This window comes from Adiantum capillus-veneris, chromosome 15 (genome assembly GCF_014529385.1).
Source record: "Adiantum capillus-veneris isolate H3 chromosome 15, ASM1452938v2, whole genome shotgun sequence".
Taxonomy (NCBI): domain Eukaryota; kingdom Viridiplantae; phylum Streptophyta; class Polypodiopsida; order Polypodiales; family Pteridaceae; genus Adiantum; species Adiantum capillus-veneris.
Window position 1 is genome coordinate 1,365,387 of NC_140945.1, and position 144,179 is coordinate 1,509,565.

The 144,179-nt window shown below is 43.4% G+C and overlaps 1 protein-coding gene across 1 annotated transcript; it reads left to right on the forward strand.

Annotated features, from left to right (window-relative positions):
• Nucleotides 1-12,932: 12,932 nt before the first annotated feature.
• On the forward strand, nucleotides 12,933-105,703 carry LOC147440159 (putative transcriptional regulator SLK3). Its single transcript, XM_086529930.1, has 9 exons — nucleotides 12,933-14,442; nucleotides 102,484-102,609; nucleotides 102,821-102,869; nucleotides 102,949-103,163; nucleotides 103,240-103,308; nucleotides 103,395-103,492; nucleotides 103,672-103,765; nucleotides 103,843-103,912; nucleotides 104,617-105,703. Exons 1-9 carry the CDS (start codon nucleotides 13,396-13,398, stop codon nucleotides 105,300-105,302), a joined length of 2,454 nt encoding a protein of 817 aa, XP_086386056.1. The 5' UTR covers nucleotides 12,933-13,395; the 3' UTR covers nucleotides 105,303-105,703.
• Nucleotides 105,704-144,179: the final 38,476 nt, after the last annotated feature.

Genomic DNA, 144,179 nt, shown 5'->3' on the forward strand with positions numbered 1-144,179 from the left:
AATAATATGGTTTCTTGTCATCGACTAGCATGAAAACAAGTACAAGACTTTGTCCATGCTTAACTCGTTTACATGGGCTCAATGCATTGGTAGTAAGAGGTGACTCTTCCTTCCTCGTGCTTGTAAATCCCGATGTTTTCATGGATCGTCGCCATTCTTTCCACTCTCTTGTCATTACTGTAGCAGGCTCCAAAAAGAGTGAGTTTAGGAGGTATCTCTCGTGTCTACATAACCATCTTCGCTTTTGCTACATTGTCTCCATATCGATTGTAATTTTTAGGGTCTTTCACAATGAGATAGTGGTTTCCCTCCTCATCGCGAAGCCTATCACCATCATCAGTTACCATGATTATTGTTAATCCTCTTGCTGACCGTTCTTCAATACATATGCATTGACATTGTCGAACATCATCATACATCAAGGCTCCGTGGTCATTGGTTCCCTTAAGAAAAAATTGATGTGTATTTTGGCATGTTTAAGGGTTTTTGGGAGGTACTACCCCCCACAGTCCCTTGCTATTGGAAACCTCCAAGTGGTCGGTTAGCCATCCAATGATACGATCCTTCGGGACAGGTGTTTGTATCACTGCCCTCTTCTATGATAGGTGCTAAGGGATCTATCCTTGCTTGGTTTACACTCTCTTCTATCGACACTAAGCTAACCTAATCTCCAACCACTCCCTGTTCTGTTTGAATACACCTTCTGGATCTCAAATTCATCAAATTATTTATACAAACAGTTATCAACCCAACCTCTTTCATCATAAGTTTGCTTGCGGTTGTTCCTTTGTCGTTGTTTGCTTCAAAGTAGCTTTTCAAATTGGTAGAGCGCTTTTCAATTTCAACTGATTACCAATTTGCAAGTTCCTTGGTTTTGGCTATCTGTATAAAACTTTGACTCTACAATTCTTTGTCAAATCAATATTTCTCACTTATTACTGTATATAGAGACAAGATCCTTATATGAGTTCCAAATCCTTATCTAAGAAGACAAATGGAATGCTAGGATATTAGCATAGGCTTCTGGAGCAATAGTTTCTCAATTTGAACACTAAAATTCGCACGTAGACGTCATATGCGTATGATGTCTATTCTCTTAGAATTGACTCAAACTTGAACCATGCACTCTCATTGATGTTTTTACTCCAAAGCTAGGCTTACTTTGAAGTTCTAACCCCTGTAGGTAGGTTAATCTCTCCTATGTAGGCCTCGTTCCCTCTCAGCTTATTCAAGAAGTTAACTATGTCAAAATTGATCCAAATTGGGTGAAACTACCAAAGTCCTTAGGCTTGCCTTGAGATTTTTCACAGTCTCGTAAGCTCTATTGGCAGTTCTGGTCACAAAATATGCCCCTGAGACATCATATGTGTATGATGTCTACCAAGTCAAAATGGAGTGAGTCTCATTCTAGAGGATACCCACCACATAAGAAACTCACTGTCACTTGTAGAATGTAATTTCAATACCTATTGTGTTAGATATGGTCAAATCAAGCATTCACTTTGCTTAACTTTGTCTCTTGGTCTCTATCAGCCTTATATTGCTTCAAGTTCATTGGAACTTGGCCTATTTACTCCCTATATACTCATAAACACAATGGTTCACACAAAGGTGCCTTTTAGCCCAAAATTTGGTCTCCCGGACATTACACGCGTATGATGTCTCAGTTGTTAGAATGCATTTCTGTTTCTTTCCTAGGTGCCCCTTAATGTGTACAACATGCACAAGTGCTCACATCAAAGTTTGGATATCAAAATTGCACCTTATCACCACTTTTTCTCAAGAAGTTTCTCGAAAAGAGTAAAACTTCCTCAATACTTAGTTCACATGTTCAAATGAGATGAAACTTGGTGTATGTGCTCTATATAATATGCAGACTATGGGTGTCAAGTCAAATGTTCAGTTTGCTGCCATATCTACTTTTGAGCTATCATACACGTATGATGTCTGCTAGGGAGATTTGGTCCAAAACTCAAGCAAAGGTTTCCCGAAGTCTTTAGCAGTGCCTCCAAAGCACTCTTACAAAATTTTAATGCAAAAATATGCACTAAATCACAAGTTTCCTTTTTCTTTTTTCATTTTCACACACGACTTTTCTTTTGGGGACCAAATGTTGGTCAAAATCTTAGTCCCGGGTTGCACTTAGGGTAAAACACCCTATAAAACACTTTGGTGCAGTCTGTGTTGTCAAATTTGGTATCTTGCTAGGCCCTAAGACATCATACGTGTATGATGTTTGCAGATGAAAAAGTGCAGATTTCTCATCCAGATCTCTTGCATATGAGTTCTTTTGTGCCCATCATCACTCAACCCTGCATAATGTTGAATGAAGCTTGTTTATTGCAAGTTATCTCTAAAAATTGACTTTTCAGAGACTACTTATGCAAGCCAGCATACAAGCAAATAATGTCGATGATGGATAGCTCTAGTTCACAATCTCATGTCCTATCTACAACTACTCCTACTCATCATGTGGAGTTTTGCAATGGTGTGTAGAAACACACTTTACTCCCACACACGGACTAGTAAGTACTTTTATACCACCACAACCAATCAAACACCAACAATCACAACTATACCAAACTAACTAAAACTGTCTACCACGAAAGACCCAGGTGAGACACATGCTCCTTAAAACCTCTCTAAAACCTTGAGTCCTACCTAGAGTAAATTAACAAGGCTACGGTGAACCCGAGGAACTTTCACCTCGTAGGACTAGTCTAAGGTCATCTACCTAGCGCTCTTGTCCACGACAGCGGCGCCAATGTTGTCGAGCAGATTCATTGCTCGCAAATGCTAGCAAAGTGAGAACTAGGCCAAGAAACAAGATGTCAACCAAGGACGGAGATTGACTCGTAGGCGCATGGAAGCAAATAGATGGGTGTCAATCATCTACTTGGCCTTCTATGGACAATCACTAACAAGGAAAACCAACTCAAAGCACACTATGCATGCTAAAAAATTATCTCATCTACGATGGCTACGCTCTCCGAAACAAGACCTATTGTTATCAAATCGTTACGAAACTCAAGGGATGACCTCTACACACCTAAAAGGCACTACCCTGAAGTCTCTAACCCAACTCACTACATGTAAACACTCGGTGCAGATATCACGTATGAAGACATGTCAAAAATTACAGGTCACCGATTCTATACGTGTTTAAGCCTAATGTGTAGTTCTACTTGCCATGAACGCATGGACATATAGCAATCTCTAATTGGATGCACGATTACAGAGAAAAATCACCTCAAAGCTCATGGGACAACTCTTCACAAAGAGACCGAAACCGTGTAAGTTTGGATTGGCACGTAGCTCTTGCTGTTGCTAACACGATGGTGAAGATGCATTTGCAATGTAGCATCCGTAGCGCACGTAGAGAATCAAAGAAGATCACTCCATGTCTCACACAAAACTCACGACACACTTGTTTGAACTCAAAGGGTTACAAAAACTGGCTTTTATACCTCAACCTTGGAGATTCTAACTTATTAGAATCATCTCCTACTTTGTCCTATGGGTTTGGCTAATTCGCATACTTAGTATATTACAATATGGAAACTCAATTGAGTCTTGAAAATTAAGTACATTGAGTTTGACGGAATATATAATTTAAAATTGGGCTTTTCCCGTGTTCAATGGGTAACACTCCCCCCCTCCGTGTCCATGTCGTCCCTAACATGACGGGTCTTTGTCTTTTGGATATTCTAGTCCTTATGTCCTGATGTAGCAGTCTTCAACCGTTTGCGTCAATGAAAACCTTGTGGCATTAGCAGCTTTAAGTATGATTCGTATTTGGTGGTTCCCAAGGTGACCGTAGGGCCGAGGACCTTGCTGTAGTACATGAAAAAGCCGGTGTAGACGGCTTCCTCAAAGTCTTGCATGTGATAGCAACTTTAAGTATGATTTGTATTTGATGGTCCCCAAGGTGACCGTAGGGCCGAGGACCTTGCTGTCGTACATGAAAAAGCCGGTGTAGAAGGATTCCTCAAAGGCTTGCATGTGATAACATGGCAAGAACATCAGCCTTTGATAAAACAGATGTAACATCTCTAGAGATGGGTCATAAAACAAATGGCTCATATTGGCATTGCTATTTTAAAACCCATTATGCATCCTGCACAATATTTGTCAAATCTGTATTGGAAGATAGGTGCATTTTCCTCTTTCTTTTAAGCCTCTTCGCCCTTAAGCTTAGGACAATGCTTAATGAGATGATCATATGATACCCTACAATGATAAAAACTCAAATTTTTCTTTTTGTTATCGTTAGACTTCTCAGACTTATTGCTATTTGAAGAAGCAGCATCTGCGGGGACATGCCTAGTACCTACAAAAGCAGTGGAGGTGGCAACAATGGTATTCTTCTTTTGTTGTGCAACGAATGCCTATGCAATAGCATGTTGAATAACCCTACTTTTTTTGGATAGCACCTCTTAGAAGAAACAAAGATAAGAGTACTAAGAGTACTATTGGAATACCCTCGACAATGGCAGTTAATCGCTCATGAGATCTTTAATTCCCATAAGAAATACATCCATATCATCCTCCTTATACAACGTTTTGTTGTTCATGCTGAGAAACTGTGTTGAGGAATGGAATGCTTAATGGAAAGCACAATTAATGCTCAACATGGGCAACACAACTTCTTCATTAGAACTACCAGGAGTTGCACCATCATCCACAAAAACTAGTCTTATATAATAACCCTTCACAAGGATCCAAACGCCCTTTGCAATAAGGACATGTTGCATCATGTATGCCCAAATTGAATAGCTATCGTTCTCCAATTTCTCTTGGGTAGATAGAATGCAAAAAAACATCATTGCTCAGCCATGGCCAATGTCTGCACCTGATGCAAGAACTACCTAGATCAAAGAAAAACTATACAAAACCAACCTATGTTAAAGAGCACAACCCGCAACAATCTACAAAGTTCCTAATTTTTAGAGATATTCACTATCCGAAAGGAAAAATTTCCTACATTGTACTGCAAATTGTGGAAGCGAAGGCCAAAATGAGCCTGAATTAAAATTCTAACAACCCAAGTTCAAATATCTTAGCCAAAGGTTATGCTCACCAAAAATCACCTCGATCAATGAACGTGAGTGTACCAAAAGGTTACCGATGAAGCTGTCCTAGATGTCAAAGCCCTCCTTGATACTGATTGTTGGAAATATGGCTACAAGAATGCACAGAAAGATGGTGAAGATGAAGGAGAAGCTCAAGAGCATACACATAAGAAGTAGTATCACTGAGTGTGCCTTTTCAAGGATAAGGCTTGCCCTATAGTAATGGGTGTATACAAAAGTTGGGGGAAAATACCTCCTAACAAGGAAAAAAAGTGCCCCATCAGTCCTAAGTCTATTCACACACATCACTACCATAATATGGTAACAACAAGAAATCTCATCGTGAATTATCTCACTCATGTGAAGGTGTTGCATATGGCCACATACCTTTAGGGTGCAAACGTGATTTCATTTATAGAAAGATGTTCCCTTTGGATTTGGTTAAATGAGCAACACAGAGCTTCCTTGCCACAACCATCATGCCCATCAAGCACATAATGTGATACTTTGACAACTATACGATGGATTACAGCCATGCATGGATGTTATCCACCTTTACATGCTTTGTATGCTCTATTGTTGTTGTCACCACATGCAAAGTGAAGGGGCCCTAAAGAAGGAACACTGTGTGTGTGTGTGTGTGTGTGTGAGTGAGAGAGAGAGAGAGAGAGGAGGAGGAGGAGGAGGAGAAGACAACGTGACACAGATAAGGAGGGAAGGAGAGGGATAGAGCAGGAGAGGTATGCAGTGGGCAAAGGAGAGGAAAGCGAGGAGAGATACCTCTAGATCTCACTTTCCTCTCCTTTGCCCACTACATACCTCTACTGCTCTGTCCCTCTCCTTCCTCCTTATCTCTGTCACATTGTCTTCTTCTTCTTCTTCCCCTCCTCGCTCTCTCTCTCTCTAGAAAATTCTCTCTCCTAAGTTATATTTCTCTCTCTTTAACGTGTTATCTTTGTATAACTTCAACCTCAACACGTTTTCTTACAAATTATCTTCAAGTTAAGACACAAACACCATAGATGCTCCTACTTCTTGAGTCACAAGATCTCTTCCAATTGAGGTTATGGGCATGGAAAGTGTTATGGAGTACATGATAAAGCTGTGTCAAAACCCTCACATTACCTTCCTACACTTACATGGGAAGCAAGCAAAAAGTTCAAAACATGCATGAAAGCAAGATCTTGAGCACATGATGGATGCAATACACAAAGAAGTGCTTTGGGATATGGGATGCATTACACTTGCTACATGATGCCTTAATAGACTCCCAAGTGAATGAAGCTTTTCTACGCCACCAATGTCTTACGATGGGAGGAATGCGGTGGGTCACTCTTTCATTTTGAGTGGCAAAAAAATCTCCCATACAAAGCTAACATATACAAATGTTAAAGGCCATAAATGACAACTTTTACATGGTGTAACTAGAGGAAAACTAGAAAAAGCACAGAAAATAAATAAAAGAAAAAAAAATTGTTGGCGAAAGGGATCCCTAACTATCTATCTTTATTGTTGCCTCTTCTTCCTCTCATTAACCCCAATCTTACTCTCTCAACCTTTCTCACCCCTACCCTCTACTATATCACTATACCCTCTAACTCTCTTCTTCATATGCACTCTATCTCTCTACGCTCTGCCTCTCTCCTCCCTCCATCATGTACCTCTATCCTCTATCTACCCTCTACCTCTTTTGTCCTTCTCACCCTTCATACCTCCATCCTCTACCCTCTACTCCTTCCTATATGTTAATTGTCTCCACTCTTCTCTATACCCTTTACATATCCCCTTCCTTGAGCTTCTACTTCTCTTATCCCTCTCACCCTTCATTTCTCTACCCTCTACTTCTCTCCTCCCTAAATGTTTTTTTCTCCACTCTTTACATATCCCCTCCCTCCAGCCTCTTTTTCTTATCCCTCCCACCTTTCATTCCTCTACCCTCTACCTCTATAGTCCCTCTCACCCTAACTTCACCTCATCCCTCTACATTTACATACAAGTGTTTGGAACGAACATAAATCACAATATGTTCATCCACCAATTTATTTTAAGCATCACAAGCTCAACATTTTGTTGCAAGAGGCAAAAGGTTGAAGTTATAATTTTCTTCAGTTATTGCATAATCTTTGTCGAGATTATTTTAGTTACCATAAATAATGGGTTTGTCAAAGCTCGTGATTAACTAAAAGATTTTATGCATTTGGCTGAAACTTATACGCGTAACATTTTCTCATATAGAGACACATATCATTGGAACCATTGAGAATAGTTATGTAAATGTGCAATAAACAACACAAAGTCTTTATAGGTGATCAATGTGATGTTTTTGAAGAAGACATAATGCACAAAGATGAGGATGAGAGAGAGAGAGAGAGAGAGAGAGAGAGAGAGAGAGAGATGTAATGTACAAAATGAGAGACATAGGGTACACGATAGATAAATAGATAGATGGATTAATTATCATTCATAGAGGTCCTATATGACTCATGGAACCAAAAAAAACATTACAACGGTTCCATCTAGGTGGAAGATGGTCGATACATATCAATTAAGGATTGAGGGTCCATTGGGAGGGTAAAAAGAAAAGGAAAAGGAGAAAACAAAACAAAACCTGGGGGGGTGGTCAGCTGTGGGGAGAGCCAATTTGGGATTTTAAAACTCATGGATTATGGCTTTATCACCTCTTGTTTGTGGGCTTCATGTACCTTCTTGAGCTTGCTTGCTTTAACCTTGAGTTGATTTGTGATGATCCAAAGCGTCTTTAACCTTGAGGAAGCATGATTGGTAGAGTAGCTTCATCCATTCTTCTTTGTCCCCGAAGGTGAGGATACAATGTTTGGTTGGCACATGTTTATGTGTGTCGTTTATCCAAGAAATGGTTTCAAGCTTGATGTTGATAGGTTGAAGAATGTCATTGAGTTTACTTATTGCTTCATTAAAAGTTTCCTCGCTGGTGCACCATGGTGAGTGAAGTCCTCCAATCCGGACCTTTAGGCCAAGAAATTCTTGTAGTAGGCATTTTTGTAAAGCTACATGTATCTTGGTGTCAATCTTCCTATGTGTCACTTCATGGACTTCCTTCTGAACTGCTTTGACGGTATCAATGAATGAGGATTTAAATTTGTGGGCTTCTGCAAGTAGAGCTTGGCTCTCTACTTCCTTCGTCTCTTCTAGCTTAAGCAAGCGTTGTTTGAGTTTCTCATTCTCTCCAATGAGTTCCTGGGTTTTAGCCTCGAGGGCGGTAATCCTTACTTCTCATGAGCGACGAAATCCTTTCTTGGTGCTGCAACCACTATGAGGAAGCTTTTGCATGAGATCGGAGTGCCAAAGGATGACATTTAGGCTTCCTTTAGTACCTTTCCCAAGGCTTAATATATTTAACATAGTTTGTACAGTCTTGTTAATGAGTTCTCTTACCTTCAAAGGTGTGAAAGACTCCTTGTTGGAGCTCTGAAAACTTCAAAAGTAAGGCGGATATGCATGTTTGCAACATAAAATTCGATGTTGTGCGGACATTTCACTCAGTGAGCAGCAAGTAACCCGCAACACTGGGAGCAACAAGTATTGAAGTCGGCACCGGGGGGGTTAGAAGGTGATAATTTGGGTGCTGAAGTCGGTAGTGAGGGGTCTGAAATTGACCACCATGAGTGCCAAATCTGCACGCAGGCAAAAGTCGGATGTGATCAGATCGGCAAGTAGCTTGAGCACAAGGTGGTTGTAGCTTGAGAGAGAGAGAGAGAGAGAGAGAGAGAGAGAGAGAGAGAGAGAGAGAGAGAGAGAGAGAGAGAGAGAGAGAGAGAGAGAGAGAGAGAGAGAGAGAGAGAGAGAGAGAGAGGCACAGTGAGAAAGGAGGGAAAAAGAAAGGAGAGGGGGGGGGGGAGAAATCAAGAAATATTGTGTGAGATGTGGAGAGGGAGAGGGGGGAGAGAGAGAGAGAGCGTGAGGGGCAGCCAGAGGATGGGAGAGGAGGGGGTTGGAAGTTGGTGGTGTAACATGGAGGAGCAAGAGGGGTTGCGATGGCTTAAAGAAAGGGATGATTGCCGTTGGTGGTAGAGATGACATATGGTGGTAGTGAGCGACAGGGGTGGAAAAAAAACTCACTCCAAAACTCATTTCTTTAAGCTCTCTCCAAATCCATCCCCTGCATCTAGACTTCATCACCATCATGATCTACCTACAACTACAAGAACTGGTAGACTTTCTTCCCAACTCACTCATTAGCAATTTCACAATGAACACTGTACACAAGCAATAGTCTATGCTGTATATCCTACTTTATTTGAACCTATTTCATCAGAAGAAGAAGATTCCATTCTCCATCTTTCTATGCGTGCTCTTAGTGTGTGCATTCGTACTTGTAAAATCTCAAGCTCTTTTCTTTTCTATCTCTTTACTAGTTCGGGAGCTATGATGGAAAGCAAGAGTAGTGGAAGAAGAGTTTGAGGTTAAGAGTGTCTCATCTCTTCTCTCATGTGTTGGTACTACACTCTCTCTAGGGTTTACAAATTGACTTTGAAAATTTATAGAGAGATTGTGTAGTTTGGGACTTTGTGTTGTCAATTAACAATTTTTGTATGCAAAAACCCTTTGTGAGTGTGAGGATGAGGTAGCGTCATCCTAGCCAATGGTGAATTGACAAGAATGGTGTAGAATGCCCATTTAAAGGCTACTCGTATCCAACGTGACTAGTGTTTTATATCACGATATTGGAGCCTAGTCGTAGTCGTAGTAGTAGAAGTAGTAGTAGTAGTAGTAGTAGTAGAGAGAGAGAGAGAGAGAGAGAGAGAGAGAGAGAGAGAGAGAGAGAGAGAGAGAGAGAGAGAGAGAGAGAGAGAGAGAGAGAGAGAGAGATCTGAGTGCTACCCATCATTATTGCTAGCTTGCACTTCCTACCCCATGACAAAAGGCTTGCTTGTCTGTGCTAATGGGCTTGCATGAAGAAGCCTCGCCCTCAACTTTTGTTCAAGAGCCTTGCACTCTACTTCCGTTCACAACAATGCTATTTTTGTCTCTAAGTGGGCACTGTTGACCGCCTCTCCTCACTCTTAGCCACCCACTACTACGTGTTGCCCTACCTACCCAGTTGCTCCATGAGGTTCCGCTCAATACTAAAACCACCACATCCTTAGCCTTTGCAATCACAGCCGTCTTTGTTGTCAGCCTAGATATTGTCTACTTCTATGTTGAGTGTAAGTTGCTGCCAACAAGACTCTTCCCAACACCACCATCACCCCCCCTCATGTGCAAAGGATTGAAGCATGTGATGGGTCACATGAAGGTGCATCTTGCCTGTCACTCTTGCAGCAAATCACGAAGCACTGGGTCTTATTGCACCATTACTTCGTGACCATGTTATCTGGCACATTGTTGGTATTAAAGATGCAAAAGAAGCTTAGGATGCTCTCAATAGAAAGCTTGGTATGGCATCTAAGAGCTCAAAAAGTAATCTAGTAATGCAATCTTACAATTGCAAAAAAGGCGATGAATCTCTTATTCCCGATCTCAACAAGTTTAAAGTATTGAAGCAATAATTCCTAGGTGTGCACACATTTCCTAATGATGAAGCAATAGACTTTCTTCTCAATAGTGTAGAAGCAACCCCTCGATGTGCCAAGGTCCACTTTGCAATATATGAACAAAAATGGGAAGAGGTACAAACCGCTCTTCTGGAGCATGATTCGAAGCATAGTGCAGTCAAAAGCACCAATCACATTCACACCAAGTAGAGACAGAGTCTTTATCAATCGAGGAGGATTTATTTGAGGTAGGCACACCACCATTCATGGAAGGGACGAGATCAAGGTGAAGGACAAAGATGAATTATATGCTCTCTTGGGGGGGGGGGGGGGGGGGGGGGGGGGGGGGGGGGGGGTGGAGTCCACCTCAAAATATGTAAGGTGAATTGCATTAGTTCACCGAGAGGGGTTTTTAAAATTTCCAATAGTTATAAAACTAAGAAAACAAAAAAAGTTACCCGCTTATGAAGGAAAAGGGGTCACTTACATATTTTGAGGTGGAGTCCACCTCAAAATATGTAAGTGAATTGCATTAGTTCACCGAGAGGTTTTTTTTAAATTTTCAATAGTTATAAAAATTACATTTAAGAGAGGGGTTTAAAAATGTAAAACAAAAAAAGTTACACGCTTATGAAGGAAAAGGGGTCATTTAATATATGGAGGAACGCGTGTGTAGAGGGATTTTAAAATTCTCTATGGAACTTGATATATACTTTTAAGAGGCAGAACCCCCGTGGTTTTATGTCAAAGATGCGGAAGATGATCACACTTTGCAAGGGACTGCTTTGAACAAGAAGCCAGTTTCTCAGGAGGAGAAGCGGAAGAAGAAGCACCAACACAAGGACAAAAAACCTTGGGAAGAATGTTTTGAGTTTCCTTGTTGTACTTGTGTATGCATTTGTCAAGGTTTGAGCAAGCCAATGTTGGACCGAAGGAACGTGGGGCACCATAATCAGGCTTCTCTCTATGAAAACTTTGTAACTTCAAGGGGATTGTTATAGTTTTTTGCATGTGGAAACCCTCTTGTGAGAGAGAGGATGGGGCTAACTCATCCTAACCAATGGTGAATTGTTAAGACTGCATATTTAAAGGCTCCTGATAATGAAGTGGTATTCTCTTTCAACAATCAATGATGCCTTTGCCTACCAAACTTCCATTTTGATCGCGTTTTGCCATTTATTTTGGAGTTAGAGGGCACTCACATGCAATAACATATTGTTCAGGTTCCTCTAGATTTTCTAGTACACTCTTGCAAGCAGCTTGATTGTCATTGCATTGTTCATGACTACCATGATAAGAGTGCAAAACAACATATTGGGTGTATGTACTTACATTGTGGTCACATGATGTGTTAAGTATGGGCTATTTTGAGTCCGCTATAGGTGTTGTGCATAATTTTTATCTTTAGCAAAAATTTCCGTAATGATGAAATGAACCAAACTGTGAGTGAGAAGTTGGCTTTAAAAAAATCATGCTTGGAACCTCAAAATGGCCAATTTCATGGATAGGGAAAGTTATTGGGACTATATTGAAGGTGATTAAGAAGTATGACCACAGTTGCCAATGGATAATCCTACGCATCAACATATGAAAGCTTTCACGGATTTGAATCAAGGATCACAAAAGGTCCTATACACGTTCTTCGTCACAACACAAGGCATAATATTGGGCTCTTAACAGATGCCGCTTCCCTAATGGAGGCTTCTAACAATTTGGTTTCACTAGATGTGACCAATACAAGGCAAGGAAGTTGCAAATCAAGATATAGTTTCTAATTCAACTAGCGAGAGTTCTTAGTCCATCTCAAATAAAGTGGTGAAATTTCATGTTTTAGGGATTGTTCATCCTCTACATACATCCCAACAATGACAAAAATTGTGACAAGCAACCTTTGACCAAGATACATAGATGCATTTTGCCTTTGTAAATGATGCACTCACTTCTATATACTAACATATTTGAGCCAAACCTAAGCATGGTTGGTAGGTACTAAGCATGGAAGGGGGGGTGTGAACAAGGTGGATATCTTAGTAAGAGAGTTGATTTCCCTAGTTGCACTTGAATTGATAGGCTAAGTAGGTTGGAGGAGGTGCAAACACCCGATGAATTAGCAGACGTGCGTGTTTGAGGAGGAGCATGTAGAGCGCATTGCTGAATGGATGGTGTGAACCTTGCCTAATGCCATGTGGAGCTGCAGTCCGTAATTTTGTTACTAAAATTTAAACGGAATTGAAAAAACCAGGATTGCCGCCGCCCTCAAAAATCCTAACCCTAATCCTAATGATAATTATGAAACCAGTGGATGTTGATTCAAGTGGGTTACTTACTTTATAAGCTATCATATCAGGTTTCATATTTTGCTGCATTTACATTTGTGTCCCAACCCTCGTGACAGGATCATCAGTCTCCGTTTGTTTATGAGCCGGGCTGCGACAATCAAGAAGCACAGCACACGCTACTACTCTTGTGTAGCTTGCACGCCTATTCTATTAGCATTTAGCATTCACTTCAGGTCAGGCTTTGATTAGCAGGTCATTCTGTCTGCTATGCCTTTTGTGTTCAAGAGTGTTGAGAGTGGAGAGATGAATACGGTCTTTACAGACAGGGCGACTCGACGCTAGCTCTCTGCAATTCAATGTGATTGGTTTGTGGGTAAACTCCTCTTTAGGTTCCTGGCTGATTGAAAGAACAAGGGTACAGTCAAGCTGGCTTCTTCTGAGCAGCAAGCAGGGGCAGGCCACCAGCCAGCCCTGCATTCTGGTGGCGTAGCTTCAGTTGCAGGGACTCAAGCGAAGCCAACGTCAAGCTCCATGGCCGGTTCTCGTAGTGAAAGCCCCATCAAAGCAGCGGATGGAACATCTTCTCATTCTGACCAATCGTCTAATCTGTCAGAGTGCTCTCAAGTTCTTCAATACTTCAACCGCTCTGACGGTTTCTCCGTATCAGCAAGCCTTATCGGCTTTGGAGATGGAAATCAGACACTAGCAAACTCAGCCAATCTCAGTGCAACAAGTGCAAGCTCTCTGACAACAGGAGGTAACTCACTTCTTTCAGGCAACTCAGCATTGCAGCAGAGCATGAATATGAAAGCAGACTCAGTGACATCCACAGGTGCTGCTTCCATGGGCCTCCCAACGTCACCATTGTCTTTCTCATCCAGCAATGTAAGCTTGCCAGGTTCTGCAGGTTTTAGTATGACATCCTTGTCTCGCTCAGGCGTGATACCTGCGAATAGATTAGAGACATTGCAGGACCCCACTATACATCCATCCAAGCTCATGAAAGTGGACAATGGATATCAACCCATTCTGAACAACGAGGATTCTTGCAAACTTGGGTGGCATCATAATTCACACAATTTCGACACAACCCGCCAGGTTCTTTCAACAAATGAAGGGGGACCATTTGAGCACCCATATAAAGGCCAAGGTTTGGTAGCAGCACGACAAGAATTCCATAGCAATGAGCAGCAGCTCGCTCAACTGCACGCTTCTATGTCAGCGGCCAAGGCTCTGCAGAAGGACTTTTTGCAGCAGCAGGCTGTACAAAACAGGTTTCCTCGTGGAAGCCCTTTGCTATCAGCCCCAATCCCTAGACATGATGTTCTGCAACAGCAACCTTCACATGTTCATCCTCTTCAACAGCGCCTCTTGCAACAAGAGCACCTGTTACGAATGTTGCCACCTCAAATGCAGCGGTCTCATGTGTTGCAGCAGCAACAGCAATTACAGCAGCATCATTTGCATCAATTGCAGCACCAAATTGCTGGACTGAGCAAGCAACATGATAAGTATTTTCCAGGGTCATGTTCGCGTCGTTTGATGCAATATATACATCATCAGAGGATGCGTCCAGTGGTATGTGTCAACGTTGACGATGCATTCAATGATGTTGAATTTGATTTGCATGGCACAAACTTTAGTTTCTAAACGTATGCTTATTAAGGAGCTTAATAGCAAGGTTTTAGTTTGCTCCTGGCAAAAGGAGCTATTGTTCCCACTTGCTAATTATTGAAACTTGTTAGGTAATGTTCATGTTCGTACTTTACTATTGCAATGATCATGTATTTGTGTAGCTAAGTGCCCCTGATTTGATGTTTGCATGATTTAGCTATTGAATACTTTAATTAATAAAGCTACTGTTTTGTTTGGGTTTTCGTGGCCCATGGCTAAGTAGGTAAAGGCTTAGGCCTTTGTTGCGGTAACTCTTCAAAATGAAGCACCTCCGGGCTGATTTGATGCACCTTTGTATCTGTCTTGATGAAGGGGTTGTTGACGGCCACCAAGGGGTAGATTTGGGACTGATTTGCGCTCTTGATGTGAGAGGAATGAAGGGTTGAAAAGGTAGATGATGATGGAGCTGATAATGGACAGCAATTGGAGCATTCGATGCGGCGATGGAATGGCCTAGGAGAGGCTCAATGAGCTGCCGAAAGACCGGGCTGTAGTAGGGAGATTAGCAAGAGTGGATCCAACGCATTTCTGGTGAGGGAAGGGCTAAAAACTGGAAACGTTGGGGCTGCTTTGCTGATCTAGCGCTTGCTCGCGGTGAGGACCAAAACACCAAGGCCTATCTATAGACGCAAAATGCTAGGGCTGAATTTTGGCGCTGGTTGAATTTATCCCAAAACGTTGGCTGATCTACTCCCTTTACCCGGCAAAATACTGCTTATGAAATTTTCAGAACTTAGGTAGGGCAAACTTGGAAGACAAAGTTAAAAATAAATAATTTGAAATGATTCAATAATAAACTTGACCTAGCAAAGTTTCTGGGTGAAATTGTCACAGATTTGTTATTCTAGGAATCCGATTGATGCGGGGAATGGCTCGTTGGATTCTTCTAACCTAAAACTACATGCATGTCCATTTGTCATGCCAGATGCTGACCATAATGTAACAACATCTGTCAAAATGCTTGTACAATCCATTTATGCAAGAGGGTTTCAAAACTGGAAAACCTAATTTAATGGAGTGGTCCGGACATGCACGTCCTGCGAACAAGCTCACAATATTGCCGATACTACACCAAACTGTCCAAACCTGTCAAGGGCTGAAATCGTAGGTTTTCCACCCAATTTTGGCAGCATAACGGCTATTATTCTTTGCAGTTTAGGTGCGAAACCCTGAACTTGCAAATAAATGCAGCAAGCTGAAATTCTTTGTGTTGGATTATTTTGAGCGGAGCAATCATGTCTATGAGCGTCTAAAGAGCTTTCGCACGCAATGGGACACTTCCCCTTTGATTTGGACAAGTTTTCATGCGAGAAACCTCTCCTGTTTTGCAGTTTGTTGTGATGGAGTTGTGTGTATGTGTGGGGGATTAGCAATTAGCTAATCTGGTTTTTGTTCAGACCGCTCTTGCCTTGACAAATGCGCATAAAACCTACAAGACTGTACATAGTCATCTGAGGAGCCCAACTAGTGGGGCATTACCATATGTGTAAGGGGGGGAGAGGAGAATGGGAGTGGAATCATTGCGCTACATGAGACAAGGGAGACGACAAGCTGTCCATTAAAGCCGTGAATCCGAAAATCCACTCACAAATGAAAACTTAGCTCTTGCTCTCTTTTGGGCTTCCCCAAGCTTGGAACGAGCTTCTGGAATGAGAGAAGTCAAGTAGGTGGCTGTCCTACTGACATGTGTCCACTATGCCCCTTATGGTTCAGTTTCCTAACCCCTCCCAACTTGTAAAGTTGTCAGTGACTTGCCGCGCGGCCCAAATTTCATTTAGGACACATGCTTCCATACTCATTAGAATTCAGTTGTTACTGGATCCACCAGTTCCTGACCGACTGATCTAGATTTCGGATGAGAAACTTGCTTGGCTGCAGTCGTTTCACATTGGCCATGCAATGTTTACTTGCACCTTTTCAAGGGTTTTGGGAACAAGCAAAAATAAAATAAATAAAAATATGTAATATATATTTAGAGAAGGCAACATAAAAAATACACGTCTGGGTGACACTCAACACTAGTGCTCCACCATGTGGACAAGCGGCCTAGCCTAAGGAAGTTGCAGGTAAATTTTAGTCTTTAATTGTCATAGGTTGGTGATGTGGCGTGCCAATTGAGGAAATGGCAGAGAGGAAAAGGGGCTCTCTGCAGAAGTTGGTGAGTGTAGAAGTTGTGGCCAAGGGGTCTAAAAAAAGGGGTTAGGATAAAAAAAAAACCTAACCCATTGACTTAAAGAACGTATGGAGCACCGATTGAGGGGCCTAAAACCCAAATATCATGGCACTAAAGCTGTGGCAGATTTTCGTAAATTGCGATTGTTGCCACATGGCACTTCTGTACGTATATCTGCGTTTTGCGTTGGTTGCATGGCAAGGCTGTTTACGCATGCTTTTGGGAGTAGATGCTTTTGGACATCAATGCTTTTAGAGCAAGTGCTTTTGGGCATCCCTTGTTTTTATAAGTGCCTAGAGGACCTCTCTTCTGAGAACATTTGGACGCAAAGTCTTGGGAGAGCTGGACCCTCGAGGAGTTGTACCTTTGCGAAGCAATAATAAAGAAATACCGGAAGGGGTGCGAGTCTTTGGGGCCAGTGCATCTGGGGACAAAACTCGGCCGTTCCTTGTTGACTCTTCTCTCTCTCTCTCTCTCTCTCTCTCTCTCTCTCTCTTCAAGTTTAGGTATTTGCAAATTTTGTTAGTGTGCTGTTGATGACTCGAGGAGGGAGAGAGTACTTCTCTTTGAGAACTCGTACGACACATTGTGGTGGTTGAGGACAAAGGAGATGAAATGATTGGTTTCGCCAATGGTAGGTACAATACAATGGAATACATGACAAGGCCCCTATGTCCTCGAGAATGTTGTTGAGGCTGTCACAAGTTGTGACGTGGCAAGCATAGGGTTAGGGTTTAATAAAAACCTAATCCTAATCCAACTTGGTCCAGCCGTACAAAAATCCTGCAAACCGCGGAAGCTGCTTACGCGGCATCCGCACTGATTTTTCGCATTTTACGGCACCCTTTGGGCACTAACGTTTAGAGCAAGGCTTTTCACTTGTACGCTTTTAGGAAAGGGGCCTTTAAATAGATTGCTAGGGCCTCTTCTGTGGTAGATTAGCTTGGCAGCATTGCAGAGAGAGGACCCGTGGACATTGTACCTTGTGAAGCATCAACAATAAAGATATATCAAAAGGGGCCACAGTCTATAGGGCTGGTGCATTTGGCAGCAAAACTTTTTGCCACTTTGTGTTGACTCTCTCTCTCTCTTCAGGTTCAACCTAGTTATTTGCAAATTTCTCACGTGTTATGCGGTAGAATTTCTCGCTTGGAGTGTCCAAGCCTATTACACTGGTATCAGAGATGAGACGATTCTTCTTCTACAGAGGATCCGATCCCTTTTCCCTCAGCACTCGTGGTTTCTGGTGGTGAATCCGATAGAGGAATGGTCTGGAAAATTGTGGTCTAGCTAAGAAAGTGCGAATCCTTTGGCTGTGAGAGTTCGGATGAGAGTCACAAACACTACGTGAAAAAGTGGTTATTGAATTCACCAACCCTCTTCCCAAGGATGGCTTAAAATCTAAGAGCGTTTCGTGATAGGGAAATCACAAACCCTCTTCCTAATTGTACTTGAAATCAACTTGTTTTTGCGAGCGAGTTCGTGATGAAAAGGTCCCAAACTCACAACCAATTTTACTTAAAAAGAGTAATGAAAAACGCTGAAGTTTTGAGCCATGAAAGCTCAACTCACATACAAGCACAACTCCCATTCAAAACCCAAATCTCTTTCATGGGGTGCTTGCTTATCCACGGCGAAAGTGCTATGTGTCAATTTTTGGGGCTTTCATACCATTTTTGACCAAAACTAGGTCATCTTTGACCCAAAAAAGTGTTGGTACATCGACTATTTTCTTATTTCTTCAGAATTATTTCTATTTAAAGAAATTAGGACATTAATGCGTGCACTTGAACTGTTAAAGTTGGGAACTGTAGATCTACAAGAACTCATAAAATCCATCAAGGGACATCTTTGATGTATCTTATGATGGGTGACATTAAGCATCGGGAAGGAGTTTCTTAAGTTCGGTGGGAGAGATTGGGAAATGGATATTGCCGATGCGTCACATGATGGGTGGCGGAAGCATCGGATAGGGAATACTGTGTTGGTCTGGGAGGAAGTCGGAGTTGGGTAAGAATTGTGCTTAAGATGCAAGCACATGAATAAAGATGGGTTTTGAGAAGCTTTGGATCAAAGCAGGATGTTTTTAAGTGCTTTACCGTGCTGCCCTGTGAGGAAATCTATGTCTGCATTGCATTTGTGCTTGAGGTTGCATCCAGGGACACTTGGGGAGTGCTGGGTAGCATCGATTTTCAGCTTGCAAGTTCACACCATTTTTAAAGATGATTAGCCGCACACTTAACAAGTGCGAAGCTACTCATTAAAAATGAAGCAGACCAAAAAGAAGCGCCCTGGTATCTAGTTGAAAACAATAATCTCTCCTCTCTCTAGAAAACTTGTCGCTCTCTCTTTCTCTCTCTTCTTATTTTCGGGCTGTTTAAGATAATTGACCAAGTGAACGATGTGACGTTCCGAATAGACTTACCATCTAACTGGAAGATCCATAATGCTTTCCATGTTAGTTTACTCCGGCCATATGTGGGACTGCCTCAAGTCAGCCTATTGCTGAGGAACCTCTTGAGGCTGAGGAAACATAAGAAATACTCCAACCGGAGCATATCTTTTATCATCAGGAGCGGCCTCTTAAGTCCGGGAAGATTACACAGAAGTATTTGGTAAAGTTTAAGAATTATTCTACTCTAGATGCTCAGTGGATGACCGAGCAAAAAGTAGCATCCTTTCCCAAGATTTTGGAAAGATATGTTTAGAAGCCAGAGGGATGTTGCTAAATGGACTATTTTCTTATTTTCTCGAGTAATTTCTTTTTATTGAAATTAGGATATTTTAATATGTCCACTTGAATCGTAAGGTTAGGAATTGTAGATCTACTGAAATTATTAAAAGCCATTAGGAACGGAAAATTCTGATACGTCAAATGATGGGTGACATTAAGCATCGTGAAGGGGTTTTACCGTTAGCTCGGTAGGAGAGACCAGGAAACGAATATTCTTGATGTGTCACGTGATGGGGTGACGGGAGCATTGAAAAGAAAATATCTCGTTGGTCTGGCAGGAAACCTGAACTGGAAAGAGGAATACGCGTAAAGATGCAAGCACAAGAATAAAGATGGGTTCTGAGAAGCTTTTCTTAAAAAGCGGAATATTTTAAGGAGTTTTCCGGGAAGAGCAGACGCTTTCCCGTGAGGAATCTATCTCTGCATTGCATTTGTGCACGTGATTGCATCGACGGACACCGAAGAGGTGCTGTGAAAAGCATTGTTTTTAACTTACAAGATTTTATTGAGTTTTTGGGCATATTCAGACCAATTTTAAAATATGTCGGCCGCCCACTTAATAAGTGGGCAGCCGCTTGGAAAATAAAGCAGCAAAACCAGCCAGCGATTTCTCTCTCTCTCTCTCTCTCTCTCTCTCTCTCTCTCTCTCTCTCTCTCTCTCTCTATTTTCGGTAGAACAACAAAAAAAGGAAAAGAAAAAAATTCCGCCGCGATCTCTATGCGGGTAGCCTCCGCTCAGCTATTCTTGCCCTGGCTAGGGAGCTATAAAAGCATCACTTGCCCTCACTCAGAAGAAGAGTTGCCAAGGCTAGCAAGAGAAGACTCTGCCGCCTGAAGACGCATGTAAGGTGCAGCGGATATGAATCTTGAACTTTGCTCAAGATGAGTGCTCCGAACTGTGCTCAAGGTTCCTTTTACTTACGGAAGGGAGAGCCTTCCGTTCCTTTAGTGAGAGAGTGCAAGTGATCACAAACAAAGTGGTGTGAATGAAGGTGCTGAGACTGAGAGATAGAGAGAGAAGAGAATACGACACCAAAATGTTGTTAAACCCTCCTCCGAAGGCCCCACTCTCTATGGTGAGAGCGGTCAATTATTGATTGTACAAATCTGGTACAGAGGTGCTGATGCAATGTTCTTGATGCTATGATGCATGAGGTCCTAGGTCGGTGACGATGGCGACGACGAGGTGACGACAACGCTGTCCTTTATGGCTGATAATCGCTGGTTTGACCTTGCTGAAAACGCTGATGCAGATCTATGAAAACGCTGATGTAGCTGTGTCTAAAACGCTGCTACTCTTGGCTGGTTTTATCTGCGGACAGCAAGCTGAAAAACGCAGTAGATCAGGGCTGAAATCGCTGATTCGTCTGCTGCAAAGATACTGATTTGTCTGCTGTAGATGCTTGTGGAAACGCTAGACCAAGGGCTGATCTACGACGTGGGAATGGCGCAACGCTGGGATTATCTGATGAAAAATGCCAGGCTTGCAGGGGTTCTTGCTTGAGAAGTTTGCTAGAGATGCCTGCTGCAAGTAGTTGCCTGTGCACTCCTTTCTTATTCTGCCATAATATAGTAGCGCTAGGTTTCTTGCCCTACCCAGTTTCCCAACAAAAGTCACTTAAAAATAATAAGTGAAAAATGGCTAAAATAGGGAAAGTAGGTTTTCTGCACTGTAAAATGCTCTTGATGGAATTTGTCACGAGGACGTGGCAGCTTTTAACTATGTCACGAGGACGTGGCAATTGCTAACCTTAGTTGTTGGTTTCTTTCCAATGATTTTTGTTTTATTTTTGAGACCCTCTTTTTGAAGTAGCAAACGGTCGGACATTGTATGGCCAATGTGAACGGTAATTTCACCCGCAGACGGGAAGTGGTTGGCATTGGAATTCGTATAGTAAGAGGATGTCTAGGCTCAAAGCAAGATCATGTAGGTCCCCCCGTCGCACTTAGCAAGTTGGTGGATACTAGGAAGCGAACTCAATAAAGGCACAAAGTCAAGGTGGGACTACCAACAGAAAGTATCTGACAGTTGGGCCACATTGCACTTTTGGATGTGGTTCTCTGATGACGAGTGGGAACCCAACGGAAGCATCTCGTAAAATTTAGGGAACTGCTATTTTGGGTCGTCAAATGTGTTCGCGTCATTACCTCCGGTATGACTAGGGGAACATTTTACAACTCTGCCGCGAAGGCAACTAAGCAACCAGTCGGGAGATTTTTAGGCGGCAAACCCGAAACCGGAAAATGCTTGTAAATGCGCCAAGTGGCACATTTTTGTGAACTTGCCTCACAAAGGAAGAGATAGCGCTGAATTATAAACTGGGTGGCCTCATTTTTGAAGAACTGTCACAGGTTAAAGCTATGGAGTGCTTCCTTTCCCTCTATGTACGGTGTGGTGCCAGGAGTGATGCCCTGCACGCTACACACTGCTCTGTCTCTCCCCTACGTGCAGTTATGTGATGCCCCACAAGAGGGCTTTTCATTTGACTGATGTACAGTTGTGTGGGTTCATGCGCGATTGCCGAGGCAAGAGCCTCTTGCACAGGTACTGGATTAGCTAGTGGCTAATCTCCCCTAGATACAGGTGAATTCGGAGAGGTTTCACGTGGGAAATCTCCTCCGATTCAAAGGGCAAGTAGCCCTACAAGTGCGGGAGCTTGAGGACTTGCTACAGATGCGACCGGCACGCGAAACGGAGCCCAAAACAGGGAATTACAGCCTGCTGTGTATTTTTGCAGGTTTAGGTTTTCGGCCCTAAACGGTCCCTAATACCCCCGGGAGGTTCGGGGATGCGAGGGGACCGTTGTAGAGGTGATCATGGCGCATTTTCGGGGCAGAAAATAGAGAATTCAGTGTGCTGCAGATTCTCACCAGGTTTTGCACAGTGTCCGTATGCGTCGGGAAAGTCATCTATTGCGTGGGGATACTGACTGTGAAGCGTCTTAGTACATTTATGTTGCCAAAATCCGGCCAAAACAGGTGTTTCTCAGCTTGGATTATGTGGGGCAACTCGTAGGAGATCACAGGTTTATTCCTCTGTTAAAGAATAAAGAAATACCGAAGGAGGCGCCATTTTGGGGCCTACAGGTTGTCGACGTCTGCTCGGAGCATTCTAGCTTCCGAGTCGTGTGTATGCTCAAGTGTTAATTCCCGTCACAGGTTTCCTTTGCACGTTCTCTCTGTGTGTGTCTAAAGTAAAGAATTTCGGGTGAAAGCCAACGCCTACCGCCCCACGGGCCGGTTTCAAGGTTCCGTTGTCGGGACTTCAATCACTTTTTCCTCAAGAAGTGAGCCTCGGTTCTTTTGGGTAAAGTCAAGGAGTGCAGGAACGCACGCGGGATTACACTATGGCTGACAAAGGGAAGGGCATTATGGAAGAAGGTTCCTCTTCAAAGAACAGACAGGAAATTCCTATGGTCTTCGAGATTGGCGAGAGCTCACGGCCACGCCAGACTGTACCTCCTATTAATGTGAATGTCCCTCCAGTAGTACAGGGCTTTATGACTGGGCAACTTGAGATGATGCGTTCAGGACTTGGTTAGTTGCCGCGGTGAATGTCTTTTCGCAACCAGTGCAGAATCCAAGGTTTATGGAGTTCTTGCAAGTGCCACCAGTGCAACAACAAAATAGGCAATCTACACCGCGTACGGAGCTTGTTGAGGCTCAAGCCTAAGTACTCAACGCGACTCAGCAGGATAGGGAACACTCGCATGTTGTGGAGTCAGGGGCTCCAGAACAGGTTCCTCCCGTGCTTGAACAGGTGGCTAGAACGCCTATTCCACAAGTTATGCAAGTTCAGCCCGCCACCTTTCAGAGCCCGCATGCTGTCTTGAATGGTCAGGGAACTGGATACCAGGCAATGCACCCAGTTTTCCCACCACATACGGTACATCCCGGGTATTTCGGGGGTGGATCAGTGTTCCAAAGTATGGTTGGTTATGCGCCTGGAAGTCAGCCGTACATGCCAGGAACAGTGTTTGGGGGTATGCAACGCATGATGCCAAACCCCATGTATAGTAGTACCGGCATGCAGCAGGGTTTTCAGTGCAACCAAGGCCAATTTGGGGTGCCACAGGGTCATTTTGGCATGGCTGGTTTTTCTGGATAGCAGCCAGATATTACACCTCTGACGCAAAATGTTAATGGGCAAGATGTGCCGATTATGCCTACTACAGTTGCCCATGTTGCAGACCATTCCATATGACAATTTGGGGGCATAGGAAAAGCCGAAAGCTTACAAAGAAGGTGGTGCAACTGTAAAGTTCAGTACTTTCAGTGGCTTTGAGGATAAAGCAAAGGCTCTCACTTTCCTCCAGCAGTTTGATACAGCTTATGCAGGAGGGAATTTTACAGAGGCCTCAAAAGTCAGGAAAGTTGCCACTTTCTTAAAGGACAATGCGCTTACATGGTGGACGACATTGTTAATGCAAGGACAGGCACCCGCCACTTGGGTTTACTTCAAGCAAATGTTTGCATCTGCTTGGCTGTCAAATGAATTTGAAGTCGACGTCATGACAGATTGGCACCAGCTTACTTCGGCTACATGCAAGAGCTTGTTGGAGTACAATCAGAGGTTTTGTAAAGCGTTACTCTCAGTGACCTCCTATAGATTTGTGCCATTGACAGAGCAGATAGAGAAGTACTGTTGTGGGCTGCCTAAAGGGCTTCGTAATTACTGTACCAAGAACAGAGTGGCTACCCTCACTCAGCTTATGGAAGTTGCGAACACTGGTCTTGCCTTGTTGAAAGGAGAGGACAGTGGGTTTCCGAGCAACAAGAAAGGAGGGCAGCAAAAGAAAAATTCAGCGAAGAAGCCCTTTGTGAAAACGGCTCCTGAAGCTTCACAAGGGTCAGAAAAGGCTACCAAAGACGAGGATTCAATCGGGACTTTTGGAGCGCAGGCAAAAACACAGAAAAGGAAACCTTTTGTGCGCAAGTCGCTCAAGGAAAAGAAGATCCTAATGGCTGAAAACAAATGCTTTTTATGCGAGCAGCTTGGTCACTTTGCTACCAATTGTCCACAAAGGAAAAGACCAGCTGACTCAGATGATAAAGAAGACCAGATAGGTAAGAAGCCTAAACCCACGGCAAGTTTGGTGCCAGACATGGTGGGTGACAGGTCCAGTACAGATGCCAGTGAGTTATGCAGGACATGGGGTAAAGTTAGGGATCAGACGACACTCATCTTCTTTGATCCAGGTGCCAAAGCCAACTTAATCTCACCAGAGTTAGCTATGAAGCTGGGCATCAGAGCTGAAGAGATGGGGTACACAGCACAGGCAGGGTTGGCATGTCTTGACCACTTAGAGTGTGCTACTCCCATCATTGGAAAGCTGCGTCTGCATATGCAGTCGTATGTGGACACAGAAGAGTTCTACATCATGCCGCTGGAAGGATGTGATGCCTTGTTGGGGATCCCGTGGATGTTTCGAGTGCATGGAGCCTTGGATGCCTACAACAAAAAGATCACTGTACAGCATAGGGGCAAAACTCACATCTTAGATGTAAAGCTTAAAGGAGAGTCAATCCCTATTCTATCTGCTTCTGCTATCACTTCTGTAATAAAGAATCATCTTTCTGTGTACTTGATTTTTGCGCGTGATGTCTCAGATAGTGATCAATCAAATTTATCTGTGTTAAGGTCAGCATTTTTGCAAAAGTTTAGTGATTGTTTTTCTGATTCATTACCGTCGCAACTGCCGCCAGAGAGACCTAAGGACCATCGGATAGATTTGGTGCCAGGGTGTAGCCCACCAAATAGACCTCCCTACAGGGGTAGTGCGGCGCAGCACAGAGAGATTATGAAACCGGCCTGTTCAATCCAAAAAGGGCGGTAGACTTTACTTTAAACCTTGATTTAGCTTTCACCCATTATTAGTCGTCTATTTTACCTGTACTTTCAAGACACAACAAAGGGGAGAGGGATACAGGCTGCTAGATTGCACCTGTATGAGTGGACAGACACCAGATTGGCCCCTAACTTAGGCGCCCCTTTCGGTATTTCTTTATTGTTCAAAAGAGGGAATAAACGTTGTGGTTCCCTACAAGCTGCCCCGCACAAACTCGGCTGAATTTCCACTGTTCCAGCCTGATTTCGGCAGCATAACTGTACTAGAACCCTTCACGGTCAGTATTCCCACGCATTGACTGACTTTCCCGACGCATACGGGCACTTTGCAAAACCTGGCGAGAATCTGCAGCACGCTGAATTCTCTGTTTTCAGCCCTGAAAATGCTCCAGATCGCCTGTACAGCGGTCCCCTTGCGTCCCCGAACCTCCTGGGGGTATTAGGGTCCGTTTAGGGCCAAAACCCTAAACCTGCAAAAATACACAGCAGGCTGTAATTCACTGTTTCGGGCTCCGTTTCGCGTGCCGGTCGCATCCCTAGCAAGTCCTCGAGCTCCCGCACCTGTAGGGCTACTTGCCCTTTGAATCGGACGAGATTTCTGGCGTGAAACCTCTCCGAATTCACCTGTACCTGCGGGGGGATTAGCCGCTAGCTAATCCAGTACCTGTGCAAGAGGCTCTTGCCTCGGCAATCGCGCATGAACCCACACAACTGTACATTGGTCAAATGAAAAGCCCACTAGAGGGGCATAACATACTGCCAAAGGGGAGAGAGAGGGCAGTGCGTAGCGTGCAGGGCATCACTCCTGGCACCGCACTGTGCATAAGAGGGAAAGCAAGCACTCCATAGCTCTTAACCTGTGACAAATTCTGAAAATGAGGCTCTCCCCTCTTCAAATTCAGCGCCACTTCTTGTTGCATAAGGCAAGTGCACCAGAAGGTGCCACTTGGCACTTTTACAAGCATTTTCCCGTTTCGGGGTTGCCGCCTAAAAATATCCCAACCGGTTGCCCAGTTGACTTCACGGCAGAGTAAGAAAATGTTCCCTTTGTCATTCCGGAGGTAATGACGCCAACACATTTTCAGGTCCCAAAATAGCAGTTCCCTAAATTTTAGGAGATGCTGCCATTGTATCTTTCTAGGTCATCCGACCCTCTTTGTACACTGCGGCCACATCCAAAACTGAAATGTAGCCTCTGTAGCAAAGGATTCCACTTTGGCTAGTCAATGACCCCACTTGGCTAACCATAGTCCTTGTCCAACCTTAGTGCTCTCTTGCCCTCAGGCCTGGACTCCCTCTGGACAGTTCCACACTAGCTATGCAATGCAGGGCAGTTAGATTTCCCGAGGGGTGTTTCCAAAAAGTGAAAGTAAATAGATAATAAGAAAGAAATCAACAAAAAGGATAGATAGTAGTCACACGCTGGTGACATACCCCCCTCTTGAAATCTCAAACGTCCTCGTTTGCATCTATGTCGTACATGCTTACTGTCAACACTGATGTATTCAACACCTGTCGACACATATACGACACATACATGCTCATTGTCAACCCTGGTGTATTCAACACCTCGTCGACTCATGTATTGCCTGCGTGTGAACCCTGTCCCAATGACATAGTGGTAGCTTCGCACTCTGCCATTGTTTTGAGTCACTAACTTTCCAATGACAAAATGGTAGCTGCACATTTTGCCACTGTCTTATAGTACACGTTGGATCCCGTAACACTTTCGAGCATACCCAAACCGACAGTTTAAGAATGCAGTTACACATGTACTCTTCAATAGAAGCAATCACTGTATCCTTGACAAACTGACAAGAAATACTCACTTCTATAGCACTAACCAAACTTTTGGACATTTCATAAGAGCAATTGCCAAACTGACAATCTGTACAGCTCTAACATTCATGTAACAGGTATTTCATTTGAGCTCACTTTAAATACCATGTACATCATTTGTTTCAGAAGCCATTGTCACACTGACAATCCATTTAGCTTTGAAACTCAAGGGGTCAAGGTAGGTTGCAAATCGAAGGCTTCCAGGTAGAGTGATAACACAGTTGGTGACTCTGCAAGTTCACCTTCTTCCATCCACTTAGCATCCATTGGTGGATAGTTTCTGAACTTTACCAAGTAACGCCTAGCAACCTTGCCTTTCACTTTCCTTTCTTTGTGTGCCAAAATCTGTTCAGGGACCAAGATTTCGTCAAGTTCCTCGACTTCCGGCTGATCTTCAGCTGGTATATCTTCTGGCACATCACCCACATAGGGTCTGAGAAGACTCACATGAAACGCATTGTGAATCTTCCAACTGTCAGGCAATTTCAGCCTATATGCAACATCACTGATTATGTCGCACACTTGAAAAGGCCCATAGTAACGCATGCTGAGCTTTGGAAACAGTCTTTCCTTGCCCTTCATCTTCTTTAACCTTGCCTTTTCAAACCGTAGAAGCACCCAATCACCAAGTGAATATACCACTTCACGACGGTGACGATCAGCTGCTTTCTTTTGCTTTGCCTGAGTTCTTTCTAAGGCCACTTTGACCTTCTTGTACATTTCATCCATGTCTTGAACATACTTATCTGCTTCAAATATCTTATCCTTTGTATGCAGTATGGGAGGAATTTTCTTGCCACCTTCAACTATCTCAAAAGGTGCCTTGCCAGTTGATGAATGCACTGTATTATTGTATGCATACTCCACCAATGGCAAATACTGCTCCCATTTTCCTTTATGCTCTGACACATAGCACTTCAGCAGATCTAGGACAGTAGAATTTGCCTCTTCTGACTGCCCATCTGTTTGAGGATGAAATGACGAAGAGAATTTGAGCGTGGTACCCATATTCTCAAACAAGCCTTTCCAGAACAAACTAGTCATGCGTGGATCACGGTCGCTAATAATCGACTGTGGCATGCCATGATACTTGAAAATATTGCTCATAAACAAGCGTGCCATCTGATCTGGCTTTATCTTCTTCCTGACAGGAATAAAATGAGCCTGTTTGCTGAATCTGCAAATAATGGTCCAAATACCATCGTTTCCTGTCTGCGTTCTCGGAAGATCAAAGATAAAATCCATAGCAATACTTTCCCATGGTTTATCTGGAATAGGTAGGGGTTGCAATAACCCTGGTGCCTTTTGCCTGTCAAACTTGACCTTTTGGCATATTAGGCATTCTCGCACAAAGGCATCCACATCCCTTCTCAATGTAGGCCAATAGAAGAATGTCTCAACCGCTTTAACTGTAGCATCAATACCACGATGCCCTGCATACGGTGGGACATGACTCTCTTCCATAACTTTGCGTCGCAATGGCTTTGTGACACACAATCTGCCATGCATCATCATGAACCCGTCTTTAAGAAGATAGTGTTCATGACGTTGTCCATCCATTAGCTGCTCGAAGACCCTTGCAAAATCTTCATCATTTGCATACTGTTCTCTCATATCATCAAGTTCATGATGATAAGGAATCGACACAGCTGAAATTTGTGGCTTCCTTGACAAGGCATCAGCCACAACGTTCTTCTTGCCTTCCACATGCACAATCTGAAAATGGAACATGGACAAGATATTTGCCCATCGCATATGCTTCTCAGATAACTTTGTCTGTGTCAAGAAGTATCGCAAGGTCTGATGGTCCGTTTGGACAACAAAGTCTGCACCTAGCAGGTAGTGTTTCCAACTTAAGAGCGCATGAATCACAGCCAGTAACTCTTTCTCATAGACCTGCATGGTCATCTCTGGCCCTTGCAAAATTCTGCTCTCATAGGCTACTACCCTGCCATCTTGCATTAGCACAGCACCAATGCTACTACCGCAGGCATCACACTGGACCACAAATGACTTCCTAAGATCTGGCAACACAATGACTGGATCTGAAGTCATCTTTTCCTTTAAGAGATTAAAAGCTGAAATCTCTTTCTGTGTCCATCTGAAGGTGACTGCCTTCTTTTGAAGAGCATGTAAAGGTGAAGCAATCTCAGCGAAATTTCGGATAAACCTTCTGTAATAGGAGCATAGTCCCAAAAAGCTTCGGACATCATGCACCGTCTTCAAATTTGGCCATGACTTGATCGCTTCGACTTTTGCAGGATCCATTCTGACACCATCCTTTGAGACAATGTGTCCCAGAAAGTGAATCTCTTCCAGAAAAAACTCACTTTTCTTTGCATTGATGAGCAACCTATGACTGCGTAGCTCTTTGAACACAATGGCCAAGTGATGCCTATGCTCCTCTTCATTCTTTGAATAGACTATCATGTCATCAAAGAACGTACCAACAAACTGCTGGTGTGGACGGAAAATTCTGTCCATCATCCTATTGAACGTAGCAGGAGCATTTGTGAGACCAAAGGGCATCACTAAAAATTCGTAAAGGCCAAACGTTGTTCTAAAAGCAGTCTTGTGCACATCCTCTGATCTAATGCGGATCTGATGATACCCACTCTTTAGATCTATCCTGCTAAACATAGCTGCTCCTTCTAATTTGTCCATAATATCATCAATTCTAGGTATAGGAAACCTATTCTTGATGGTATTCTTGTTCAGTGCACGGTAGTCGATGCACATACGCCATGAGCCATCCTTTTTCTGCACCAACAACACTGGAGAACAGAATGGAGATGAACTGGGCTGAATCAGCCCCTTTTCTAACAACTCCTGTACTTGGCCCATTATTTCTTTCTGCTGAGCCGCACTAACCCTGTACGGAGGCTTATTTGGTGGGCTACAGCCTGGCACCAAATCTATCGCATGGTCCTCGGGTCTCTCTGGCGGTAATTGAGACGGTAATGAATCGGAAAAACAGTCACTATACTGTTGTAAAAACATTGACCTTTCTTTATCTAGCACAGATAAATTTGATTCATCACAATCTGACACTTCACGTGCAAAAACCAAGTACGCAGAAAGATGCTTTTTCATTACAGAAGTAATAGCAGAAGCTGATACAGTAGGAATAGACTCCCCTTTAAGCTTTACATCCAGAATATGAGTCTTTCCCCTGCTCTGTACAGTGATCTTTTTGTTGTAGGCATCCATGATTCCCTGTACACGAAACAACCAAGGAATACCTAACAACACATCACATCCGTCCAGTGGCATGATGTAAAATTCTTCAGCATCTACATAGGACTGGATATGTAGACGCAACTTTCCAATGATGGATGTCACAGCCTCTGTATGGCCAGGACATGCCAAACCTGCCTCTGCTGTATACCCCATCTCTTCAGGTCTGATTCCCAACTTTGAAGCCAATTCTGGGGAAATAAAGTTGGCTTTGGCACCTGGATCAAAGAAGATAAGCACTGTTTGATCCCTAACCTTTCCCCATGCTCTGCAAAGCTCACTTGCATCTGAATTTGGCTTGTCGCCCACCATATCTGGCACTAGACCAGCCATGGGCTTCTTTCCTTTCTTGTCTTCCTTGTCTTCAGAATCAGCTGGCCTTTTCTTTGTAGGACAGTTGTAAGCGATGTGGCCAGGCTGCTCACATATAAAGCATTTGTTCTCTGTCCTCAGGACCTTCTTTTGCTCTTCTGACTTGCGAGGAAAACGTCTTTTCCATTTCTTTGCTGGTCCTTTTTCTGATTCAGCCGTAGCTTTGTCTTTCCCTGCGTTGGCCGACTCCTGAGTCCCTTTAGGAGCCTCATTGGGAACGTGCTTCTTGGCTGAATTTTTCTTGCCTGATCCTGCCTTGACGCCAGTGTTAAATTCACAATCTTCTCCCTTGAGCAAACCATTGCCAGTGTTTGCTACCTCGATGAGCTGCGTCAAAGTAGTGACTTTTGTCTTCGTGCAGTATTTTCTCAATCCTTTGGGTAGGCCACAACAGTATTTTTCTATCTGTTCTGTCAATGGCACAAACCTATAGGAAGTTACGGGAAGTAGAGCTTTCCAAAACTTCCGATTGTAATCATCCAGATTTCTGCAAGTGGCAGCATTTAGCTGGTGCCATTCTGTCATGACATCTGCTTCGAAATCATCAGATAACCATGCTGCTGCAAAAATCTGCTTGAAGTAAATCCATGTGGACGGAGCTTGCCCTTGAAGCAATAAAGTTGTCCACCATTGTCCCGCATTCCCTGTCAAGAAAGTGGCTGCCTTGCGGACCTTTGAAGCCTCTGTAAAGTTTCCCCCTGCATAGGCCTTGTCAAATTGCTGGAGGAATGAAAGAGCCTTCTTCCTGTCATCAAACCCTGTAAAGGTCGTGAATGTCACACCTTTGCCACCTTCTTTGTACGGAGTTGGCCTCTCCAGCGGCGTTAAATTGTCATATGGAAGTGACTGAAACATGGGAACACTATTAGGGTTCATTTGTGTTCCTTGGCCGCTATTAACTTGACCTGGAAATGCCATATTTGGCTGCTGATTTGTAATTCCAGCCATACCAAAACTTGCTTGTGGCATCCCAAATTGTCCCTGAGTGCTTTGAAACCCTGATTGCATACCCATGACACTGTACATGGGGTTAGGCATCATCGTTTGAGCACCCGCAAACACTGTTCCTGGCGTATAAAACTGATTTCCAGGTGCATGACCAGCCATGCTCTGAAATACCGATCCACCTCCAAAATAGCCAGGGTGTACTGAAGGTGGTGGGAAGACCTGTTGCATAGCCTGTAAGTTGCTTCCCTGCCCATTAGAACCAGCTATAGGCTGCTGAAAGGTGGCGGGCTGAACTGGTACAGCTTGAAAGACTGGCATCTCAGCCACCTGTTCTTGCACCTTAGGCATACGTTGTGGAGACTGCATGTTCTCCGTCAAGTGTACAGGTGTTTCCATTGACTGTGCGGTATGAATCACCTGTGTTCGAGCCTTAACAGGCTTTTGAATATGATCCAGTGACCCAACTTGCTGAGACGGAACAGGAGGTTGCAGAAAGGCTAAAAACCTCGGATTCTGCATTACTTGTGTGAACATAGCCACAGCAGTAGCCAACTGGGTCCTGAATATATCATCATCAGTCTGTGGTGGTCTTGAGGACTCACCCACTTCATGTGTCTGTTGACCCTGTGAAGAGGAAACCTCTTCAGTCACATCATCTGGTCTGTCAACCATAATTGCAATTCCCTGTGTCTGGTCTATGATCCCCTGTGTCTTCAAGCCCAAAACTGACCAAGGCTCACTTCTATGGGAAAAAGTGATTTAATCCCGTCGATGGAACCATGAAACCGGCCTGTTCAATCCAAAAAGGGCGGTAGACTTTACTTTAAACCTTGATTTAGCTTTCACCCATTATTAGTCGTCTATTTTACCTGTACTTTCAAGACACAACAAAGGGGAGAGGGATACAGGCTGCTAGATTGCACCTGTATGAGTGGACAGACACCAGATTGGCCCCTAACTTAGGCGCCCCTTTCGGTATTTCTTTATTGTTCAAAAGAGGGAATAAACGTTGTGGTTCCCTACAAGCTGCCCCGCACAAACTCGGCTGAATTTCCACTGTTCCAGCCTGATTTCGGCAGCATAACTGTACTAGAACCCTTCACGGTCAGTATTCCCACGCATTGACTGACTTTCCCGACGCATACGGGCACTTTGCAAAACCTGGCGAGAATCTGCAGCACGCTGAATTCTCTGTTTTCAGCCCTGAAAATGCTCCAGATCGCCTGTACAGCGGTCCCCTTGCGTCCCCGAACCTCCTGGGGGTATTAGGGTCCGTTTAGGGCCAAAACCCTAAACCTGCAAAAATACACAGCAGGCTGTAATTCACTGTTTCGGGCTCCGTTTCGCGTGCCGGTCGCATCCCTAGCAAGTCCTCGAGCTCCCGCACCTGTAGGGCTACTTGCCCTTTGAATCGGACGAGATTTCTGGCGTGAAACCTCTCCGAATTCACCTGTACCTGCGGGGGGATTAGCCGCTAGCTAATCCAGTACCTGTGCAAGAGGCTCTTGCCTCGGCAATCGCGCATGAACCCACACAACTGTACATTGGTCAAATGAAAAGCCCACTAGAGGGGCATAACATACTGCCAAAGGGGAGAGAGAGGGCAGTGCGTAGCGTGCAGGGCATCACTCCTGGCACCGCACTGTGCATAAGAGGGAAAGCAAGCACTCCATAGCTCTTAACCTGTGACAAATTCTGAAAATGAGGCTCTCCCCTCTTCAAATTCAGCGCCACTTCTTGTTGCATAAGGCAAGTGCACCAGAAGGTGCCACTTGGCACTTTTACAAGCATTTTCCCGTTTCGGGGTTGCCGCCTAAAAATATCCCAACCGGTTGCCCAGTTGACTTCACGGCAGAGTAAGAAAATGTTCCCTTTGTCATTCCGGAGGTAATGACGCCAACACATTTTCAGGTCCCAAAATAGCAGTTCCCTAAATTTTAGGAGATGCTGCCATTGTATCTTTCTAGGTCATCCGACCCTCTTTGTACACTGCGGCCACATCCAAAACTGAAATGTAGCCTCTGTAGCAAAGGATTCCACTTTGGCTAGTCAATGACCCCACTTGGCTAACCATAGTCCTTGTCCAACCTTAGTGCTCTCTTGCCCTCAGGCCTGGACTCCCTCTGGACAGTTCCACACTAGCTATGCAATGCAGGGCAGTTAGATTTCCCGAGGGGTGTTTCCAAAAAGTGAAAGTAAATAGATAATAAGAAAGAAATCAACAAAAAGGATAGATAGTAGTCACACGCTGGTGACAGATTATGGGCCAGGTTGAGGAGTTATTAGAGAAGGGGCTGATTCAGCCTAGTTCTTCACCCTTTTGCTCCCCAGTGCTCCTAGTGCAGAAGAAAGATGGCTCATGGCGCATGTGTATTGATTACCGTGCGTTGAATAAGAATACCATCAAGAGTAGGTTTCCTATTCCTCGAATTGATGATATTCTCGACCGTTTAGAGGGTGTTGCAATTTTGAGCAGGATAGACCTTAAGAGTGGGTACCATCAGATCCGTATAAGGCCAAGGATGTGCACAAGACTGTGTTTAGAACGACATTTGGTCTTTATGAGTTTCTAGTGATGCCGTTTGGGCTAACAAATGCTCCTCCACGTTCAACAGAATGATGGACCGGATTTTCCGCTCGCATCAACAGTTTGTTGGGACGTTCTTCGATGACATGATAGTGTATTCGAAGAATGAAGAGGAGCATAGGCATCAGTTGACCATTGTGTTCAGAGAATTGCGCAGTCACAGGCTACTTGTCAATCCTAAGAAAAGTGAATTCTTCCTCGAAGAGATCCACTTTCTTGGCCATATAGTCTCGAAGGATGGTGTCAGAATGGATTGCAAAGGTCGAAGCTATTAAGACATGGCAAGACTTGAAGACTGTGCACAATGTTAGAAGCTTCTTGGGATTGTGTTCCTACTATAGAAGGTTTATCAGAAATTTTGCAGAGATAGCATCGCCTCTTCTCGCATTGCAAAAAAAAGAGGTCACTTTCAGATTGACCCAAAAAGAGATTTCAGCTTTTAGTCTCTTAAAGGAAAAGTTGACTTCAGATTTAGTAATTGTTTTGCCAGATCTCAAGAAGTCATTTGTGGTCCAGTGTGACGTGTGTGACAGTAGCATCGGAGCAGTGCTAATGCAAGATGGATGGGTAGTAGCTTATGAAAGCCGAATTTTGCAAGGGCTAGAGAGGACTATGCAAGTCTATGAGAAAGAGCCCTTGGCCGTGATTCATGCGCTTTCTAGCTGGAAGCACTACCCCTTAGGTGCTGATTTTGTTGTCCACACAGATCATCAGACCTTGCGATACTTCTTGACACAGTCAAAGTTATCTGAAAAGCATATGCAATGGGCAAACATTCTTTCCATGTTCCACTTTCAGATCATGCATGTGGAAGGCAAGAAGAATGTTGTGGCGGATACGTGATCAAGGAAGCCACAAATTTCAGCTGTGCCAATTACTTATCATCATGAGTTAGATGACATGAAGGAACAATATGCTACTGATGAAGAGTTTGCAAGGATCTTTGAACAGTTGCAAGAGGGGCAACATCACGAGCACTACCTCCTCAGAGATGGTTTTATGATGATGCATGGCAGACTTTGTGTCACTAGGCCATTGCAACATAAGGTCATGGAAGAGAGTCATGTCCCACCATATGCAGGGTATTGTGGTATTGATGCGATAGTTAAAGCGGTAGAGACATTCTTCTATTGGCCTACCTTGAGGAGAGACCTGGATGCCTTTGTGCGAGCATGCATAATCTGCCAAAAGGTCAAGTGTGACAGGCAAAAGGCACCAGGGTTGTTACAACCACTGCCGATTCCGGATAAGCCATGGGAAAGCATTGCTATGGACTTTATCTTTGATCTTCCAAGAACGCCAACAGGGAATGATGGTATATGGACCATTATTTGCAGGTTCAGCAAGCAAGCAGGCCATTTTATCCCTGTTAGAAAGAAGATAAAATGTGATTAGATGGCACGTTTGTTTATGTACAATGTGTTTAAGTACCATGGTATGCCACAATCGATTATCAATGACCGTGATCCTTGCATGACCAGTTTGTTTTGGAGAGGATTGTTTAAGAGCATGGGCACTACGCTCAAGTTCTGGTCTTTGTTTCATCCACAAACTGATGGACAATCAAAAGAGGCTAATTCTAATGTCTTAGATCTACTGAAATGCTATGTGTCAGATAATAAAGGCAAGTGGGAACTGTATTTGCCTATGCTTGAGTATGCGTACAATAATACGGTGCATTCGTCTACTGACAAAGCACCTTTTGAGATTGTTGAAGGCGGCAAAAAGGTTCCTCCCATTTTGCATACATAGGACAAGAGCTTTGAGGTAGATCGATATGTTGAGAACATGGATGAAATGTACAAGAAAATTAAAGTTGCCTTGGAGAAGACTTAGGCAAAATAGAAAAAGGCCGCTGATCGTCACCGTCGTGTATTGCTGTTATCACCTGGTGATTGGGTTCTGTTAAGGTTCGAAAAGGCAAGGTTAAAGAAAATGGAGGGCAAGGAACGACTGTTTCCTAAGCTTAGTATGCGTTACTATGGGCCTTTTCAAGTGCTTGACAAGATCAGCGATGTGGCCTACAGGCAAGATTCATAATGCGTTTCACGTGAGTCTTCTAAGACCCTTTGTGCCAGAAGATATGCCAGATGAGGATCAACTAGAAGTTGAGGAACTTGATGAGATCCTAGTACCTGAGCTAGTTTTGGCACATAAGGACAGAAAAGTTAAAGGACAGGTTGCAAGACGTTATTTGGTGAAGTTCAAGAACTATCCGCCTATGGATGCAAAGTGGATGGAAGAGCATGAACTGTCAGAGTCACCAAATGTATTGTAGCTTTACCTTGAAGCCTTTGGGTTACAACCTACCTATGCCCCAACCCAATGTGTGCAAAGGAGGGGTAATGATAGAGCTAGTACATCAAATGTACATATGAATTCAGTGTAATAGATGTAAATGACAGAAGTATGAAGGTCTCATTAAGTCATTTGTATCTATGTATCACGACATTTCTTGCGGATACCTGCGATGATAAAAGAGTGTTAATAACACAAGATCATCACTGATGTGTATTTATGGTATGCAATCGAGGACGTTTGCGATTTCAAGAGGGGGGTATGTCACGAGGACGTGGCAACTGCTAACCTTAGTTGGTTTCTTTCCAATGATTTTTGTTTTATTTTTGAGGCCCTCTTTTTGAAGTAGCAAATGATTGGACATTGTATGGCCTATGTGAACGGTAGTTTCACCCGCAGACGGGAAGTGGTCGGCGCTGGAATTTGTATAGTAAGAGGATGTCTAGGCTCAAAGCAAGATCATGTAGGTCCCCCCGTTAGGAAGTGAACTCAATAAAGGCACAAAGTCAAGGTGGGACTACCAACAGAAAGTATCTGATAGTTGGACCACATTGCACTTTTGGATGCGGTTCCAATGAGGATAGATGGTCAGATGACGAGTGGGAGCCCAACGGAAGCATCTCCTAAAATTTAGGGAACTGCTATTTTGGGTCGTCAAATGTGTTCGCGTCATTACCTCCAGTATGACTAGGGGAACATTTTACAACTCTGCCGCGAAGTCAACTAAGCAACCAGTCGGGAGATTTTTAGGCGGCAAACCCGAAACAGGAAAATGCTTGTAAATGCGCCAAGTGGCACATTTTTGTGAACTTGCCTCACAAGGAAAGAGGTAGCGCTGAATTATAAGCTGGGAGGCCTCATTTTTGAAGAACTGTCACAAGTTAAGAGCTATGGAGTGCTTCCTTTCCCTCTATGTATGGTGTGGTGCCAAGAGTGATGCCCTGCACGCTACACACTGCTCTCTCTCCCCCCTACGCGCAGTTATGTGATGCCCCACAAGAGGGCTTTTCATTTGACTAATGTATAGTTGTGTGGGTTCATGCGCGATTGTTGAGGCAAGAGCCTCTTGCACAGGTACTGGATTAGCTAGTGGCTAATCTCCCCTAGATATAGAGGAATTTGGAGAGGTTTCACGTGAGAAATCTTGTCCGATTCAAAGGGCAAGTAGCTCGACAGGTGTGGGAGCTTGAGGACTTCCTACAAATTTTGACCGGCACGTGAAACGGAGCCCAAAACAGGGAATTACAGCCTGCTGTGTATTTTTGCAGATTTAGGTTTTCGGCCCTAAATGGTCCCTAATACCCCCAGGAGGTTCGAAGACGTGAGGGGACCGTTGTAGAGTTGATCTGGCGCATTTTCGGGGCAGGAAACAGAGAATTCAGCGTGCTGCAGATTCTCGCCAGGTTTTGCACAGTGTCCGGACTCCGTATGCGTCGGGAAAGTCATCTATTGCGTGGGGATACTGACTGTGAAGCGTCCTAGTACAGTTATGCTACCGAATTCAAGCCAGAACAGTTGTTTCTCAGCCTGGATTATGCGGGGCAGCTTGTAGGAGATCACAGGTTTTATTCCCTCTGTTAAAGAATAAAGAAATACTGAAAGGGGCGCCAATTTTGGGGCCTACAGGTTGTCGGCGTTTGCTCGGAGCATTCTAGCTTCCGAGCCGTGTGTGTGCTTAAGTGTTAATTCCTGTCACAGGTTTCCTTTGCACGTTCTCTCAGTGTGTCTAAAGTAAAGAATTTCGGGTGAAAGCCAACGCCTACCGCCCCACGTGTCGGTTTCAGAATCTGATGGTAATGTTGATGATCATGCTGTGTGCAACCAGAGGTTATGCATCTACTCTAAGTGCTTGGCCATGCACGGTCTGCGAACAGACTCACAAAAGTGCCATAACACTTCTTAAGCTAGGCTAACCGAACCCTTGTCATGAAGTAGCTTGTCCACGTACACATAGGGTTAGATGTGCACGTGACATCCCCTCCTTTTTAAAGTGAGGTACTGGTATCGATCTCCATGGCTTCCTTGTAGGCTGCCAACAATTCGGGATAATCTTTGAAAAATTCATCATCAACCCACTCTGCTTCGTGGGTTCCTCGATCCTTGAACTTCAAAAAGTACTCTCTCACTTGCTTCTTTGCGCCATGGCGAAACCGATGCAACAACACTTGCTCCGGCTCCACGACTTCAGCTTCATCGACGATCTCCGGTTCTTCTTCTTCCGAAATATCCTTAGGTGGTGTTTCCTGAAAGACTTTCAACCAAGAAACATGGAAAATGTTGTGCATTGACCATGAGTTAGGGAATTGCAATTTCATTGAAACTTCATTTATCTTTTTAATGACAGGAAATGGACCATACATTCGAAAAGATAACTTAGGACATTTCTTTCCAACTTGCTTAAGACGTTGCTTCATAATTCTTAAATACACCCAATCCCCTTCCTTGATCTTGTTAGGCTGGCGTGAGTAAGACTCCTGAGCCTTGCTAAGGCGAAGCTTCACACTCTCAAAAATCTAATCCAACGACTGACTTTCAGCATTGGCATTAGTCATTTGACTGACCGAGCGAGTCAAAAGCGACTGGAACCCACGGCCAAAAGCTGCCTCATACGGAGTTCGACCAATGGTAGAGGAAAAAAAATGCAAAACTTGCTGAAACGATCAACAATTGTCAAACATTGAGTGTTCCTTGAATGTAGACTAAGTGGAAGGTTAGTCACAAAATCCATGGAAATATCTTGAAAAGGTCCATCGGGAACAAGGTACAGGACATTCAGAGCCTGTTACGTACCGAATTTGTACAGAATGGGAGTAACAAGGTACGTAGTGTTCGGTACAAATTCGGTACGTAAGGTACGTAGTACATAATGGATTGAGTTTTTAGGTACGTAAAAACTCGTTCTTTTTTTCACAAAGCCTAAAACTGAGAGTACTTCATACATTTACTTATGTATTTACCAAGACTTCAAATGAAGACTAGCAAATCAACAGTACACTGTTAGAAATGCCAAAAACTCGACCCGGCGTAGTAACTATTATGATCACGTGGGTGTGCGTGCCCCACACTGGGTTGGTTTGCGAGGCATCTTACTGATCACCTGCATGAGAGGAGCACTCACTGGTCAACTGCACCTTGCACAGTACCTGCAAGTTCTAACCAGAAGCTCTCAATAATCAGCCACAGAAGGCATTTAGCAAAAATAGACCAAATGCTTGAAATAGAGCTGATTTTTTTTTGAAAAAAACACACCGTTACAGAACCTATGCGTACGTACGGGACGGACAATCCGTACGTATGTACGGATGCAACCTTGATTGGGAATAGGTAGTGGAAGCAAGAGGCCTTGTTGCTTACGTAGAGGAGCTTTTACCTTTTGACAAATAGTGCACTGTGTGACATAACGAAACACATCTTTTTGCATTTTAGGCCAATAAAAGAATCTTTCTAATTTTTCCAAAGTGGTGTTCATTCCCCTGTGTCCACCCGTGAGAGAGTCATGTGTATCATGCAATATGGTTGTCTTGAGAGAGGGCAACACACATAGACGTTGACGAAAATACAACAAACCAACACGAATGAGATAGTTGCTTGGCACTTGGGAAGCAAGAGCTTGCAACCATTGCTTACCAAACTCGAAATCCGCATACTGGTTCTTCATGCTGTCGAAGACGCATCCTGAAGAGAAACTGTGGATCTTGACTCAAGAGCCAAAATCTGTCCTTTGCGACTTAACGCATCTGCAACAAGGTTAGCTTTTCCAGGCACATACTCAATCAAACTTCCAAATCGCTCAAAAAATTGTGACCACCATGCTTGGTGATCACTCCAATGTGCACTAGGCATAGACGGGAGCCACTTGAGGGCTTGGTGATCTGTGCGAACTGTAAACTTTCTACCATAAAGAAAATACTTTCAATGCTTAAGAGAGTGAATGACAGACAAAAGTTCTTTATGATAAACTGAATAGTTCTTTTCTGCACTATTGAGCTTTCGACTAAGGAAAGCTACTGGGCGACCATGTTGCTGAAGCATAGCGCCTATGGTGACATTGCTTGCATCCGTCCATACCTCAAAGGGGTCATCCCAAGAGGCAAGGATAAGACACTGCGCTTCTGTCACCGCAACCTTGAGAACTAGGAAAGCCTCAATGGCTGCTTCGGGCAAGTCTACGTGCTGACGGCGAGTCTTCACCCCTTTCAAAACATCAGTCATAGGTGCGGCAATGCGTGCAAAATTCTCTATGTGCGAACTATATGCTTGACATAAACCAAGAAAAGAACGCACATCATATGTAGTTTTGGGCAAATCCCAATTACGTACCTGTTCCACCTTCGCGGGGTCTTGAAGCCTTCTGCAGGAAATGATATAACCCAGATAAGTAACTTCAGTGAGAAAAATTCAAATTTTGTACAGCTGACACTCATCCAAACGGGTCAATACCCTTTCTACATCCTTTTCGTGTTGTTCCCACGATGCAGAAAAAAGTAAGAATATTATCCAGAAAAATGAACACACATATACCAACCATATCGCCAAAACGGCCTACCATGAGACGGTTAAATGTACCCACGGCACCTGTCAATCCAAAAGGCATAACAACATATTCCCATTGCCCTCGTTCTGTGCGAAAAACGGTCTTGAAGATGTCGCCTTTGAATACCCTTACCTGATGGTATCCACTCTTGAGATCGACTTACTGAAGACATTTGCCCCATTGAGTCTGTCAAGGATATGCTCAATGCGAGGCATCGGAAACTTGTTCTTGAGGGTCATCTTGTTCAATGCCCTGTAATCGACGCACAAACGAGACGAACCATCTTTCTTGCGGACAAACAAAATAGGAGCAACAAAAGGACTTACACTAGGACGTATGAATTCTCTAGCCACCAACTTCGAGAGTTTGCCGCTCTAACTCTTCTTCCTTTGTCTTGTTCAAACGATAGGGAGCCTTACTAACAGGCTGTGCCCCCTCCGTAAGCTCGATGCGATGGTCCTCCGGCCACGCGGGTGGGAGACGGGGTGGAAGATCATCCTGCAAAAAGAGATGCTTAAACTTGGTAAACAAAGCTGAATACTTGTCTAGAGCTTGAATGCTCTGGGTAAATGGAGCAGCATAGATGAATGCCTCGTCGTAATTCACGCTTTACTTGCACATGAGAGATGAGAGGCAAAGAATGCAGACCCTCCTCAACACGAATGATCATGGCAGAGTCACTCTTGGCATTCAATGTGAGAGTGTTGTATAACCGGCCCGTACAACGTAGAGGGCGGTACTATTTCAATTACCTGTTAACTTTACACAGAGCACTGAGAAGGGAAGAGAACACAGTTGCGTCCAACGACTAGAATGTCACTGCGCACACGAGACCGACACCCTGTAGGCCCCAAAGACTGGCGCCCCTTTCGGTATTTCTTTATTCAAATTAAGGTAGACGATCCGACCACTTAGCACAAGCTTTCACAAAGCTGTCCAAACCTGGCGAGGGCTGAAAACGCAGGTTTTCGACCGGATTTCGACAGCATAACGGCGCAAAAACCCCTGTAGGTCAAAAACACCTGTCTAGGACGGATTCCCTCGATATCTGGAAGCTTTCTGGTGAGCTGTCACAGAAATTCAGCGGGCTGTAATTCTCTGTTTTTCACTGCCGGGAGCCCAAAAACCTGTACACGCATCCCAAGGCTCTCACGAGGCTCCCCCGATGTTCCCTTGCAGTTTAGGTGCGAAACCCTAAACCTGCAGAAAAACACAGCAGGCTGTAATTCCCTGTTTCGGATCGTTTTTAGCGGAGCGAACACGCCTACGCGTGTCCCAAGGGCTCCCGCACGCAATGGGACAGTTCCCCTGTGAATTGGACGAGTTTTCACGCGAGAAAACTCTCCAAACTCGCAATCTTTCGTGATGGAACTGTGCGTACCTGTGGGGGATTAGCAATTAGCTAATCCGGTTCCTGTTCAGAAGGCTTGGCAAGCGCTCATAAACCCCCAGAACTGTACATAGGTCAAATGAGAAGCCCACTAGTGGGGCATAACATACTGTACGTAGGGAAGAAAGAGAGCAGTATGTAGCATGCGGGGCATCACTCCCGTCACCATACTGTGCATAGAGGGCAAGGTAAGCATTCCATAGCTTCTGTACTTGCTACAATCCACCTGAGGCTGAAAATGGCGCCCCCTTTGTTGATATGCAACTCGTTTTTGCCTTCCAGAGTGGCAGAATCGCTCACAGGCTGACACGTCGCCCAGTTTCCGAGTTTGGGCTTTCCCTGCTAAAAATATCTCAACTGGTGCGTCAGTTGACTTGGCAGCAGAGCAATAAAATGTTCCCCTTGTCATTCCAGAGCTAATGACGCGAACACATTTTCCGGTCAAAAATAGCAGTTCCCTAAATTTTAGGAGATGCTTCCATGGCGTCCCTATCGGTCTCCTGACCATCATTGAAGACTACCATTTGACCAACATCTACAATGTGGGTTAATTTACTGGCCCCTTTCGACTTATAAAGTTGCGTGACTTGACGAGTGGCCCAAATTCTAGTTTGGCGCACACGAGCTTCCATACTCATCAGAATTCAGTGCTAAACTGGCCCGGGCAGTCCCTGTCTGACCGACCTAGATCCCCGATGTGAGAAACCCATTTGGCTGCAGCCGTTTCACACTGGCCATGCAATGTCCACTTGCAACTTTTCAAGGGTTTTGGGACAAACAAGTAAAAATAAAATAAATATATCTAATACTTATTTACGGAAGGCAACAGGAAAAATACACCTCTTGGTGACACACCCCATCCTTGAAATACTGCAAGCGACCTCGCTTGCATGCCAATAATACATGCAGATATCTCCTGGTATCACATATATTCTATGATGGGAATCCAAGATATACATGCTTCCGGAAATGTAGCGTTGGATGATTAAACAATCCCACCAACCTGGCTACGACACATATATCAAGCATAGAAGTCTTCTAGTGTACTCTTGAGCACAAACTTCTCTAGCTAAATTCTGTATGGAAAGAGTAGATACAATTGCTTAACTACTCTCTTGAGCATCATGAACCATGCTCTTGCCTTGCTCCAAAAAGGTTGCATCAAGTCACTGTGGGTTCCATTTGAAAGGCTTCAAGATACAATTGCAATAGCTGAGGTGAATCAAGCAATTCAGACTCTTCCATCCATTTGGCATATAACGATGGATAGTTCTTGAACTTCACCAAATAGCGTCGTGCAACTTTTCCTCTAACCTTTCTTTCTTTATGTGCCAATATCTGTTCAGGAACAAGGATTTCATCCAATTCTTCCACTTCGGGTTGTTCCTCATCAAGCATATTCTCTGGCACATCACCAACAAAGAGCCTTAGAAGGCTGACATGAAAAGCATTATGTATTTTCCAGCCTTCTGGTAGCTTTAACCTGTAAGCTACATCGCTGATCTTTTCTGAAATCTGAAAAGGACCATAATATCGCATACTGAGCTTAGGAAACAAGCGTTCCTTGCCTTTCCTTTTCCTTAACCTGGCCTTTTCAAAGCGCAAAAGTACCCAATCACGAAGTGAAAATACAAGTTCACGACGGTGACGATCAGCAACTTTCTTTTGCTTAGCCTGAGTGTTCTCAAGAGCAATCTTTATCTTCCTGTATGTTTCATCCATATCTTGCACATACTTGTCTGCCTCAAATATCTTGTCCTTAGTCTGCAAAATGGGTGGGACTTTCTTTCCTCCTTCCACTATCTCAAATGGTGCCTTACCTGTTGATGTATGCACAGTGTTATTGTAAGCATATTCAACCAATGGGAGATGGTGTTCCCAAGTTGCCTTGTGCTCTGAGACATAACATTTGAGTAGGTCCAAGACTGTAGAATTTGTCTCTTCTGATTGTCCATTAGTTTGCGGATGAAATGAAGAAGAGAACTTGAGCGTAGTGCCCATGTTCTCAAACAATGCCTTCCAGAAAAGACTTGTCATACGTGGATCTCTGTCACTGACAATTGACTGAGGCATCCCATGATATTTAAAGATATTGCTCATGAATATCTTGACCATGTGTTCTGGCTTTATCTTCTTCCTACCAGGAATGAAATGGGCCTGCTTACTGAACCTACAAATGATAGTCCAAATCCCATCATTTCCTGTTTGCGTCCTTGGAAGATCAAAGATAAAGTCCATTGCTATACTTTCCCATGGCCTATCAGGGATCGGCAATGGGTGCAACAATCCTGGTTGCTTTTGTCTGTCAAATTTGACTTTTTGGCATACTAAGCATGATCTTACAAATGTGTCAACATCTTGATGCAAAGCTGGCCAATAGAAGAATGCCTCAACCCCTTTCACTGTCGCATCAATTCCACGATGCCCAGCATAAGGTGGAGCATGACTTTCCATCAAAATCTTTGGCCGTAACTGTTTGGTAACGCATAACTTTCCATGCATCATGAGAAAGTCATTCTTAAGCATATAGTGCTCATGATGTTGCCCATTAACAAGCTGGTCATAGATCCTTGCAAAATCTGAATCTTCAGCATATTGTGTCTTCATTTCGTCTAGTTCACAATGGTACGGAATTGACACTGCTGAAATTTGGGGCTTTCGTGACAACGCATCAGCCACCACGTTCTTTTTCCCTTGCACATGCACAATCTGAAAATGGAACATTGACAAGATGTTTGCCCATCGCATGTGCTTTTCAGACAACTTCGTCTGTGTAAGAAAATATCGCAAGGTTTGATGATCCGTTTCGACAACAAAATCAGCCCCTAGCAAATAGTGTTTCCAACTAGTGAGAGCATGAATTACTGCCAGCAATTCTTTCTCATAGACTTGCAAGTTCCTTTCAGTCTTCAAAAGAATTCTGCTCTCATATGCGACTACTCAGCCATTCTGCATTAGAACTGCACCAAGACTATGGCCACACGCATCACATTGAACCACAAAAGGTTTAGAAAGATCTGGCAAAATAATTACCGGATCTGAAGTCAGCTTCTTTTCAAGTGTTTGAACGCTAAAATTTCCTTGGCTGTCCACTTGAAAGTAACTCCTTTTCCTTGCAGTGCATGGAGTGGAGAAGCAATCTCAGCAAAATTTCGGATGAACCTCTTGTAATACGAACATAAGCCTAGAAAGCTTCGAATGTCATGTACGGACTTCAAGTCTGGCCATGAACTAATTGCTTCCACTTTAGCGGGATCCATGCGTACCCTATCCTTTGAAACAATGTGCCCAAGGAAGTGAATCTCTTGCAAAAAGAATTCACTCTTCTTTGCATTAATGAGTAGCCCGGTCTTACGTAACTCATTGAAAACTGCAGTCAAGTGATCCCTATGCTCCTCTTTAGACTTTGAGTAGACAATCATGTCATCAAAGAAGGTACCCATGAAGTTTCTATGTGGTCTAAAAATTCTGTCCATCATTCTATTAAATGTGGCAGGAGCATTTGTGAGACCAAATGGCATGACAAGAAACTCATAGAGACCAAATGTTGTCCTGAACGCAGTCTTATGGACATCTTCTGGTCTAATGCGTATTTGATGATACCCGCTCTTTAGGTCTATTCTTGTAAACAATGACGCTCCCCCAAGCCGATCAAGAATGTCATCTATCCTCGGTACGGGGAACCTGTTCTTGATAGTATTCTTATTCAAGGCGCGATAGTCAATGCACATGCGCCATGAACCATCCCCTTCTGCACTAAGAGTACAGGCGAACAAAAAGGGGATGAACTGGGCTGAATCAGCCCCTTCTCTAAAAGCTCGTTGACCTGACCCATAATCTCTTTCTGTTGGGCTGCACTAACCCTGTATGGTGGTCTATTCGGTGGACTAGAACTTGGCACAAGATCTATAGTATGATCTTCAGGTCTCTCAGGAGGTAACTCCCCTGGCAAAGAGTCCGAAAAACAATCACTGAAACCACTCAAAAAAGTTGACGTGTCTTTATCTAAGGTAGACAAATTAGATACAACTTGAGGTACTTCTTTTGCAAAGATCAAGTACGCAGAAAGATGATTCTTTATTACAGATGAAATAGCAGAAGCAGAAACAACTGGAACAGACTCGCCTTTAAGCTTTACATCAAGGACATGAGTCTTTCCTCTATGTACAAGGGTAATCTTTTTGTTGTAAGTATCCACCATAGCATGCAACCTGTAACACCATGGGATACCCAATAACACATCACAGCCCTCAAGCGGCATAATATGAAATTCTTCCGTATCCACATAGCTCTGAATGTGCAGACGAAGCTTTCCCAGAATGGGAGTAACAGGCTCTGAATGTCCTGGGCATGCGAAACCTGCTTCGCGTGTCATACCCATCTCCTCTGCACGAATGCCCAACTTTGATGCCAATTCTGGTGATAGCAAATTTGCGCGGGGTCCTGGATCAAAGAAAACCAGCACTGTTTGGTCTCTAACTTTGCCCCAAGCTCTGCACAGCTCCGTGACATCTGTGTTTGGCTGATCTCCAACCAAATCTGGAACAAGTCCTGCACTCGGCTTTGGCTTCTTCCCTTTATGGTCTGACTTGTCATCCTTATCCTGTGACTTCTTCTGTGGGCACTCATTTGCAAAGTGTCCTTCCTGTTCACAAATGTAGCATTTCTTGGCCTCCCTAAGAGCTTTCCTTTCTTGAAAAGTTTTGCCAGAAAAATGCCTTTTTTGTCCTTGTCCTCGTTCCGAAGAAGATTTAGACTGCTTCTTGGACGTATCAGCTTCTTGAGTGGAGGGCTTCTTTGCAGGAGACTCAGAAGGCTTTGCTGCAACATTGCCCTTGGCTGAAAACTGTTTGCCCTGGGCCCCTTTCTTGTGGCTATTAAATCCATCGAAATCTCCCTTCGACAGATTGTTGGCCACTCTTGCATTCTCTATCAATTGAAACATATTCATGAAAGTAGTCTTTGTGCAGTAGTCCTTGATTTTCTTGGGCAATCCGCAACAGTACTTCTCAATTTGTTCTGACAAAGGCACAAACCTGTAAGAGGTGACTGGCAACAGTGCGGCCCAAAACCGTTTATTGTACTCTTCCAAATTCGCACACTGTTTCGCATTCAACTCGTGCCATTCTGTCATCACATCCACTTCAAAAGTGTTTGTCAACCATGCAGGCGCAAAAAACTATTTGAATTGGACCCACGTTGTTGGGGCTTGACCCTGGTTCAACAATGCGGTCCACCATTGGAGCGCGTTCCCTTTCAAGAAAGTGGCAGCCTTGCGTATCTTTGAAGATTCCGTGAAGTTTCCTCCAGCATAAGCTGCATCGAACTGCTGTATGAAGGTCAAAGCCTTCAATTGGTCCTCAGTTCCTCTGAAAGTTTCAAACTTCACTCCCTGCCCACCTTCCTTGTAATCCATAAGCTGACTCAAAGGAGCCACATTATCATAAACAGGTGCCTGTAACAGTGGTGCTCCATGAGTGTTCATTCCAGCACTCGCATCAACTGTTTTCCCTGTTATATTTGCATTTTGTACGTATGGCTGCGAAAAACCAGCCATACCAAATTGTGTTCCAGGCACTCGAAAACGGCCATAGGCACCCTGAAAACCTGGTTGGACACCCATGTTTGCGTACATAGGGTTACCCATGCCTGTTTGCATTGTCCCGAACACATTCCCTGGCATATAACCTGTGGAAGGTCCAGCCATAGCTTGAAACACTGAACCACCTCCAAAATAACCAGGATAAGTATTAGGTAATGGAAGGGTCTGACGCATAGTCTGTTCATTGCTCCCTTGACCATTCAAAAACGGTTCCTGTCCAGCTAAAGCAAGTTGCTTTGGATCATTGGACACCGCTAGTTGCTCAACCACATGGGCTTTCCCTCGAGCATCATGAGTCCTCTGCGCATTGGAAATCTCCTTTTCCTGCAACGGCTCAGTCATGCCCTGTGTAGGAGGCTGAAAACCCTGTGTCGTAGCCTGTAAGAATTCCTGCATCCTTGGGTTGTTAGCCAACTGCTGAAACATGTCCATGCAACAACGCAGTTGAGTTCTAAACAACCTGTCCTCTTCTTGAAGAGTTGAAGGAATTTTCTCTGTGCCATGTGAGGAAGATCCCTCTTCAGGTACTTGGTCTCTCTTCTCTGCCATATCGACAAGCTCTGTGTTGCTTTCACCCACAACAATCCACGCTGCACTTTTTGAAGAAAAAGTGACTATCCCGTCGATGGAACCATATAACCGGCCCGTACAACGTAGAGGGCGGTACTATTTCAATTACCTGTTAACTTTACACAGAGCACTGAGAAGGGAAGAGAACACAGTTGCGTCCACCGACTAGAATGTCACTGCGCACACGAGACCGACACCCTGTAGGCCCCAAAGATTGGCGCCCCGTTCGCTATTTCTTTATTCAAATTAAGGTAGACGATCCGACCACTTAGCACAAGCTTTCACAAAGCTGTCCAAACCTGACGAGGGCTGAAAACGCAGGTTTTCGACCGGATTTCGACAGCATAATGGCGCAAAAACCCCTGTAGGTCAAAAACACCTGTCTAGGACGGATTCCCTCGATATCTGGAAGCTTTCTGGTGAGCTGTCACAGAAATTCAGCGGGCTGTAATTCTCTGTTTTTCACTGTCGAGAGCCCAAAAGCCTGTACACGCATCCCAAGGCTCTCACGAGGCTCCCCCGATGTTCCCTTGCAGTTTAGGTGCGAAACCCTAAACCTGCAGAAAAACACAGCAGGCTGTAATTCCCTGTTTCGGATCGTTTTTAGCGGAGCGAACACGCCTACGCGTGTCCCAAGGGCTCCCGCACGCAATGGGACAGTTCCCCTGTGAATTGGACGAGTTTTCACGCGAGAAAACTCTCCAAACTCGCAATCTTTCGTGATGGAACTGTGCGTACCTGTGGGGGATTAGCAATTAGCTAATCCGGTTCCTGTTCAGAAGGCTTGGCAAGCGCGCATAAACCCCCAGAACTGTACATAGGTCAAATGAGAAGCCCACTAGTGGGGCATAACATACTGTACGTAGGGAAGAAAGAGAGCAGTATGTAGCATGTGGGGCATCACTCCCGTCACCATACTGTGCATAGAGGGCAAGGTAAGCATTCCATAGCTTCTGTACTTGCTACAATCCACCTGAGGCTGAAAATGGCGCCCCCTTTGTTGATATGCAACTCGTTTTTGCCTTCCAGAGTGGCAGAATCGCTCACAGGCTGACACGTCGCCCAATTTCCGAGTTTGGGCTTTCCCTGCTAAAAATATCTCAACTGGTGCGTCAGTTGACTTGGCAGCAGAGCAATAAAATGTTCCCCTTGTCATTCCAGAGCTAATGACGCGAACACATTTTCCGGTCATAAATAGCAGTTCCCTAAATTTTAGGAGATGCTTCCATGGCGTCCCTATCGGTCTCCTGACCATCATTGAAGACTACCATTTGACCAACATCTACAATGTGGGTTAATTTACTGGCCCCTTTCGACTTATAAAGTTGCGTGACTTGACGAGTGGCCCAAATTCTAGTTTGGCGCACACGAGCTTCCATACTCATCAGAATTCAGTGCTAAACTGGCCCGGGCAGTCCCTGTCTGACCGACCTAGATCCCCGATGTGAGAAACCCATTTGGTTGCAGCCGTTTCACACTGGCCATGCAATGTCCACTTGCACCTTTTCAAGGGTTTTGGGACAAACAAGTAAAAATAAAATAAATATATCTAATACTTATTTACGGAAGGCAACAGGAAAAATACACCTCCTGGTGACATGTTGTCCTCTCAATCAATGAGAGGGTTATGCTCACGAAACCATCTAATGCCCAAAAGCATATCACATCCTGAGAGAGGAGATACCACAAATTTCCTACGGAAAGCAGCTTGTTGAACTGTAAACAACACATCAAGGCTTGTCATAAGATACTTCTAGGTTTATAAGATTTAACTATCCTGATTCAACCTGATGATTCAACATGATTCATGATCATGTTTCAATGTCTCATGATTCCTTAGGTTCTTTAGGTGGGGCTGTCTTAGGACAAGCCGCTTTAATGTGACCCTTGACGTGACATTGATAACAACGACCTTCCTTAGCATAAATTTCTTGTTCGTCAGCCATTATGTATCCTCTTATAATTCCTTGTGCGGCTGTTTCATCCGGGGTTAGCTTAGGTTTTGCAATCTGTGTTAGAGAAGGATCTTCTTTTACCGGAGCACTTCTCTTTCCCGCAGGCGCACCCCTTGGCGGCCTTGTGCTCACACCAAGGTTCCTTTTTCCCACCTCACGTCGATTGGCCGACTACTAAGTGCACGGTTCACTCTCAATGAGTGAAAAGAGAAACAAGGGGAGGTTGGACAAGCCCTTCTTTCTTGGGTTTCCTGTCACTCTTCAGAAACACAATTAGGAATCGACACGCTCAAGTGGACTTGGGTTACGTGCGACCTCAACAAGCAAAAAAAATTTATTGTGATTCTTTCGTTGAGTGATACAGAACACCGCCAAAGCTCTGATACCAATGTAAGGTGCAGCGGATGTGAATGTTGAACTATGCTCAAGATGAGTGCTCCGAACTGTGCTCAAGGTTCCTTTTACTTACGGAAGGGAGAGCCTTCCGTTACTTTAGTGAGAGAGTGCAAGTGATCACAAACAAAGTGGTAAACGAATGAAGGTGCTGAGACTTAGAGATAGAGAGAGAAGAGAATACGACACCAGAATGTTGTTAAACCTCCTCCGAAGGCCCCACTCTCTATGGCGAGAGTGGTCTACTATTGATTGCACAAGTCTGGTACAGAGGTACTGATGCAATGTTCTTGATGCTATGATGCATGAGGTCCTAGGTCGGTGACGATGGCGACGACGAGGTGATGACAACGCTGTCCTTTATGGTTGAAAATCGCTGGTTTGACCTTGCCGAAAATGCTGATGCAGATTTATGAAAAGGCTGATGTAGCTGTGTCAAAAACGCTGCTACTCTTGGCTGGTTTTATCTGTGGACAGCAAGCTGAAAAACGCCAGTAGATCAGGGCTGAAATCGCTGATTCGTCTGCTGCAAAAACGCTGATTTGTCTGCTGTAGATGCTTGTGGAAACGCTAGACCAAGGGCTGATCTACGTCGCGGGAATGGCTGCTGAAAACACTGGGCTTATCTGATGAAAAACGCCAGGCTTGCAGGGGTTCTTGCTTGAGAAGTTTGCTAGAGATGCCTGCTGCAAGTAGTTGCTGTGCACTCCTTTCTTCTTCTGCCAGAATACACTAGGGCTAGGTTTCTTGCCCTACCCAGTTTCCCAACAAAAGTCACTTAAAAATAACAAGTGAAAAATGGCTAAAATAGGGAAAATAGGTTTTCTGCACTGTAAAATGCTCTTGATGGAATGGTAGTGTTGATGATCATGCTGTGTGCAACTAGAGGATATGCATCTACTCCAAGTGCCTGGTCATGAACGGTTTGCAAACAGACTCACAAAAGTGTTAGAACACTTCCTAAGCTAGGCTAACTGAACCCTTGTCATGAAGTAGCTTGTCCACGTACACATAGGGTTAGATGTGCACGTGACAACGCAAGAGATCGCGAGATTACAAAGCACGAAAGTCGCTTTTTCCGTGCAAGAGCGACAGGTATCTACTGTGGATTCGCCATACGAATTGTTGTCCCGTGTTTGTGTGTGTGTTTGCAGGTACTTCATCGCGAAGCAGACGCGAAAAGGCCTACCCTTGGGAATTCTGGGAAAAGAATTCGGAAATTGTCTGCAGAGTCTTGTCTCCGAGTACAGACGGAAAAGGATTGAGAGCTCGTCTCTCGGATTTCCCTCACCGAAAGGAACGACCATCGAGTCTGAGAATTAGAACGGAGGGGTTTTCTCCGGTTCTTGTGCTTGTAAAAAGATTCTCCCTGATAAAGGATTCTCCTAAGGGGGGGGGGGGGGACCAGTCTGGCAACCCATCTTCTGGTCCCAAATACTATGTCGAACTTCTCCCTCAACTCTGTTTAGTTGAAAGATTATTTATTTTCATCTTGTTGATTATTCGTGTGCGCTCCCGTTTGTGACATATACGCTGCACACATGACATGACACAAGACAAACTCACACCTAAACACACGCATTGAGCGCACATCAGGCTCACCTCCCAGCCATAGAGCCAATACGAGCTCACCCCTGAGCTTGGGAGCCTGTAGCCAAGCAGGAAAGTCTCTACCACAAGACCTGGTGTCCCATGCCACCAAGCCCACACTAGCAGGGGTGTGCAGGCAGAGCTGCCAAGGGCCAAGAGTCCATGTGTGGTGATCACACAAGATGTCTCACAAATGAGACTCAAGTCCTATTTCTAGGACTTCATAACCAAAAGGCAAGGTTCACACTGGCCGGACATACTGAAGGCGCCCATCTTGATGTCTTGGGACGTAACACTTCCCCCCTTATATTTAATTGCTGTCCTCAACAATATCCTCAATTATAAAACCGAGAAAGTGATTCCTCCCTAGCAATATCCTCAGTTATAAAACCGAGAAAGCGATTCCTTAACGATCTGACTGACTCCCAAGTGGCTTGGCATAACCGGCCTGTACATAGTAGAGGGCGGTACTATTTCAATTACCTGTTAACTTTACACAGAGCACAAAGAACACAGATGCGTCCAACGACTAGAATGTCATTGCGCACACGAGACCGACACCATCTAGGCCCCTAAGGCTGGTGCCCCTTTCGGTATTTCTTTATTCAATTGGAAGTGAACGATCTGAACACTTAGATCAAACTCTCACAAAGATGTCCAAACCTGGCAAGGGCTGAAAACGCAAACCTCCGACCTGATTTTGGCAGCAGAACGGCGCCAGAACCCTTGTAGGTCAAAAGCACCTGTCTAGGACGGATTCCCTCGCAATTGAGAAGCTTTCTCGTGATATGGAACAGAAATTCAGCATGCTGTAATTCCCTGTTTTGCCACTGCCAGGTGCCTAAAGCCTTGTCTAAGCATGCCAAGGCCCTCCTCAGGCTCCCCTGGTGTTCCCTTGCAGTTTAGGTGCGAAACCCTAAACCTGCAGAAAAACACAGCAGGCTGTAATTCTCTGTTTTGGATCGATTTTAGCGAAACGAACACGTCTATGCGTGTCCCAAGGGCTCCCACACGCAATGGGACAGTTCCCCTTTAAATTTGACTTCTTTTCACGCAAGAAAACTCTTCAATTTCGCGATCTTTTGCGATGGAACTGTGCGTTCATGTGGGGGATTAGCAATTGGCTAATCGAGTTCTTGTTCAGAAGGCTCTTGCCTCGGCAAACGCGCATAAAACCCTTAGAACTGTACATGATTATCTGAGTAGCCATATGTGCAAAGGGGAGAGAGATAGTGGGGCATTACCATATGTGCAAAGGGGAGAGAGACATGCGCGAGAGCAGATCACCAGGCTATAGGAGACAAAGGAGAAGGCAAGCTTTCCATTAAAGTTGTGAACCTGCACTCACTACTCACACACACACACACACACACACACTTTAGGTCACTTATGAAGTTCAAATCAGCCTTCTCTCTCATTTGGGCGCCCCCAATTGGGATCGACTCAGGGTTGACTTGCAGGTTGCTCTCCTACTACCAAGTGTTCAGTTTGCCCCTTTGGTTAAATTCCCTAGTTCCCACCAACTTATAAAGCTGTAAGTGACTTGCCGAGCGGCCCAAAATCCCATCTAGCGCACACAGGCTTCCATACTCATCAGAAGCTAGCCCTAACTGGCTCGACTAGTCCCAGACTGATCGACCTAGACTTTCGACGTGAGAAACCTATTCGGCCACAACCGTTTCACACTGGCCATGCAATGTCCACTTGCACCTTTTCAAGGGTTCCAAGGAAAACAAGTAAAAAGAAAATAAATCAAATATGTAGTACATATTTAATAAAGGCAATAGGAAAAATTTATCTCCTGGTGATACACCCCACCCTTGAAATACTGCAAGCGACCTTGCTTGCATGCCAATAATACATGTGGATATCTCCTGATATCACATATATTCTATGATGGGAATCCAAGATATACATGCTTCCGAAAATGCAGCGTTGGACGACTAAACAATCCCACCAACTTGGCTACCACATATATATATCAAGCATAGAAGTCTTCTGGTGTACCCTCAAGCACAAACTTCTCTAGCCAAATTCTGTATGGAAAGAGTAGATACAATTGCTTAACTACTCCTTTGAGTATCATGAACCATGCTCTTACCTTGTTCCAAAGGGCTACATAAGATCACTATGGGTTCCATTTGAAAGGCTTCGAGTTATAGTTGCAATAGCTGAGGCGAATCAACCAATTCAAACTCTTCCATGCATTTGGCATCCAATGATGGATAGTTCTTGAACTTCACCAAATAGCGTCTTGCAACTTTTCCTCTAACCTTCCTTTCCTTATGTGCGAATATCTCCCCTTGGGTTGTTCTTCATCAAGCATGTTCTTTGGCACATCACCAACAAAGGGCCTTAGAAGGCTGACATGAAAAGTATTATGTATTTTCTAGCCTTCTGGTAGCTTCATCCTGTAAGCTACATCGTTGATCTTTTTTGAAATCTAAAAAGGACCATTATATCGCATATTGAGCTGAGCTTTGGAAACAAACGTTTGTTGCCTTTCCGTTTCCTTAACCTGGCCTTTTTAAAGCGCAAAAGTACCCAATCACCAAGTGAAAATACAAGTTAAGGACTGTGACAATGAACAACTTTCTTTTGCGTAGCCCGAGTCTTCTCAAGAGCAATCTTTATCTTCCTATATGTTTCATCCATGTATTGCACATTCTTGTTTGCCTCAAATATCTTGTCCTTGGTTTGCAAATTGGGTGGAACTTTCTTCCCTCCTATTGTCTCAAATGGTGGACGTATGCACAATGTTATTGTAAGCATATTCAACCAATGGGAGATGGTGTTCCCAAGTTACCTTGTGCTCTGACACATAACATTTAAGCAGATCTAGGACTGATTGTCCATCAGTTTGTGGATGAAACGAAGATGAGAACTTTAGCGTAGTGCCCATATTCTCAAACAATGCCTTCCAAAAAAGACTCGTCAGACGTGGATCCCTGTCACTGACAATTGACTGAGGCATCTTGTGATATTTAAAGATATTGCTCATGAATATCTTGACCATGTGTTCTGGCTTTATCTTCTTCCTAACAGGAATGAAATGGGCCTGCTTACTGAACCTACAAATGATAGTCAAAATCCCATCATTGCTTGTTTGCGTTCTTGGAAGATCAAAGATAAAGTCCATCGCTATGCTTTCCCATGGCCTATCAAGGATCGACAATGGAGGCTACAATCTCGGTTGCTTTTGCCTGTCAAAATTTGACTTTTTGACATACTAGGCATGATCTTACAAAAGTGTCAACATCTTGATGTAAAGCTGGACAATAAAAAAATGCCTCAACCCCTTTCACTGTCGCATCAATTCCACGATGCCCTGCATATGGTGGAGCATGACTTTCCATCAAAACCTTTGGCCGCAACTGTTTAGTAACGCATAACTTTCCATGCATCATGAGAGAGTCATTCTTAAGCATATAGTGCTCATGATGATGATGATGTTGCCCATCAACAAGCTGAACATAGATCCTTGCAAAATCTGAATCTTCAGCATATTGTGTCTTTATTTCGTCTAGTTCACAATGGTACGGGATTGACACTGTTTAAATTTGGGGCTTTCAATCCGGTGGTGATTGGTGGTTTTGGCTCATAACTGCACATAAGCATAAATGGGCTATAGCCAGTAGCCGAGTGCTTTGTATTATTATAGGCAAACTCAATCTGTGGGAGATGACGTTCCCAATCAGATTGACGTCGAGAGACATATATGCTCGTCGCATATCCTCCGTAGTTTGATTTGTATGTTTGGTCTGTCCATTAGTCTCAAATTGATTTGAGGACGACATGCACAGAGGAGTCTCCAATTTCTGGAAGACCGTTTGCCAAAAATTGCTTGTGAATTTAGAATCATCATCATTGACAATTTTGTCAGGCAAACCATATAGTTTGTATAAATGTTTCACAAAGAGTTTAGCTAACTTGTGGCTCTTTACGGTGGAATGTGTGGGTATAAATCGCACCATCTTTGTGAGTCGATCGACGACGAACCAAATGGCATCATGCCCACGGTTGGTTCACGGTAATCCAACTACAAAATCCATAGAAATGCTTGTCCATTTGCTATCGGGAATTTGTTGTTGCTAAATTGGCTTTATCTTATAGAAAAATAATTCTAAATGAATTATTGGATTTATAAGTGAGAGGGTTTTCTCGCTTGGAACACCAAGGAAAAATAATTCTAAATGAATTATTGGAATTTTAAGTGAGAGGGCTTTTCTCACTGGAGACATCCGAGTACAGAGTATTCCTAGTGCGTCATTTAAAGTAATGACAGGAACACTGAGAACAGGAATATCTGTAAGGCCACCAGGAACGGGTACTTCTGATGTGTCACATCGGATGGGTGACAGGGAGCATCGGAAAGAAGTATCCGACCATCCGGGAACGGACATCTCTGATGCGTCATAGGATGGGTGACATAGAGCATCGTGAACGAGATTGTACCGTAAGTTCGGTAGGAAAGGACTAGGTGATGGGTATTCCTGATGCGTCACAAGGTGGGTGACGAGTGCATCGGAAAGGGAATATCCATAGTCGGGAGGAAATTCCGAATTGTGTTAGAATTGTGCACAAGGAAAAGCAAGCACTTGAATGAAGATGGGTTCAGAGGAAACTTTGAGGAAAAACAGATGCTTTCTGAGAAAGCGGGATTGCTTTTCGGGAAAGCAGATGCTTTCCCGCGAGGAAGTCTATGTCTGCATTGCAACTGTGCATGTGATTGCATCCAGGGACGCCTGGGAAGTGCTGTGAAAGCATTGTTTTTAACTAATAAGGTTTTATTGAGTTTTTGGACAGGTTCATACTATTTTTAAAATAGGCCGGCCGCCCACTTAATAAGTGGGCAGCCATCTGATAAATAAGGCAACAGATCAGCCAGTGTTTTCTCTCTCGTTTTTCTGGCAGAACAGAAAAAAAAAATGAAAAAAAAAGTTTTGAAAAAGAAAAAAGAGAAAAGAAAAAAAAAAACGGCTGCAACCTCTACGCGAACAGCTATTCGTGCCCGTGGCTAGGAGCTATAAAAGCATCACATGCCCTCACTTAGAGGGGGGGACCAATCTTTGCAAGGAGGAGATGCTGCTGCAGATTTCAACTGTAAAGAAGACGTTGCTGGTGATGCCCATGGCTGCCCCAAGTGTACCAGATGTCGCCAAGACCCAGTGCACGAGTTCCCTCGCGAAGAAGTGCCTACGAAGCGTGTTTCCATCGCGACAAGTTGCTGTTTTTCTCTGTTTTCAGCCCATAAACGTTGTAGACGGGGCTGATTTACGAGAAGGAACCCGAGAACACACCTCTTTTGTGTGTAGGATTGGAAGAGAGGATTTTCTATGGAGAGATCTCTTTCGGGGAATTGCTTTTCGAGAACGGAGTTGCGTTTCGAGCGTCGAGACTTTGAAGGTAACGATTTTCATGTTATGAACTCTGAGTATTTGTTTGCAGGTGTACTTCCTCTTAGTGAGGGAGTAGGAGCAGAGGAAGGTATGAGCCTCTGCAGGAGAAAAGCGCTCTGAGGAACTAGAGCCAGATCAACCCAAGGGTTTCGGAACCCGAGTTTGGGAAGTAGATCCACGGATCGGAGAGAGGTAGTCTCTCAAGTTGTGATCCGGAAGTTGGGATTCCCAAGTAAGGACTTCGTGTCCGGGAAAGCAGAGTTGTTCTGCGGGAAGAGGACTCTGGAAAGAGAGTTGAAAAAGAGTTGCAGGGATGCCATGCCCTGAGTCTGGGAGGTGAGATCCAGAGGCGAGAACCTTGATTCTCGAGGAATTGGAATAAGGAACGGAAGTTCCTTGGATAGGGTTTTGCCCTAGGAATCGGAAGCTGAGGCTTTCGGGAACCATCAAGTCTTATTCTAGAACGAACCTGGTAATACGTTCGGTTCAAGTGCTTGTATAGACTTCTCCTCAGTAATAAAGATACTATTACGGGGGGGGGGACCAACCCATCTTCTGGTCCCCAGTACTGTGTCGATCTTCTCACTCTCTATCTCTCTCTCTATTTATTTCTCTCTATATCTCTGGCTTCAATAATAAGTGATAAATCCTATTTATCCGAATGTATTTTATAACGTTATGTGCTCCAGAGCATGGTCTCCTCTTTTTCTCTGTAAAGGAGGACGACTCTGGGAAGATACGGGAAGAAGCCATGACAAGCCAAGAGAGAAGTAAGCAGGCGGAACCCTAAGTCCTACAAGGAAAAGCTCACAGAGTTGGAAATTTTTTTCTCTCTGCAAGAAGTTGACACAAGGCTTGGGATTCTCTGAGAAGGCGACAAGAGCAGGATGCTCAAGAACCTAGAGAATCCAAGGAGCGGAATGCTCGAGATTCTTCAGAATCCAGAAAATATCCATGAACGCCAATCCAGAACTATAGCCATGAAATACCGTTATTCCGGGAAGGATATGAAGGTCTCTAGACCTAGGAACACTTCCAGTCAAGTTTGATACTTTTGACGGAAGGGAAGATGCCCCGAAAGCTATCGCTTTGATTCGACAAGTTTGAAGTTGCCTTTGCAAACGGCAATTTTTGAAAAAGCGTCGAAGATGATGCATGTGATTAAACACCTCATGGGGATTGCAAGTACTTGGTGGTATACCAAAGCTCTGCAAGGAACTTACAACAAGACTTGGATTCAATTCAAGGCTGAATTTTTCGACAAATTTTTTTTCCCTCTACACTTTGAGGAAGGCATCCAAGAAGATTGGGATGGGTTTGCCCAATAGGAACACGAGTGAGTCAAAGCAAGTAGTGGTTCACTCTTGCTAAGGTAGCTCCACTCTCGATCCTCTCTGAGGAAGGAAAGATGAAGAAATTCAACAAAGGACTTTTGCCCGAATTTTGTAGACGCATCTGCAAAATACTTTGCAACAGATGGTAGAGTCAACAATAAAAGCTAAAAGTGTACATCTTAGTGTACATAGAATCCAATCCCCGTAGTGGGATGGAAATCATTGAACACAGAAAGTTTGGAGTAAGGGAATTCAATCTAACTCCTGAGTTCTTGAATAGAAGACCCTCGAACTTTAAGTGAGAGGGCAGGTTTTCAATCAAAGTTACATCTTTGAGGAAATCATAAAGTGCATTGGGCTTGTTTGCTCCTTTGCACAAGATATGGTTATGTCTAACTGGGACTACCACTCTCGAGTGTTTATGAGAGCAGGATCAAACTGAAACATTGTTTTCTGAGATGAATTGGTTTGCTTAACTAGCCGGAAGGTCAACTATTGATCTGGTATCCGGTAATTCCCGAATAGATTACCTGCTACTGCGGGTAGGATAATTATGAAGGAACCATTCTGAGCTTTCCAGCAAAGAAAAGCTTTCATCAAGCTTGAATACTCTATAAGCCCACACCCCCTACTCGGTCAGGGAAGACATGGTAGTGCTTTTCGCACAAGTGAATGAACACTCTCTTTACGAGGGACGGAACAAGTGACAACTACGGCTTGTGCTCGAGGAATCCAAGGATTGAAATCCTAGATTATTTGATGAGCGGGTTTTGCTCTAAGATTGAGCCAAGAGATCGTTAGGTTGAGCGTCTTCGCTCTAAGGATCTTACGAAGGGAAGGTAATTTCCCAGGCTCACTGAAACTTATGTACACCTTTGGGTACATGGATAACACACGAAGATGCAGACCTATGCCAAGGAATTGGACGAGAGTTTGTTATACTCTCTTGAGCGCCTTTTTGTGCGCAAGGATATTCCGACACGAGAATCTCTATTTGAGATGTGTTCGGTAGAAGGAATTTGAGTTTCTCTACGGAGAAGAGGTTTTCTGATGGTCGTTGATCATTGAGTACGCTATGTGCTTTTACCATTACAGTAGTAGCTTTTGGTTGCGGTATATGTTTCTCCATGAGCAGGTCAAGTAGCATTTACACGCTGTTGGAATAAATTCGAACTATTCTGTTCGTAAGAATATAATTCACCAACCGTTTCAAAATGGTAAGAATTACATATGGGAGAACTCCCTGAAAATCAAAGAGGGTTCGCTCTATTGTGAACTAGGTTTGAACGTACGTTCAGAAAATGCTATGGCTAGAATCCTATCTGCCTGAGATTTTGCAAGGCGTCATTGATGCTTGCAAGGAGGAAAAGATTGGAAGGAAGTGCGCCGTGCACAAGGAATCTTCGGATTGGAACCGTCCGCCTACGTTGAGCGACGGCCCGAAACAAGAACCTTCTTTAAGGTGATCGCAAATTGTGGAAGAAAGACATCGAACTTAATGCTCTATGACTTGGGCATTCCCTATGTGGGAGGACACAAGAGGTTTGATACCCTCTGGACTAACAGCGTAGGATTATGCGCAAGGACAAATACCTAGATTGATTTCTAGGAAGATTATTCTTCTCCAATTTGAGAAGACAGAATCAAGTTAACAGAGTCTTAGATAAGGAAACTTTGGATCAGAACAATTGGCCTACCCAAAGCAAAGGCCCGGAATAAGAACTTACTTTGGTAAGATGACACACTTGTTCTGCCATAGGAAGATTCACATGAGCTTAATGCTCTCGACATGCCCTATGCGGGAGGACACAAGAGGTTTAATATCCTCAAGACTAATAACGCAAGGTTATGTGCAAGGACATAGACCTCTAGGAGGATTATTCTTCTCGGGATTGCAAACGTGGAATTGAGTTACCAGATTCTTGAAAGACGCGAATGACGAGTTCTTACATGGCTCGTAAGTTTGATGATTGGTGAAGGATATCCTTGAGGTCCTAGAGAAAAGACATGAACCGGTAAGGTAAGTATTGAATTATTGAATTTTTATTAATTAAATTTTTAAGTTCTCTTTTGAGAAAGGACTAGCTCAACTCACCATTGAGCAAGATTTGGAATCTTTCCGGTTTCTCCCCGGCAGTTCAGCTGGACCTCTACAGTTGAGGACAACTGTTTATAAGTGAGAGGGATGTTGCTAAATTGGCTTTATCTTACAGAAAAATAATTCTAAATGAATTATTGGATTTATAAGTGAGAGGGTTTTCTCGCTTGGAACACCAAGGAAAAATAATTCTAAATGAATTATTGGAATTTTAAGTGAGAGGGCTTTTCTCATTGGAGACATCCGAGTACAAAGTATTCCTAGTGCGTCATTTAAAGTAATGACGGGAACACTGAGAACGGGAATATCTGTAAGGCCACCAAGAACGGGTACTTCTGATGTGTCACATCGGATGGGTGACAGGGAGCATCGGAAAGAAGTATCCGACCATCTGGGAACGGACATCTCTGATGCGTCATAGGATGGGTGACATAGAGCATCGTGAAGGAGATTGTACCGTAAGTTCGGTAGGAAAGGACTAGGTGATGGGTATTCCTGATGCGTCACAAGGTGGGTGACGAGTGCATCGGAAAGGGAATATCCATAGTCGGGAGGAAATTCCGAACTGTGTTAGAATTGTGCACAAGGAAAAGCAAGCACTTGAATGAAGATGGGTTTAGAGGAAACTTTGAGGAAAAACAAATGCTTTCTGAGAAAGCGGGATTGCTTTTCGGGAAAGCAGATGCTTTCCCGCGAGGAAGTCTATGTCTGCATTGCAACTGTGCATGTGATTGCATCCAGGGACGCCTGGGAAGTGCTGTGAAAGCATTGTTTTTAACTTATAAGGTTTTATTGAGTTTTGAGGCAGGTTCAGACTATTTTTAAAATACACCGGCCGCCCACTTAATAAGTGGGCAACCATCTGATAAATAAGGCAACAGATCAGCCAGCGTTTTCTCTCTCTTTATTCTGGCAGAACAGAAAAAAAAAAAAAAAAAAAAACGGCCGCGACCTCTACGCGAGCAGCTATTCGTGCCCGTGGCTAGGAGCTGTAAAAGCATCACATGCCCTCACTCAGAGGGGGGACCAATCTTTGCAAAGAGGAGATGCTGCTACAGATTTCAGCCGTAAAGAAGACGTTGCCGGTGATGCCCATGGCTGCCCCAAGTGTACCAGATGTCGCCAAGACCCAGCGCGCAAGTTCCCTCGCGAAGAAGTGCCTACGAAGCGTGTTTCCATCGCGACAAGTTGCTGTTTTTCTCTGTTTTCAGCCCATAAACGTGGTAGATGGGGCTGATTTACGAGAAGGAACCCGAGAACACACCTCTTTTGTGTGTAGGATTGGAAGAGAGGATTTTCTATGGAGAGATCTCTTCCGGGGAATTGCTTTTCGAGAACGGAGTTGCGTTTTGAGCGTCGAGACTTTGAAGGTAACGATTTTCATGTTATGAACTCCGAGTATTTGTTTGCAGGTGTACTTCCTCTTAGTGAGGGATTAGGAGCAGAGGAAGGTATGAGCCTCTGCAGGAGAAAAGCGCTCTGAGGAACTAGAGCCAGATCAGCCCAAGGGTTTCAGAACCCAAGTTTGGGAAGTAGATCCACGGATTGGAGAGAGGTAGTCTCTCAAGTTGTGATCCGGAAGTTGGGATTCCCAAGTAAGGACTTCGTGTCCGGGAAAGCAGAGTTGTTTTGCGGGAAGAGGACTCTGGAAAGAGAGTTGAAAAAGAGTTGCAGGGATGCCATGCCCTGAGTCTGGGAGGTGAGATCCAGAGGCGAGAATCTTGATTCTCGAGGAATTGGAATAAGGAACGGAAGTTCCTTGGATAGGGTTTTGCCCTAGGAATCGGAAGCTGAGGCTTTCGGGAACCATCAAGTCTTATTCTAGAACGAACCTGGTAATACGTTCGGTTCAAGTGCTTGTATAGACTTCTCCTCAGTAATAAAGATACTATTACGGGGGGGGGACCAACCCATCTTCTGGTCCCCAGTACTGTGTCGATCTTCTCACTCTCTATCTCTCTCTCTATTTATTTCTCTCTATATCCTCTGGCTTCAGTAATAAGTGATAAATCCTATTTATCCGAATGTATTTTATATTGTTATGCGCTCCCGTTTGTGACATTTGCCAAGGATGTAATAACCCAACGCATTCCTGACGTTCACCTTTGGTAAGCTAACGTTGCGCGCATTCTCGCACATTCTTTCAACAACTTTCATGTGCGGCCAATAGAAATACCCGCCAACCAAGGACAAAGTACGGTGTATGCCAAGGTGTCGTGCACTTGTTGCATCATGACACTCGAATAAATTTTTTTTGCGCATATCCTCATGGACGGGCACACACACTTTGCCTTGCTTGAAAAGTAATCCCTTACGTATGGAATACTTCTCTGCTACCGTTCTCTCTATAGACATCCCAAAGGCATTTGAATCACTATGGCTTTCTTGCGTGGAATAACGTGTGCACGTTTGTGAGCTTGCGACTCTCAAGTGCTACAGGTCGCTCATCTTGGTATAGGACAACGCCGATTGCATAATCAGGGGGGATCTGTTTCCACCACAAAGTGTTTGTTCGGATCCACAATCTGCAACATCGGTGCAGTAGAAACAAGTCGCTTCAATGTTTTAAAACATTGATCGAGCTCATCGGTCCATCGAACAGACGGACTAACACTACGCTTCATGCTTTGAACACATTTTAACAAATGAGTAAAGGGTTCTGCAATACGAGTGTAGTCCTTGATAAATTTTTGAAAGAAGCTAGTAAAACCAAAAAAGGATTTGAATTGTCTAATTGCGCAAAGAATGGGCCAATCCAGCACAACAAGTATCTTTTTAGGGTCAATGCGAATGCCATTGACCTAGATGACATGACCACTACAGTAATTCCGTGTGGAAAAATTCGCACTTAGTTTGCTTTGCATACAACTTTCTTGTCTTAAAATACGCAAGATGAGACGAAGCTCCTCGAGTGTTTTGTTGTAAATCAAGACATCTTCGAGGAACACAACAACCCACTTTCCTAGATATGAATTGTTGAAAAGCGGCAGGAGCATTGGTTAACCCAAAGGGTAAAAGCGAAAATTGATAATGTGCATACCGTGTACAAAACACAGTTTTTGGGACATTATGAGGGTGTGTGCATATTTGATGCTACTGAACATGTAGATTGATCTTAGTGAAATAACGAGCATGGGAGAGTCGATCCATAAGGTTGCTCATGCAAGGTGACGGATACTTATTATGACGCTTACCTTTATTGAGACCTTTGTAATCTATGTAAAAGGGGATCCCATTGTCCTTCTTTTTGGTGAGAAGGACTAGAGCGCCCCACGGAGACATACTAGGTTCATTGAAACCTTTAACAAGATGGGCTTGAAGCTGCCTAGCTATCTCGTCTTCCTCTTTTGGGTTGAGGCATTCTTCTATTGGCCAGCTTTACGTCAAGATGTTGACACATTTGTAAGGTCATGCTTGGTATGCCAAAAAGTGAAATTTGACAGGTAAAAGCAATCGGGATTGTTGCAGCCATTGCCGATCTCTGATACGCCATGGGAAAGCATAGCAATGGACTTTGTAACAAATTGCTGACGTGTCAAAGCCTAAAGAATGGAGCCAACTTACAGATGTGGCCGAGGGGCCTAAGCCCTAAGAAGAATAAGTAACAGAAGAAGTTCTACCAACTTATGGGGACCCCGTTCGATTGGGCCCTAAGTGACATAAAGGAAGAAAATAAAGCAAGATCCGGACATACGCCAAAAACTGATGACGTGGTAGATTTCCGAAAATTGCACTAGCATGATGACGTGGTGGGCTATATGGATTTCCGTGTTTTGCGTTGGTTGATGACGTGACAGGCTGTACGGATTTCCGTAAATTACACTGATAGCTTTTGGCATTGCTTTTTGGACCAAAAGCTTTTGAGTTTTAAAGGTTTTTTACTCAAACTGCTTTTCGGGCCAAGGGCCTTTAAGTATATGAGGCTTGCTTCCTGGAGAAGGTGCAGAGTCTGGAGTACCGGCTTGTACTGTGTTGATGCAATATATAGAAATACCGAAAGGGGCACCAAGGTTTAGGGCCAATACTCTCTGGGGTGGAATTCCGCCACTCCGTGTCGCGTGTTGTCTCTCTCTCTCTCTCTCTCTCGGTTCAGTTGTTATTTGAAGTGCTTAAAGTTGTTCAGTCTGTTCTTTTCTCTTGGCACGTGGTGCCCGTCTTGTGACAGTGGTATCACAGCATCAGGCATGTGCTTTTTTGAAAGCATACCGGTCCTACAAAAGAGCAGACAAAACTATTGGAATTTTATTTGAGGTATCTTTGCCCTCCAATCTCCACCGCTCATGTCTTACAGGGCATAAGCCAATTAAGATCACTTGCAAGAGAAGGATCAGTGCCATGCAGATGTTGATGTCTACAGGTACCAAGCAGCTACTCCAAGTACTTGGCAAGCTTTCAAGAAAAATTTTTCTCGAAGTTATATGGTTTCTGACATCTTCCTTCGGAGTGCAACTTCTGGCAGAGGGGTATATCCTGAAATGCTTGCTAGGGAAACCCTAGCAGATTATAACTTGAAATTTCTCGACATCTCTCAGTAGATGTGTCTTCACGAGCAGATGACCTTGGAGGTTCTGTGTGATTGCTATCTCTTGGGACTACCATCGCCGCCAAAGAAACACTGTCTGTCCAAGAGGTGATGGACCATGCCGTGCTCAGCTACGACCTCATGGAAGGAATCTAACCCTAATTTTTGGTGCAGGTTTCAAGATGGAAAGTCAGTCGACTTTTCGAGCTCGACTAATGTCGAGATTGCTTTTTAAGTTTGAGTTCTGTTTGATCTTGTTTGGTGATTCTGTTTGGAATTTGTTTGAAATGGATGGTATCTGTTTTGAACCTGTTTTGGTACCGATTTGAATTGTTTGACTCTGGTTTGATACTGGTTTCAATAAGTGGTGATTTTACTCCTAGGTGGAGAAATGAAAAATACTGTTTTGGTATTGTTTGAACCTCGGAACGACGCAGGCCGATGCCTGAGGAGCGTTTCGTTGTATGTTTGAAAACCTCGGAACGACGTAGGCCGATGCTTGGGGAGCGTTCCGTTGTATGTTAGAAAACCTCCGAACGACGTAGGCCGATGCCTGCGGAGCGTTTGGTTGTATGCTTGAACCTCCAAGCGAGACAGACTGCGGTCTGGGGAGCGTTTGGTTGTACAGTCCTCTGAGCTCATGGCTCGAACCTTTTTAGGTTATTTGTGGGGGGAGTGACGAGGTAGTCGTTGAGTAGCTTCGTACCGTAGACCTTTTGTCTCGGGGGAGTGCTTAGCGGCGCTGTTTGTTGTGTCTTGTAACATGCATATGTAAGTAATTGTGTTGCATTGTGATGTGCCAATTACTGAATATTCCTAATTGGATGAGATTGCTTGGGTATGTAATTTTAGTGCATCAAGACACCCGTGGAAGATCAGTACAGTCTGGGTGTGATGGCTAATTTTACTACACCGGAATATCAAGAGTTCCGATCTGGACGAAAGGAGAAGCTAACTTCGTGATCAAAAGAGCAGAAAGGAGAAGCTAACTCCTTGATCAAAACAGTCTAAAGAAGAAGCTAACTCCTTGATCAAAAGAGCAGAAAGGAGAAGCTAACTCCTTAATAAAAAGAGCAAATTGATTGTCCCTTGGAATGTCCCTCAGAATGACCCTCGGAAATTTTTGAGCTAACTTGAGTTGTTTTGCAGGTATGCTGTAATCGCGGACGATTACTCTCTTTCAAGAAGGGGAGATGTAACAAATTGTTGACGTGTCAAAGCCTAAAGAATGGAGCCACCATACAGATGTGGCCGAGGGGCCTACCCTAAGAGAAACAAGTAACAGAAGAAGTCCTATCAACTTATGGGGACCCCGTTCGATGGGGCCCCAAGTGACAGAAAGGAGGAAAATAAAGCAGGATCCGAATACACGCCAAAAATTGATGACGTGGCAGATTTTTGAAAATTGGACTGGCACGATGACGTGGCAAGCTGTATGGATTTCCGCATTTTGCGTTGGTTGATGATGTGGCACGCTGTACGGATTTCCGTAAATTACGTTGGCAGCTTTTGACATTGCTTTTTGGACGAGAAGCTTTTGAGTAAAAAGGATTTTTATTGTAACTGTTTTTCAAGCAAGGGGCTTAAATATGAGGCTAGGGCTCATTCTCTGGCATGCTTCTTGGAGAAGGTGCAGAGTCTCGAGTAGCGGCTTGTACTGTTGTTGATGCAATATAAAGACATACCGAAAGGGACGCCAAGGTTTGGGGCCAATACTCCTGGGGTGGAAATCCGCCACTCCGTGTCGATTGTTGTCTCTCTCTCTCTCTCTCTCTCTCTCTCTCTCTCAGTTTAGTTGTTATTTGAAGTGCTTAAAGTTGTTCAGTCTGTTCTTTTCTATTGGCACGTGGTGCCCGTCTTGTGACAGACTTTATCTTTGATCTTCCAAGAACGCAAACAGGCAATGATGGGATTTGGACTATCATTTGTAGGTTCTGTAAGCAGGCTCATTTCATTCTTGTTAGGATGAAGATAAAGCAAGAACACATGGTTAATATATTCATGAGCTATCTTTAAGTGTCACGTAACACATCCAACCCTTTGTGTCCATGGACAAGCTACAGCATGATCAGGGTTCAGTCAGTCTAGATTAGAAGTGATCTGGCACTTTTGTGAGTCTATTCGTAGACCTGTGCATGCCCAGTCACTTAGTGTAGATGCATATCCTCTGGTTGCACACAACATGATCATCAGTATCCCCATCAGAATCCATTAGAATCAGTTAGGGGATTTTTCCAGTGCATTTAACCTATTTTCCCTATTTTTGACATTTTTCACTTATTAATTTAAGTGACTTTCCAACAAAAGTAGGTAGGGCAATTTTGCTAAGAAAATATATAAGCAAACTAGAGCTAGCACTATTTGGCAGAAGAGGCAACACGAGCCAAGCTCAGCAGGCAACTTCTCAACAAGACCTTGGCGGTTTCCCCCCACCAAGCAAGAAGAATCAGCCCTAGCGTTTTCTCATCAGCAGATCACCGCGAAGGAAGACCCTAGCACTTGGCGTTTTGCATCATCACACCATCCATCGCCAGCAAGTCCCATTGCATAGCGTTTTTGTATCAGCATCATCTCGAGCAGACCCAACCAGCTAGCGTTTTTCAGGACCTTTCCTAGCATTTTCATAAACACATCAGCCTAGCGTTTTGAAGACCCCATCGATTGCAGACATCGCCAATTCCAAGCGATGAAGACCAGCAGAAAACAGCCCTAAAGAAGTAGCAGATTCAGCCCGGAAAGACCTCAGTTTTCAGCCTTAAGAACCTCTGTTTTCAGCCCTAAACCTGCAGATTTTCAGCGCCAAAGACCCACAGAAAACAGCCCCCAAATCAGCGTTTTTGGACTAGTCGCAGATTTCAGCCCATAGCGTTTTTGGACAGCAGTAGAAAGATTGCAGATTTCAGCCCTTAGGTCGACTTCATCATCCCCGTTGTCATCGTCGACATAGCCTAGACTTGCATCAATCACTTGCATTTAGTTGTACCAGATTGTGCAATCATAAGTAGACCACTCTCGCGGACGAGAGTGGGGCCTTCGGAGGAGGATTTTACAACGTCTCTGGTGTCGTATCTCTCTTCTCTCTCTATCTCTCAATCTCAAACACTTCCATTCACAGTGTCCATTCACTTTGTTTGTGTCCATTGCACTCTCTCATTAAGCATGGAAGGCTCTACCTTCCATAAGAACAAAAGGAACCTTGAGCACAGTTCGGAGCACTCATATTGAGCAAAGCGCAAACATTCATTCCGCTGCACCTAACATTGGTATCAGAGCTTTGGGAGTGTTCTGTATCACTCAAGGAAAGAACCACAAGAATCACAAGAATTTTTTTTGCTTGTTGCGGTCGCACGAACTCAAGTTCGCTTGGGCTTGTCGATTTCTAGTCGTGTTTTTGAAGAGTGACAGGAATCCCAGGAAAGAAGGGCTTGTCCAGCCTCCCCTTGTGTCTCTTTTCACTCATTGAGGGCGGACCGTGCAGTTAGCGGCCGGCCACTCGATGTGAGGTGGGAAAAAGCATCCTTGGTGTGAGCGCAAGGCCGCCAAGGGGTGCGCCAGCAGAAAGGAGTAGAACTCGGGTGAAGAGAAGATTCTTCCTCAGACACGGTTTGCAAGCGAAAGAAAACCTCAAGAACCTAAAGATCCTCAAGAACCCAAGAACCCAAGACCCTCAAGAACCCAAGTTCTTCGTGAACTTAAGAACCAAAGATCATAGTGCATGGTTGTCGCCCGATGCGGAATGGATACTTCGCATACAGGTGATGAGCATGAGAGAGGCGACGAAGAATTTTCCCCACCAGGAGATCTTTTCGACCTTGCCCCTTCGCCATGTACGCCACCAAGTGTCCCAACCCCTCTGGAGGCCATGGTCAAGCAGATGTTGGACATGATGGCACAACAACAAGAAACGAACCGAGTTGCGTTGGCACAATTAGCAAGCAAAGCAGAACAACAGGAAGCTAAGGACCGCGAGTAAGAACAAAATCGCATTGCTTTAGAACGCGAGCGCGACGCACAAAAAGAACGAAAAGAACTAAGAAAGGAGGAAGCGGCAGCACAAAGCGTGGCCTTGGAGATCGAGCGTGAGGCTCAACGAGAACTACGCACTCAAGAACAAGTACTAGCCTCGAAGTCTGAACCACCCAAAGATCGTGGGAGTTCCTCGAGTGGTGTAAGCCACGATGCGGATTCCAACCATCCAATCACAGAGAAGTTGACTTTCAGTAAGTATGATGGTAAGATGGATGCTACGGTTATTCATTCTTGGTTGCATCAATTTAATGCTTATTTTGGGACAACTAAGAAGACAAGAAATAGCAAGGTTTTGACGGCAGCTATGTACCTTGCCGGTGATGCCATCAATTGGTACCACGCATGGCAAGAGGCACAGCTAGCGGTGCACCTAGAGCAAGCCGACGAACTCATGCCCCTTTCCTTCAATTGGGCTGATTTCCTAGACAAAGGTTTATGCCACCTCAGTATCTCGCACGATTGAAGGACGATTGGCGCGCTCTCAAGCAAAATGGTATGCCGGTTATGTCTTTTCTAATCGTGTTTTGCAGCTAGGTACCCAATTACGCAAGTCGGATGATGAACGCAAAGAGGCATTCCTTTATGGATTGGACAAGTATATCAAGTACGATGTGGAGGTGCTCGATCCAACCGATCTCAACAAGGCGGTAGCGATTGCTCTCGCATAGGAAATGAAGCACAACAAGGGAAAGCCTAAGGAGAACAAGACTTCCATAAGTACCTCGCAGACTTCTCAGAACTCTCAAAACGGTAACAACGGTAAGAATGGTAAGAATGGTAACTCTTCTAACCAATCTTCCAACAGTCTCTCAGAAAAGAATTCTTCCAACGAAATTAAGGGTAAGGCTAACACAATTGCTAAACCTAAGCTTACTCCAGATGAAAAGGTAGCACAAGGAATTGTAGGAGGATACATCACGTCGGAAGAGCAAAGCACTTATTCTAAGGAAGGTCGTTGTTTTCATTGTCACATTAAGGGTCACATAAAAAGAACATGTCCTAAGCTTGAATCGAATGAATCTAAAGAATCCACTGAACCCACTTCCTCTGTCAATGCAATTAATGATAACACGAGTGTGCCTCAAGTTTCTCATGACCCTTCTATTGATGATTCTTTCATTAAATGTTATGGTCGTACGTCGGGGCAGCGTTTTGTCTTATTGTTTGACCCAGGTAGTATGCATGATGTGATCAGTCCCTCTCTTGTTGAGAGAGTCCGCCTCGAAGTTAGTCAGAGATCTCCTATAGAGGTCTCTGGCTTTCTTCCCGGTATGGACGCTCTCATCACGGAGGAGGACGCTTTCATCACGGAGGAGTGCCTTGATGTGTTGTTTGCAATTCAAAAAGCTGCCTTCACTAGAAGATTTGTTGTCTCTCCTCTCTCAGGATGTGATATGATTTTGGGCATTCGATGGTTTCGTGATGCTAACCCTCTCATTGATTGGGAGGCTAACACTTTCACTCTCAATGCCAAAAGTGATTCTCCCATTGTCATTCATGGAGAGAACATTGTTCATTCCCCCTCTCTCATTGCTAATATGCAGGACAAGATTGAAAGGATTCAGGAGAAGGAGACACCTCAGTTTCTTTTTCTCCGAAGCATGACACACAGGATTTGCATGGTTGTGAGCAGCATCATGATTTGATTGACAATGATCAGCATGATGATTTGAATGATAATGATGAGCATGATGATTTGCATGATCAAGATGTGATTTCTCACAAGCATGATGATTTGCATGAAGAAGATGTTATTGTTCACAAGACGGATGAGTTAGTGAATGCTTTTTCTAGCGAAGCTAATCTCATTGCAGATTCGATCAATCACGAAGGATCGATCTTGGCTCTCGAGCTTAGTTCCCAAGAACCCCTTCAGGAAGAATCGATCTTGGCTCTCGAGCCTTGGTCCAAAGAACCCTCACAGGAAGTATTATGTGTTCGCATGATTGATACGCACGCATTGTTTGAGTGTTTCATTCGTGATCGTTTCCTGTATTTTAGTCAGCGTCTTTATGTAATTCCGTCTTTATGTAATCCCTTTTACTAGGCATGACATATTGTATGTTAAGCCCGTTTCTCTCATGGATGAGCACGAATATATGACGATTTTTATGAAAAGCTGAAAAGTATGTATGTAAGGAAGTCACATTCCATGTCTTTTCCTTGGCATGACACTTTTGTAGAAAGAGCACATGAAACTATGAGCACCCAGCATGGGCATTTCCGTTGTGAATTGCCACAGTTGATTGCTTTAGATTAGAAGAGAAAGATTCGATCTCATTGTTTGCATGTGTTTGATGAACGGATTGCCACTCCATCTCTTTGTTCATCTCCATTGCATGCATAGTCTTTGAGGAAGACAAGATTTTTTCCACTCACTTTACATGGAATAAGTATGTTCATGGTTTTATGTTGGAAGTGGTTTCATGAATTTTTTGCCATGGAGATTCTTGAAGAAGAAGGAAGCATGACTCTAGACGAAGTTGAAGCATTGAAGGAGCCACAAAAGACTTTATGCCGCTTTAGGCGCGGCCCAAAGAAGAAGACTTTCCAGACCTTTATGAAGTTCAAGTACCGCACGACCCACACATCAGAGTGGGCCGGCGAAGAGTCCCTTCCAGGATTCTGGATGATATTGGCGATCTCCCTTGACGCCATACAGTTCGGTACTAGTACCTCAGTTTGAAAAGGAGGGGATGTCACGTGACACATCCAACCCTATGTGTCCGTGGACAAGCTACAGCATGATCAGGGTTCAGTCAGTTCAGTCAATCTAGATTAGAAGTGATCTTGCACTTTTGTGAGTCTATTCGTAGACCGTGCATGCCCAGTAACTTAGTGTAGATGTATATCCTCTGGTTGCACACAGCATGATCATCAATATTCCCATCAGAATCCATTAGAATCAGTTAGGGGATTTTTCCAATGCACTTATCCTATTTTCCCTATTTTTAACATTTTTTACTTATTAATTTAAGTGACTTTCCAACAAAAGTAGGTAGGGCAGTTTTGCTAAGAAAATATATAAGCAAACTAGAGCTAGCACTATTTGGTAGAAGAGGCAACAGGAGCCAAGCTCAGCAGGCAACCTCTCAACAAGACCTAGGCGGTTTCCCCCACCAAGCAAGAAGAATCAGCCCTAGCGTTTTCTCATCAGCAGATCACCGCGACGACAGACCCCAACACTTGGCGTTTTGCATCATCACACCATCCATCGCCAGCAAGTCCCATTGCATAGTGTTTTTGTCCCAATGGATGCTAAGTGGACGGAAGAAGGTGAACTTGCAGAGTCACCAACTGTGTTATCACTTTACCTTGAAGCCTTCGATTTGCAACCTACCTTGACCCCTTGAGTTTCAAAGCTATATGGATTGTCAGTGTGACAATGGCTTCTGAAACAAATGATGTACATAGTATTTAAAGTGAGCTCAAATGAAATACCTGTTACTTGAATGTTAGAGCTGTACAGATTGTCAGTTGGCAATTGCTCTCATGGAATGTCCAAAAGTTTCGTTAGTGCTATAGAAGTGAGTATTTCTTGTCAGTTTGTCAAGGATACAGTAGTAGCTTCTATTAAAGAGTACATGTGTAACTGCATTCTTAAACTGTCGGTTTGGGTATGCTCGAAAGTGTTACGGAATCCAACGTGTACTATGAGATAGTGGCAAAATGTGTAGCTACCATTTTGTCATTGGAAAGTTAGTGACTCAAAGCAATGGCAGAGTGCGCAGCTACCACTATGTCATTGCGACAGGGCTCACACGTAGGCAATACATGTGTCGATGAGGTGTTGAATACACCAGGGTTGACAATGAGCATGTATGTGTCGACTGATGTTGAATACATCAGTGTTGACTACGAGCATGTACGACATAGATGCAAACGAGGACGTTTGAGATTTCAAGAGGGGGGTATGTCACCAGCGTGTGACTACTATCTATCCTTTTTGCTGATTTCTTTCTTATTATTGATTTACTTCATATTTTTATTTATTTTATTTTGACTTATTTTTCCGAAACCTGTTCTTGACTGATCTCACATGGTCGGTCAGTCAGGAACTGGTCGGGCCAGTTAGCACTGAATTCTGATGAGTACAGAAGCCTGTGTGCGCCAAAATGGAATTTGGGTCACTCCGCAAGTCACTTATAACTTTATAAGTTGGTGGGTACTAGGAATTAAACCGAATGGAGCATGTGAGGATGCTAGGTACTAATCCTTTATCAAGTACTTAAAACTCATGATTAAGTCTTAAGAAACTGAATTGAACTCAAAGAAAGACTCAGAAGACTCTGTGTTTGATTGATTGAAAGTGTGATACAAGGGCTCCTTATATAGGAGACGAAGAGACACAAATGAAAAGACACATCTCTTGGGGAAGAGACATGACTTAAGATGTAAAGACACATCCTTTTGGTGAAGAGCTGTAACCATTGGGCGAAGAGTCGCACCCGTAGAGCGAAGGGGTGTCACCAGTTGTCGAAGGAGTGTGGCTTTTGGCGAAGAGGCACGTCTCTTGGGCGAAGGGGTGTGACCATCCAAGCGCAGGGGTCCTCCTTGGCATGGCACTTCACGTATCTGCATCAATGAGTAAGTATTGTAATATAGTTAAGTCACAAACGTGACATTCCCTCCCTCTTAAAATAAAACCCATGTGTCAAATGAAAGTGTGCCGTTTGTTGAAGAATTTTTGGAGGAGGTGAGGGTATTGTTGCATTTCTTCATCAGTTTGCCAAGTAGAATCTGACTCATCTAAGTCCATCCACTTAACAAGAAATTCAGTTATGATCTTTTGTTTAGTTTCTTTTTGACGAACATTGAGAATCTTTTCTGGGACAAGAATTATGTGTGCATCCTCAATTTCTGGCACATAAGAAGATAAGTCTGCAACATGCGAATCTCTTTGAATATACTGTTTGAGCCAGGAAATGTGAAAAGTTGAATGAATTTTTCCCATGAAGGTGGAAGTTCTAACTTGTAGCTGAGAACTGAATTCTTCTTGATGATCTTGAAGGTCCATAGAAGCGAGGTCGCAATTTTGGAAAGACTGATTTCGCTATTTTGTAGCGATTGGGTGCTACATACAATAAAACCAAGTCACCTTCTTTAAGTTATGCATATCGAAGATGCTTATTTGCTTGCTTCTGATAACTTTGTTGAACATGTAGCAATTTATCTCGAATCTGTAGAAGGACATCTTGCATTTCTTGAACCAATCGATCTACTAACGCTACTTTGTGTTGAAGAACAAAGTTTGTAGGCACAAGAGGAGTATGTCCATATGCTGCTTGAAATAGTGTCATTCGAGTTACCGAATGAGGAGAGTTATTATAAGCAAACTCCACAAGTGGCAAATAATCCTTCCAAGATGCTAATCGAGTCTGAATGTAATGTCGAAGCATCTCTTGTAAAATTTGGTTCACTCTTTCTGTTTGACCATCTGTTTGAGGATAGTAGGTTGAACTAAACAATAGATTGGTGCCAAGAGACTTGAATAGCGATGTTCAGAAATGTCCTGTAAACTTTGGATCTCTATCGGATATGATGGATTTTGGTAATCCATGCAATCTAAAAATATGTTGTACGAACAATGTTGCAACATCCGGAGCAGAAACTGTTTTCTTGCAAGGTATAAAATGCGCCATTTAAAAAAATCGATCAACCACCACAAGAATTTGAGCATTGCCTTTAGGTGATCGAGGCAAAGTGGTAATAAAATCCATGCTAATACTTTCCCATCTTTCGTTAGGCACCAGTAAAGGTTGAAGTGACAAGCTTTCACAAACTTAATAACATCTGCTTGAATTTGTGGCCAAAATATGTTGCTGACAAAAGCCGATATGTTTTGTTAACTCCAGGATGTGCAGCAAAAGGTACTTCATGATGTTCCTGTATCAAAATCTTCCTCAAAGATCCTTTATGTGGAACACAAATACGATCCTTATAGTAAAGTAACTCATCCACAATTGTATATGCTGCAAACATATTCATCTCTGAAGGAGTGGGACTTAGAGATTTGAGGGCTCGAAAAACATCTCCATAGTCTTTATGTGTCAAATATTCATTCTTGAAACACGTACGAATTTCCATCTGCACATTTGTTATGGCAACGTTGGTTGCTTGAGGCATGCGGCTCAAAGCATCTACTACCACATTTGTAGACCAGGCATATACTGAATCACCATGTGAAAATTCAACCTATCTTCTTTGATGAGGATTCATCACTGGTTGAGTAAAAATATACGTCAAAGACTGATGATCTGTTTTAACCACTGAATCTACGCCAAGAAGGTAATGTTTCCAAGTGCGGTAAGCATGTACGATAGCCAAAAATTCCTTATCATATATTGGGTATCGTATTTGTATTGCTGAAAATTTTCGATTGTCAAAAGCAATGACACGATCATTATGCATGATAACACCACCTGATGCTTGATCAGAAGCATCGGTCATCAGGTCAAATGGTTGAGTAGGATCGGCAATTGCTAAGACAGGTGTTGTCGTCAAAGCATGCTTGAGTTCATTGAAAGATTTTCCTGCTTCAGGAGTCCAACGTAGCTTATCCTTCTTTGTCAATTCTGTCAGAGGAGAAGCAATATCTGAGAACTTATGGACTTTGGTGTGATAAAAATTAGTAAGACCCAATTAAGATCGCACATCTGTAATAGTGAGAGGTAAAGGCCAGTCAACAATGACCTTAATCTTCTTTGGATCCACAGCAATCCCCGTAGCAGAAATCACATGTCCAAGGTATCCTACGTGATCCTTGAAAAACTCGCTTTTCTTCTTGTTGATGTACAATACATTAAGATCGCACATCTGTAATAGTGAGAGGTAAAGGCCAATCAACAATGACCTTAATCTTCTTTGGATCCACAACAATCCCTGTAGCAGAAATCACATGTCCAAGGTATCCTACTTGATCCTTGAAAAACTTGCTTTTCTTCTTGTTGATGTACAATACATTTGTACGTAATGTCTCAAAGACAATCTGCAAGCGTTCTTTGTGATCTGCCATGGTTTTACTGAAGACAAGGATATCGTCGAGGTACACGATCACAAATTTATCCTAACAAGGGCCAAAAATTTCATTCATCAAGGTCATGAAGGTTGCTGGGGCATTGGTTAACCCAAAAGGAATGACCAAAAATTCATAATGACCATACTTTGTCCAAAAAGCTGTTTTGTATTCATCGCCAATGCTAATGCGAATCTGGTGATAACCTGACTTCAGATCGATCTTGGAATAGACCTTTGAACCCAATAGTTGATCAAAGAGTTCATCGATGCCAGGTAAAGGAAATTTGTTTTTTATTGTCAGCTTATTGAGAGCATGATAATCAATGCAAAGACGCATGGAGCCATCCTTCTTTTTTACCAAGAAGACTCGAGCGCCAAAAGGACTTTTGTTGGGACGGATTTGACCTTTATCCAATAAATCTTCCAATTGTCGCTGAATTTCTTGAGATTAATATGAAACGCGATAAGAAGCTCGAACTGTAGGAGGTTGTCCGGGAATCAAATCGATTGTATGATCCACAGGACGACAAGGAGGTAATGTAGTTGGGAGCTCATCAGGAAATAAGTCCATGAATGGTTTAAAGAAGGGCTGTTGCAAGTAAGCAGTGGGTGATGTTGAGATTTTGATGTTTCTTCCGTTTCTGCTTCTTTTTCTCGCAACATAACCAAGGCTATTGCACAATCACGCTTGCGAACCAGACGCTTAAAGCTGAGACCAAGGTGATAGGCTTTGCATTAAAAAGACCACGAAGTTCCACTTCTCGATGATCATGATAAAGCCGAATGGAATGATCTCTGAAACTGATGACAGGATCATACTGATACAGCCAAGATTGACCAAGAATCATGTCGTAGTGTGATAAGGGCATTACTGCAAAGCTTAATTGATCACGGTAATCCTGAATTTGAAATTGCAACTATTGAAGTTTCCTGTTGCAGTTCAAAAAGGAACCATCTGCAAGTTCCACTTGAAAAGCTTTCAAACTCTGTTGGATTGGTAGGTGAAGCCTACTGACTAAAGAAGTGCTGACAAAATTTGTGGAACATCCACTATCGACGAGCACATTGATTGGATGTTGACCAATGAAACCAAGAAGACTGAGCACCTGGTTAGAAAGATCAATAGGAACTGAGGTGCGATTGTGGGCATTTAGCATTAAGGGGCTAACCACTTTGGATACTCGAATCGCACAAACTGCTTGTTTGCCTTTGTCCTTTATAGGAGGTGGACAGTGTTCTGAATCTGTACATGACTCCATATTTGAATTTTGCCGTATATTTGAAGGGTTTGGACGCTTCGGGCATTCATACCACTTGTGTGATCCACCACAAATTGTGCACAATCCTGTGCTGTTGGATTGAGAGGTGGAGGGAGCCGATGAAGAGGCTTGTTGCTCTACTAGACCATTACGACGGCCGTTACGTCGGCGGCGGACTGAAACTGTCCTCGGTTCTGATTGTTGTTGTTGGAAGAGGAGCCATTATATGAAGCTGCTGCTTTTCCAGAGAACAGAGGCCGAAAAGACTGTTGTCTAGAAAATTGTTGTCTAGAAGACTGAGGTTGCTGTAGTGACGCCGATTAGGATTAAAGTTGCTTGGGCGACCACATTGAGAAAAGTGGCCACTGGTTGAAAATTGATTGCCCATAAATGAGGTCCGTGTTGGACAGCGATTGTCTCCAAGCTGTTCGACTCTACGTTGCTACCACAGGAATGCTGTATCTTTTAATAATGAACTGGCTAATGTAACTTTCTTACTTTCCACCAAGTCCGTATTGGACAGGTAGACCTCCATCTTAAATATCTATTGGTCTAGCACGCTCTTGTCGCGGCGGCCATTGTATGGTTGTGGTAGCTTAACATCGAGCTTCTTTTTCTGTGCGGAATTAAATTTTTTATAAAGAAGCTGTAATTCATTATTGTCTACCTCTGCTGTAGGATCTGGTTCATCTTCGTGTGCGTCCACTGAAGCTTCTGAAGAAGAGGGTGTAGCAGCGGAAGGGTTTGCTCGAGAAGAAGTGTGTGTCTGCTGCATCTGCTCCAACCGAGTGTTGAGGGAAGCAAGACTTGCTGTAAAAGTCTGTTGTAAAGCTTCCATTTTTTCCTTGAGGAGAGCAAGCATCGGTGCCTGCTGTCCATCTTCTTCTGCTTGGGACGTTGACATGGTTCTGCCTCAGAGAGAGTATCGAGGAGAAGTTGGAGAAGTGTGGGGCATGTAGACAGGAGAAGCTGTTTCTGACGATTTGCCAAGCTTTGCTAGGAAGTCGGAATGTCGTAATCCTCGAGATCCTCGATCTCTCCCATTGGAGGTGTCTCTGCTCGAGCGGGCGACAGAGGTGTGTACTCCGGAAGGCGTAACTCGCTGTGAACAAGTACCAGGGACTGGAGGAATATAATATTGTTGACAACATCCACTCTGCACTCTGCCAGTGAGTAGGCAAGATGGGGATAGCGCCCAAGTATAAACTCGTAATGCTGAAGGTGCTGAGAGTCGCAGGTGAGAAAAATATGCCACACCACCCAAGTCTGGAACTGTGTCTCGTGGCGGTGGGTGACGTAAAGTAAATATTCCTGCTGGACTGGCACGGCCTGTGGCGTGGGAACAGGTGCAGGGCCGGGTTCTGGAGAATCTGGAATAATAATGACCTCTGATGCGGATGCAGTCAATTGTTCGGGCTCTGGAGTATTGGAAATAAGGATTACGGGTACGCCGGCAAAACTGCGTCGGGGATCTCGTCTATGTACGAGAGAAAAGAGATTGAAACGTCAAAGGCATCGTCTGCCATGTTGGCGAAAAATCCCGTGCGCGCACCCGGCAATGGCCAGACTTTGCAGTGCTGAAAATTGGCAGAATAAGGAATGGCACAGGATGCTCACGCTGGTTCGTAAGCAGCATTGCGCTGGCTGGTTTGGAGGCCTTCTTCTTTTTTTTTTTTAATGTGTGGAACCAAAAGGGTGCCCACTTGCACCTATTGGGCGGCTGGCCAAGTTTTTTTTAAAAAATTGTTAATGTCTGGCCACACTAATAAACTCCAGTGCTGGAAATTGAAAAAACACTGGCTGGTTGACGTTTATTAAAAAACGCTACGCTGCTGCTCGCCTTGCGTAGAGATTTTTCTGAAGCGATGCCAACCTTGGGGTGCAGCACAAGGGGTGCCGGGTGAAGAGGCACGTGATGTGCATACGCCAGGGCCGGATATTGCCTGGAGGTGTGATCCTTCATGCGTAAAGGTGCAACTTGTCCACTTGAAGATGCACCACTTGATGGAGAGGCATGCTCCAGAATTGCAGCCGGTATGCCCCAACACACATCTCCGTCTTCTATCTGCTACTTGACTTTATTTAATTAGAAGAGAAGGTTACCTCATGCAGGGTTTGTGCATTGGCCATCCTTCCTTTGCTTCCATGCAACTCCGGGAAGGGGGGGGGAGAGGGTAGCGGCGAGGGTTGGTCCGATACCACTGTGAGGATTCTAGGTACTAATCCTTTATTAAGTACTTAAACTCATGATTAAGTCTTAAGAAACTCAACTGAACTCAAAGAAAGACTCAGAAAACTTTGTGTTTGATTGATTGTAAGTGTGATACAAGGGCTCCTTATATAGGAGACGAAGAGACACAAATGAAAAGACACAGACATGACTTTAGATGTAAAGACACATCCTTTTGGCGAAGAGCTGCAACCATTGGGCGAAGAGTCGCACCCGTAGAGCAAAGGGGTGTGACCAGTCTGTCAAAGGAGTGTGGCTTTTGGTGAAGAGGCACGTCTCTTGGGCGAAGGGGTGTGACCATCCAAGCGTAGGGGTCCTCCTTGGCATGGCACTTCACGTATCTGCATCAATGAATAAGTATTGTAATGTAGTTAAGTCACAAACGTGATAGAGCAAACTGGACACATTGTAGTAGGAGAGCAACCTGCAGGTCAACACAGCTCCAATAGTACACCTCAGTAAGAGGGGGTGCCCAAATGAGAATGGAGGCTGATTTTTGAGTTAGTGTGCATCTACAGTATGTGTGTGAGTAATGGGTGTTTGGTTCACAGCTTTAATGGAAAGCTCGTCTTCTCCTTTGTCTCATGTATCGCGATGATTTGCTCTCCTATCGCTCCCCTTTGCACATATGGTAATGCTTCACTAGTTGGGCTTCTCACATGATCTTGTTCAGCTCTATGGGTTTTATGTTCGTTTGCAAAGGCAAGAGCGTTCTGAACAGGAACTCAACTAGCTAATTGCTAATTCCCCACAGGTACGCATTGTTCCATCGCGAAACATTACGAATTTGGAGAGTTTTCTCGCGCGAAAACTCGTCCAAATCACAGGGGGAGTGTCCCATGGCGTGCATGAGCTCTTTGGACACGCATGGACGTGCTTGCTCCACCCAAAACGATCCAAAACAGAGAATTACAGCCTGCTGTGTTTTTATGCAGGTTTACGGTTTGGCACCTAAATTGCAAGAAAACACCGGGGAGCCTCGGGAAGGCCTTGGGATGCTGAGACAGGGCTTTGGGCACCTGGAAGTGACAAAAGAGGGAAGTATAGCACGTTGAAATTCAGATATAGCTCATTAGAAAGCTTCTAAATTGCGAGGGAATCCGTTCTAGGTATGTACTTTTGACCTATCGGGTTTTGGCGTCGTTATGCCTGCCGAAATTGGGTCAAAAACCTGTGATTTCAACCGTCGCCAGGTTTGGACAGCTCTGTGAGACTTTGATCTAAGTGTTCGGATGGTTTATTTCAATTGAATAAAGAAATACCAAAAGGGGCGCCAGTCTTTGGGGCCTACAAGGTGTTGGTCTCCGTGTGCGCAATGACATCCTAGTCGCTGGACGCATGTATGTTCTCTTTTCCTCTCAATGCTCTGTGCAAAGTTAATAGGTAGTTAATTAGTACCTCCCTCTATTGTGTACGGGCCGGTTATATGCATCGTTCAGAGGTTCCAAGTACAACCACCAAACACTGTCCTAACCGAATTTGCATCGTTCAGAGGCCATATACAACCAAACGCTCCCCAAACAACAACTTGTGGCATTGGAAGGTTTCTAGTTACAACGAAACGCTCCCACGATTGTAGCTTGCGTCGTTCAGAGGGTTTCAAGTACACCCAAACGCTCCCTAGACCGAAGTCTACGTCGTCCAGAGGCCACATACAACCAAACGCTCCCCAGGTCGCAGCTTGCGTTGTTGAGAGGTTTCCCGTTACAACCAATTTCTCCCCAGATCGCAACAAAGGTCATTTAGAGTTCTCGAGTACAACGAGATGCTCCCTAGACCACAATGTGGTTGTCCAAAGGTTATCAAACAACATTGAGACCAACATTCAAACCTGAATCAAAGAATTTCAATTGGTATCAACGTAAGCTTAAAACAAATAAAATCTATTCAAAACAAATGTCAAATGATGTTCTCAAAGAGTCGTCCAAAATTATCTAAATACAAAGCAAAACTAAAATCATTTGATTGGTTTATGCCAATCGAACTTGAAGGATGATTGGCTTGCCATGCTGGATCAAAGTGATGGTTCTATTGTGGATTTGAATGGTAGCATCATTTTTGTCGTGCAAAGGCATGCTCAACAGAGTGTCGCATTGCTCTTAAGTTCATGATCGCAAAATCTGCCTTGCCGTGGTATCCTTGAATGGTGACAGGGAGAGCACCAATAAGTGGTACAACTGTACTAGTATCTCCTGTAGCCAGCTCGGCCTCAATACCTCCAACAAACTCGTCGTACTGAAAGTCCATTTGCTTGAGGAACTTTGGGTAGTTGAAGTTTTGGTGGCTCTGGGATCGAAGAAGATAAGGGCTTTGTGGCTACGAATTCTACCTTTAGGATGCGGCGGGACGTATAGTACGTTGAAGTATAGTACGTGTACTAGATGTCTTTCTCATAGACCCAAAATAAAAATTCGTTTTTTTTTTTTTTCCATTTATTGTTTCCTTGTATACCCCTAGACATGACTCTTGAGTCAAATGTGATATAGCATGTATCTACTCATTGCAATTCATAATCAGACACCGCTTTCAACTTTCAAGTTTCAATAATCAAATCAGGAAGATGCAAAATCTAAAAGCTTACATCTAAGGCAATTTCAAGTGACGAGTGGGCAAATCGACCAACTAGGATACACGTGAGACTTTAGTTGGTAGGAAAGGGAAATTGGAGAAATTAGTGAAAGAGAGGTGAATGTGGGAGAATTTGATTGTGTGTGTGTTTGTGAGAGAGAGAGAGAGAGAGAGAGAGAGAGAGAGAGAGAGAGAGAGAGAGAGAGAGAGAGAGAGAGAGAGAGAGAGAGAGAGAGAGATGAAATGTTATATTAACGTCTTCAAAAGGCCAAAGTGACCTATGAGACCAGAAAGTTACAATGCGGTGTATCTGATACAAAGTCAGATTAACAAAATAAATTAAACTAGGATAACAAAATTTGAATATTGCGGAATCCTAAACTAAGCTGATAGGTGTGAAAGGTGGAAGGCGTGAAATGTGTGAACTAAGCAGTACAATGTGTAGACAATATGGGAGGGAGGTAGAGATCCATCTTCATAGAGGTCCATCTTCATCTGCACTCTGGACGACGAACAAGTATGGCTCGAATCCTTTGCTGTAGCCTCCTTCGAAACTGTGTAGCTCCTCTTCTCCATCGGGGTCGTCTAGATCTCCCTAGCTCCAATGCTCGGTCAATGAGAATGCCAGAAGTGCGGGCAGACCTCTCCATTGTTGGCTGCTCCTCTGTCTGTTCTTCTGGGTGTACATTATCTAGTGTAAAGAAATCTGTGATCTGTCTCTGGGGTTGTCTCTCTCCAGCTCTTCTCAGTAAAGTTTCTCTATGCTTGTGTAACTCAAGTAGATATAGCCCAAGACATCTCTGATCCTCATAACTCATGACCCTAGATAGAGGCCCAAAACCTTCTCTGAATAGACAATGAAAATGGCCTCGTATCTCATAGTACACTGTGCAATGACATATGTAATGTTCCTCTGTCTCTGGCTCTAGATGGCATAAGCGGCATATCCTGCTATCTGCTGGTGTCCCTCTGAATCTGCCAGTCTCAATCTCGAGCTGATGGGAGGACGTGCGTATCTGTCCAATGGCACAACGGAAAGCATGAGAAAGATGCGTGTCCATATAGCTAGGTCGAATCACAAACCCATCCCCCGTGAGGTGGAGAAGATGCTCTCTATAGAAAGCCATCTTTGTGCCCAACTCCTGTATCGGCTCTATCCATGTCCTCCTCGTGTCCAGCTGGATCAGATCCTGACGAATGAGTCTATTAATCTCTACCCGCGTCAGAGACCTCATGGGTGCCTGTAGAGAGTATTGAAAAGGAGGCAATCTGTCCATGGTGAAACCATGTGTCTCAAACCATGATGCCATCTGTGCATACTAGCATGATGTATCCCCATTAAGAGCTAATTGTCTGGAGGACTCTAGAGTCACCCTGGCATATCTGTCTCTGGTAGTGTCCCATAGACTGTGTACAAAGGAGACTGATCTGGTAAGCGCCTCAATCTCCATAGGGGGGGCAGCTAATTCCGCTCGAATGATATCATGCGGTACGGAAGCCGAGAGAGAGAGAGAGAGAGAGAGAGAGAGAGAGAGAGAGAGAGAGAGAGAGAGAGAGAGAGAGAGAGAGAGAGAGAGAGAGAGAGAGAGAGAGAGAGAGAGAGAGAGAGAGAGAGAGAGAGAGAGAGAGAGAGAGAGAGAGAGAGAGAGAGAGAGAGAGGATCAAACCCTTGCGATGGCTACTCTCTCGGTGCTGCTCCAGCAGCATGCTTTCCGTGGCCTGCTTCCCCTCCCCTCTTCCGCGGTCTGGCTGTCACAAAGTGATGACGTGGCGGACAACAAAAACCCTAATTTTTGCCAGAAACCCTAAAATTCCTACAAACCCTAAATTTTGCCAAAAACCCTAATTTCTGGAAATCGCAAAGGCGGATTATTAAAAAAAAATATTTTTTTTTTAAAAAAATGATGAGCGACGCGAATTTTTCTTTTGCTTTTTTTTTTTAATAAAAAAAAGAGAAAAGACTCTCTAAGAGAGAGAGAGAGAGAACTGATGCTTTTGATTTTAAAAGCTTTTGGGGCTCTGCTTTTGGGCATCCCTTGTAACCTTTAAATTAGTGGTGAGGGCCTCACTTCTCAGGGCATCTGGACGTAGAGTCTGAGAGTGAAACCCTAACCGCTCTCTTGTACTTTGATGATTGATTAATATAAAAAGAAATACCGAAAGGGGCGCCAGTCTTTGGGGCCAATATCTCTAGGCACGGAACTCCGCCGGGCCAGTGCACATCTATTGTGATCTGTAAATTGTTTTGAAGTGGTTATTTGGTGCTGTCGCGGTTGATTCTTGACTTGGAGTGTCCAAGTCTGTTACAGTGGTATCAGAGCACGGCCGATTTCTCTTCTACGGGAAATCCGATCCCCGAATTTTTTCCCGCGGCACCTATGGCTTCAGGCAATGATCAGTCGACTCCCTCTGCATCTGGAGATGCGGGCTGGGATCACAACGAAGATTCAGACAGAGAGTATGGCCCGCCTCGGCCTACTCAGGCGGAGCAAAGAGAGATGGAGCGTCGTCAATTGATTGGTGATGCAACAAAGATGATGCTCAATTTTGCCAAGGACCCGAAGATGGCAAAATATATGAACCAGACCTCTTTGAAAGAGGTACAGATGGAGTGGCAGAGAACCACAACACCACTCCCGAAACCCGCTCTCAAGAAACCTTCTGCCTCCAAGAAATATACGGAGAAGGAACTGGAGAACGTGGTTGATGCACGGATTGCTAAGCTTTTTGACACGCAAAAGAAAGCCAAAAAGCACGGCAAAAAGCAGAAGAAAGGCACTGATTTCCTGGGATATTCGGGTCGTCAGTCGACATTTGACAAGGCAAAGAAATTGAAGAAGCGCGTCAAGTTTGAAGACCTACCCAGTTCTTCTTCTTCTTCTTCTGACAGTTCTTCTAGCTCCTCGGATTCGAGCGAAGAAGACAGAAAAGGTAAAAAGCGAAGCAAGAAGCAACGCTTTGGAAAGGGCAAGAAAAAGGCAAAGAAGGCTACATCTCGCCCAGAGACTGACAGTTCTACTGAGGACTCGTCTACAGACAGCTCAGATTCCGATGACGGAAAGTTTTATGCGAACAAGAAGAATTTTTACAAAGCCAACCAGTATGACTTTCTCAAAGATAAAAGCAAGAAAGTCCGAGAGTTTAAGGAAGGTGGCCACTCGATCAAGTTTGATACTTTTTCAGGATACTCGGATGCTTCGAAGGCTGTGTCTTTTTTTAGCAGTTTGACATCGCTTTCGCGGGAGGACGCTATTCAGAGCACTCCAAGATTCAGAGAGCAGCCTCTTACTTTAAGAGGAATGCTCGTACTTGGTGGTCCACGCTTCTTTTAAACAAGACTGCGTCAGTTAAATGGCTGAAATTTAAGAAGCTTTTTATTTCTTTTTGGTTGACGCAAGAATATGAACGAGATGTACGAGGTGCTTGGAACCATCTTCGGATGACCAAGAAAGATACAATCAATGCTTATTGTGAAAGATTCTGAAACTCTTTTCTACCCGCCTCTTCATTCAAGAAGATCTCGTTCAGAGAACAGATTGAGCGGTTTACCTTGGGTCTACCTACAGAGATCCGAAATCACTGCTTGGAACAGAAGTCAGCTTCTATTCAGGAGTTGATGAGTCATGCGAAGCGGGGCTTTGCCATTCACTCTGGCAGTTTGACCTACCCCACAGATAAGGCCATGACACAACGAGCCGAACAGACTTCTGGGAATGAAAATAGAAAGAAAAAGAGCAAGCCAGAGAAAAAGGATGCACAACCCAAGCTTACTCCTGAGGAGAGAGCTCGCTTCATCAGAGAGGGGAAGTGCTTTGGATGCGGGGAACATGGACATATTTCCGCAAAGTGCCCTGATAAGACACAGAAAGAACAGAATGATAAAGACGACGACAGGTCTGAGAGTTCGAGAGCAGCTGAGGAATGTGGCAGAAAAGGCAGATAGAAAAGCAGAACTGGTACCACATGGCGTGGGACCTGCACCGAATCTAATGAATGAAAGTACAAACTTTGCCGCTTTCGGGGTAAAGTGAAGGATCAGGAAGCTCTTTTGAAGGAGCCAAGGCAAACTTCTTTTCACTTGGAATTGGCGGCTCGATTTGGAACTACGCCCGACAGACTGACGCCACAAGCAGAGGTAGTTCGACTCGCACCCGGATGGGATGTTGCCATTACACCGAACATTGGCAAACTTCGTTTGCAATGACAGGGGTGTTCGAGGCACGCGAGTGACGTTCTACTCAGGATCCCTTGGTACCACAAGAACTACGCCGTGGTTGACTACCGGGCCGAGAAAGCGACTTTGATAAATGAAGGGCTTAGAGATTGTACTTGATGAACTTCAGTTTTCTTACTCATTCTTTTGGGAGAACTGAACGATGGATAAAGGTTGAATATGTTTTGACCTGAAGAAAAGAACCTTAAGATTTTTTTCTCCACGCTCATGCCGATCGCTTTTGCGAGGGCCTGAAGATCATACCATTGATCTGATATCTGGAAGGACGCCACCGAATCAGCCACCTTATCGTGTGAGCCGAGTACAGAATGAAAAGATTATGAACTCAGTGAAAGACCTCTTGGAAAAGAGTCTTGTCCAGCCTAGTACTTCACCGTATTGCTCTCCAGTGTTGTTGGTTTTGAAGAAAGACGGATCTTGGAGAATGTGCATCGATTATAGCACTCTCAACGAAATCACCATCAAGAACAGATTTCCGATTCCTAGGATCGATGATATACTCGACAGGTTACAGGGATCCTCGTGCTTTAGCAGGATTGACTTGAAGAGTGGATATCATCAGATAAGGATAGCACCAGGAGATGTCTACAAGACAGCTTTTCGGACGACTTTTGGGTTATTTGAGTTTTTGGTGATGCCTTTCGGCTTAACCAATGCTCCTGCGACATTTAACCGGATGATGGATAGGATTTTTCGAGAGTACAGGCTATTTGTTGGCACTTTCTTTGACGACATCATTGTTTTCTCCAAGAATGAGGCAGAACACAGAGATCATGTGCTTCAAGTCTTTTAGGCATTACGAGATCACACATTAGTGATTAATGCTACGAAAAGTGAATTTTTCCTACCAGAGATACATTTTTTGGGACATATTGTGACAACAGCAGGAGTGCAAATGAACCCGGCCAAGATAGAGACTATCCGTGATTGGCCCGATTTGAGGAATGTCCATGAAGTTAGAAGCTTCTTGGGACTGTGTTCGTACTACAGGCGGTTCATACGAAAGTTTGCAGAGGTTGCTTCCCCTTTGCCTACCTTGACACAGAAAGGAGTACCTTTTTCGTGGGGACCCATAGAGGTGACTGCCTTTCGGATATTGAAAGAGAAATTGACTACGGGACCTATTTTGACTTTGCCGGACTTGCAGAAGTCATTTGAAGTATATTGGATGCTTGTGGTCGTAGTCTGGGTGCGGTCTTGATGCAAGAAGGCCATGTCATAGCTTACGAGAACCGTTTGTTCTCTAGGTCGGAGATGACAGCACAGATCTATGAGAAAGAGCTTTTGGCGGTTATCCATGCTCTTACTCAGTGGCGGCATTACCTACTCGGAGCGGATTTTACTGTCTTTACAGACCATCAGAGTTTGCGCTACTTCTTGTCACAGAAGCAGCTTTTCGGAAAAGCAGATGCGGTGGGTGAACATCTTGTCACAGTTCCACTTCGAGATTGTCCATGTGCAGGGACAGAAGAATGTGGTGGCAGATGCTTTGTCTCGAAAACCGTTGGTTCTGGCTATTTCCGCGATACATCATATAAGCTTCGAGGATATGGTCGATCAGTGTGCCACAAATACAGATTTTGCAGATATTTTCACACGGATACGGGATGGGGAGACAGTAGCTGGATACTCCCTTCGGGAAGGCTACTTGATGAAAAAGACTATGTTGTGAGTTACACAGCCATTGAGGGAAAAGGTTATGACTGATTGCCACTGTCCACCTTTTACGGGTCACCGCGGCATTGCTACCACCATGAAAGGGGTAGAGAGAGATTTCTTTTGGCGGAGACTGAAGAAGGATGTGGAAGAGTTTGCGCGCAGTTGCTTGGTATGCCAGAAGGTCAAGTTTGACAGTCATAAGGCACAGGGATTGTTACAGCCTTTACCCATACCCACCCGCCCCTGGGAAAATATTGAAATGGATTTCATTTTTTTTGATCTCCCGAGAATACAGAATGATCACGATGATTTTCCGATTACATGGCACGCCTGATACGATTGTCTCCGACAGCGACCCCAGATTTATGAGTTGTTTTGGAAGGCAATTTGGGAGAACATTGGCACGCGGTTGCAGTTCTCGTCATCGTTCCACTTGCAGACTGACGGGCAATCTGAGATTGCCAATTCAGTGATTTTAGATTTATTGAAGTCTTGTATCTCGCATCAGAAGACTCAATGGGAAAAGAACTTACCTTTGGTGGAATTTGCCTACAATAACACGATACACTCTTCGACGGGGAAGACGCCATGTGAGATTGTTGAAACTGCTGCGAAGGTTCCATCCTTCCTGAGCACGAAAGATTAGAAATTTGGAGCGGATGAATATTCGCGAGATTTGGATACGGCTTTTGCCAAGGTTCGCGAGACTTTGCAAGAGTCTCAAGAACGACAGAAAAAGGCAGCGGATCGCCATCGTCGCGACTGGAAACTGAAGGAGGATGATTGGGTGCTCTTACTTTTGAGAAGGCACGCCTAAGAAAGAAAAAGGGAAAGGAGAGGCTTTTTCCAAAGCTTAGTATGTGATACTATGGACCTTTCCAGATTACTGACAAGATAAATGATGTCTCCTTCCGATTGAAACTGCCAGATACTTGGAGGATTCACAATGCATTGCATGTGAGTCTCTTGAAACCTGTTAAGGGTGATGTGCCTGATGATGGGGAGCCTGATGAGCAACCCAAAGTGGAAAAAAACGAGGAGATCCTTGTTCCTGAACAGATTTTAGCACATAATGATACGAAGAAAGGTAAAGTCCGAAGGCGGTTCTTGGTTAAGTTCAAGAACTTTCCTGCATTTGATGCGAAGTGGGTGGAGGAGGAGGACCTAGCAGATACTCCTCGGATTGTGAAACTTTACCTCGATGTTTTGGTTTAGCGTAGTCTACTCCAAATGGAACCCAGAATTCAGCTTGGCCGGAGATCTGGTGCAGTGGGATGCACAAGAGGGGAGTCACTCCACTCCTTTGTCAACAGATGCCTCGATTTTGATACTAAAGTCACTGATGTCTCTTTGAACTTCAGGGATACTGAGAGCTGACAATATTCTGCTGGATGACTTTATGAAATGGAATTCCTGATTATGATAATGATTTGTTCTTGACTTCTTGTGAGTGCAGGAACTGATATCCGAAATGACTGCAGCATTTTGGTCTGATTCATCTCGAATAGACATGGTTGCAATATGGGTTAGTCAATCGGACATCAATGAGGTCCCGATTGGACCTAGATGTGATTGCTAGCTACATTGCCGATAAATCATGGCCTAAGATCCGAATGAATGTTGAATGTCATGTGATGTCTGGTGATGTCCTGTGATGTCGTGTGATGTGACTGTCGATTTTGTACATGTGCTAGATGTGCGTTCCTAGTACGTAGGTACTAACAGTCAGTGTCTGCTAAGACGGTTTATGGCTTTTGTCGGTTTTGCAGGCGTAATCGCGGTCGATTACAATGCTTTCAAGAGGGGGGTATGTCACAAAGTGATGACGTGGCGGACAACAAAAACCCTAATTTATGCCAGAAACCCTAAAATTCCTACAAACCCTAAATTTTGCCAAAAACCCTAATTTCCGGAAATCGCGGAGGCGAATTATTATTATTATTATTTTTTTTGGAAAATGATGAGCGACGCAAATTTTGCTTTTGCTTTTTTTTTATAAAAAAAAGAGAAAAGACTCTCTAAGAGAGAGAGAGAACTGATGCTTTTGATTTTAAAAGCTTTTGGGGCTCTGCTTTTGGGCATCCCTTGTAACCTTTAAATTAGTGGTGAGGGCCTCACTTCTCAGGGCATGTGGACGCAGAGTCTGAGAGTGAAACCCTAACCGCTCTCTTGTTCTTTGATGATTGATTAATATAAAAAGAAATACCGAAAGGGGCGCCAGTCTGTGGGGCCAATATCTCTAGGCACGGAACTCCGCCGGGCCAGTGCAAATCTATTGTGATCTGTAAATTGTTTTGAAGTGGTTATTTGGTGCTGTCTCGGTTGATTCTTGACTTGGAGTGTCCAAGTTTGTTACACTCGCTCCCCTCCCTTTTGCAGCGTTGTCCCGGCTTAGCGATATCTTCGACTTGCTACGCTGTCCTTGCTGGTTATTGTCACACCGCCGCTGGTCTCTGCACGGATTCAGTTCTTGGCCTTTGTACCTCACCTTGTCCGTCTATCTGCTCAATCCCCATGCTGCCGCCCTACCTTCCTCAACACGGAGCTCGTTGGGACAAGTGTCTTTGCCTGGAGAAAGATGCTTCCGTGCCCTTGCTCCACACCAGCTTCCCCTTCTGGTGCTGCAGACTCTGGCGCTTGTTTAGGCGTTTCTTCCTATGTTGAACCTGCTGGTTCGTTAGTGCCTTACCTATTTTGGGTTTGGTTTTTCCCTCTTGTCACTCCTTCCTCTTTGGTTCTTGTTTTGTTTTTGCTTTTATGTTTGTGTGTGTGTGTGTGTGTGTGTGTGTGTGTGTCTCCCTATGATGACTTGCTTTTGGGTGTGTGGGTTTGAGTGCGTGCGGGTGTGTGGGTGGAAGCTTGTCTTTGAGTCTGTGTGTGTGTGTTTATGTGTGTTGTTTGTTGCCCCCTCAAGGCTTGCTTTCGAGTGTTCGTGCGTGACTGTGTCGGTGAGAGCTTGTCCTTGAGGTTTGTTTTTTCTGCTTTTTTGTTTTTCATTGCTTTTGCTTGTTTGTTTTCTTTCCTCTTCTTTTGGTTTTCTTGGGTTGTTTGTTTGGGGTTTTGGTTATTGTTGTTGCTTGTTAGCGGCTCGTTTGCTCAGGATTGGCTAGTTGCTCTCATTTTGCTCTCTCTACCGAGCTTCTTCAACCGGTTTTCACTTGTATGGTGCGTCAAAGCCTCCTACATTGTCTCCTAGAAGTTCCCTCTCCAGCTATGGTCTCTAGGAGCCACCTTTAGCAAGTGGACTGCTCGGTCTTCTAGATGAAAGCTCCTTGTCAGCTCTGGTGCAATGCGTCGTTACCCACCTTGTGAAATCCTCCTGAAGTACCTATGTCAGTTGCCTCTTCACCCTCAACAACTCATCTTTCCCTTCTGTTCCTCCATTACTTCTTGCTGTCAGATTTTACCAGTTGGTGGGCATATGCCCGACACTGAGCTTCTTGTAGTTGCTCATCGTCATCTTTAGTATTGGTTGATTCTGGTGGCTCTGGTTATTGATTTAGAGCTGATGAATGAGCTTTTGGTTGAAGTGCATATCTTTCAGAAGCAACTGACATCCTCTCTCCACTGAGGAGAGGTTTTTAAACCTGGCCTTCCGTTCTTTCTGTTTGGCCATGTGCCTAGTTGTATCTCGTTTTACAGTTACCATTTGATGCTTACGGGCTTGCTATGTAAATAGTGATGTACTTGCTCTCAGAATAGGCACCATTTGGGCGATCTAGGAGATTCTCAAGTAAGAGCTTAGAGAACTAGCCTCCTTTCTTAGAGAGAGAGAGAGAGAGAGAGAGAGAGAGAGAGAGAGAGAGAGAGAGAGAGAGAGAGAGAGAGAGAGAGAGAGAGAGAGAGAGAGAGATGATGAAATGAAATGTTAACATCTTCTAAAGGCCAGATTGCCTATGAGACTAGAGAGTTACATCATGGTGAATCCGATACAAGGTCTAGATAAAAAGAAAGAAAGAAAGTAACTAAACAGAAACACTACTAGAGCTGTAAAAGGTGGTATCAAAAGCCTGAGAGATACATATAGAAAAAGTGGATGTGTATTGCAGAGAACAGATACAAAATGGTGGATATGTGTATCAGAATCTAGAGATGGCTCGCATCGGTCGTTGCATGATCGTGTCGATGTCCTCCATGGTGAGAGTCTGCACAGGGCGTCTCCCATGTCTCACCAATATAGATATGATCCTCTGTTTCAACCTCCTCCGTCGGTGAGAGCATCCCCTCATCTTGGGCCTCGTGGATCTCCCTTGTTCTATTGCTATATCCCTCCTGTCTGGCTGGTCTTGTCTCTGCTCAATCTCTGGATGGAAGAACATTGTGATCTGTCTCTGGGTGTGTCTCGCGGTGTGTGAGCCCCTCTCTCTCTCTCTCTCTCTCTCTCTCTCTCTCTCTCTCTCTCTCTCTCTCTCTCTCTCTCTCTCTCTCTTTCTCTCTCTCTCTCTGTGTGTGTGTGTGTAACGCTGCTCGATATATCTGAATCTCCAATAGATAGAGGCCAAGACATCTTTGATCCTGGTATCTCATAACTCTAGATAGAGGCCCAAAACCCTTTCTAAAGAGGCAGTGAAAGCGGCCACGTATCGCCATACAATGGCTGGCATATATAGTGAAGCTCTGTCTTTGGCTCTCTTTGACACAGCTAGCACAACTTGCCCTTAGTTGAAATGCCTCGATATCGGCGAGTCTCAATTTCCAGCTGACGTTATGATGTCCAAATCTGTCAAATAGTAGATCGTAATCCGTGGGAACAGAGAGTGTGCATGTAGGTTGGCCTAGATAAGAACCCATCCTTTGTGAGCTGGAGAAAATGCTCTCTATGTGTAGTCATCTTTGTGCCCAACTCCTGTATTGGCTGTATGCATATCCTCTGCATATACAACTGAAACAGATCCTATTGTATAAGTCTAGTCACCTCCCTCCATGTCAGAGAGAGAGAGGGTGCATCTATAGAATTCTAAAAGGGTGGGAATTTGTCCATGGAGAAACCATGTAGCTGAAACCATGCTGCCATCTGTGCATACCAACATGATGTATCTCTATGTGCTGTCATGTGCCGGGAGGACTGTAGGGCAAGTCGAGCATCTCGTGGGAGCTCCCATAAGCTATTTATGAATGCCATTGATCTCGTAAGAGCCTCAACCACCAAAGGAGGGGCAGCCAGCTTTGCTCGAATGATTGCATGGGGAACTGAGCCCTTAACCTTGATCATCCTGGAGATCAAAGTGGTCTCTCCATGTCTCGCCACCCATCTGTACGTCCATGTTGAAGACGATGATGATCTACTTAGGGTGCCCATATCTGTACTCCATATAGCATGGCTGAGGTTGACCCATCCGTTCTTCTGCGCATGAGCTTCTTCTCAATGCTCCATGCAATCTCTTTGGTGATCTCTTCTTTGATGGCCGTCTGTCGGTGAGTATCTCCCTCTCTTCTTTTGTCGTAAGGGTAGGATAGTGCCTTCCAGAAGAGAGATTCTTGCTTGGAGACTTCCTTTCTCCTTTCCACCCTCTCCTCTTGCTCGTGGAGAAAAACTATTTTCGTTTCTCTCCATTCTTCTTCCATGGCCTTCTGGCGGTGAGTATCTCCCTCTCTTCTTTTGTCATAAGGGTAGGAATAGTGCCTTCCAGAAGAGAGATTCTCGCTTGGAGACTTCCTTTCTCCTTTACATCTACTCTCCCTCTCCTCTTGCTCAAGGAGAAAAACTATTTTTGTTTCTCTCCATTCTTCTGCTATCTCCTTCTTCCAAGCTTTCATTTCTATCTCCAATGTCAAAATGTGCTTGTTCGTGGGCGCGAATTCCGCGTTGCTAGCCATCCGTGTGAGTGGGGAAGACATTCTCCTTTCCCGGTTGAGAGAGAGAGAGAGAGAGAGAGAGAGAGAGAGAGTAAAAAAAACACAAAAAACACTTTTGAAATCCTTAAAAAATAAAAAACACAGTGAAAAAACAACGAAAAACAAATTTGAAACCCAAAAAAACTGTCGCAAAAGCTCGGAAAACAGTTTCGAAACCCTAACAAACAGCAAAAAACGGTGGCGAAACTCTAAAAACAACCAAACAGTGGTGGCAAAACCCTAAAAAACAGAGAGAGAGAAGTCCAAACCCATGATGTGGAGAAGAAGAGAGAGAGAGAGAGAGAGAGAGAGAGAGAGAGAGAGAGAGAGAGAGAGAGAGAGAGAGAGAGAGAGAGAGAGAGAGAGAGCTCAACGTGGAGCCCTTTTGCCGCGGCACTCGCGCGTGCTGCCCCTGCCGGTGGTTGATCTATCTGCAGCTACCGCGCTGGTCCCTGCTTGACTATCGTGAATCTGCCCGCACCCATATATGCTCCTGCATCTTCAATCTGGTGACCTCCCTTTGGTCCCATCCTTCTCGCTACTTCTTGCTTCGATCCATCTATTGTACAATCAACTAAATGTGTCTTGCCATTAAAACATGGCATTCTTAACATTACATCCTAAACCCTGTGTCACAAACTGTTGACGTGTCAAAGCCTAAAGAATGGAGCCAACTTACAGATGCCGGCAGAGGGGTATAAACCCTAAGAAGAACAAGTAGCAGCAGAAGAAGAAGTATTACCAACTTATGGGGACCCCGTCCGATGGGGCCCCAGTGACATAAACGGATTAAAACAAAGCTGGACTCATACACACTCACGCAAAGCTGATGACGTGGTAGCTGTACGGAAGTTCCGGAAATTACGTTGGCTGATGACGTGGCAGGTTGTATGGATTTCCGCGTTTTGCGTTGGCTGATGACGTGGCACGCTGTACGGATTTTCGTTAATTACGCTCGCAGCTTTTGGCATTGCTTTTGGGACCAGAAGGTTTTGAGTTTTGAAGGCTTTTCACTGTAACTGCTTTTCAGGCCAAGGGCCTTTAAATATGAGGTTAGGGCTCAATTCTTTGGCATGCTTCCTGGAGAAGGTGCAGAGTCTGGAGTATCGGCTTGTACTGTGTTGATGCAATATAAAGAAATACCGAAAGGGGCGCCAAGGTTTGGGGCCAATACTCTCTGGGGTGGAATTCCGCCATTGCGTGTCGCGTGTCGTCTCTCTCTCTCTCTCTCTCTCTCTCTCTCTCTCTCTCTCTCTCTCTCTGTCTCAGTTCAGGTTATTGAAGGGCTAAAAGTCTGTTCAGTCTGTTCTTTTCTATTGGCACGTGGTGCCCGTCTTATGACAGTGGTATCAGAGCATCAGGCGTGTGGTTTTTTGAAAGCATACCGGTCCTTCAAAAGAGCAGACAGAGTAAGATAGCACTTTCAAAAGTTCATTGGGATTTTTGGCTTCGTGCTTCGATCCCGGGCCTATTAGCCACTCCCACGCTTATTTCATCGCGCATCGGGCGCGCTCCCGTCTTCACCGCTCATGTCTTACAGGGCATAAGCCATTAAGATCACTTGCAAGAGAAGGATCCCAGATTTGTTTCGAGCTGCTGTTTTTTATCAGAAATAGTACCATGCAGATGTTGATAGCTACCAAGCAGCATACTCCAAGTACTTGGCAAGCTTTCAAGAAAATTTTTGCATGAAGTTATATGCTTTTTGACATCTTCCTTCAAAGTGCAACTTCTGGTAGAGTGGGGTATCCTGAAATGCTTGCCATGGAAACCCTAGCAGATTATACCTTGAAATATCTCGACATCTCTTAGTAGATGTCTCTTCTCGAGTTGATAACCTTGGAGGTTCAGTATGATTGCTATCTTGGGACTACCATCGCCGCCAAAGAAACACTGTTTGTCTAAGAGCTGATGGACCATGCTGTGCTCGGCTACGACCTTGCGGAATGAACCTAACCCTAATTTTTGGTACAGGTTCCAGGATGGAAAGTCACTCGACTTTTCGAGCTCGACCGATGTCGAGATTGCTTTTTAAGTTTGAAATCTGTTTGAGAACTTGTTTGATGATCCTGTTTGAAGTTAGTTTGAAATGGATGGTATTCGTTTTGAACCCGTTTTGCTGCCGATTTGAAATGTTTGACTCTGGTTTTAATACTAGTTTCATTGATTGGTGATTTTTACTACCGGGTGGAGAAGTGAAAAATACTGTTTTGGTATTGTTTGAATCTCGGAACGACGCAGGCCGATGCCTGGGGAGCGTTTGGTTGTATGCTAGAAAACGTCCAAACGACGCATGCCGATGCTTGGGGAGGGTTTGGTTGTACAGTCCTCTGAGCTGATCGCTCGGACCTTTTTAGGTGTCACGTGACACATCCAACCCTATGTGTCCGTGGACAAGCTACAACATGACCAGGGTTCAGTATAGTCAAGTCAGTCTAGAATAGGAAGTGATCTGGCACCTTTGTGAGTTTGTTCGCAAACAGTGCATGTCGAGGCACTTAGTGTAGATGCATATCCTCTGGTTGCACACAGCATCATCATAAGCATTCCCATCAGAATCCATCAGAATCCTTCAGGGGAATTTTCCAGTGTATTTAGCCTATTTTCCCTATTTTTGACATTTTTCATTTATTATTTTTAAGTGACTTTTGTTGGAAAGTAGGTAGGGCAAATTGAGTAAGTTTGTATATAAGCAAACCTAGACTAGCACTAATTGGCAGAAGAGGCAGCAGGAGCATACGCTCAACAGGCAACTTCTCAGCAGAACCCCCCCTAAGAGACCTAGCGTTTTTGGAGCAGAGCCAATACCTAGCGTTTTGGACACCAGATCAGCCAGCGATTTGCACTTGCAGATTCCGGCGACAGCAGAACCTCAGATCAGCCTAGCGCTTCGCATTTTGCAGAGCAACCGGCGACAACAACAGAATTTCAGCCCTAGCGTTTTTGGTTTGCAGATCAGCCTCGGTGTTTTACAGCTTTACCGCGACGGAATATCAAGAAACCTCAACGTTTTCAATTTTCAGCCTTTAGACACCGCAGATCAAGTCCCGAACCTCGCGTATCTCACATTCCCGTAGTAGTTCCTCGCCGGAAAACGTAGATTTTCGAGTGCATGCAATGTAGATGAACAAAGAGACGGAGTGCCAAACCGTTCATCAAACACGTGCAAAACATGGAATCCAAACTCGTCTTTCTGATCTAAATCAATCAACTGTGGCAAATCACAATGGACATGCCGATGCTTGATGCTCAATTCTTCTCGTGCTCTCTCTACGATTGTGTCATGCCAAGGAAGAGACATTGAATGTGACTTCCTTGAATGCAAACATTTCATCTTTTCATGAGAAATCCTCATACATCCGTGCTCATCCATGAGTGAATCGTGCTCAATGTACAATATGTCATGCCTAGGAAAAGGGATCACATAAAGACGCCGACTTAATACAAGAAACGATCACGAAAGAAACACTCGAACAATGCGTGCGTATGAATCATGCGAACACATAATACTTCGTGTGAGGGTTCTTTGGACCTAGGCTCGAGAGCCAAGATCGGTTCTTCGTGGGGGGGTTCTTTGGACCTAGGCTCGAGAGCCAAGATCGATCTTTCGTGATTGATCGAATCTGCAACGAGGTTAGCTTTGCTAGAAAAAGCATCAACTAACTCATCATCCTTGTGAACAACCACGTCTTCTTCATGCAAATCATCATGCTTGTGAGAAATGACATCGTGATCATGCAAATCATCATGCTCATCATTATCATCCAAATCATCATGCTTATCATTATCTGTTGAATTCTGACTCTATGTCGGTGACGATGTCGATGACGACGCAATGAAAACGCAGATGCTGAAATCTGCGTTTCCCAGCGAGGAACTGCTGCGGGAATGAGAGATATGCGAGGTTCGGGACTTGATCGGCGGTGTCTAAAGGCTGAAAACTGAAAACGTTGAGGTTTCTTGATATTCCAGAAAAAGCAAGCGTTGCAGAGCTTTATGAAGTTCAAGTATCGCACAACCCACACATTAGAGTGGGCCGGCGAATAGTCCCTTCCAGGATTCCAGATGCTATTGGCGATCTCCCTCGACTCCATATAGTTCGGTACCAGTACCTCACTTTGAAAAGGAGGGGATGTCACGTGACACATCCAACCCTATGTGTCTGTGGACAAGCTACAGCATGACCAGGGTTCAGTCCGTCAAGTCAGTCTAGAATAGGAAGTGATTTGGCACTTTTGTGAGTCTGTTCGTAGACCGTGCATGTCCAGGCACTTAGTGTAGATGCATATCCTCTGGTTGCACACAGCATGATCATAAGCATTCCCATCAGAATCCATCAGAATCCTTCAGGAGAATTTTCCAATGCATCTAGCCTATTTTCCCTATTATTGGCATTTTTCACTTATTATTTTTAAGTGACTTTTGTTGGAAAGTTGGTAGGGCAAATTGAGTAAGTTTGTATATAAGCAAACCTAGACTAGCACTAATTGGCAGAAGAGGCAGCAGGAGCATACGCTCAACAAGCAACTTCTCAGCAGAACCCCCCCTAAGAGACCTAGCGTTTTTGGAGCAGAGCCAATACCTAGCGTTTTGGACACCAGATCAGCCAGCGATTTGCATTTGCAGATTCCGGCGACAGCAGAACCTCAGATCAGCCTAGCGTTTTGCATTTTGCAGAGCAACCGGCGACAACAGCAGAATTTCAGCCCTAGCGTTTTTGGTTTGCAGATCAGCCCCGACGTTTTGCAGCTTTACCGCGACGGAACATCAACAAACCTCAGCGTTTTCAGTTTTCAGCCTTTAGACACCGCAGATCAAGTCCCGAACCTCGCAGATATCACCTTCCCGCAGCAGTTCCTCGCCGCACGGTCAGTTTCCGCAAGGTTTACAGTTTCAGCCTGGAAAACGCAGATTTCAGCATCTGCGTTTTCAGTGTGTTGTCGTCGCATCATCGTCATCGACATCGTCACCGACATAGAGTCAGAATTCAACAGATAGAAGATTTGCAGATTTCAGCGCTTAGCGTTTCCAGATTTCAGCCCGTCTCGTTGTCGTCTTCATCGTCGTCGACATCGTCGGCAATCCAAGCATTGTAGAGATTTGTGCAATCATAAGTAGACCGCTCTCGTCATAGAGAGTGGGGCCTTCGGAGGAGGGTTTTACAACGTCTCTGGTGTCGTATCTCTCTTCTCTCTCTATCTCTCAGTCTCATACACTTGCACGCACAGTGTCCATTCACTTTGTTTGTAATCATTGCACTCTCTCATTAAGAACGGAAGGCTCTCCCTTCCATAAGAATAAAAGGAACCTTGAGCACAGTTCGGAGCACTCATCTTGAGCAAAGTTCAAACATTCATTCCGCTACACCTAACATTAGGTTATTTGCGGGGGGGGGGGGGGGGGGGGGGGGTGACAAGGTAGTCGTTGAGTAGCTTCATACAGCAGATCGTTTGTCTCGGGGGAGTGCTCAACGGCGTTGTTTGTTGTGTCTCGTAACATGCACATGTAAGCATTTTTGTTGCATTATGATGTGCCAACCACTGAATATTCCTAATCGGATGAGATTGCCTAGGTATGTAATTTTAGTGCATCAAGACACCCGTGGAAGATCAGTACGGTATGGGTGTGATGGCTAATTTTACTACACCGGAATATCAAGAGTTTCGATCTGGACGAAAGGAGAAGCTAATCCCTTGATCAAAAGAGCCAAAAGGAGAAGCTAACTCCTTGATAAAAAGAGCCGAAAGGAGAAGCTAACTCCTTAACAAAATGAGCAAATTGATTGTCTGTCGAAATGTCCCTCGGATTTTTTTTTGAGCTAACTTGAGTTGTTTTGCAGATATGCTGTAATCGCGGACGATTACTCTCTTTCAAGAAGGGGAGATGTCACAAACTGCTGACATGTCAGAGCCTAAAGAATGCAGCCAACTTACAGATGTCGGCCGAGGGGCCTAAACCATAAGAAGAACAAGTAGCAGAAGAAGAGGTCCTACCAACTTATGGGGACCCCGTCCGATAGGACCCCAGTGACATAAAGGGATTAAAATAAAGCAGGACTCACACACACTCACGCAAAGCTGATGACGTGGCAGCTGTACGGAAGTTCCGAAAATTACGTTGACTGATGACGTGGAAGGTTGTACGGATTTCTGTGTTTTGCGTTGGCTGATGACGTGGCAGGCTGTATTGATTTCTGTAAATACGCTGGTAGCTTTTGGCATTGCTTTTGGGACCAAAAGCTTTTGGGACCAAAAGCTTTTGAGTTTTGAAGGCTTTTTACTGTAACTGCTTTTCAGGCCAAGGGCCTTTAAATATGAGGTTAGGGCTCATTCTCTGGCACGCTTCATGGAGAAGGTGCAGAGTCTGGAGTACCGGCTTGTACTATGTTGATGCAATATAAAGAAATACCGAAAGGGGCGCCAAGGTTTGGGGCCAATACTCTCTGGGGTGGAATTCCGCCACTCCGTGTCGCGTGTCGTCTCTCTCTCTCTCTCTCTCTCTCTCTCTCTCTCTCTCTCTCTCTCTCTCTCTCTCTCTCTCTCTCTCTCTCTCAATTTAGTTGTTATAGAAGTGCTAAAAGTCTGTTCAGTTTGTTCTTTTCTATTGGCACGTGGTGCCCGTCTTGTGACACCCTAAAATCCTAATCAACCAAACGTGTCTTGCCAGAAAACCATGCATTCTTAACATTACATCCTAAACTCTAAGATCCTCAATTACTGAAGAGCGGAGTTTAGGTTGTGCCAAGACCAATATGCTCATACCATTATCAAAACTAGAGCTAAAATGGTCCTCATCGGATTATGCATCGAACATTTTGGACTTTTGATACGATGGATATGATTTGTGGTGTCTCTATGTCACTTTAGTTGGCTTTTCCTCCCTCTCTCTTTAAGCTTGTTGATTGATGGTCATGTTGGTATCGTCAATCTTTTTCACACACAATTGAATTTGGACATGTAGCTAATTATTTAGACCCATGAGGTCTTTGTGTTGGGGGGAGCTAGACATTAACCCATCCACTCAGCACTAACAATTAAAATTTTGAATAGCACTAACATCCCATCTAACATGAGAAACATTGTTTTGATGTGAAATGTTTTGGCCTGAGTATCTATACGTCTAAGAACTCTTAAATACTTCAACTTCTTTTACCTCAAAGGTATTCTGCCTGTGGGGATGTTAAGGGAAATGCCCTCCAGCAAGCTATAAACAAGTGACTTAAGTTGGTGGCTTAGGTTTTAAATGTCGCTTAATGCATACGTGGCACAGTATTTGTTGGAGTACGTTCATCTCATGTCAATTATAGCTCAAAAAAATCGAAATATCAGATTTCAATCAGGGATGTTAATGTGATTATTGCTTGTTCATATAAGCGTCTTAGGAAAGTAACTCTTATTACTCTTTTGCCTGCTCTTAATGCAATTAAGGTACTGCCAGGAACAATAAGGCATTTTGACTAAAAGAGTTTCAAAGTCGGCCATGAGCAACTCTACGCACAAGTGTATCCTGCTCTCAAATTCTCATTAGGTATCGGGCATGCTTTTTGTGAAGAGCTTCTCTTATAACTTTAAGGAAAGAGTATAAAAGCCCGTTGAAGTCATTTAGTATATTTCCTACAAGAGTAGTGTTAACAACTTTGGTCAGTTTGTTGATTTTAGCTTTCTCGTCTGTCTTGTGTTTTGCATTGGCAGGACAATAATATTGGGTTTTGGCGAGAGTTTACTGCTGAATTTTTTGCTCCTTCCTCTCGGAAAAGGTGGTGTCTGTCCCTGTGCAGTACTGGTGGACGGAATCAGCCAAGTGGAATTTTCCCACAGGTAAGCTTGCCTTCATGTGAGGGTGGCTTGATAGCAAATATTACAGTAGGAGTCACCTTCCTAGGGCTAGTGGTCACCATTCCAACAACAAGCAAGGTGTACTCTACTTAAGGCTAGTTTGTGGCTGCTGTGGATAGGAAGGGAGGCTATTGACCTCTTTTAGTATTTTGCTCTCAAGATAAAAAATTTAGGGCATTCTTGGCATGTGCAGGAACTTTGGTGTTGCGAATTATGTGGTGCAAGTCCTGGTCGTGGATTTGGTAAGCACTTGTGTCTTGTAATCCTACTGATGTGCAACTTTGTCTTGTTGCCTGAGTTTGAACATGTTTTTGAGAACAGAAGTTGCTGTTGAGGTCATACCCAGGCTTTGCAAGTCCAAATTTGACAATGGGGAACTTGAGGAGCTACTCTTTGTGGATCTTCCTCATGAGTACAGACTTAACTCAGGACAGATCGTTCTTGAATACAAAAAAGCTGTTCAAGAGAGCGTATATGAGCAGCTTCGAGTTGTTTGGGAGGGTCAACTAAAAATTGTATTCACCTCAGAACTGAAGGTAGCTGGACTATAAATCATGATTTGAGTTTTCGTCTGGGTTCAAGCAGAGAATGACTTCATTTGCGTTTGTGTAGATTCTATCCTGGGATTTTTGTGCCAAGAGTCACGAAGAGCTCCTGCCTCGTCGGAGCATTGTACCTCAGGTATAACTTGTGTGAAGATTGTACTGTGCCCTGTTTAAAGGCTCTGTGCCCATTTTTTAACCTCCTCTTAAGTCGATTATGTGTAGGTAAATCAGCTAGTAGCTCTGGCTTCAAAATATCAGTCTATGGCACACAGCAATGGAAACGGTATTTCTGTAGAGGAGCTTCAACCAATCTGCAAAGTGTGAGTGCTAATGAGACTGGTCGATCCCAATTGGAATGTTTTGGGCCAGGTCTTTAAGAACCCTTAGTTGGCCGTGTGCTTTTGTATTGCAGAAATTGGCACTTTCATTGTGATACTTTGTTGGGTGCAGATATGTTGTGGCATCATGCCCTGATTCTGTGTTTGTTTTGTGTCTGCAGGTTTGTGGCATGTGCTCACCAATTGGCAAACAGTCTGGAGCCACCTTGTGTGAATGAGCTTGGGTTTACGAAACGATTTGTTCGCTGTATACAGGTAGAGATTGGTGATTTATCGAGTTCTGCATTGCAGCTTGTTAGCTGTGGGGTTGTTGATTTTTTATTTTTGTGCAGATTGCTGAAGTTGTAAACAGCATGAAGGATTTGATTGATTTTAGCTGCAACAACAATTTGGGCCCTATTGGTATGGTTTATGTATTCTTTTTTATTTTAGTTCAGGATCATATAGCTATGAAGTAGGAGTGTAAAAGCGAAAGTTCAGACAACTCTTTAACAGCAGGCTACTAGCAATATTGGAGGAAAGAAGCACTATAAAGTATTTGGAAAAAGCTAGGAAGCTAGGAACTTTAGCGCTAGTGTGACCACTACTGCACTGATGTATGCACCCATGAATCAAGCAAGCCATACCAGCATAACAGACAAGCGCAAGGAACAGGCAACAAGGTCACCTCTTAGCCACAGAGCCAATGAGGCTCTTTCCTAAACTTTAGGGCTAGTATCTTTAAGCTGCGAATATGGTCATTAACTTAAATCTTCTGGGTAAAAGTGCGGTGATGTGTCAACCTTGTTCCCTGATACCAATGAAACTCGCCTTCAATATGGATAACTTGAGAGACTGAGAGAGACAGATTATAGAGACAGGGAGAGAAGGTTCAGAGTGACACAGGCCTCTGACCTGGAATGGTGGGGCCCGTCACGTGGTTCTTCCAGAATCACAAGTGTATAGGCTTAAATTCAGCATGGAATCACCAACAAACAATAGCAAACAAATACTGAGTTACTCCTTACTTGCACATCTGTTGGCCTCCTCTGGTTCTACATTCTATGCTCCTTCCTGATTGTTTAAGCAGATTGAGGATTGAATTGCGTTCTGTTCTCTGTTTCCAGAAAGTCTTGCCAAATTTCCTACTCTGAGGCAGTCTGTGGCAGTTCAAGATCTTACGAAACAGAATAAGTCCATGGGACTGGATCATCCTGGGACTGGAGAAATTACCAATTACGGTTTCCTACATTCAAAGATTGAGGATCGAGGCAACATCCTAGGGCGATCTGTGTCTGAAAAAATGAATGTAACGCAGTCATGGCTTCCGCAACATGGTACTGGGTCTCAGCAAAATTTCTTATATGGAGATCCATCCGCTATTGGGACCCCAATTGCTGGTTGCAGTGCTGCAGCTAACATGCAACAGGCCTCCCCTACTGGTTTCTCCCCGTTGACTAACATTTCTCAACCATTGGTCACTCCCTTTCAGAAACCTTATACGGGGAGTCCTGGTAGTATGAGTTTGCTGCTTCGGCCATCTTTTCAGCAGAATCTACAAACTATTGATCCAATTAGTGGTGCACCGGTGCAGCAGTTTGTTCATGGAATGATCAACTCACAGCCAAGGCCTGGCCCAGCTTTAGGGCAAAAGAACATCGGAAGCTTAGGTTTGAACATGAGAAATGCAGAGGGAATGCTAGCAACTAGCTTATCGAGAAGCTTACCAGGATTCAATACCTCTATTGGCAGTGTCAGTGGTAAGCCTGCGGGGACAGGTCCCATATCTGAAGCTCGCCAGCAGCAACTTTAGGCAGGAAGTTGATTTGATACAATGGTTTAGCTAATAAACTTTTGGATTGAGGAAAGCTGACAACTTGAACCATAGATTTTTTTCTAGCTTCAGTTTTAGTTTTAAGAGGTTCGAGAATTTAGAAAGAGGATGAGGTGGTAGCAAGGACAGAAGTTGTTCCAGCATGAGAATGAGATTGTAGGTTGCAAGGTAGAGACTGTAGTTTGTCCTCTCCTTGCACCAAGACCAAGGCCAAGGTTGTAAAGTTTTGTTTTTTTTGGGGGGTTGGTGTGTGCATAGCGAGCGTTTTGGAACAGCAAAACATGTGAACAAAGCAAGTAGTCCCTCCCTGTTGCTTTGTCTCTGTAATATTGGACCAACTCACATTTTTTGGTTTTGGCTGTGGAAAATGTGTTCACATATGAGGGAGCAGGCATGGCATAAAAGTCCTCCATGAGTATTCTGTTTCTGCATCTGCTTCTGCTTCTGTATATCTACGGGTTTGCGTTCGTTTGGTTTTGAGAGGTTTCTGTTTCCGTTTCCGTTTCTGTGCTGGGTCGATTGAGACTCCAGAGCCCCATGAAAAGTTCCTTCAAGCGCACCTTCTACTAAGGCTGTGATGAAGTGAACTTTTGCTTCATTTGTGGTAAGAACAATCATACTACAAAGTATTGTAGAGTCTACACCAAAACCATAGTAAGTCAATTAGACTAAGTTCTTCAAATCTAAACACTTCAAATCATAGCAAGTCAATCAAACTAAATTCTTCAAATATAAACGAAAATAGAAATCATTATTACCTCACCCTTCGTGAGTTCTGAGGAAAGGAAGTTGTCATGTTTGCAATACAATCCACATAGGGAAGGATACAAGTTTTGTTGCATCTATTGTATGAAATATCTTCTCCACCTCATGATGTGTGAAGCTTAGTAGACGATAGTCATGCGACTTATTTTAAATGTAAAGTGATTTGAGAAGTTTAGTCATGGCTTAACCACTATTGAGCTATTAGAAGTTTGACAGGAGTCGGTGTTGTTTTGGTGTTGAACGGCCCTTTCTTCTATTCTTTACAATTAATGGTATTCGAGCCATGGATACAGTAGCTTGAGTGCTTTTTTTGAAGGGGTAAAGAGGAGCAGCAACTAGATTTTGAAGTGTAAAAGTACACCTAAAAAGTTGTTAGAATGACTGGCAATAGTAAAAAGTGAAATTAATGTTGATAACTTTGATTTTGCTAAATGAGCAAGCTACTAATGATGTCTTGATGCTTGTTAACTATCTTGTTTCTAAGTTTCAACAAGCCATGGGCAATCCATCTCTCCAAAGTGAAGTGCAACAATAGCTCCGTGCTCATGGGATTCTCCAAGTTCTCCATCATGACGAGAGAGCATCTAGGAAGCCTCCTTGCGAGACTTCCAAAAGAGGTCTCTCTCCGTTTTGGGAAGAAGAAGAGGATACCTATGAAGGGTTCATAAATTTGCTCCTTGATGACACATCTCCTTCTCAAAGGAGAATTCAAGAGCCTCCACCGAAGGAACGAGAAAAAAGTGTGTCTCCCGTCACCTCGGCGGAGATGGCTCCAGGAAGAGGGGGGACTAAACGCTCTCCATCACCTCCAAAACGGAGAAGACCCTCGCATACTTCTCGACACCATACTTCAAAGAGGGATGACAAAAAACAAGAGAAGAAAAAGGCGAGAAAGAGGACACCCTCTTCTCCATCTTCTTTATCCTCTTCCTCTTATGAAAGTGATGGTGAAGACAAAGAAGATCAAGGAAAGAAAAAGACGAGAAAGAGGTCACCCTCTTCTCTATCTTCCTCAAATTCTTCATCTTCTGAAGAAAGTGATGGTGCAACCTTTGAACCATAAAAAAGAAGAGGCCATAGGAAATCCTATGCCGGATGGAAGAGGTCATCCAAGCTCAAGAAATTCAAAGAGGGAGGAAAGAGCATCTCTTTTCTTACCTATGATGACACTTTCGGTGCTACGGACAAAGTCTTTGCCTTTATCCAACAATTTGATGCGGTGTTTGGAGACGAGGGTTTTACGGAGTCCTCTAAGCTACACCATGTAGCTATGCACTTTCAAAAGTCCGTTAGACAATGGTGGTCTAGCCTACGGGCCAACGGTGAAGCTCTACGAACATGGAAAGCTTTAAGAGCTTCCACTATGAAACAGTTTTTGGCCACCGATACCAAAGACAAAGTACTCACCGAATGACGAAGCTTGAAGCTCTCCCCCTATGAATCCATCCACAAATATGTAGACAAGTTTTGGGACCTACAACTCAAAGCCACTATCTTTGAAAAGTTGGATTTTGGAGAATAAAAGTAGCAATTTTGTGCGGGCTTAATCGAAGAAATGGCGGAGTATGTCAACTCCCAAAGGCCACGCACCATATTGGCGGTAATACATCATACTATGGTGGCCTCTCGAATCAATTTCCAAACAGGGACTAAGAGGAACTCTAAGCCCCCTGAAAACAAGGGTTCCAATGAGCCTAAGGGGAAGGACAATGTCCAAAAGTCTCATAAGGGCAACTCTAACAAAGCTAAAGAGAAGGGAGTTTATAAAGGCAAAAATAAACTCTCTTCTGAAGGGCTTGAGCGTTATCGCAAGGATAACTGGTGTTTCAAGTGCGGCGAACAAGGGCATGCGTACCGCGCTTGTCCCCAAAAGAACAACCGCCATGATCCTCCTAGAGCTACCTTGGTCGGAATCCAAGAGGAGAAAACTCACCACAAAGGAGAAGCTTTATAGGTATGTGCGCATACTATAGACATTTCATAGAAAAGTTCTCACTAATAGCAGGACCATTACATGACCTAACAAAGAAAAACGTTAGGTACACATGGTCTGGCAAGGAGAACAATGCTTTCGAAAAGCTTATCTCTCAACTTGTGCTTACACTACCGGATCTCTTAAAGCCATTTGAGGTCCAATGTGATGCTTGTGGTGATTGCCTTGGAGCTGTTTTGCTTCAAGAAGGGCACGCCACAGGCTATGAAAGTCGAAGGCTCGACCCTGTTGAGCAAGCTCTAGGCATTTATGAAAAAGAACTACTTGCAATTCTACATGCCTTAGACTCATGGAAGCACTATTTATTGGGGACTCCTTTCATTTTGCGAATGGATCACCAAAGTCTTATGACGCAGACCAAGGTCTCTGAAAAACAAATGAGGTGGGCAAATTTTCTTTTGCAATTTCATTTTTATGTTGCTCACGTTGCTGACAAGCATAATCAAGTAGCTGATGCACTCTCAAGACGGCCGAGAGTGAATGCGGTTTCCATAGCAACTCACAATGATCTATCTTCTATGATAGATGAGTATGCTATTGATCCCGATTTTAGAGATGTAATTTTAGTCCTTACACTAGGGAAGAATAGGAACCATTTACTTTACAAGATGGTTATCTTCTCTATGGCAATAGACTATGCGTTAATAGCTCACTACGTGACAAAGTAATATATGAATCTCATGCTCCTTCTTATACGGGACATAGAGGGATTCAGTCTACCTTAAAAGGGATTGAAACATATTTCTATTGGCCTACCATGAAACCGAACATACAAGAGTATGTTTCTAAATGTGTGGTATACCAAAAGAGAAAGTTTGATAGAGGGAAGCAACTTGGATTGCTTCAACCTTTGTCAATCCCTAATTCACCATGGGAGAGCATATCCGTGGATTTTATCTTTGGATTGTCTAAGTCTTTCCATGGGAATACGGGAATATGGACGATAGTAGACAGGTGCCTGCAATAGTACCTACAAGTGCGTACCAATCGAATGCACCTATGGGTCATCACACTCATGTAGTCCCTACCCCTCCCATTGTTTCAACTACCTATGCTCCACAACCACAACACCCAAGTTCTTATTTCCATGGGACTATACCGGCTAGCATTAGCATGTCACATCCGAAGTCTGCTATGCCTAGGGCCACCCATATGAACTATGGACCACCCCATGGCACAACATCGTACCCAACGTGGAACCCAAGGGCTTCCTATGCGCCAAGCCCAATGCCAATACCTACTCCACATGTAGTCTCTGGAGCGCCTTCACCCACGGTGCCTGCTCACTTAGGTGACTTGGCAACATTTGCTTAAGCTATTGGTCGATGTATTGCTGAGAATATGCGTAACACATCTGATAGAGAGCCTAGAAGTAAGGCAGTACAAATAGCCAAGCTCACACAAAAATTTAGTGGAGACGGGGATGTGAGAAAGCATATCGAAGTGTTTGAACAAATATGCGATTCTCTAGGAGAACACAATTACCTACATAAGAGCAATGCTCTAAGCCTAACCTTAAGTGGAAAGGCTGGAGATTGGTATAGAACCCTAAGGGTGGAAGAAAAAACGATTTACCCTACTCTTAGGAAACTGTTCTTAAAAGAATACATACGAGAGGGAGTGCTTTGGGGTGTAGCCTCTCAGCTCCAGAAAGCCCAACGAGAGGAAGGAGAGTCGGTGAGAGACTTTATAAGTCGCTTGAAGCATTTGAATTCTCGTTGTAATCCAAATGAGCGCTTCAACAATAACCAATTGCTTGATAGATTCATTAGGGGATTACGGCATGAGGATATCTACAATGGCCTAGTCATTAGAGGTATCACCACTTGGGAAGCAGTCACCACCAATGCGATCCAATTGGAGGATAATCTAATGATTCAAGGAGAAAGAGTGTCTGTTGAGTCTAAATCTATTAGCTCACAAGCATCGGGGCATCAGCCAATGACCCTAAAGCCTATTGCTAAGGAGCCAAAGATATCTGAGATGACTTTCGCATATCTCACCAAGGCTATTCAAGAGAGTCTTAGAGACAATCGTGCTCCGCAAAACAATCATATGTATTCAAGAAGGAAGCAGCAATGGTGCTCAGTATGCTATGGACCGCATAGTACCAGTGAATGCCCTACTTTTAGAGTAAAATTCAATGGAAATTGCAATGCCTGTGGGAGGTATGGTCATCAAGCTAAGGATTGCATAGTATTTAAGCACGCGATGGCCAATAGACCAATCTTAGCATGGACAGACACACCTCTAGTGCCTGCATTGATGCCGGCCCCACCTCTTGAACAAACAACACAACACATGGTCCCTACGGCCCAAAATGTTCTTCAAACAACACCCTTACCACCTCCAATGCTAGGACCGCAACGACCAGATCCGAGAATCACTTCTGTGAATCAAGTGGGTTGTGAGTCATCTATTTCTTATTTGGAAGGCTGTGAGGAAGATATAGATCCTAATATTGCCTATGGGATGGATGTGCTTGAAGAAAGTCCACAATACTACATGGAGGACTATTGGGGACAAGTCAAACCTGTATATCAAGTAGATGCTCTTGCAGCAAGAGGCCAAAATATCAACTACACTGCTAAGAGACCACCTCTTCAATGCTATGAGTGTGGAGGTCCACATCGTGTAGCCGAGTGTCCTATTAGGCTACAAAAGAACGCCACACTAATGCAAACCAATCAAGCGAGCACGTCTACAATGCCGATACTCATGTGTAATCGATGTGGCATAGATCATTTGATTGCCCAATGTCCAAATAATCCAAATGCACCAAAGATCACGTCATTAAACTTGATTGAAGTTACCGAGGAGCCATCACCAAGTACACCCGTGGTACCAGTAAACGTACTCACACGATCGATGCTCCAAAAACAAAATTATATTCTTGAGGAAAGAGACACGGCATCAATTGCCCAATCTCAGAAAAAGAAGAAAACACGAAGAAAGAGATCGCAAAAAGCAGCGAAGTCAGACCCTAGTTCAAAGACCAACATAGGGACTGGTGACGACCCCGTATATATGAACGACGCTGAAGAAGATTCTGATTGAGGTGAAACCATGGAGACCAAAACGACCACTAACATAGAAACCAACAAGGAAGATCTTCATGAGCCACAATGGCCAGGATCCAATAAGAAGATAGAAACTTACCCAAACCCTACAGAGGAGATTGAGCGATTCAAGCATTTAAGGAGTTTGGTAGAAGATACCCAAAGGGATCTAGAACCAGCACCTAGGAAGATCCAGATTACAGACACCGTGTTCCCTACGCAACAACAACCTCACCAAGTCCATAGACCCTTGGACATACCTAGTGTCATCCAAGAAGAAAGTAACTTAAAGTCATGGGAAAGTGGGCGTACTCACTTCTTGATGGAAAGAATGTTTACAGAGGGACTACCTGATCCTATCGAAGAAATGGAGATCCCATCTTCCCCACGTCAAGGGACTCAAGGACAAAAGGTGCCATTAAACATTTCCAAATTGATGGATTTCATGTCTTTAGAAGTTAGAACCACCATCATGTCCAAACTATATAAAGACCCCGAGCTAGTCTCAGCTCTTCGAGCCTTCCTCAATGGAGAACTAAAGTTTGGGCTACCACAATTTGCACAGATGGATGGAGCTGGGGAGATGCCAATAGAGGAGGAACACTTAGATCCACAACCCAACCTAGATGAGAACCTTGTTATAGAAATACCTGTTAACAAGTTGGGGCAATACTTTGAGGGTGATGAATCCAATGCGACCATACCAATCACTACTAAGGGATTAACTATGAAGGGAATCCTTGATGGTGGCGCTGGGGTTAGCATTGTGACTAAAAATTGCTGGAAAACTATGGGAAGACCTCACCTTGCGACCACAACCATAGTAGTGAAGATGGCCAATGGGTCTATTGTTAAACCTATTGGGATGCTAGAAGATCTCAAGATCAAGGTCTTTGGACATAAAATAAGAGTTACCTTCATTGTTATGGATTTCTCCAAACACACTATGGCATCGGAGATGATCTTAGGACGTCCTTTCATGAGGGAAGCAAAAATGGTGCATGACTGGTCTAAAAACCATGTCTACTTGCAGTTCCAAGATTCTGTCATTCGAGTGGATCTTGTGACAGGTCGAGCACATCCTCTAGGAAACAGGTTTATAATTGATCATAGATCTGACACCACAGTTCACTCGGCCCCATTGCAGTATTGTTACATGTGTAAAGCGGACACTGATGTTGGGGAAGATTCTCCTTATATGGATGTACTACCTGGGATGATTGAGTCGGACAATGTGGATTGGGTCCACCTAGCAGCAACCATAGACACTTGGGGAAACAGGGGGACGACTTGGGTAACACCTGAGGGGGATGAAATGCCCGTACCCTTAAATATGCTACAAGCAATGTATATAGCTTCTGACAAGACTCATCCTAATATAGCAAAAAGAACATACAAATGGGTCCCTAAAGTTTCTTTAGCGACCATAGCTAGTGCTAAAAAACAAAAGCCTGGTAAGAAACGTCCCACTCGCTCCAAGAAAAGTAAGAAAACGTGGCGTTGGATTCCTAAACGACTATTGGAAGCCCAATGCTACTATCAAGGAAATGATCAAATTTGGGTGCCAAAACGTAGATTGTGTTCTTACCTGTCACCTGACCCCTGCGAGCCCAATCCCGTAGCTCCAAAACAAATTGACAATCACTGAAAGAAAAAAATCACAAAATGCTACACACCCGCTCTAGAGCTAGTTTGGGTACCGAAGAAAGAACGATTTGTTCCACCTAGCTCAGGAAGGGGGGAGTCCCTTGAAGCTTCTAGCTCCTCAAGTAATGTATCCATAGAGGTAAAAGCTTCTCCACAACCTCCACCTACAATAGTGGACCTCCATGAAGCTACAAAGGAATCCACACCTCCCAATGTGCAAGAATCACCTGATGAACCACTTCAAGTTCGATCCTGGGAGAGTACCTTACCACCCTTGCAACTCAACGAGGCACCTAAGGTAATAGAAAACTATTGGCAAAAATCCCCACCTATTACCAATTGGAAAAATTGGTTTCAAAGGGTGACAAGCTCATTTCAAACGGTATGATCTACCCAAGGCAGGGGGGAGTGTTTGCTGACAGTCGTCATTCACTCATTCTCCTCTCAACCTTCTTTCCCTGACCTCTCAATCTCCCAATCTTAGGGAATGTACATATAAAGCGTTATACTCACAAAAAACAAAAGAAATAAAGAGCAAGAGCGATTAGCAAACGAGTATGCACAATAAAAGTCAAAACATTGACCCTGACCTACACATTCGCATCCGGTACACTGAAACAGCAACCTTTGCCATAAAACACATTTGATCCTCATCACTCGGGTGATGGAGGGTAGGTAGAATTAGTACGATAGGAGTGTTTCTGTTTTAGAGTTGAGTGATTAGCAAAGTTCCTTTTTCCCACTGATATGCCTCCTAGAGGTATTCTTTGTGTTTCCTTGTGTATACAGCAATGTGTCGCTGTGGTTAGAATTTGGACCTTCATAGAATCTTTCTCTCGTCCACTTTTCAAATCAAGCGCGATCATCAACACAAACATGTGTTTCTTGTCCATTAGCATTGCCCCTTATCTTTTTGCATCCATGTTTGTCTGCTTTGATTGTGATTGGTAGCATAATATTCAACGCATTTGCTTAGTACCAAACATTAAATTCAATGAATTTTTTGTCATAATCACTTGTCTAGATTTAAAAATCAAGCAGTCCGATTAAGCTAGTTTGACCAAGTTAGGTGTTAGAGATCTTCTCTTAATACCATGGGGAATGCCTTCCTAATAATCAATGGTTACTTAGGTTCTTAATCCGATTTAGGTAGCATTGTGTGAAATGTACTAGGGCTTTTTAGTGGGCTTGACCCTATTGATCTTTAGCTTAAGTTATTATAAAGGGAGTTTACTAGTGTGATGAGCCTGGGGAGGTGTAACAGTGTTATATGACCCCCCAAAGTTACAAAATTAAAATGCTAAAAATGAACAAACAAAAAATCAAAGTGCCACAATGTAAAATCTTAAGCTGGAAGAGAAATCCCAGCTTGATTAGGTACTTCACTCACATGTATTGCCTATGGTACTAGAGCCCTAGAGGTTCCTAGTGTGGCGCTTTTCCTTGAAAAGCAAAAAACCCAAGGCATACAAAATAAGCACACACATCAAAATTGAATCACTGGGAAAAGACTTTGGGGGGTCAAAGAAAAGGTAATCAGTCAGGCGATGATTTCATGAGAAATTCCTTTTATCGTAGTTTAACCACAAGGTCTTCTAGGTATAGCCTCTAGTCAGCCCTCGAACATGATATCTTGGCTCTCGCGATTAAACAACTTAATTGACCTGAGAAAATTAAGAAGCTTACCCATGGTATTAATAGTCGATCTCTAGTGCCTTTCGACCGTTAAATTAGCGACCCCAGACTTGTTTAATTTTTTACCTTTACATCTGTTTATGCATTTGATTATATTGCAATTTAATGTTTATTGCTGACAAATTGTTTAAAATTCTGTTACCAATCAATTTGTCTCCCTAAAACTGCATATGCTTTTTAATCGATTATGAGAATGCAATTACTGAGCCAATGTTGTTTGATTTTGCAGTGGCTGAAGAAGGCTAAGGACATTCATCTCAAATGCTCTTCCACCTCGACCAACGAGCTTCAACTCAATAGCTTGCGAGGACGGAATCTACATCAGGAAGGGGGGCATGTTAACCCTCACGGCTCACGGACACCCTATTACCTACGAGGGACGTTGTAACCTACGGCGGACACTGTATTATTTATTTGATAGAGTCAGGTACCGAGCTTGTCGGTCCAATAGGAAAAGGGTAAGAGTGATCGCCGATGAGAGGCGCACTCTAACTGGAACATTCAAGGGATTAGTTGGCTAAGCATGGGCGCCCAAGTGTGAATGGGGCGAGCTCATATAAAAGTCAACTAAACCTAAAACTCACTCATTCTCTCATTTGTGCAATAGAAGAGTGCTCTTGCTTCATCTCCATCTCCATCTTCTTCTTCTTCACCTCCTTGTGTGTGTGTATGTGTGTGTGTGTGTGTGTGTGTGTGTGTGTGTGTGTGTGTGTGAGAGAGAGAGAGAGAGAGAGAGAGAGAGAGAGAGAGGGCGATCGAGCATTGAGACGACGTCACGGCGGCGGCGAAGCGGTGGCCCCTTCTTCTTCATGGCGAGGAATCCTCCACAAAGCAAGCGTAGAGCGGTGAGTGACACACCATCGCCTTCTTTGAGCTTACTACTTTAGGCTTGTTGTGTGCTTGGAGCCATTTGTGGCTGGCACACGGTGTATCGGCAAGTTCCTTGCATTGACACGTGCGACATACACGCACATTGGGTCTTACTCAAATTTCCCAAGGCTCGATTAAGGCACACGATGGCAAGAATCCTACGGGACACCAAAAGTATTATGCTAAGTTAGCAAAAAGGTACTATGGTCCCTTCCAGATTCTTAGGCCAATCAATGAGATGGCCTATCAACTCAAGTTGCCCAACCATTGGCTCATACACAATGCTTTCCATGTGAGCCTACTAAAGCCTTACAAAGGAGAGCCATCTCAAGAACCAACTATTGAAGACCCACCGGAGATCGAGGACCAAGAAGAGGTGTTGCAGCCCGAGTCCATTCTTTGACATGAAGACAAGGTACAAAGAGGCGGTAAGACTATTTGACGATGTCTTATCAAGTTTAAAAATCATCCTTTTGAAGATGCTATATGGATGCAAGGCATACAATTAAAGGATAACCTAAACCTTCTTACAATGCTTCCCAAGAGTAAGCAAATGTACAAATGTTAAAAATGAACAAAATTTTTGTCTTATAAGACTCTCTTTTTCTTTATTGTGCACAAAAATGAAGTACTGTGCATGCTTAGATCAAGTTTGTGAAGAGGACATCTCCCAAAACCCAAGTAGAGCTTGTCACTCTACTATGGAAGACGATAGGACTGATGTGTAGACATGCTTGCGGCAGGCTCTCAAGCGCCAAATGCACTAGTCATCCATTGTGGAATGATGTCGTAGGGTAACATAGGGATCCTCTACCTGCTAGGAAAAAGGACTAATGAATATGCTTTATCGTCTCTACCCCATAGTCGAGGATGACTATGATTTCAAGAGAGAGGTAATGTCATAATAATCAATATCTAATTCTCCTAAATGATTCTCATGTTAAACTGATCATTTAATATGGGAAAGTGCCATGGGAGAAAAAGCTAGAATATTGGTTAAGCTAGCAGATTGGGCCACAATAGGGATCCAAAGGAGGAAAAATAGAGTTTCAAAGAGGGGGACCATCTGCAAAAGAGCCATGTGCAACATTGGGCTTAAAAGACCCTAAGGTTCAGCCCATTAAGACTTCCAAAATGCTAAGGTTCCAAAATTCAAAGGTTGTGTCCAAAGGTCAAACATTGGGGGAATTGGATGCTTTGTGTGTGTCCCAAAAGTCTTTAGCAATCCCTACATAGGAAGGGGCGAGCCTTGCAAGTAGGGGATGAGAGAGAAACTCACACACACACACATGCAAGCTCCCTTTACACAAAGGGAATGATGGACACATGTCAACTCCCTAGCCCAGATGCCCACAAGGTGTACCCAATTCCTATTGGATAGCCTTGGAGGTGGACCAATGAGAATTAGGCTAGAATAAATTTAGTTTAATTAATTTAAAAACGCTTAGTAAAAGAACCAATAAGAATTAATCTCTCTAGAAGACTATTGGATAGTCTCCCAAAGAGACCATTGAGCATTCAGCAGCCCAATGGCTTGCCTGATTCCTATTGGCCAGGAGGCAAAGGGGTCCAATGAGAGTTTAGTTGAATTAAATAATTACCTAAAGTTCTCACAAAAGGGGAAAGGGGGACACATGTTAGAAGGCTATCACTTATGCTGCTTAATTACCATTGGCTAAGCCTGGGAGGTCCAATAGGATGCTAACAAGAGCAAATAGCAAGAGGGGTCGACCAAGAGAGAGGGGACTGATTTTTCAAAGGCATTATCACCTACACACTCACAGTAGCTCATGTGTGAAGTAAAGAAGACTCTCTCTCCTTCTCAAGCTTTAATGGAAAGCTTATCACCTACTCCAAGCTTGTGAGAAGGGAGAACTACACCAACAACTCTTGGCTTTGTGATGCAAATCCAACCAAGAGCCAAGCTTCAATGCATGCTCATATCCTCTACCATGCTAATTACTAAGATAAGCTATGCTAATATGAGTGATTATGTGAGGAGATGTACATCTTTCTCGTAAGAATACTCCTTCTTCCTCTCAATCTACTCTCATACCCCGCTACCTCTCACCATCTTCGAAGGTGTGTGAGGTCTTGGGTCTGAGACGGTGAGGGAATTGAAGTTGTGTTTGATAAGTGTTTTGCGTAGTGCATGAAGTTTCCATCTTCATTGCACTAGCTAGTAATGAAGGAACACAAGAAATTGTATTGTAAAATGTCTCTCTTGCTGGGAGAAACCATAATACAAAGCCTTTTGGAGAGGGGACCAGCTCCATGCAAATCCGGTCCTCAACTGTTGTCAATTGCTTAATTTCTCTCTCTTTTGAAGTATTGTTCATGCTATCTAACTAGGTGTTATGCTTTTTGTTGCTCTCTCCACCCAAGCACTCTTGTTAATCTCATTAGGAATCTATTCTAATGAAATGCTCACTATGTTCATGCTATTTTCCGCTACACACAAGTTACTAGGCTATTAAATGTTACAGAAGCTATTTTCAAACTTGGAGAGTTAGTAAGGTAGACCACAAGACTCCACTCAACTAGGCTTTTCTATGTACACAATAACCTCAACTAGCACAGTGTATTCTTGTGAGCTCCAAGGAAATTGAAACAGATGCTCTCCCTACTCCTGAAACACTTGTAGTGGAAACCGTGTATGCCATTGAGGATGCATTCGCTTGATCGGTTGTTCTTAGACAAATCCACCTCTTGGTTCACATGGTTGAGGAGATCGCTATATGTGGAATAGTGCATGCATGATGGATGTTCTTTTTAGAGAGGTTTTTTAAAGCTCTCAAAGATTTTGTGCAGCTACAGTTCCAACCTGAGGTATGTATGGTCGAAGGGTGGATTGTGCAAGAGGCATTTGTTTACATATCAGAGTATTTGGCACAAGTTGATCCCTCAATGTCTCGCATGTGGTCATATGAGGAGAATGCAAGGATGACTTCACACTTGCTACGTGGAAAGGAAAAATTACTTAGCATAGATATGAATCTATCCCGAGTGGTCAATAACTTTTGTATCCTCAATGCAAAGGTTATGACCAAGTGGGTGGACTTGTGGACAGTGGCAAAGGCAAGGTATTTGCAGGAGAGGGAAGCATGGAAACGAGCGCATAGAGGAAGGAGGCCACCCCCAATGCCTAGACACCTTGCATGCTTCCTAGATTTCATTAGTGCCGAGTGGATTCATGAGAGAATGATCGAAGCAAAAACACGCGGAGAAGACATCACTGACAAAGATTGGGAGTATGCATAAGGTTGCGTACCAAAGGTAGAGTACTCATATAAACCATATTGTATAGTTTTTTCTTGATTTTATCTTTGTAACTAATAAAATATATTTTCTTATTTTGTAGTGCCTTTCCTTTAACTCTATGTGGTCAAAGGGTCGACACTTTTGTACACGCCACATTGACGAGTAACGGACCACCATGGACTGTGGCATCATGGGCACCTTTGACATGGATGGTGATGAAGCCAGGTAATGTGGGACTATTGAAAGGATACCAAAGGTTAATTTTAGAACCTCTCATACCTTCGTCTTCGAGTGTAAGTGGTTTGCAAATGTGTCTAGACGGCATGAGAATGGCCTCTACATGGTGGACTCTAGTGTGCATCACATAGGGGGGTATGACAATTTAGTTTTGCCACGCAATTGTGACCAGGTGAGTGACTACCTTCTTTATATCTTTTTTTGGATGTAACATTAATTATACCAATTAATGTTACTCATTTTGAGCTTCTCTTCTATAGGTCATCTATATCCCAGCAATCCACCAACCAAAGTTTTGGTTCGTAGTTCCCGTAACACCTCGGGGGAGAATAATTTTTGCCACTAATGAAGTGGAGATCATTTTCGACCCTCTTCCACCTACTACTTCGGAGTAAATGCAAAGAGAGGAGAGAGAGATCGATGATTCAAGTCTCACGGTCACAAGTCTTAGCGAGGATGATTGCCATGATGATGATGATATAGAGGATGACAAATTCAAAGATGATGAAGCCAACACATCCACAAACGACAATTCTATTTCTCTCTTTATTGATTTAGGAGACATGGGCTTAGATTTGAATGACACTTCTTGCAGAGATCTTTTGGAAGATGATTCATAAACATTTTGTATACTTTAAGTTAAAAAAAGTGTTTGTTATGTCATCCATTCATCACTCTTCTCTCTCTAATTTTGTGAAGAATGCTAGATTAAGTTAATCAATTGGGAGTGATTAATTTAATCAATAACACAAAATTTATAATTGTTTGGGACAATTATTTATGAAATTAAGCATTATGGTGCAAGTGGAGCTAGCGTTTTGTGTTGTGAGCAGTGCGAGAGTGCTATGAAGAAGAGCTTCAAGAAACTATCATGAGTGCTACCATCTTGTAAAATGTGGGCACACTTCACTCTATCATCCCCATGGCTCGACAAAAGATGTCGTCCATGTTTCGCTTCAAGGACGTTGTTGCAAGATAGTGCTTCAAGAAACTAGCATAGGTGCTACCATCTGGTAAAATCTGGGCACACTTCACTTTATCATCCCATGCCTCGTCAGAAGATGTCGTCCATGTTTGGCTTAGCTTTTGAACTCTGGTAGTGCTTACTTTTCATGGATGCACGTGCATAACTTTAGGATGGACCACACTCTTAGTAGTTTCTTGTTTATCCACATAGCTATTATTTCATCTTTTAATATCATTTTTTTGAAAGTTTATATAATGTGCCGCGTGGGAATGAACCCCATAGAAAAAAAATTTTAACAAAAAAATGGGTTCTGCTTTAGCGCATGCCAAAAAGGCCAGAGGATGGCGGCCATCCACTAACACAACAACCAACCTGCAACACGATCACCGGTGTAGTTTCCATGCACCAAAAAAAAACCAGCAGTAAGGGGGAACCACTGATGCACCTCGATACTCCTGGATGTTGCTCGGGCTGTTACTGGAAGGCCACTGATTGTCTACCCAAGCTGCATATAGCCCACTGATTGTCTACCCACCTGCATGCACAATTTTATTTTGGCGCACACAAACTCAATCCCAGCTCACAGTATCGACCACCATGCAACGTCGCAGCCACAAACTACCACGCTTCTTCCCTTTCTATCTCATATCAACCCTCCCTTCCAACCACCACCTCTGTTTACCTTGTGGTGCTTCTGAATCACCACACCCTCAATCACCTGGGCACCCAGAATCCTTCTCTCTCTTTCTACCTCATCCAAGGAGCGGCGTACACACCGGCTAGACATCCAACTTACTCTCTCTCTCTCTCTCTCTCTCTCTCTCTCTCTCTCCGACCACAGTCCAATTGCCTCTCTCTTTTACCATTGCCAACAACCTTCTTACCATTTTTTGCCCACACCTAGCTCTGCTCTGGTTGGTTTGGGCTCACTTTTGACATCCTCCTCCATTGCCCCTTGGCCTTCCATCCAATTTGCTGATGTTGGGCTACTACCATCCATTCGAGTGAGGCAATGTGTCTATTCATTCCAGATCCACCGTGTGCCTCATGCATCTTTGCACCAACTTCGTTACCACATCTCCTTGCCGAGATTGAAATGTGTCTTTGGAAGTTTTTCCACCAAGCCATGGCCATTGCATTGCTCACCAGAGCGAGGCTTTCAAGTCCTTGTCAGCACTCGTCGAGTATTTCTGCAGAAACTCGCCATAATTTTTCAATGTAATTTGAGCGAGAAAGGCTCGAGACTTCTTTAGCTGCTTTGCTACAATGCTACCATTGTTTTTCATGACAGTTACATTATCCAGCTTTCTCCAAGACATCGCAAGCTAACAAGTACTCTTGCATGTGGTGTAATGCTTTTCCAAGATGGAATGAGCTCTTTTCATGCTGAGGATCTAGCTCCAAATCTTTGATGCAATCGTCGTAAGCCTCGATCCACTTGCCTTCCCTAGCATTTAGCTATGGAGGCACCAGATCTTTGTAATGTATCCTTCCAAGTGTCTCAGGTGTATTATGCCAGTCTCTTAGATGGACTATCCCATCCTCCGAGTAACTCTCCATTCAAGTAGGTTTTTTCTTTTAACTACTCTTGGTTTCATGTAATCATTGATTTAAAGAAGGATATATTCACTAGACTGATCCCCTAGATGACAATGAATTTTACTCTCTCCGTGGTGCTTAGCTTGATCTCTATTTTAGCTCTCTTGCTTTTGTATGATGAAGAAAATGTATAAAATAGAAGTTTTCCGGACCAAACTACCTTAAGACTTTTGACATCTTTTGTTTTGCACCAGAGAGCATTTTGAAGGCAAGTGACATTGCTTGCAATGCTCTTTATATTTAAGGAGTGCATAAAGAGATGAGTCATGATGGTTGGAATGGAACATTAGCAAAATATTTTTGTATGGGGTGAGTCAATTGTTGCATTTGATTACCTTGATTGTCTAATAGCATTTTGAAAAATGGAAGAAGGGGAGGGACGTCACTTGGAATTGGTCAGTCAATTGAAGGAAGAATGGGTTTTTAAAAAAGTTTTAGAAAAGAGTTTTCTAAATTGAGGTAGTCTAACTTGAGTGAGGCTTCAAAAATAGACAATAACAATGTCTAACGAGAAAACCAGATAATTTACCCACTACCTCAAACAACCCCCATAGCAATTTTGGCTAGATTTTATTCTTTTTCTCATACACAAATACTCACACTCAACCGTTGACAGATTGATAAAGATATGGCTTTTGCAAGACTATTAAACGCTATAAACACATCTATAGGGATGAGAACTTGTAGCACTTACATATCTGTGGAAATTTTCATGATTAATTTTTTTGTTCAAATGACTCATCTTTATATTTTTCTAGTTGTGGATTATATTACAAGTGGTTTAACATTTGTACTTTTGTTTAGTCTACAAAAATTCCAAGATAACCCAATTGTCTTTGTTGAATGACATTAAGCAAACAACGATTTTGTTGCTAACCTTCGTTTTAAGAACTTGTTAATATATGACAATTCACAAAAGCGCTATGTAGGGCATAATGTGGCCTACCTATCTTTCTAAGATTAATGTATACATACCGTAAAGAACCAACACAACTGGAGAGATTCAACGGACAGTTCGACTACTAGCCATTTCTTTGAAGCACCTCAAGTATACAATCTCAATGTTTTCTAAATCATTTTCGTTTTCTTTAATGAGTCAGCTCCTAAATATATCTATTGTTATCATTTGCCTTAAGATATCATCATTACGAACCATCTCTTATCTAATTATATTGTAATGTACTCACTTAATATACTACTATAATAATATACTTAGCTTCTCAACTTCCTTGTAAGTTGTTTTCTTGGTACATATATTTAAGGGGACCAAGTCAAGCAGTTTGCAACAAGGATAATACCATTGGTCAATTTGAAAGGAAAGAGATCTTTTGCTTATCTGCATTTTCTTATGACATGTGAACTTAAACATCCCTAATATTGTGGCTTGTGTTTACACTAAATGTAATTTCTAGTGAGAAGATTTGTCATTAAGCTATATAGCCACTCACAAGTGCTAAGGTGCTTTCGGATAGTGTTAAATAGTTTGTAAGTACTTTGGTACTTGAACATACTCCAATTTTGTGTCAAACAAGTAGTAAATATTTTGTATCTTATGCCTTGTCTAGTCCATTGGTCACATGCACATAGATTTACTGATTTAAGCAATGTGTATATGTAACGGAAATGGCCTATGAACTTTGAGAATAGCGGAATTAGGAGAATTAAAGAGAGCATTTTTGTGAGATTACTTTGAGAGCATAGAGGGTGAACTGAATCGATGGTAGCAACATAAACATACTTAATTATTTTTGCATGAACAATACTTTTTCAAGAGAGATAGTTTAGAGAATATGACAACAGTTGAGGACCAAATTTATGTAGAGTTGGTCCCTCCTCCAATAGGCATTTGTATAATAGATTCTCCCATCAATAGAGACTTGATTTAATACAACCTTTGTGTTCCTTGTGACCTAGGTGATGTAATGAAGATGGAAAATTTGGGGAGCAACTCTCGTTGCATCACCATCCCCAACGGGTGCAAGCCCTGCGACATCTCTCTCTCCTCTCTTTTGCGACACGTTGTTCGTCGCCATCGCCCAGCCCGCCTTGCTTTCACAAGGCCAAGGCCCTTAGGTTCTTTTAATTGCATAAGGGAGGCTACCCACAGTTCCCTCCCCCCCACACACCTTTGCTACAAACTCACGGAGGGGTTGTGACGACTACGGGGAAGATGGAGATACCTTCCGCAACCAAAATCTCAGTATTTTATGAGATTGCAAAAACATTTATCATGTAAAATTCTTCCAAGTCTTTACAGTCGGCTTGAGGATTTTGACGATCATCTAAATTTGGTGCCTTCGTGTAGAACCCTGTGAACTGCCATGAACGATCCTCCGTCCAACCACCCTTTTATAGCCCCTTGGCTTGCAGGATCCCTTCTCCACTGGGCAGCAAGTCCTTGGCCAGGTCCTTGACCTCCAGGGTGGCCCTTGGCCTGAGATTACTCCCCCCTTGGAGAAGTGTTTTCGTCCTCGAAAACAAAAGTGGGATACTTCTTTTTAAGAACACTAATGTTTTCTCAAGTGGCACCTTCTTCAGGTCAGGTCAATCATTCCTCTGTACAAGGACTTGTTGACCTACCTGACAACGCATACGTAAACCATGATAGTCTAAAATGCACACATGTTTATGCGGTTGGATAGGAGGTTCAATGAAATCAACCAAAATCTGGTGGTCAATGACATTCTTGTCCCCATGTAAGCGTTTACACAAATGGATTACATGAAATATTCGATTAATACAAGAGTGCGCAGAATTCATGAAATTGTGAGCCAAATTCCTAACTCACGTGAGTATCTTGAAAAGCTCATAGTTACTAAGGGATAGAATAGGGAGTGTCCCCATGTCAGACTTATGAAAATTTTGGAACACACAGAACTACATGTTCACCCCTAATGAAGGTTACACGCCAACAGACTTTGTCAGCACACCTATTAAGTCCTTGACTTATGAAACTATTGAAATGGTATCCAACCCCACCTCAACAGGTGTTCAAAGTTGAAAATCTAACTTAAGAAAATTCTAGAATAGGGAGAGAATTGCCCATTCAGAAAGCTTTTTGCTAACGTATGCGCTTAGTAGATCCTTTAGCAAAGAATACGTATGAGCTGCCCATTCAATGCGGAATGAACATCAGCAGTAAGAGTGAGGTACTTTCCCCCAACCACTTACAGACAGTCTTCCATGATTGACGATAAAATATGACTCAACCATTGAGTATTCAACCATATACTCGATATGGAAGGAAGACAACCAGCTAGGTTGAAAGCGGGTTGGAGTGGAGTAAGCTCATAGAGTTTAGACCAACCAACCACAGACATCCATACTAAGCCATTACCTATATGAGAGGGTGTAAACTCATAATAAATCTGCGAGAAAAGTTACACTTGAAGTGCACATTGCAGAAACAAGAAAGTCCATGAATTTGCATGCCGCTTCAAACAAATCTGTGTTAAACACTAGGGCCCATAACACCTAGTATGTGTGCATGCATTTAACACAAACAAATCTGAACCGCAATTTCATGACGAGATTTTTGACTGTACGTATGTGAAAGCCTTGCAACGAAAGTTGGACCATAACAGAATGTGAAAGCTCAGTCACACCTAGGTACCAACCATGAGACATTCTCATGAAAATGTAGCATACTTGGCTATATGTAGAAACGACCCTTCGGTAAGGTGGTTTCACATCAATTGTAAGCATAACAAGTCTGTACTTAGTACTCGACAATTTTTGGCCACTGAAATTGTTCTTGATACTGTGTGCTTCAAATGGTATAATAAACGGATGCGACCAGCACGTAGGGACTTCGTCGCGACACACCATTAGGAATTAAACGCGAGTGTCAGTCCCAGAGACTCAACTCATATTCGCCACATGTGGAATATGTCTCAAGTAAGGATGGCAGAGAAAGCGACATCCATCAAGCACAAATTGTACTTGTGTGTGGAGGTAACTATGAACACTCCGCAACGCGAGTGAGAGGGACCCTCATTATCGTTGCTCTCAGGACAAGGGTCCCGTAGGGGCAAGGACAAGGGGTCACGGACCTAACGGGCATGGCTCAAACCTGAGGACTAGGGCGGTCATGGACTACGGCCAGGCAGCCGGGCTAGACAGTGTGGACAGGGGATCCATCTAGGGCAAGAGGCTAGGAGCCCGCCTATATAATGGGAGGTTGGGAGGAGGATCTCAAGGTCTAGTTCCCTAGTTCTTACATTGGTATCAGAGCTTGGTGCGAGAAAAGGGAAAGTAGGACTTGCTTTGGTCGTTTGCATGTTGCATGCAAGAAGCAGGGTGATTTTGCATGCCGCTCTTGGGTCGTGGGCTGCTGTCCCAAGCCGGGGAGGAAGGAGAAGCTGAAGTCTACTAGCTCGTGTGCTACCGCTCTAAGCCTGGGAGGAAGAGTTGAAGCTCTCAGAACCGTGGGTATCAACCCTAAGTCGGGAAGGGGTAGGTTTTCGACGACGGCCAAACCATGCAAGGTAGAGCTTGAAGGGAGTGCGCCAGCAAGCCAGGCATTTTACGTCTTCGCAGCACCCCTGAAGGTGGACCTCATCGTGCACTAGCCCCTCTTCCTTGCTCATGCAGGCAATCGAAGTCTTCAACAGAGGATTTTTTTATATTTTTTCTTTTTTATTTTTACAATTACCCTAAGAGGTTGGCCATACACACTAGGCCAACCCCTTTGGACCACATAGGGTGTTGGTCCCGCAGTACTGAAAAGCTAGGGCTTCATACTGCAATTCTGCTCGTATCCTCACTCCAACGGGCAAAGACGCGCAGGCTTATAGTTTGGCAGCTACGTTTTGAACGACCGCCGGTTCATCAAAGTCTATAATCAGCGACTAGCACCTTCAAGGATTGCATACGATGCAGCCACGTTCTCCGGTGGAGTCGAATTAATTGGTGCTTTCATTCCATTGGGGATTTGAAGTTTCTCGGTGATTTCAACTCTTCACAAATTCTATCGCGGCTTGGAATTCACCTTCTTTACGACTGCAAGCGGAATTAGCACGGCTAATCACCGGCCTTTGCTACGATTTTCTGCGTTCGATATGGCTACAAGCCTTTTTGTACTCCAAGGTATTGTTTTCTCTTTTGTTTGCAGACCATGTTTTTGCCATGAGTGCAGAAATTGATGATCAACACATGTTTGACTTTGAATACCTGGAGTCTTCTTCAACTGTGGATGCCGCGTGGCCGGATACTCTCACGAAGGGTACCCACGTGGCAACATGGACGGATGATGCATACCTAGGCAGTCTATCTTTCTCTCCGCGAGTATCTACACCTCCTCCTCAGAGCGTGTTTGATATTCTAGAGGATGATAGTAACTTGCCGTATGCCACGGAGTTGTCACTCGGCAGGACTTGCAAACTTTTGATGCCCAATTGTACGGGTCCAAATATTGGCTACACAAGTGGAAAATCTCACACGATTAATTTACAATATGCTACTAGAATCAGCTTCTCACTTGTTGGCAACCCAAGAGGCTGTCTGCCCACCACTTATGACCAAAGACGTCCAACAGGCACAAGAGAAGTTGATTGTAGATACAACTCTAGTCGTGACCAACGTGGTCAGGAAGCAACTATCACAATCTGACTTTCAACGGGCAAAAAGTCAAAAATTATGCTTTTATTGCTTACGAACGCATAAAAAAAAGTAGTGTCCACATCTACGACAACGTAAGCATGATGCATGAGTTTGTGATTCAACATAAACTCCAGTTTTGGTGTAGGGCACAGTAGTTATATGTCTTTTGAACATGTTATGCTCATACTTTTTCTCATCATGTAGATTTTTAGAGTATTGTACATTTTTTGAATTGGGTAGTGTTATGCCCCAATTTCTTTTTTGGTACAGTAATTTTTGGTAAGACGTTACATAATCTCGGCTTATACGATCAACCGACAACATTATGAGATGCATACAAAATCACTGCATTAGGGTGTATATGATACACGTGTCCCACAATTTTACGTTTCGCATTTCCTTTGGACAATATTGTCTGTTGTGCACAACCAAATGCTTGGCCAATTTCACGTGAAGCACGGCTTCTAATTCGTGCTACGATTGACTTGGTGTCAAGAGAAGTGGCAACCAATTTTGAGGCACCTACATTAATTAGGATATTATCTCACCGAATCCCTACCAGTCCAGCTGGTGCAAGGCACTTATGGTGTTAACTTTTACGTTTATGATTGTCACGGTAGCCACGAGCTTCCACTTTTGTATGCAAGGCATGCTACCCAGGTCGTATAAAGTACGGTTCCATTCTCACACAGTCACTCTGTCAAGGACAATATTAGTTATGAATTGTTTCCCATAATTTTATTTTTGGTTGCTGTCATTGCATACCAACACTAAAAGGAACCTAAATTTAGGCCTTACTTCATAGGCAAAGTGCCATATTTAAGTTCTCCTCGTCGGGATGGGAAAGTACCCTTTGTGTAAAGACATAGATAATGAATATGAGCAGTCTCTCTTCTCCTATAATACAAGTTGTGGCTATGTCACGAGGCTGGTGTGAAGCATTGAGAGCTTGCATGTTTTGGTGAAGCAACATATTTTTGTTGTTTCTAGCAGTCTTTTGGCCATTTTGTCCCCTTCATCTCTTCTCTTTCCTTCTCTCTTTATTGTAGACCATAGTGAGTTCTAATCTTTCTTCGATTCAAAGTTTGATTGCCCGCCTCTCTCTCTCTCTCACACACACACACACACACACACACACACACACACACACACACACACACACACACACACACACACACACACACACACACACACACACACACACACACACACACACACACACACACACACACACACACACACACACACACACACACACACACACACACACACACACACACACACACACACACACAGAGTCCCCTACCACAAGGGCACTATAATATGGCGATTCTCATATGATTATTGATCTTTCTACAACCACAGGAGCATATCCAACTTCTAGGCCTTTTAATATGCAAGTAGTCATCATGCAAAAAAGTTGTGGTGTTGAATTTTCCAGTAGTCTTTGTAGAATTTTCCATTGCATGTCAAACACATTAGCTTCTCACAATTAGTGTTCTATAGAGCTTCGAAGGATCACAGAAGGTTCTCCTAAGTCGAGCGGTAAATGTATTGGCGGCTCTCCAATTGCATTCGCATCATCGCCACCTCAGAAAAGATCAAAGCAAGAACTTCATAGGCCTCACAAGGGTGTTGCATGCACACTGTTTCATTTGAACAAATCAGTGAACTTTGCACGTGAGCTTTTGCTATTGCAAAAGAATTGTTGTATGAGATTCATGTCATGAACTTGTAGAGATGTGTGCTTATACTGCTACCTTTTGAATTATGTAGCGAATGAAGTCATGGAGGATCCCATTGATGTGGAAAAGGCAGCATATTTTGATGCACCTATTCTAGTCCATGTGACAAATGAGACAAGATCTATTTGTATTGCGCCTTTTTCCATTGAGGCTCCCCTCCCACTACAAGCAACAATCATTCCAAATCCTATCAACAATATAACTCTTAATGTTGCTAATGATCCAAGTCTCATTGAGATCAAGCCTTGTGTTCAACTTTGTAGCTTATATGAAGTGGATCAATCATCTCATGTGGATGCAAAGGGTATCAATCTTAGCATTGTTCCATTTGGTCAAAGTCTTCTCCCATGATTCTTAATTGCTAACATCTCTTACCAAGTCCGTGCTTTTGTATTGAGGGCAAGATATTGAATGTGTATTGTAATGGAAATGGCCTATGAACTTTAAGGATAACGAAATTAAGAGAATTACAGAGAACATTTTTGTGAGACTACTTTGAGAGCCTAGAGGGTGAACTTAATTGACGGTAGCAACATAATCATAGTACCTAGCTAACTTGGCATGAACAATACTTTTGCAAGAGAGAGAGTTTAGAGAACGTGACAATAGTTGAGGACCGGATTTATGTGGAGTCGGTCCCCACTCCAATAGGCATTTGTATTATAGATTCTCCCATCAAGAGAGACTTGGTACAATACAATCTTTGTGTTCCTTGTGACCTAGGTGATGCAATGAAGATGGAAAAATTCATGCACCACAAGCATAACATAAATTTTGCAGCAAAAAGCATTAACTATCCCAAGCCTCAGTCCCAAGGCCCCAAATACCTTCGAAGGTGGAGAGAGCTAGCGAGGAATGAGGGTAGGGAAGAGGAAGAAGAAACATTCAATAGGAGGAAGAAGTAGTTCCTCACTTAGCATCACTCTTCTTGCTAGCATACATAATAGCATAGTAATGAAGATGGAGAAGATGGCAAGCTTAAGCATTGAAGCATGGCTGTGCTTGACCTTAGGGTAAGCTTCATTAAAGACCTCCAAAGGTTAATTAGCACAATAAAAAGAGAATTAGTCTTATAAGACAAAAACATTGTTCACTTAAAAGAAATTTGTACATTTTCTTACTCTAATGTAGCATTGTAAGCTTGACAAGGTTCATACTATCCTTAAGCTGTATTCCTTGCATCCATCTAGCATCTTCAAAAGAATAATTTTTGAATTTAATAAGATACCGTTGGATAATTTTACCATATCGTAGTACCTTGTCTTCATGCCGAAGGATACCTTCGGGTTGTAGCTCTTCTTCTTGGTCTTCGATTTCGGGAGGGTCTTCAACGATTGGTTCACTTGGTCTCTCTCCTTTGTAGGGCTTAAGTAGGCTCACATGAAAAGCATTGTGTATGAGCCAATGGCTAGGAAACTTGAGTTGATAAGCCATCTCATTGTTTGGCATGAACATTTGAAAAGGACCATAATATCTTTTTGTTAGTCTAGCATAATACTTTTGATGGCCCGTAGGACTTTTGCCCGTCATTTGCCTTAATCGAGCCTTGGGAAACTTAAGTAAGACCAAATCGTTTTCTTTGAACGTTAAGGCCCTTTTGTGCTTGTCAGCATCAGCTTTTTTCCTTTGTTGAGAGATGGATATACCCTCATTAATCTTTTGAAAAGATTCTTGTAGGTCACGGCTATACTCATCGGTAGTGAAGATCTTCCCAAGTACCTTAAGTAGCAAGGGACTTTTAGGTCTTCCCTCAATGATTTTGATAGGTGCTTTTCCGATAAAAGTAGAGACAATATTATTGTACGCATACTCTACAAGAGGTAGGTACTTTTCCCATTGTGAGTGTTGATCTACTTATGTAACATAAGTCTTTAGTAGATCAAGAATCGTAAGGTTGGCTATCTCACTTTGGCCATCCGTTTGTGGGTGATAGGCCTAAGAGAAATTCAATCTTGTACCTAGATTTTCAAAGAGACCTTTCCAAAAATTACTGGTCATTCTAGGATCTCTATCTGACACGATGGATGTTGGCAATCCATGGTGTTTGAAAATCTCAGATATGAAGAGAGTTGCCATTTGGTGTGTCTTAATAGTCTTTTTGACAGGAATAAAGTGTGCTTACTTGCTAAACCTGTCGACTATTGTCCATATTCCCATATTCCCATGAATAGACTTGGGTAATCCAAAGATGAAATCCATGGATATGCTCTCCCATGGTGAATTTGGGATAGGCAATGGTTAGAGTAATCCAGGTTGCTTCTTTTGGCATAACACACATTTTGAAACATACTCTTGTATGTCCACTTTCATGATAGGCCAATAGAAATACATCTCTACTCCTCGAAGAGTAGGTTGAATGCCTCTATGCCCCACATAGGGAGGAGCATGGGATTCATACATAACTTTCTTACGAATGGAGTGGGTAACACATAGCCGATTGTCGTGGAGATGATAAACATCCTGCAAGGTGAATGGTTCCTCTTTCTTCCCCAAAGCAAGGGCTGACATTATGTCTTTAAAGTCAGGGCCAGTAGCATACTCATCTATCATACAAGATAGACCATTGTGAGTTGCTATAGACATCGCATTAACTTTTGGTTGTCGTGAAAGTGCATCACCCAATTGATTGTGCTTACTAGGATTGTGAGAAATATGAAAATAAGATTGCGAAAGAAAATTTCCCCACCTCATTTGTTTGTTGAAAAGCTTGGTTTGCGTCATGAAGTACTTGAGACTTTGCATACACACTTTCTTATTCTTTCTATACATAAGAATAAGGAGCACCTCACTCATACACTGAGTTACTTCTTGAGGATGCTCCATCCACATCATGTGTTCTCTCTCTCTCTCTCTCTCTCTCTCTCTCTCTCTCTCCCCCCCCCCCGCATACGCACCACATTCGTGCACTCACAAGCTCCTGAGGTCTGCACCATATCCCACATAGTGGGCTCAACAAAACCAATAATAGATCCCAATCCCACTTACCCTAATATAATTTACAAAATCAACCATTAATAGGCTACTTAAGGACCTCCCTTCTTAAGCAAGAAAAGAGAAACCAAATGCTCTGATAAACCTATAACCATTTCTTTAGTCTGCATCATTTTCAGCCTCTGCAAATTTACATGACCAATATGTTTGCTCAAATCTCTATATCTGGAACAACACCTACACTTCGTGCAAACATGGTAGCATTCACTTCGGGCACATTTACATCCAAAGTAAACATTCTGTCCACTTTCTTTCCTTGGACTAGCCTTCCATCCTTCTTATGCTCTTCAACAAAGAGCCATCAGAGTTTATAACCTGACCTGTAAGCCCTGCTCAACCATTTGCCCAACAGAAAACAGGTTCTTTGTAAGGTTGGGTAAACATAGTACATCAGCCAGGTACATAGAAAATGGCACATATCTTTGTATGCATAGTAGGATATGTAGTATCATCCCCAGTTTCTACATAACCAGGACATTGTAAAGTCCACATTTCCTTAAACCATTCACCATGGCTGGTCATGTGATTTGATGCACCAAAATCCACATACCAGACATATCATTATATTTTTCCACATTTGCAGACATAGTATTCAACATGTGATGCACCACAAATAGCCTCTTGGGCTCATCTTCATTCTTGCTAATGGTTGCATAATTTTTTTGTTGCCTCCTGTCTCGACCGTCACGTTTCACTTCCACAACCTCAACATGCTACATTTTTGTGTTGACCTGCATTATTGCATTGCACATTTCCATGACCGCTTAGACTCTCCCTGCCTCAAAAAATTTCTCAACCACCACTTGTGTTATGACCTTGATTGTTGTTCTGTTGTTGTGCTTGGTGGTTGCCTCTTCCTCGCCTTGTCCCCAAGACATGTACCACGTCCTCTTTCTCTTTCTCTATTGGTGAAAAGGACCCGTTCAAAATTGTTTACACCCTGCGTAGAGGAGTCTTCCTCAAGTTCCTTCTCTTCCACAATCAATAAGGACACTAAATTTGTAAATGAGGGAATATTCTCTCAAAGGTGGATGTCCATTTTAAACTGTTTGTACCCAGGACCCAAACCTTGCACAGACAGAACTCTACTTTATCATCATCATCGATTGTAACACCAATCGATGCAAGTGACTTACATATGTTCTTTATCTTCAGTGAATAGTCATTGATGGACATCTTTTGCACAATATTCACCTCAGTCTTCAGCTACATCTTCCTTGCCTTTGTCTTGGTCACATCCACCCAATGACAGCAAAGTGTCCCAAGCCTCCTTAGGAGATTGAGCATCCTGTATATGCCCAATCATAGTGTCTTGTACACTGACAAAAAGCCAGTGCATAACCATTCGAGCTCCCTAGTTCCAATATTTAGATGTCTTAATTTGCACAACACTCGTACCTTCCTCTAGCAGTGGTGGTGCTATCTCATGCTCTCCATCAATATAGTCCTAATAACCTTTGCCCATAAGGAAATTGGTCATTTTGAACTTCCAAGCATGGAAGTTGTTCTTGTACAGCTTCTCACTAACAACCTGGTTAAGCCCATCATTGTTGGTCAACATGTTTCCAACCCTTTACACAATCTTCGATCAACCTACTAAAAATAGACGGTTGCCACCTATAACCACAATCTACGTACATATACATGTTTCACTGTACTAAATAGTATATGTGCCCACTGCAGCCAAACCAAAGATTTTTGCACTACCTATATGTAGATCTATAGAATCCCAAAGCCAAAGCCGTTTCCTAGAGTGCTCTTGCTTGTTGCTCCAAGCTCCTCAAACACAACGAGGCTCTGATACCATGTCAAGAGATAGAGAAAGAGAGAGCTTGAGCTCTTGCAAGTGCGCACACACACAAAGGTGGAGGCAAAAGCCTGTACTTCTTCTTCTTCACAAACTCAAGATGAGAGGTCTATAAGACATAAGGGAAAATACAACATAAAAGGGGAACCAATACAACGGTCTAGTATGAACCGCTAGTGAATGAGGTGAGTAGATGAGTACGCCATCACTCTAATAGGTAGAATAGCTTGGTGTAGTTCAATTGTAGTGGTGTAGTCCAACTGTAGTATCATTGGCGAAGATATGCGTATACACCAAGGCGTGCCAATGTTGATGCCTATCAATGTTAGTCATCTAGGAGTCATACATGTTGAGCTTGGCATCTCAACACTTAGCTGAATATGCATCAACAATAAACCAAGAGGGAAAATCATGGAAAACATTATGTAAAGCTAAGATCATACGATTTACAAAATATAATATTCTTAAAAGTCCAAAAGACCATTACAAAGGATAATGCTTGTTATAGCTCCCTTGGATCAACAATGAGAACCAGCATTTGAAAGATCCTCTACATGGAGGGGCATATATGATCAACATTTGCAAGTCATAAAATCAAGTTCAATAAAGACACAAGCCCAATAGAAAAACTCGCAAAGCATTGCACTCTCTCCCCAAGCACAACAGACAATGACTCATACCACTCACCTCAAGCAGATATTCTTAATGACTTAAACATCAATCTGCACTCCAAAAACCCTTTGCAATTACTACATTTTAAGTACCTTGCTATGGAAAATGATGACTACTATGCAGGCATTGAAAAATTAAACCACCAACAATGACACATATTTGATGACAAAATGGTAAAAAAGCAAATTCAACCCAACAAAGCAATACATCTCTTCCTTATAGGAGGAGCAAGAATAGGAAAAACATTGACGTTGCTATTGTTAGTAGAAGCATTGCAAGGATTCTACAGTCATAAAAGTCCACCCAATCCAAAATATCCAACAACATTACTAATGGTATATACAGGGAAGGCAGCTTTCAGTATTGGTGGCACCACAATCCACTCTGCACTTCACTTCCTCTAGTTACTTCTTCACAAACAAGTCTGAGTGCTGAAAAGTTGGATGCACTTTCCCTTCTATGGAAAGATTTCAAAATTATAGCTTTTGATGAGGTTCTTTGATTGGTTCAAACGTGTTTTCCATGGCCAACTCCCGGCCAACTTGCGTTTGCATACAATCAAACAAGTCCATCATAAACCATTTGGTGGATTAGATGTCATTTTGTCCGGTGATTTATTTCAAGAAATCCCCATCAAGGATACCTCGATCTTTGCATTAAAAAAATATACACTTTTAGAAACAATTTCTCCTTCAAATTGGCACACTTATCCACGGTGCTACGAACCTACACTAACAATGCATGTCATATAATATAATATCTAACTTTACCAAATTATTTTCTCATATTAAACTAATTATTTAATATGGGAAGATAAAAGGGGAACAATTGTTAGGATATAGATATGTGCTTCTAGACCTATCTCAATAGGGGACCAATGGAGAAATGGTTGCATTTCAATAGGGGTCCAAAAGGAAATGGTCTACCAAAGAGCAATGTGCAATAAGTGCTTCTAGATTTACCTCAGCAAGGGACCAAGAGGAGAGATGATTACATCTCAATATGGGGTCCAAAAGGAGATATTCTATCAAAGAGAAACGTCATCTAATGGAGTTTAGAAGACCTTAGGGTTAGCTTCATTAAAGACCTCTAAAAGTTATCGTTAAAAAGTCCTTTGACCTTAGGCAAGCTAGAGTTGACCTTGGGGTGGGAATCTTGCCCAAGCATGAGTTGCTTGTTGGATTCCTAAAAGTGCTTAAAGTGTTTGTGGGAACCTTGCTCAAGCTTGAGGTGATTCTGCTTAAATGACTAAGGTTCTTGAAGTGTTCAATTCAAAGATAAACTCTCAAGAGGCATAAGTGGTTTCCATGCTTAACTGATTAAGTGCTTGAAGTGTTCAATTCAAACCAAATGACTTAAGAAGCATAAAAGACACATGTCAAAATCCTCTACATGTGGCCCTCATGATGTGCTTGAATCCTATTGGATAGGCTTTAAAGGGGTCCAATGAGAATTTAGATGCATAAAAATAAATAATTAAGTTCTTTCTCTCAAAGAGGAAAAAGAGGACACATGTCCAAATGATATAGTAATTACATAATACGAGAGAGAGAGAGAGAGAGAGAGAGAGAGAGAGAGAGAGAGAGAGAGAGAGAGAGAGAGAGAGAGAGAGAGAGAGAGACCAAGCATGAGAGGGGAGGCTATACTCTCCCACACAAACACAAACACACACACACACACACACACACACACACACACACACACACACACACACACACACATACACACACTCTCATTGTGGAAAGTGAAAAGTGCAAGAGCTCCATCTCCTTCTCCAAGCTTGTTGAGAAGTTGAGAGCCTACACCAACACTCGTGGCTATGGAATGCAAATCCAACCAAGAGCCATGCTTCAATGCTTAAGCTTGTCATCTTCTTTGTCTTCATTACTATGCTATCATGCTATGCTAAGCAATAAGAGTGATGATAAGTGAGAAACTATTTCTTTCTCCTATGGATGATTCTTCTTCCTCTTCCCTACCCTCATTCCCCGCTAGCTCTCTCCACCTTCGAAGGTGTTTGAGGCCTTGGGACAGAGGCTTGGGATAGTTAATGCTTTTTGCAAAGTTTATGTTATGCTTGTGATGCATGAAGCTTTCCATCTTCATAGCATCACCAAGGTCACAAGGAACACAAATATTGTATTGTACCAAGTCTCTCTTGATGGTAGAATCTATAATACAAACGTCTTTTGGAGGGGGGACCGGCTCCAAGTAAATCCGGTCCTCAACTATTGTCATGTTCTCTAATACTCTCTCTGTCTTGCAAAAGTATTGTTCATGCCAAGTTAATTTAGTACTATGTTTATGTTGTTACCATCAATTAAGTTCACCCTCTATGTTCTCAAAGCAATCTCACAAAAATGCTCACTATAATTCTCTTAATTCCGTTGTGCTCAAAGTTCATAGGCCATTTCCATTACATTGGTATCAGAGCATTTGGTTTCCGTTTTCTTTCTTAAGAAGAGAGGTCCTTAAGTAGCCTATTAATGGTGGATTTTATTAATAATATTAGGGTAAGTGGGATTGGGATCTATTATCCTTTTTGTTGAGCCCACTATGTGGGATATGGTGCACACGTCGGGAGCTTTGGTCTTAATAATGGGGTCTTTTAAACTTGCCTATGGCTTTACCATTATTGAGCCATAAGAAGTCCAAAAGGAGCTATCCCTTGGAAATTTTTCTATGTTAAGCTTTTGAGATGGAAGATATTGTAACTACTAACACAGCTTTCAAGGGACAAGAAGCCTCTGTTACTCCCTTGATTGGGAAGTTGAGGCTTCATGTCCAAAGCTACGTCGACAAAGAAGACTTTTTTATCTCTCCTCTCCAACACGAGGAGATCCTAGGGGCACCATGGTTCAACCGCATGGCTCCCAATATGAAATTCCCTGAAAGGCGAATCTACGTCACCTATAGGGAAAAGAGCATGTACATAGATGCTAACGAGTCGGGGAACACCATATCCCTGTTAAATATGCTTGCATTTGATAAGTCAATGAAAAGCTCTATTTTTGCGTATAGGATTTTTGTTAGAGAATCTGTAAATGATTCTAATGTTTTCACAAGTAGCAATTAAGGGAATCAAGAGGAATTAGAGTTGTCTAATTTTCTAAATGGATTCCAAGATGTTTTCATTGATGACATCCCTAGTGAGCCACCTCCAAAATGAGGGAGTGATGACCATGCAATAGAGCTTCTACTAGGAATCTCACCGCCTAATAAACCTCCTTATTGAATTTCACGAGCTTAGTAAGAGGAGATCAGGAGGCAAGTGCATGAATTGTTCGAAAAAGGGATGGTGCGGCCTAGCTCCTCTCCATTCTATTCACCAATACTTTTAGTGCAAAAGAAAGATGGCACATATCACATGTGTGTCAACTATAGAGCACTAAATAGGATTGCTCTATTAAAAAAAAAATATTTTCCGTGCCACAGGTAGAAGATCTATTTGATAAGTTACAAGTTTTGGCATGACAAATGCTCCAGCCGCATTCAAACTCACGATGGACAAAAATCTTCAGGCCACTCAAATTCTCTTGAGGAGTACAAGCGACACCTCCAGGTAATCTTGCAAGTTGTGAGAGAGAATAAGCTTTTCATTAATCAAAAGAAAAGTGAATTTTTCCTACAAGAGGTTCAATATTTAGGTCACGTTATCTCTCAATATGGTATCCATATGGATCCAGTAGGACGGTCTCGATATGATTTTGGTTACTTTTGTCGATGAGAGCGTCATCACGATAGATTGTTGTATGCTTATAGGATAAGCTGCACGCTAGGCATAAGATGCACATGAGCATGGACACATCATATGCAAGGTAGTAACTTACAGAATGTTCCTCACCTTAGCATGCTGTCTCTCTCTCTCTCTCTCTCTATCTTTCCTAAATATTTTTAAAGGGAATAATGAAAACCTTCTGAATAAGCTTATGAAATACGTTTTGCTTGTGAGTCAGCCTGAGCCAAGGTGCTCTCACTCTCAGCTAGAACTTGGCCAAGACGCCATTCAAATTAGTCTTCATCGGTTCGCCTATTGAACACTAGTTGCCAAAGGGCTAGGAGTCACACACGCTGTCTAAGAGTCATTGTCAGATCTTGGGTAAGACCCAACTGTTGGCATTCCTTGGGTGATTGTTCTCTAGCTTGAATAGATCTACCCCGTGGACTCCACATCAATGTTAAATGCCAAGCAAGAGTCTTGTCATTACATATGGGTATTTTGTAAGCACTACATGTTTTTGGTGCGACGATTGAGTTGAGTTTTTGATGAACTTACACTCGCATAGGTTGATCTATAACACGGAGTATAGATGCAACAAGCATTTCCAACAGCATGGCTGTCCATAAGAGCTGGGGGTTCCGCCCTGTGTGGATCTCCCGTTTTCTCTATAGCACTAGGCGTGCATATAGGAGCACAGTTTTGTGGTATGACCACATATGTGATTACTAAATCACACAATACATGTTGATGGTCATTTTTGGACACCTTCACACTTTGTTTTTCAAGAAAACTATCTGGCAAGGGATAGTCAAAACGTTCTTTCCAAACTTTCACCAAGGGGGTTGGTTTGGCAAGATATACCCAGGGGTTTGGATTGCTAGCACAACACCCAGGGTCACAAATTTACTTTCTTTATCTTCACTAATCTCTAATTTTAGTGATTAGTAGGTCAAATAAATTTTGATATGGTATGCTTCTAGGTTGAGGGATATACTTGACTTCCGAGTAAATATCAGGTAATTTCCACCTCATCGTAAATACATGTTTTTTTTTGAATTTATTTTCCTTTTTCAATTAAGTTTTCTTAAGTTCTATAAACGAGATGTTTGAGCTAGAAGGCTTTCATCCAGCTTGCTCTTTAGCCAAGTGACAAGGTCCTGGAAGAGCATAGCATTTTGAGAAAACAGTGTTATTTTCTCTCTTTCCTGTTCATCAAGATACTGTGATGGGTTTGACTCTTGTTAATGTAATTATGGACCTACATGGTATGGTTTTGTTTAGCACATGTTGTCACATGGGATACAACATGGTCTAGGAACTCAAGGAGTTCAGTTTAGCCAGTGTGGAGCAATGATAATGAGGGTCCCTCTCACTCACGTCGCAGAGTGTTTGCAGTTACCTCCACACACAAGTACATCTCGTAATTGATGGATGTCACTTTTCCTGCCGTCCTTATTTGAGAAATATTCCACATGTGGCGAATATGAGTCTTTGGGACCGACACTGGCGCCTAATTCCTAATGATGTGTCGTGACAAAGTCCCTACATGCTGGTCGCATCCGTTTATTAGACCATTTGGAGCACACCGTATCAAGAACAATTTTAGTGGCCAAAAATTTTCGGGTACTAAGTACAGACTTGTTACGATTACAAGTACTGTGAAACTACCTTAACGGAGGGTCGTCTCTACATATAGACGAGTATGTTACGTTCATGAGAATGTCTCATGGTTGGTACCTAGGTGTGAATGAACTTTTACATTCTGTTACGGTCCAACTCTTGTTGCAAGGCTTTCACGTACGTGCCGTGGAAAGTCTCGTCATGGAATTGCGGTTCGGATTTGTTTATTGTTAAATGCATGCACACGAGGTGCTATGGGCCCTAGTGTTTAACACAAATTTGTTCGGAGCGACATGCTATTTCATGGACTTTCTTGTTTTTGCAATTTTTTGCACTTCAAGTGTAACTTTTCAAGAAGATTTATGAGTCTACAACCTACCGTACAAGGTAACGGCTCAACTGTAGGTTGGATGGTTTATACTCTATGAGCTTACTCCACTCCAACCCGCTTTCAACCTAGTTGGTTGCCTCCACTTCATATCAAGTATATGGCTGGATACTCACTGGTTGAGTCAAAATTATCATCAATCGTGGCAGACTGTCTGTAAGTGGTTGGGGGAAAGTACCCTAATCTCACTGTTGCTATTCATCCCGCATTGGATGGGCAGATTACAAGCATTCTACAGCTTACAAGTGTTTTTCTAGTGCTAAAGGATCTGCTAAGAGCAAACGTTAGCTCAAAGAATTCTGAATGGGCAATTCTCTCCCTATTCTAGAATTTGTTAGGTTTTCAACTTTGCACACCTATTGTGGTGGGGTTAGATACCGATTCAATAGTTTCATATGTCAAGGACTTAGCAGGTGTGCTAACAAAGCATGGGGCATGTAACCTTCATTAGGGGTGAGCATGTAGTTCTGTGTGTTCCAAAATGTTCAGAAGTCTGACATGAGGACACTCCCTATTGTGTCCCTCAATAGCTATGAGCTTTTCAAGATATTCACGCAAGTTGGAAATCTGGCTCACAACTTCATGGAAAGTTGCGCCAAGATTTTCTTGCATTTTCCAATAGCTTCAGAAATTTTGCAAACTGGTTAGATATAAGTGGTTGCAAAAGGACAAAAATGTTGAAAATCAAGATGTTGCTCTTGGTTACATTGAACCTCCGCACTGCACCAATTATCGGTCATAAGGACAACCGGCCCACGTATGGGATGCCAATAAAGAAAATATCAGTGTTCTTACGAAGATATTATCAATTGTGTTTTCAAGGACAAAAACTCTTTCTTAAAGGGGGAGTAATGTCAGGACAAGGGTCCCGTAGGGGCAAGGCCAGGGGATCACGGACTAGGGGCATGGCCCAAACCTAAGGACTAGGGTGGTCACGGACTACGGCCAGGCGGTCGGGCTAGACAATGTGGACAGGGGATTGGTTTAGGGCAAGAGGCTAGGAGCCACCTATATAATGGGAGGTTGGGAGGAGGATCTCAAGGTTTGGTTCCCTAGTTCTTACAGTTGCTCCACACTGGCTAAATCAAACTCCGTGAGTTCCTAGACCATGTTGTAGCCCATGTGACAACATGTGCCAAACAGAACCATACCATGTAGGGCTGTAACTGTCTCAACAAGAATCAAACCCATCACGATACCTTGAGGAATAGGGAAGAGAGAAAATAACACTATTTTCTAAAAATGTTGTGCTCTTACATGAACCTTGTCATGTGGCTAAAGAGCAAGCTGGATGAAAGCCTTCGAGCTCAAACATCCGATGTACAGAACTTAATCAAATGTAATTGGAAAGGAAAAAAAAAAACATATACTTACAATGAGGTGGAAAATTACTTGATACTTTCCCGAAAGTCAGGTATATCCCTCAACCTGTAAGCGTACCATATCAAGATTTCTTTGACCTGCTAATCACTAAAATTAGAGATTAATGAAGATAAATAAATGAAACTTGTAACCCTGGGTGTTGCCGTGGCAATCCAAACCCCTAGGTATAGCTTGCAAAACCAACCCCCTTGGTACAAGGTTGGAAAGAACCTTTTGACTATCCCTTGGCAGATAGTGTCTTGAAAAACAAAGTGTGAAGGTGTCCAAAAATGACCATCCACACGTATTGTGTGATTTAGTAATCACATATGTGGTCATACCACAAAACTGTGCTCCTATATGCACGTCAAGTGCTATAGAGAAAATGGGATATCCATGCAAGGTGGAACCCCTAGCTCTTATGGACAACCATGCTGTTGGCAAACATCTATACGCCGTGCTATAGATCAGCCTATGCAAGTGTAAGTTTATCAAAACTCATCTTAGTGGTCACACCAAAACATGTAGTGCTTACAAAATACCCATATGTAATGACAAGACTTTTGCTTGGCATTTAACATCGATGTGGAGCCCACGGGGTAGATTTGTTCAAGCTAGAGAACAATCACCCAAGGAATGCCAACTGTTGGGTCTTACCCTAGATTATGGTTCTTAACCAGCGTGTGTGGCTCATAGCCCTTATGTCAATTAGTGTTCAATCGATGAACCGACGAAGAATAATTTGGATGGCATCTTGGCCACTTGCTAGCTGAGAGTTAGAGCACCTTGGCTCAGGCTGACTTATGAGCAAAACATGTATCAAAAGATTCTTAGAAAGTTTTCATTATTCTTTGAGAGAAATAAGAAAGAGAGAAAAGGAGAGCATGCTGGGCTAAGGAACTTTCCTTAAGTTTCTAGAGTGTGTACCCAATCTGTGTGCTCTTACGTATCTTATGCCTGACTTGCAGCTTATCCTATAAACATTCCACAGTTTGTTGGTATGACTCTCTCATCAAGAGAGGGAATAGAAAAACAAAAAACACATCTTGACCCACCGACCTTGTAGGGGTTGTGATTGTACAAAAATGACTTAAATATGGTACTTTGCCGGTGAATTAAGTCCTAAATTTAGGTTCCTTTTAGTGTTGGTATGCGATGACAGCAACCAAAAATAAAATTATGGAAAAAAATTCACAACTAATAGTGTCCTTGACAGAGTGAATGTGTGATAGAAGAAGTGTACTTTATACCACCTGGGTAGCATGCCTTGCATACAAAAGTGGAAGCCCTTGGCTACCGTGACAACCATAAAAGTCAACACCATAAATGCCTTGCATCGGCTAGACTGGTAGGGATTTGGTGAGATGATATCCCGATTAATGTAGGTGCTCCAAACTTGGTGGCCACTGCTCTTGATGCGAAGTCGATCGTAGCACAAATTAGAAGCCTTTGCGGCAGTGAAATTGGCCAAGCATTTGGCTTTGCACAACAAACAATACTATCCAAAGTAAATGCGGAATGTAAAATTGTGTGACACGTGTATCATATACACCCTAATTCAGTGATCTTGTGTGCACCTGATAATGTGTTCGGTTGATCGTATAAGCGGAGATTATGTAACTGGTCTTATCTAAAATTACTATACCCGTAAAGAAATTGGGGCATAACACTACCCAATTCAAAAAACGTACAATACTCTGAAAATCTACATTCAAATATGAGAAAATATATGAGCATAACATGTTCAAAAGACATATAAAACTACTGTGCCCTGCACCAAAACTGGACTTTATGTCAAATCACGAACTTATACATCATGCTTACGTTGTCGTACATGTGGACACTGCTTTTTTTGATGCGTTCCTAAGCAATAAAAGCACACTTGTTGACTCTTTGGCCGTTGAAAGTCGGATTGTGATAGTCGCTTCCTGACCATGTTGGTCACGACTAGATATGTATCTACAACCGAGTCACATTGTGATAATTGCTTCTTGACCACGTTGGTCACGATGAGAACTGTATCTACAATCAATTTCTCTTGTGCCTACTGGATCTCTTTGGTCATATCTGGTGGGCAGACAACCCCTTTGGGTTTCCGGCAAGTGAAAAGCTGATTCTGGTAACATATTGTAAATTAATCGTGTGAGATTTTCCACTTGCGTAGCCAATATTTGGACATGTACGGCTAGCTTGCGAAATCGGGCATCAAAAGTTTGCTAGTACTGTCGAGTGACAAACTCCCTAGCATCCGACAAGTTCCTATCATCCTCCAGAATATCAAACACACCCCGAGGAGGAGGGGTAGATATTTGCGGAGAGAGAGATAGATTGCCTGGGTTTCATCATCTATCCCTGTTGCCCGAGGGTACCCTCCGTGAGAGTATCCGATCACACTGTATCCACAAGTGGAGCAGACTCCAAGTATTTAAAGTCAAACATGTGTTGATCATCAACTTGCGCATTCATGGTGGCAAAAACGTGTTGTGCAAACAAAAGAGAAAACAATACCTTGGATTGCAGAAAGGCTCGTAGCCATACCGAATGCCGAAACTCGTAGCCATAGTATGCACTGCAAATGGTGACAATTAGCCGTGCTAATTACTCCTTTCATCAAAGCTTTTCCAATCCATGATTGCACTCATTCAAATACACTGCTTGAACACGTTGCACTCGATTTGATCTTGCAAAGAAACAAGTGGTGATGGATACTTGTTTGAAAAATCCTAAAGCCGTCTTAAATTAACCTTAACTTACTGCTGCAGTTTTTGCAACTTTGGAGAATTTACAAGAAATCAATGGCCTGCCAAAGAATTTCCCGGCCCTTGTCGGTGAGGTTATGTTAGCGGGTACGCCGCG

Bases quoted from the DNA above. Each gene is read 5' to 3' on its own strand.
- LOC147440159 (XM_086529930.1), top strand. From the start codon at position 13,396: ATGGCCGGTTCTCGTAGTGAAAGCCCCATCAAAGCAGCGGATGGAACA. The intron at 102,870-102,948 runs GTAAGCACTTGT...TTTTGAGAACAG, and splicing joins AAGTCCTGGTCGTGGATTTG to AAGTTGCTGTTGAGGTCATA. The intron at 103,766-103,842 runs GTAGAGATTGGT...ATTTTTGTGCAG, and splicing joins GATTTGTTCGCTGTATACAG to ATTGCTGAAGTTGTAAACAG.